This window comes from Pecten maximus, chromosome 3 (assembly GCF_902652985.1).
Source record: "Pecten maximus chromosome 3, xPecMax1.1, whole genome shotgun sequence".
Classification (NCBI taxonomy): Eukaryota; Metazoa; Mollusca; class Bivalvia; order Pectinida; family Pectinidae; genus Pecten; species Pecten maximus.
The window spans coordinates 26203208-26307766 of NC_047017.1; the positions used below are offsets into that span (position 1 = coordinate 26203208).

At 35.1% G+C, this 104559-nt stretch overlaps 5 protein-coding genes across 8 annotated transcripts; 3 read left to right on the forward strand and 2 right to left on the reverse strand.

The window, feature by feature from the left end:
• Positions 1-6957: 6957 nt before the first annotated feature.
• LOC117323718 lies at positions 6958-10057 on the reverse strand. Its single transcript, XM_033879135.1, has 2 exons — positions 9350-10057; positions 6958-7399 (listed from the first exon to the last, which is right to left on the reverse strand). The coding sequence occupies exons 1-2, from the start codon at positions 9939-9941 to the stop codon at positions 7212-7214; spliced, it is 780 nt and encodes a 259-aa protein (XP_033735026.1). The 5' UTR covers positions 9942-10057; the 3' UTR covers positions 6958-7211.
• Positions 10058-15386: 5329 nt separating this feature from the next.
• On the reverse strand, positions 15387-43238 carry LOC117323719 (ATP-binding cassette sub-family G member 8-like). Its single transcript, XM_033879136.1, has 12 exons — positions 43122-43238; positions 42867-42969; positions 33455-33984; positions 29957-30192; positions 27563-27695; positions 26724-26847; positions 26248-26393; positions 22548-22791; positions 21555-21754; positions 20722-20798; positions 18378-18645; positions 15387-18187 (listed from the first exon to the last, which is right to left on the reverse strand). Exons 3-12 carry the CDS (start codon positions 33732-33734, stop codon positions 17922-17924), a joined length of 1974 nt encoding a protein of 657 aa, XP_033735027.1. The 5' UTR covers positions 33735-33984; positions 42867-42969; positions 43122-43238; the 3' UTR covers positions 15387-17921.
• On the forward strand, positions 34017-66773 carry LOC117323720 (ATP-binding cassette sub-family G member 5-like). 4 transcript variants are annotated; one of them, XM_033879139.1, is made up of 13 exons: positions 34017-34125; positions 43484-43534; positions 52335-52705; positions 53784-54052; positions 54467-54699; positions 55229-55361; positions 55899-56171; positions 57309-57528; positions 59368-59567; positions 60012-60150; positions 60835-61020; positions 62288-62415; positions 64815-66773. In XM_033879139.1, exons 4-13 carry the CDS (start codon positions 53800-53802, stop codon positions 64979-64981), a joined length of 1932 nt encoding a protein of 643 aa, XP_033735030.1. In that variant the 5' UTR covers positions 34017-34125; positions 43484-43534; positions 52335-52705; positions 53784-53799; the 3' UTR covers positions 64982-66773. The 4 variants fall into 4 exon arrangements, with proteins under 4 accessions (XP_033735030.1, XP_033735031.1, XP_033735028.1 ...); XM_033879137.1 differs by lacking the exon at positions 52335-52705 and having other exon boundaries at positions 34018-34125; XM_033879138.1 differs by lacking the exon at positions 34017-34125 and having other exon boundaries at positions 43346-43534.
• A 15444-nt stretch (positions 66774-82217) lies between these two features.
• On the forward strand, positions 82218-87911 carry LOC117323721 (ras-related protein ORAB-1-like). Its single transcript, XM_033879141.1, has 7 exons — positions 82218-82436; positions 83902-83983; positions 84296-84343; positions 84807-84854; positions 85282-85377; positions 86377-86508; positions 86739-87911. The coding sequence occupies exons 1-7, from the start codon at positions 82372-82374 to the stop codon at positions 86925-86927; spliced, it is 660 nt and encodes a 219-aa protein (XP_033735032.1). The 5' UTR covers positions 82218-82371; the 3' UTR covers positions 86928-87911.
• Positions 87912-89296: 1385 nt separating this feature from the next.
• Positions 89297-96577, forward strand: LOC117323722 (ras-related protein ORAB-1-like). The gene is made up of 7 exons (XM_033879143.1): positions 89297-89572; positions 90500-90578; positions 90965-91009; positions 91399-91446; positions 91776-91871; positions 92122-92253; positions 94026-96577. Exons 1-7 carry the CDS (start codon positions 89505-89507, stop codon positions 94212-94214), a joined length of 657 nt encoding a protein of 218 aa, XP_033735034.1. The 5' UTR covers positions 89297-89504; the 3' UTR covers positions 94215-96577.
• The last annotated feature ends 7982 nt before the right edge of the window (positions 96578-104559 follow it).

Genomic DNA, 104559 nt, shown 5'->3' on the forward strand with positions numbered 1-104559 from the left:
ATATATGGGAATATAATTTAATTTCATTTGTAAATAGCATAGGTGGAAGATGTCAGAATATTTCAGACTTTAACATGTGGTTGTATTTGAGATTTGGAAACATTTTTGTAATCAACTTCAAAGTCAGTTTTTAATTCAATTATCACATTTATGAATGTTTTGGTGTAGTAAATATGTGTTTTATATACATGTAGTACCTTAGACATTGTGTGCATATTTGTTTTTCTTCAGGGATTTAAAAAGTGTTTTTAATCATTCTACATGTACCACCAATATGGCTCACATTAGCAATAGTCCTTAACAAGAATATTCCCTGGTATACAAGTGTCCTTTATATACATATGTGTGCTTGTGTATGATATGACATGTATGATATGTATTGATTGTTATTATTACCCAAGGCTTAGGTGGTTCTCTGATTCCAGGTGAAAGTCTGTATCGTGGTAATGAGAGTTCTGGTAGAATGGAAGTGAAATAGAAGGCATGAAGTTTGGGTAATATCGATTGCTGCCACAACTCCTTGTCCAAGAATACTCGTTGGATGTGTAATTGATACGGATTCTGGCGTCGAACAACAAAGTCTATCCACTTTTTCTGAATTATGTTCAGTTGCCCTTGGCATTGCATATAATAATTATGTGGGTTTTTTTTAGTTTCAAGATGTTTCCTTCCATCTCTAAACAAAATGATGACTGCTTCTTACAAGCTTCTTGGAAGGAAAGTTGATTTCTTTGTAAGACGTTTTTAATTTCCAGGACTCCACATTCAGATTTATCAACGCACTCTACAAAACCATCCGTACTTGCAGCCAGAAATTTATAGTTGACATCAATTTGAAGACCTGCTGGTTTAACACTTACGTTTTCACTATGTTCCAGCTTGTACTGAATGTACTCTTTCACTGATGGTTGTTCTTGAGCGAGTCCAAAGGCAGTGTACCTGTTGCCTTGGAACGTGCTGTAGAGAAGCCTTCTAACTAGTGGAACTACAGGCCTATGAACATTCTTATGTACTATTTCACCAAATGAAGATGATGTTAGACGAAGACGACGTTCTTCTTTCCATGTAGTACTTAGGCTTTGTAATTTTGTTGATGCCTCAATGATGTTGATTTGTTCCTCAGAAACATCCACATTTTTCTTATAAAAAGAATTGCAACGTTCCCGTAATTCATCGGATAACAAGTCAGCAACAGATTCCACCACCTCCTTTCCATACGCTCTGTTTGCTGCCTTGGGTGTTTGCGGCGGATGTGGATTTCAGTTTTCTTTTCCTCGCTCTGGCCTTGGTTTCAGGTTTGGCCTGGCATCTCAGAATTCTAGCAAGGTGATTTGACCTTTGTCTACAAAGTATTGTGAAAGATTCCCCAGGTTTCCTCCCAGTACATCTTTGAAATACCAATGCGGACCAAGCCGGGCCAAATTTTTTTCGCAACGCTCCACCGTAGCATCTTGCATGCCAGGATCCCCTCTTGCATCTGTTGATAACTTTCCCCCCATCAAATTGCATGCGGATAGCCATCCAACTTTCTGCAAGATTTGTAGTGAAGTTCCCTAGAAGACGGTCACTCTTCGATGCTAGACGGTCCAACAGAATACTAACATCTCTTAAAATATCTTTGTCTAGGTCAACTTCATAGCTAACTCCCCCACGAGACTCATATCTTTTTCTGAAGTTACCTCTTTCCAGTATTCTTGCTGATCCTCAAGTATTTCAGACGGGTTGAAATCAGATGGTGTACATGTTGATGTTGAGGATGATTCTGCTGATGAGGGAGATGGATGGCATGTTGAGGATGACGCTGCTGATGAGGGACATGAATGGGATGTCGAGGATGATGCTGATGTTAATGATGAGGGAAGTGGTGCCTTGTTTTTTTCTGTGAAGGCTTTACAGAAATTACTACAGTTTTTGTGATCCCCAAATATATGGAAGATTGAATTCCGTATATCTTTTTCTAATTGTTTGGTGGCCTGTTTCTTGTCTTCCTCAAGGGAACGCATTTTTATAGCACAACGGACTGCTGTTGTAAGGCGAACACGAACTGTCTTGGTCAACTTTCCTCGGCCTTTGTAATGCGGTTTGTCATTGACAAGGTTTTCCAGATTAGAACGCAAGCACTTGCATGCGTGATTAGCGCATTTTAACTTTTTCACATGTCGACCCCATACTGGAACTCTCTCCTGTATACTCGAAAAAAACGGAACTGTCCCCATCTCCCATGATTCTCATGTAGCGAACCCCATGTTTTTCCTCAGCCTCCTCAAATCCGTTGCAGATAATGTCTGTTTCCATTGCCTGGCTACTATGGTCCCAGTTCTTGTAACATGTGTGGGCTGGAGGTTCTGTCTCTGTTGATTCGGCCAGTGTACATATGTGACAGTGGCGATTCCTAACACCTATGTATAACAATTTGCCAGTGACAGCACCAAATATCACCCCAACACCTCCCAAAGCATTGTAGATATGTCGATGGCTCCTCTTGGACCATCCTCCATCACAAACAACTGTGATGGCAGGTATCCCTTCATGCTAATCATTTCGTTCCAGAGCCAGACGTTTTTCTTCTGCATTTGCTAAGTCAAGGTCTCCTTGGAGACAGTTCAGCCACATATTTCCAATATGATTTTCTATGTGAGAATACATTTTTGGGGTCATACCTGGCAAACCTATAGTGCCTAATGTCTCATTTAATTGTGAGCACCCATTCCCAGTGACCATCGACCCCCATACTGCTCTCATGTTGACATCATGAAATGGCATTGTTCCACATGTATCCCGGTCACTAGTATTTACCGTAAATGTATGTCCACAACAACATGCAACAACTAATGTTGAGACCAATCCAGACTTTTTACATTCTCTAACAATTTCAAAGGCATCATTTCCCTCTGTTAATGTCTTGCTGGCTTCGGCACAAGAAACGGCATGCCTGCATGCTTGATTAATGAAATTTGGTATATGGGAAATATCTGTTAAGCGAAAGCCTTCAACTTTTTGTTTCTTTGCAGATGTACATGTAAATTTCAATGTCTTATTACATGTCAAATTTCTTAATTTCAAAGATTTGCACACTGTTAGACGCTTAACTAAAATTTTAATGGAAGAATTTCCAGGTACAGAAGTATTTCTAATTGGCACAATTGTGTAGGGTTTCACTTTCTTTGTATTGACATGCTGCAGTAAGATGGGCAATTGGGTTTCTAGGAAATTGGCATGTTTTGTATATCTTCGTTTGGTTGCATATGCATGACGTCCACGACGTGAATTAAACTTTCGTTTTCTTTTTTTGGCTGGTATTCCCATTTTTAAATGTGTGATACTTATGATATATATATATATAAATAAGTATACCATGCTGTTTTACAATGTAGTTTATTAGGAATGGGTTGGTGTGTTGTACTATACTTTAAATAGAGTCTCTGTCACTCAGCTGATGGACATTGGTTATTTGGTAATTTCACTAAAATTTAATTTTCTTATAAGCTCAAACTGATATTGTTTGATTCCGACTTCTTGTCGGCAATATTCGCAAAAGACATGAACCTCAAATCTCAAGTCAAGATCGTATTCAGACATGTCTGTGTTGCTTCTATTCACACTGTCGTCTATACTACCTGCCACCATTTCAGTTACTCCGTTGAACCTGTGGCGTCATAGACTGAAGAGTTCCAAATCAGCGTGACTGACCGATACGCTGATTAGCAGTCGACCGACAGGTGCAAGTCGCTATCTCGGCACTCGGCCAACTGGTTTTGACGCGGTTTGCGACATTCGTCTTTGGTGGTTACATAGAATAACATATTTGAATATCGTGTTTCGTTCCGGGTACATTTTTTATCAAGGCGATGCCGAGACGGCATCAAAAGTGTTATTTCCAAAAAATATCCATACAATAACTGTTTTATTAAACCGAAATTTAAATGCTTCCGTTTTCTTCAAGACTACATGCAAGTAAGTAAAGCAAAGTCTGTTCAATGATCAAATTTTGATCATGTAAATTCAAAATCAACAAAAAATTATTACTTGTGTGTTAGCTCTGTCTTTTTTTAGAAACAATCTTCTCAAACGCTTTTTCAACAAGATTATCGAATCTTGTAGGAGAAGTCATTTTCTAAAATGTTCCTGAAGCATTCACTCGGACGATTTTAGTTAACAAACTGTATCTGCCTAACCTTGGTCTCGAAAACGCTTACGTTTGCGCAAGCTCTCTCTCTCTCTCTCTCTGACTTTATCGTGTTACAGGGGATGGCGGTAGAGACAATCCGAAAGGTTACGGCAAACAAAATGAAGGCATCAATAAGAAGATATGTTGTAAATAGCATTTCTATGGTCTAGTTTTTATATTGTGTAAAATAAAGAAATGTATGATAGCATGACGTATTTAACGTTGCGTATTGCATAAAAATAAATCGGTCATAACTATTCTTTGTTAGCGCTGTAAAATCTTTATTTAGCCAAAAGTCCTTAAAGCCTTTTGATGTTACAATAACGGCATATACTAGCGGTATGAAAACAAAAGCAAAAACTGCTGTAAAAAAACACTATTTTGCTAAAAATTCCATTCTGACTCTTACAACTTTGAAAACATAAACAAATGACCATACGCCCAGATAGCTAGAATCAGCTATTTAACATGTACACATTGTACATCACACTTTCTACTTACACACTATACAATTCAACTCTTTTCCCTTATAAACATTTACGAGTTGCCATACGAAGACATACATTTCCTGTTTTACTGCAAATCGCTGGTACTTTTAAATAGAATATATAGCCACCAGTACATGTATTATAATAAGTTGTTATCATCTGATTATTGTATGTATTTAAATCATATTTATGTCATATGAACTTTTGGAAACATAGTTGACAAGTTTAGCTAATGACTTTATTTATTTATTTATTTGATTATTGTTTTTCGGTTTTCCCCCCTACGGATCTGAAAGCATGTATCGTTTAAAAATGTACATACAGTTTATAAAACAATAATGTATTCAGAACTAGCAGAAAATGTTTTAAGAATTTCACTTGATGGCTATTGGAAAAATCAACAATGTGGGTTATGGTTTTCACGGTGGCCAAAGTAAAGCGATTCTCAGTTTGGAGACAATTGTACTGATCTCACTGACGATGTTGAAGGTAAGAGTGCACATACGTTTGTCAGTTGTTCGAAAAAGAATACTATACTCTCCTAATATCAACAAGAGATTGTGCAATGAGTTGTCGTATTTAATACCAGCTCCGATTTTGGTATCCTAACCATGGAAATATAGTGTCTGTATCCATCAGATATTTAACCATGCATCATACATTTGCATTTTGGTTGGCTTACTCCTCAGGTTTCCTCATATGTAATTATTGATCACGAAGAGACGAGCGCACTGGCTTTCGCTACGTCGACGATATGTAGAAATGTTTCCATGGTTCATTTCACCATTCAGGGACTGTGTTTCTTGGTTTACTATATATATGCTATATATACTTTTCAGGTAAAGTTTAATGTGGTTATTTTAAGAAAGTGTTCTGTTATTTATTATTAGTATCTTTTATTTCATCAATAATTTCTTTAAGAAATTGTATATTGCCTTTATTATTGATAATGCCACAACTGAAACAGGAATATTAAATGATGTTCGATTAGTGAAATATGACAGGCTTACAATATCGACCGGATTATATCACATTATAACTTCCTTCTAATTAAGCATCAGAGATCACGTCAAAGAACTTAACTAAAGATGTCTGGAAGAAAAATATAATTACAGTAATATTTTAGAGTGTCCTGGCTTCCCGATGTAAATAGGATTATTACAGTTGCTTCCCTTTAGAGACGATTTCGAATACTCAAGAGGTGTTATTATAAACAGGCAATATTCACTTGAAATTCACGTGATTTTTTTTTTCGTGTGGTTCACGTCAATCTCACGTGAAATTCACTCGCATGAAATTCACGTGAGTGTTTTTTTCATGTGAAATTCTCGTGATCTTTATCAAGTGAAATTCACAAGATTGTTTTCATGTGAATTACATGTGAATTTCATGTTAATTGCATGTGAATTACATGTGAATTTCATGTGAATTTCACGTGAATCTTTTTTTCACATGAAATTTTCATGTTTTTTTTTTCACGTGAAATTCACATGAAAATGAATTCACTTGAAATTCCTGTGAATTTCACCTTTTTGCCCTTTTCACGTGAAATTCACGTGACAATTTTCACAGAAATTTTAAATGAATTTCACGTGAAGGAATATTGCCTGTCCAGAACCACCAGGCATCTCAACGGAACCACAATGCATAACAACAGAACCATCGGGTATATCAAGAGAATCACAATGCATAACAACAAAACAAGCACGCATCTTAACTGAACCACAAGGCATATCAACAGAACCACTGGGCATATCAACAGCGCCACAAGGCATATCAACAGAACAACCAATACATATCAACAGAACCACTGGGCATACATGTATCAACGGAACCACGGGGCTTCTCAACGGAACCACAAGGCATATCAACGAAACCACATGGCATCTCAAAGGAACCATAAGGCATATCAACTGAACCACAAGGCATCTCAACTGAACCATAAGGCATATCAACGGAACCACAAGGTATATCAACGAAACCACAAGGCACATTAACTGAACCACAAGGCATCTCAAAGGAACCATAAGGCATATCAACTGAACTACGAGGCATATCAACTGAACCACGAGTCATATCAACAGAACCACAAGGCATATCAACGGAACCACAAGGCATCTCAAAAGAACCACCGGGTATATCAACAGAACCACGAGTCATATCAATAGAACCACAAGGCATATCAACGAACATTGTACACGTCTAACTCAATATCCTCGGAGTACTGGCTTACTTGTATGCTTTTTCAAAGACTTTTCAGCTTTACGTTGCAACCATCATTCATGACAACACTTACTGTCCATCTACCTAGTGACACCTATGCATGAAAGATCTATGCGCGAAACTGCAGTAATATTTCTAGCCTCATATGGTTATTTAGAAACAAAGACGAAGAACCAGTCTACACCATTAATGCAGCTTTCGTAACGAACCGTGGGGTAGAAAACATCGGGCATACAGGAATGATTATAATTACGTGGGATGTTAATTATATTTTATTTTTTTGCCCAGACATATTCATACATGTCTCATCGGTCATACCCCCAAATGTCGGACTAGGGTTGATTGTTCTCCCAGGCCCATAGGCGGACGTTCCATTCGATAGACATTGCGGGCACGGTATCCAGGGTACGAGTATACGTACCCAGAGATATTGGGAGTTCCCCATTATTTCGATCAGCGCAGTATTGGTCAGGGTCTGCTCTTTCAGGTACCGGAAATAACCTCAACATGAACCCTTTACCTAAAACAGAAAACACATATAAATAACATAAATACGTTTGCTTCAACAACGCATTCGTTTTGTTTGTTTGGTTTATCGTCCTGTGAACAGCCATGGTCGTTCTGAGGCGAGGTATCCTTGTAGTCGTTGGTGACTACCTCACTCAGCAACACATGGAAGGTTCGCTGCATACCATCCAAAGAATTTAAGGTAAATTGTCTTGCCTAGGGAAACAACCAGGTTCGCACAGAAAAAACGGTTTCTCAGTTTCCCGAGAAAAACAAACCGACACGGGTAGGGAGCGTCGAGCCCCCCACCTCGGATCTTCTCCTTAGCTTACGTGGCCGGCGCACTAACCGACTAATACTGACAAAGGACGTAAGAAGGTCAACATACTTCTGGTGTTGGACTCATGATGTTGACCCTAATGGGAGCGTGAAAAAAAAAAAAAAAAAAAAACACGAGGACTGCTCGGGTCGGGTACTTCTCATATTTCATCGGGGAATCGAACGCCGACCGTCTGACTGAAATGCCTTTCCACTGCACCAACCTATTAGAAATGTCCCACCTAAATCTGTACTTTGAAGTTATCAGTTGTGCTCGATAATTTTATTTTTTGGGTCTTAAATGTTGTAAAAATCGGGAGAGAGTTATCTCCCTTGGTTGGAACACGTTCTGCACATGGGCTTGAGTTGCGGTACTCTCGTATAGTCCCGCGAGGTGTCAGGGAGTTCTCTCTCTGATCCTCAACCCTGACAAGCGACAGTCGTAAAACACGAGTACACACTGCTTTCTTTGGGGTTTTGGGACCTGGGAACATTCATTAGTCTTTTAGACAAGGCTGGTAAGCTATGTTACACCAGTTTTTCTACAATATCAATGAAAACCACTTTCTACAGTACTACGTAATTGTGTGTATTTTTAACTTCTTTGAACAATCACTTCTGTTCTGCCACCTGAGCTGGTTTTATTAGATTTATTCCCGAGGATTAACAGAAAACCTTGTATTTACTTAGAGTCAATATAATCGTATAAGATTCCATTATAATATTGTGCAATGTAGCAATATGAATCGTTTTTATATATTTTGGTTAATTGATCTGCATTCAGCCACTTGTTAGTCCCTTTTGTTTATTTACTGTATGTATTAGCGTATGCATAACTTATCCATATAAATGTCTGCTTGTATCTATTTTGTTTCAGTCGGTGTTCTATAAATCAAGGCTTTCTATAATCTATGTCCTATGAACCTGCGCAAGGTATGTGGGGTAAATTGTGTTATCTCCATGTTTCAATCATATTTACAATGTGTACTGCAAGTGTTTAGTGATACTTTTTGTAATAGAATTTATCTATTTTATTCATTAAATGGGTTTAACGTCTGCTGTTACGCTTGAAGTAGAATCACTCGTCTTATATTTATATTCAAAGTAATGTAAGTTCGGATATTATGCAATCTATTTTAAATTATTAGACTTGAAATTTCCACTCTTCTACGATACTCTTCTCTACGCTGAAATACAAGATCTCTTATATTGAAGTGTATCGTCGAATAACGTGGAGGAGCGGAAATTACAAGTCTTATTTAAATAGATTGGGATATTATTGTAATTGTATGATTATATGATTGTCTATTGTCTTTTTTCAGGTAAATAACTAGCCTGATATACTCAGGTAATTGATATCTATATTCTAAAATTTTAATATTTTTTACATGATATGTTAACAGATCTGCTGTTACAATTATTTACATGACCATGGCTTTAGGATTTGCAAACGTTATGTCCCTTGAATCATCGGGTCTGTACTGTAGTGCATTTGATTCGAATATGTGATGAATTGTATTTTGGTAGTTGTAGGGTTCTTCTGACCAGAACAAACAAGCTATTTACACTGAGTCAAGAGACTATGTCTTGTTTTCTACAACAACCAACACTTTTTAACATAGCCACGATATATCGCCATACCTACCTATAATATTGAAAGTTTCTGTCCTCTTCATGATGACGATCCTTGGGTAGAGTCGGCGACGTCTATGAACACACAGACAGCGTTCCCGCCTACCTTTATGAACCTCCCACAGCAGGAATCGAGGACGTGCAGAGTCCACCTCGTGCATGTATGTGAATTTGAGGTAGTGAAGTGTTTTAAGTAGGTAGGCAACCTCAGCCACCTTAGATATATATTCATCGGGCATCGACAATGACGCCACACCCAACTTCAATCGCATCCCTTCTTTCTTGTTGATGAAGTTGGCTAACCAAAGCGGGTAATCAATGGGTAGTTCTACGTCTGCCGGGACGGGGAATCGGTTTGGCGGCAATGTGGCGACGTCGGTGGTGTCCCGTATCTGATGAGCTAAGTAGTCCCTTTCAGCATCCTTCTCATACGGGTTCCGGAGGAATGTGTTGGTGTTACTGATATCCGCGAGGCCTTTCCACTTTTCGGGCTGTTCCCCTAATAGCTTGAACGCAGGGTCAACTCTATTAAAACACGGAAAAGTCGATTCGCTCGGGTCGAATAAAGATATTGTTCGTCGCTCACAGCTCGTCACAATACCCATGTTCTAGAGAAATATTTCTGAAGACAGGATTGATGATTATTCCCCAAAGGTGTAACACTGCCAAGTCGTCATTAGAAACCATGATGACGTATTCATATCATGTTGGCAATTGTTCCATTGTTCATGACGTTGATTTTTATGACGTCATTATAATTGCTGTAAATCGGAACACCTCGGGAATACTCGGAACAAGCGACTGCATTAAAATAAATGAAATAACAGCATTTCATTTTATTTTTTTAGAATAGACTTATAAAAGTCCATAAAATATACCAGAGAGACCATTTCCATATCATTGTTTTATTCAAAAGGGCCAGATCTACCGACGTTATCATTTCGACTGTCTGATATTAACACATTCTATGGAAATATCACATTAGTTATAACATTGCCTTTATGTTTTCAATACAAAACACTTAAGTGGTCACATACGTAGCGTATGGCGTAAAGAGCTCTACATCCACGTAGGGATGTAAACAGTTAGACTTGCCCTAGAGACCGCATGTACAACAACAAAAAATCACTCAATAAAGGGTATCTGTTTTGGTTCTCAATGTTAGACAAATCCACTGAATATGGAGAAGCTGAGCCCTTGACACGATTGATCAGACTACCAGGAAACTAAAACTTAGTACGATATGTGGTTATTATATACCACTAACTTAAGGCATATACCAATATTTTACTTATATATATATCATATTTATATTGTGTTTGGTATTCAGTTTGATAATTGAACTTATTTGCTTAAAATATTTCAACAAATTTTGTGTAAACTGTATGTACTGGTATTGTCTACGAAATTATGTATTGTCATCTTATATATTAATGTTGTTCTCTTATATATATATATGTGTGTCTATATTATATCACGAATGCTGCTATTTGTTAACACCATTGTATATATATTGATGGAAAGGACGTTTTTAAGTTGAAAAACTTATGTTAAATTCCTTTTGAATATTTTCAAATAAAATATGTTTAAACTAAATTGGATACGATAAGAAGTGTAGAGAGTAAGAGTTGTTTCCCTTGATCTGCCTGTACGGCCCTGACCACAGGGGCTTGGCACGATTTTCCAAATGATAGTCTATATATATATATGTATATAGTATCAAGGGTAGTAACTACAAAGAGGGGGAAGACCAACGTATTTAAAAAAAAAAAAAATTGTCGTATTCTGCGGGTCAAAAATCTTAGTGACACATACATTACCTTAAAGAGAAATGTTTTATCTTTCCAATGAGTGTTCGATGAACAAAATTGGCCAAGTATTATCCAAGTTATGACCTGACGAATTCGGAAATAGATGCTGAAATGGCTAGGTCGGAATCTCCCTGTCCGGTTGAATAGTCGCCTCGCCTCTAATGGGTACCTCAATAACCATTCAGAAATCGAAAAATCGACGCTTGCAGCGGTATACAGTAACCATAACTATGTCAATATAGGATGTCGGTTGGTTGGTTGCCGTAGCCAATTCCATATTACATCACCGAGCTTACCGTCTTCAAAAAGAACGGCCATCTTTCCCTAACCTTTCGTGACTTTGTTTATGTCGTTACAGTGGTCGTACAGCCAAGAAGCGTTCCGAATGAAGGGAAAGATGGCCGTTCTTTTTGAAGACGGTAAGCTCGGTGATGTAATATGGAATTGGCTACGGCACATGACGGATAACATAACCAACCGACATCCTATATTGACATAGTTATGGTTACTGTATACCGCTGCAAGCGTCGATTTTTCGATTTCTGAATGGTTATTGAGGTACCCATTAGAGGCGAGGCGACTATTCAACCGGACAGGGAGATTCCGACCTAGCCATTTCAGCATCTATTTCCGAATTCGTCAGGTCATAACTTGGATAATACTTGGCCAATTTTGTTCATCGAACACTCATTGGAAAGATAAAACATGTCTCTTTAAGGTAATGTATGTGTCACTAAGATTTTTGACCCGCAGAATACGACAAATTTTTTTTTTTTTAAATACGTTGGTCTTCCCCCTCTTTGTAGTTACTACCCTTGATACTATATACATATATATATAGACTATCATTTGGAAAATCGTGCCAAGCCCCTGTGGCCCTGACTAATCAATATCATGACAATACAAGACGCTTATTTTCAAAATATAATTTATTACATACGTAATAAACACAACAAATAACATGATACTTAGGAAAGATGTTGATATGTTTTAAGAGAAAAATGGCATAGGTGTTTGGCACAAACAGATATGCTTGCTTTGTTAATATATACAAACATAGACATCAGACCCCAAAATCACAACCGTCTCAACGTATGTGTGATATTGTCTAGGAATAACCGGACAAAATAGATAAATAAATAAATAGATAAATAAAATAAATATAAAGATAAATAATATGTTTGCCATTATCTGAATCGCCCCCGTGTATTAAAAGCGGTTCCCAATGATTTTGGTAATATTTAATTGATTGAATAAGACCAAAACAAATAAGTTGTTGTTGTTGTTTTTTTTTTTTTTTTTTTTTGTCTTTTTAAGTATCAAAGAAAGAAATTCAGGATGTCCCCCCTATATCTCTAGGCTGAGACAACTGAAGTGTGACAAAATGATAAAACAGGATGAACGGTAACTAAATGGAAGCACAGGGACAGGTAGCGAATTAGCCCTACGTAAGGTCGGCGATTCACTACCGGTCCCTGTGGTCACCTACACTGGAAGTTGACGACTTCTCTATCGTGTGTATACTTTGTGAGCTTGTTATCTTTATAATTAAACGTTAAACCCATCTGATAGAACTCAAAGCTAACGGATGACCAATCTAGAGTGTCTTCTGAAGCAATACGATTATATTATCTGTACATGACACTGTTGATGTAATTTACGTCACAACAAAGAAAACAACAGCAAAACATAGTACTATAAACAGACAGGAGACTGGTCTTAGTGTCAGATTTCAACGTACATCATCGTCATGGCGGTACAATACAATTTCGTGAAAGACGACGTTGGAGCCATGTCAAAGATAGGAGTTATATACATCAACTTAACAGACATGAAACCCAACCTACCACCTCGAGGTACAAAAGATTTTCTTCGTATTTGAGTTAGCAATATTTGGACAAACATACGTGGATAAGAAAATTGCCAGAATGTCTTTTTGTAATACATTATCAGATTCTCCAGGTGGAAACATGATTTCCTCTGACCCCATGTTTCATTTGAAAGTCAATAAAACAATCAATGTACATCTATACATAACTATAGATCGATCGTTAAACTAACTAGTAAGTAAATAAACAATTCATTTGATGTTATCTATCGATTAAATGAATGAATTATATTAGTTAATGCGTAAACCAAAAAAAAAAAAATTGTTTATTAGAGCGGTGAAATTTTTCAACTTAGTTTATATAGATAAACATACCGAATCAAGACGTAATATATGGATGGTCGGGTGGCGTAGTGGTTACATACTTTCCTTTCTCCTTGCCGGCCGGGGTTCGATTCCCCGATCGGACATGGGTTCTCCGGTTTCCTCCAACGATAAGACCTCTCGCGCGCTTCCATCCGGGCCAACAAACGTAATCAATGTAAGTTGGTATAACTTATTTTTAACAATTATTGTAAATTAAATAAACTTAACTTTTACGTACTATTTGATAAAGAAAATGACAGAACTAGCACTATTTTTTATATCTGAAATATATGTTGTAACCAAACAGATTGTTATAACATGATACATTTGAACTTATTTTTTTTATAAAATCACAAAATGGTAGCGATACAATGACAATAAATAGATGGCACGTTTCGATGAAGCAGATAGCATATTAAGATAAAAGAATTGACTTTCAATTCGGCCAACGGAAACAATTCTTAAATTACACACGTGACATGTGAAATACCTATACAACTTATTATCGATAAATATGCCATTGCTACGTTACTGCGTAATGCGGAACTTGTGAGAACAATAAATAACACTAGTAAATAATTTTCTGATGAAAATATCATGATGTTAAAACTTTATCCAGGAAGCAAATATTTCTTATTGTTTCCAAATTTGAGGAACATAGGCAATTGATGACAAAAGAAAAAAAACAAAAATGTTTGGGAGATCAAAGAGTAGCATAAAATGACGTCAAATGGTGCATTATTGGTAAAATTGACGTCACATGGCATATCTGAAATTTGCATTACATGTAATTTGACAATGCTGCTTGAATTGTTCAAAGTTTTACTGAAATACATTGTAGCACATTAATAAAAATGTATGATACTACTATTTAACCTAATATATATCATATTTCCATACTAAACGTGTTATTATTTTTATAATGTCGAAAAGTCGAGTTTTTTTGGAACATCCTGTATATTCAAATATTATATTTTTAATTATATACATTTGTATTGTCATGTTGATATCCCATAGTTATATTGTCATGTTGACATCCCAGTGTTATATTGTCATGTTGACATCCTAGTGTTATAATGTCATGTTGACATCCTAGTGTTATAATGTCATGTTGACATCCAAGTGTTATATTGCCATGTTAACATCCCAGTGTTATATTGTCATGTTAACATCCCAGTGTTATATTGTCATGTTGACATCCCAGTGTTATATTGTCATGTTAACATCACAGTGTTATAATGGCATGTTGACATCCCAGTGTTATATTGTCATGTTGACATCCCAGTGTTATATTGTCATGTTAACATCACAGTGTTATAATGTCATGTTGACATCCCAGTGTTAAATTGTCATGTTAACATCCCAGTGTTATAATGTCATGTTGACATCCCAGTGTTAAATTGTCATGTTGACATCCCAGTGTTATAATGTCATGTTGACATCCCAGTGTTATGATGTCATGTTAACATCACAGTGTTATAATGTCATGTTGACATCCCAGTGTTAAATTGTCATGTTGACATCCCAGTGTTATAATGTCATGTTGACATCCCAGTGTTATGATGTCATGTTAACATGCCAGTTCTCTATTGTCATGTTGACATCCAAGTGTTATATATCACATTTGCTGGCGTAACCAAATTTTATTTTGTTAGAAAATGTAGTAAAAATCGAAAAAAAATCATTTATTGCACACCCAAAATACAAATTGCATTGTTGTTGCAAGATGAAAGGACCATACATTTTTAGGAAAGATAGTGATGGTGAAGAAAACAGAATAAGAATAGAAAAAAATCCGGAACGGTTATTTAAACTCACATGGATGACATTCGAAATATGTAAGATGTATATATAAATAAAATAAAGACAATGCACAATTGATATGCATAGATTGTTCATCCGATTACGATAAGGAAGAAAACTCTGGCGCAAGCCAAGAGTATAAAACGTTGATGCTTAAGTGTAGCCAGCGTCAATTGAGTGAAAAAAATCTAAATGTCAGACTTTCAATTTTTTTTCTCGATGACAATCTCCTGCATTTTTTCCTCCTAATAGTCGGTTGACATTTAATTACCTTTCATTAAAACATACAATTAAAAAACAATAATTAACGATGATATGTCATTGCATCTTGAATGTGAAGACTATAAATAATGACCTTTATAATTGTGGTCTCTAGGATATATCTACTGGTTGAAGATATTCTAGTTTTGGAATTTAGCTGGACAATTTTTAAAGCTCGGAGCCAATAGATCGTCTAGATAAAACTATAATATTAGTTATTTGTTAAATACCAGGCCAGTTACTGAAAGAATTGAATAAAAATAAACCCCTTTTCAAAAATTATCATAAAGATTCAAAACAATCCATAACAAACGGGCTATTGCATTCATAACTATATACTCCTCATCCAGGTATCGACTAAATATTTGTTGATGAGGTAAAATACAATAAGTATACAACGAAAAAAAAAGAAATGGAAAAAAACTTTTAATATCATAACATGTAGCTTTTACATTTTGTATACCATGATAGCATTCATTACGAGGCTGTTTCTATATGGCACGGGAAAGATGATACGCTACATGTATTTAAATTTCGGTACAACAAATCATGTCCATGATAAATTTACCCTGGATTTCGATCAATTGAATTGCGTCTATATCACATCATGCCTTTTCACATGAGCGACACCGAGTTTCTGCGACTTTTTGTCTCAAATGCGAGAATGGGAAAATAATAAAAATGTTCTACTAGTATTCCCTTTCAATACATAACAATAAGTCCTTATAGTGTATCGCGCTATTGGTCAGAATAACCATATACCACACCTCAGACGTAATCCATACAATATATCTGTAAATCTATGAATCTGAGGTAGGACTATTTGGCAAACGGACTCCGACCGTGTGGATGCTTTACAGCAATGTAAAATCAAAAGAGAAGAATGCCTGGTATATCAGGGACTTTAAATAAACACCATGAACATTTAGATTCATCATAAGAAAGATTACAACTCATCAAAATAAAGAATCATTACTAAAAAACAATCATTTTGCGATAATAAAACAAAATTCAATTAAATTTTATAACAATACAACAATACTAAACTTGAAACCGGAATATCATAATTTTGATAGCTTAAGTTCATATCTAGAAGTGAAAAATGGAATGCTATACATGTAGTTGAACTCAAATGTAAAGATGAATATTTATTTTGATAATTAATGAAGTGAATATATGCACTCTTGTGACTCAGATTTCGTCAGGTTTGCAGTAGGTATTTCATTTCATTTTTGGAACACATACAGAAAATACAAAATAGAATAAAACCACACCATGCTTTCAGCATTATAAAACACGGTATCGGGCTGATTAACTACTTCTATCTAACTCCCTTGCCTAAAGTAAATACATCGCTGTTCCACATTCAAGAAACGTTTTTAAAGCATAGCTACATGTGCATGCCAAAAATATCATGTACATGCATTTTCAAATGGATATTTTAAAGAAAGAATGTTTGTATGAGACCGACTAGGGATTCCAGATACGCGCAGTTCTTTTTTTAAATAATATTTTGAACATTTTTCAAATTCTAACATTAAGAGTTTTTGTTTTTAGGGTAAAAAAGATAGGAACAAACTAGTTATTATTCATATACCATTCAAAAATCAAAATATGACGAAATATGCATCGATACGATGACATTGATAATTTATATTGATACATAACTATACTGATGCAATATATTACAAGGCAACATGAAACGATGTCCATGATAACAAACATCTTATTGGAACTGGATCTCAGATGAATCTGGTCGAGAAACATCCACACCAAAAGTTGATGTTCGCAAACCTTTAGAGAATCAGACCAAATAGCCATATCATAATGTGAAACTGTAGTTAGCCCTTATACAAACATATCAAAGTATTGCCCTCATTCTATTCGCAAATGCTGTTCAGTAATTTGGGCGGACATATTCATAATATTAAAACCTATTCATTCGCGAAGTAGGGACAAAATCACTATTAATTTAATTTTAAAAAGCAGAATTGGAATAAGTGATCATATTAAAGTTAAAAATTGTGGACTAGATAAAACTACAAAAAATACGCATAATACGCAAAACGCGCACTGTACGCAATATTCAAAAGTATCATCACATAGAATTTCATTCAAAACACATTTGAATGAGTTAATCACAGCATTTTGCCTGTCGTGTACTGTCGGTGACACAGTGGATCTGATATCACTTCTTCCTCCTCCTCTTTGAGATACCATCCTGTCCATGACTCCCTGGTTGGAGCTGTATGGTGGTCACTTTGAAGGTAGCCATTGATAACCGCTTATCCTGTCTAGAGCTTATTAGATAAATCCGGATTTATTGTCTTATTTCGACTAAAACATTCATTAATTTCCTCTCCGTATTCTTGAATTATCATATTGCACATGCATATTGATTAATAGCAGCTTAAAGAGGAAGCAGAAATCCCCGTTCGCGAAATTTTTCTCAAATTTGATTTTGTTTTGATTAATGGATTTCAAGCCATGTTTGTCTCTGCAATCATCAGTAAAAATCACATCTGATGAGGTTTCTGTTTAACAAATTTCATACCGAGATAGTAAATGCCGAGATAAACTGTTATAGAACCCATCAATACCAGGCAGGCGTCCAGCACCGTGTTTCCGTCCAGTGAGTACAGTTTGAGAGCCGCTTCGCCATTCTTAATACAAAGTTCTGGCGGCACAGCACCACACGAAAATGTCAAGTTTTGTATCTCTGTGAGACACAGACCCTGGAATCCCCATTTCAGATAGGATATACTAGACACCCATTTTAAACCTGAAAGAATGAATGATAGAGTATGAGCTTGAATGAAATCCTAATTTCAAATAGATGAAGCTTGTGCTTAATTTTCTGTTTAGATTTTTTATTGTGCCAAACTAATTCCTCTTTTTTATGTTATTGCATAAATTCCATTAGTGTCCTTGGTACTACTTATTTTTTTTCCAAAGTTTAATCAGAAGCTTACCTGAAAATATATTTTTCAAATTGATGAAAAAACCGGCTGACATTATATACATGGAGAAAAATGTCTGTGCGAAGAAACAGGATAGAGTAAATGTTGGCATCAGGGCTGCGGAGAGCATTGCCAGGGAACGGCTACAGTACACCAGGAGGTACACTATGGCGAACACTTGGAAAAACACTTTGACGTCCACAGTGAATCCGGCCAGAAAGAACACTGGTATAACATACACGACAACGAAGAACGAGTGCAGCGGCAATTCACTGAGTACCTGTGGAAAGTAAGATGAATACCCGTTAACTAAGAACCTGTGGAAAGTAAGATAAATACCCGTACACTGAGTACCTGTGGAAAGTAAGATATATACCCGTACACTGAGTACCTGTGGAAAGTAAGATATATACCCGTACACTGAGTACCTGTGGAAAGTAAAATAAATACCCGTACACTGAGTACCTGTGGAAAGTAAGATAAATACCCGTACACTGAGTACCTGTGGAAAGTAAGATAGATGCCCGTACACTGAGTACCTGTGGAAAGTAAGATAAATACCCGTACACTGAGTACCTGTGGAAAGTAAGATATATACCCGTACACTGAGTACCTGTGGAAAGTAAGATATATACAATTGTACCCGTACACTAAGTACCTGTGGAAAGTAAGATATATACCCGTACACTAAGTACCCGTGGAAAGTAAGATAAATACCCGTACACTAAGTACCCGTGGAAAGTAAGATATATACCCGTACACTGAGTACCTGTGGAAAGTAAGATATATACCCGTACACTAAGTACTTGTGAAAAGTAAGCTATATACCCGTACACTGAGTACCTGTGGAAAGTAAAATAAATACCCGTACACTCGTACACTGAAGATTCTCCTTAGTTTACTATGTCCCTTTGTTTTTTGAAGTGATGACATTATAGTACTCTAACAATACCCAACAACGGCTCGTGGCATATCATATATGAATATAATTGTTCACGTGATCACACAATATTGCTTAAATACGCGTAGACAATGAAATTTAACACTATAAGTACTACAATCCGAAAAATCCCGTTCAATTTATCTATAAAGTACTCGACATTCAAAAGTTCCTAAACCAGTGACATGTAAGATATTGTGGTAGTTTTCGTTGCTCAGAGGAATTCCTTAACACAGATGGATAATATGCTTAAACGATCTTTACTTTTGTGTAATGAATAATTCCCGAAAAAAGTCTTAGTAATATCGACTGGAACGGTTACAAAACACTAAGATGTTTAGATGAATTCTAACCCGCATGTACTTCTGTTTCCTCATCCTACAGGTATCGACATTAACGTGTCTTTGTAGTGTTTTAATCAAATTGAGGTTAACCCGTATTAGGTTGTCTGCATCCAACTTAAGCGTCCCGAAGACGCCAGATAGCCAAGGGGACGATCCATTGCACAGACACTACATTCTCAATAGAGGATATGGGTGACTCCTTCGTACGCTCGTCTTTACACACGTACCCCATGTATTCTCTTATTTCCTTCAACTACAATTTACTTGTACACTCTCTCGTTTAACTGTCATTTTGACCTTATTTCAATATTTTTATTCTATCGATCGAGTAGGATGTTTTATCCGTAACATATATTATGCGGACCTCATGAAGTTTTATATAATAAAAAACACAAAAACAAAGAATATCGACATAATAACGAATCCGAAATAGAGATTATCATGAAAACGACCAGGTGATCCGGTATAGTAAACGTCTTCTGCTCTATCCACGACAACCGCTATGCAAACTTAAGTCAAATTCAGGTTGTCATAATCTTAAATGAGAGTTAGGGTGGTGCCAACAGAACCACTAGGCATATTAACAAGTATCGAACAAGTCTGACTTCATACATATGTATAACATAAAGAAATAGAGAACAATGAACTCTGACTTCATTTCACATAAAGAAATAGAGAACAATGATCATGATATCAAGATGTTCACCATAAAACTATTCAGTGATTGTCATCGTCCTGCAGCTCTCGAAACAACGTGTTGTTAATTTCGCCGATAATACTAGTCGACAACTGTTACGGAAATTGTAGTTAATGTCAATATCGAATTATACGCCTAACCCTCCTATAGTCACATAATCAAATACATCAACATAGATGAACTGTCTACCAGAACAGTTCCCAAGGAAATGCCAAATATCAAACCAATATTTAACGCATTTAATGTATTACATTGAATATTGTTTATAATTTTGTATTACATTGAATATTGTTTACAATTTTTACGAATGTTATCAAACCGATGACAATTACAACATATTAAATTAACTTATGTAGACTAACAAGTGCGCTTTACCTTTGCAAAATAGTAGGGCGTCGGTCCATATAGGCCGTCCTCCATTTCGTAATAAAGATAATGTCTTTCGTTGTGATCTGTGGACAAAATAGAGAAGACATCCAGATCAAGGAATATAGATATGAAAAATATATATTTGTGAAACAAATATTGACAAGCAGACATGAATGGATTTTTTCCATTTTTTTTACAAGAGGTTTTTTTATAATCTCTCAGGCTACCAGGGAGACAGTGTAGTTCACACCCTCACCTTTCGGGAAATCATTGTCTAAAATTAGTCAAAAGGTACATTCTTATATATTCGAAGTGATGTTCACTACCTCACTACCCCATTTTTGTTCGTGACGTAATGTGTACACTATATGGTTAATCAATTTTTGAATATGAAATAACCAATTACAAATCTTTGTTATATATTGTTGTCGAAATGTAATCATTGTGTTACATCGTGACTAAAAGGTGCCCTATCCATTCAGCGACACTTACAAGGTGACTAGATCGCTTTCATGTATAACGTAGAATGAATATTTAAGGAACTGATAATACACAACTGATTATCACTAATTAAGGAAACCCCATGTGGATAGCTCGGGTTGCTTTTACAGTACTGATATCAGGATAAAACGTGAACCGTGACATAAAAATATAAATTCTTCTACTGGAATGTAAGTTTGAAATAAATTAATAATAATTGCAATATTCTATCAAAGACAAGATTGAGTTATGTGCATATGTTAACTTTTAATCATGCTCGCTGTACTTCATATGTGTAATTCAATTTGACAATAGACAATTACCACTTATAAGTTGTGTATGATGTATAAGCTACTCACATTGAGCGATGAGGTCGAGGATAACAAGGTAGGGATACATGGCCCCGATGATGTACATGAGACCAAACCAATCACGAACTGTGTTCTGGTCCAGCCCCAGTTTAAAGTAGACAAGTCCTACTACCACAGACATGGACAGGGCCTGGATAAACTGGGCCATCAGAAATAAATAGTCCTCAACCAGGTTCCTAGTACAACGCCTGTAATATAATAGCAGAGGACATGATACCGGGTAACCGTCTGTAGCATATGGAAATCAATTGTCATTTTATGATATTGTTATTATTGTACTTCAATGTATGGGCTTAATGATACTGTTCATGGTCTACTTAGACTTTATCAAAATAGAGGTTGTTTTCAAAATAAAAACTATTGATGTTCATTATCTTTCTTTAAAAAAAGAACTTTAAAAAATACTCATTGGGTAAATGCATTTTTCTGTAAAACAACTTAAAACTGTGACATGCCAAACATTATTTCCCAAACCTCAGGAAGATATCGGGCATGCCTCCCCGTAGGTGTTATAAGCAATCAAACAATAATAAAAGCGGCCCACTCAGAGCGAATGTAAATACAAACTTATCGCATGACTGTATGTCATTATTCTTCGTTAGGAGTTAAATTGATATTGACTTTTTACGAGGAACGCTTATCTGTACTATGAGATAGCAACTACACATGGCAATATTAACAAACCGAGTTCCGGTACGTAGGTGGAATAAGAGTTTCCTGTCGACAACTGTATTTCAAATGATATACAAGTCATTTTACGTAATATTGACACAATGAACGTGACGGTTCTTCGGTTTGTGCCAAAAGGGAAGATTTTATCCTTTTGGAGCAGAGGCTCATATATGTAAATATTTGATCTATTTTAAATCAGAATTACAATTGTTAGATAAATCAATGGTATATATTGGAGTCATGTTTTGCCCCATTTGATCATTTTTATTTACAATCGTATTGTTTTGTTTTTACGTTGGTCCTCCTTACCGGTATAGTACTGAGAATTGCCGGAATGGTCCAGGACTATGTTCAAGATTGTCAAACATCTTCATCACGGGGTAGGGTTCGTCAGGGGAGACAACACCAGTGGGCCCATCGGATTCGAGACTCATCCCTCGCTCCGTACTCCCAGCAAGTCTGCTAGTCTCGTATCTTTGGATTAATGTGTTCACAGTGTCTGTGCTCTCGGTCTCCGTGACGTCTGAGGTACAGTCAATAGTAGCTAGGTCAACTGAAGTTATGAAACAGATTGTGTATCCATTACCAGTTGTTTGATAAAGGCCAGCCATCTCAAAACTGACACAAACAGTTTTTTTTTCTTTTAGGTCAGGTAAAAAGACTGATAATTTATTCATTAGAGAAAACATATTACAAAATGTTTCAGCGACAATGGTCTTCAGATATAGAAAATATTATGTACTTAGCACAATCCAATATGTTCAGGATTTTTTAATAATAACACTTCCGTAATTGAGATAAAAACATTTAAGATCATCATTGAAATGTTGTTTGTCACTTACAAACGATGCAGAGACAAACAGAAATATAACTACAACTACCCGGCGTAATGCTTTTGAATATAAGCTATTTTCAAAAATAATTTAGATGATGTAAGTATAAAAAAAGCATTTGTCTTGTCGCAAATGAATCTAGTTTTAACCACTGTAAGACATAAATAAAGAAAGTTAACCAAGTTAGTACTAATGTACAGCAATTTAGAATGCGTTAATCACTATATAATAAACACTAATCAGCCTTCTTATTTGATTATACAGATACATAAAGTGACAGTGTATTTAAAGTATTAACGTTGATACTAAGATAGCCAACCAAGTGAATGGGTAGGAAAATTGATTGCACGTGCGTGTAGCCCGGTATAGATGACGTATATTCCTACCACTAATTGTATAGTATGGGGCCGCTTTAAAGCCGACAAACAGACGTTTTCATTCCTAAATGCCGAATCAGTGAGAACGCTATCGATAAAATGTATGTTAGTGCTAAACTTGCAATGACTTGCCAGGAAAAAGAAGCCACTTGGATTGCCTCCATAGTTAAAAAAGCCAACTTCTTTGGGAATCTGTCAGTATATTCGATATCTGATGTATGCGTTAACAATTTTGTACTTTATCAATCGGGGTGGTGTAGCGTTGATGTGTTACCAGGCAGTGTGGGTGAATTTTCTGTCTGCAGATTGAGCACTATTCCTTTAGGTGGGTCTCTGTATCATATAAATTGTGAACGATTTCGACAACCGTTTTCAAGAAAATCAATTAAAGGACCAGACGCATCAGGTAAATAGGGGTCCAATGTCTTACTTCATCAAAACCAAATAGAGAAACATAGATCACAAACAAGTTAAGTGATTAAATCTTCAAGCTGAAATAATAGCAATAATCTTCACTAATTAACTAATTTCTCGTATCTGATCTACGTAGTATGATAAATGCTTCATTATCATATCAATTATATGAAAACGGACATGATACACAGGCGTCAAATCCTTTGCATTTCTCCCATCATTTTGATCCTTTCTACGGTATTCGACGTAACTACATGTACCTCTCTAACATGTCTAACATGCTTTGAAGTTCATTAAGCACTATTCAGTGCAGTTGCTCATTCAGTGCAGATGACGTTTGGTTGCGACAAGATAACTGATGTAAAACTAACACAATACATGTGGTTCATGATTTCCTTGAGAAGCTTCGATGGATAAGGCCTTACATAAAGAGACAGAATGATATTGCATGATGGAATCACATGTTAATTTCTTATGTAACATTGTTATACATCACTATCTTTAAACAGATTCTCTTTTCCAACTGGACACAATATTTATGATTTTCAGATTTTGTATCATACATTCTTAACCCTCTTGCTGAGACTATCTATATGTTACTGCATTATTATCACACTACACTCTCTGTATGTATGTTATTAAGAAATATTGACAAAACCTTCTTTGATTTATACCATATCAATAGTTTTGTTTAGACATAGAGAAAACAGACTTTTACTAATACATGTATATATATATATGTATTTTTGATATTAAAGAATGTTATATTGTATCTAAGATGGAATAGTTCATTTGTTCCAATACATCCAAGGAAGACAATGCATACATGGACATGGGTTATGAGTGATTACATGTATGTGCATGATAAAACGCATGCAAATAGTGACCGTGACATGTACCGAAGCGAAGCTAGGGCAGGATACTGACCGTTCGAGTATTTACATATTTCGTTTTGTAGGAATGTTGAAGATTTGTACGACTACGTTGATGATGATTGGGGCATGTGGGATATATAGGTCTACTTGATTGGCATTTGGGAATGTTGAGAACAACAGAAGTTAAACTAATTGGAAAACAATAGTGTGTGCGTTTAACAATGACGAACCTAATTAAGGTTGTATTGATTGTATGTCTATAACAATAAAACCTCCATCTATCTGTCAAGGTAATCAGTTATTCGTCGGAGCATGCATTCTCGACTAATTAATTATTAGCAGCGGAAACAGTGACATATATATTTCACGGTTGCATTTTACCAACTTTCATAGTAGGACTAGAATCAACTATTGGAAAATTGCACTGGTGTAAATTGCTCATTTTAATGTAAACTTGACAGTAATAAGGGTATTCCAAAACTGTGTATATGTTTTAATCTGTCTTTTCGCGAAAAAAAAAAACTTTCTTGAAATACTAGCAATTCATGGTATCTAGAAACTGACCTCACACTCAAATGTTTATGACTGCGATGAATTTTTAATGAAGATAACTCTTGTATCGTTGGTATGGATGTCATAATTTGGTTCTTGGAGATTTTACGACACTATACGTATAGACTTTGTGGTCAGACTTAGCTAATTGGATTGACACCCTGTTTGTTATAATCATTAAGCAGTGATAGAGCCACCAGTCCACTTTGGACGAAACAATGATAAATAATGTATACAATGGCCTCCCAAGTCATCCATCAACAGTCGTGATGGCAATATGTTGTCGTATACAGAGAATACATCAGTATTATATATAACGAGACTGTCTAGATGTTGGAGCGGTAACACTAAAACGGAATCTACAAGAGTATGTGTTTGGTGTCCATCGCGGGAGTCGTCGATGAATCTGAATATGTATATCTAGTGTTTCACGAGCCTACGCATATATACATGTATTTTAATTATTTTTTGTACTCGTTTCATCGTGTTTTTTTCTATTGTGATTAATGGGTAACTATTTCCCCTTGTTTAAATGCGCATAGAATTTGTGCTATTGACAAAGATAGATATCTACGGTAGAATTAGTTAGACGAAATGCACATATTTAAAGATTGCTGACGAATTCATTTGTACATTGCTAAACTTAACAAAATGGTGAAATGATTGAAAACTGAGATATTGGGGTTTTTTTTGAAAGAAGTATCAGATCTGTTCCATAAATTCAAATTTTGCAAAGAAAAAATAATACAATAAACATAATGAAACTAAAAAATACAAAAAATCTAACCAAATATATTCATGTGCACCTTGACGTACATGCATTCACTGAATTTTATTGCGTTAGCTTTACGTGTAAAAGTGCCTTTGGTATTAATTTTTTTACATTGTAACATGATTATACCGGGGTCAGATTGATCATATTTCACTGTAAACTTGTATTTCTACATAACATGCTCACCATAATAGTCACACGGGTTCGTAAGGGCTGGGCAGGGAAATCCTTTCTCTGTAAAATAATCTACCATCTTGTTGGCCTCGCCAAAATACACCTGCCTTCCACCTGTCATTATCATTATCAAGTCAAATAACTCAAAAATGTCTGATCTGAAAATTAAAAAAACAAAAGAAGTTAATAACGGATGACTTCCTCATTGATGAATCTAAGCAAAGGTAATCTAGTATTCCACACTTATTAACTGTTTAAGAGATAATTATGTATATGGATCTTTACACAAACGGATTGCTGTAATATGCAAATAGAGGAAGTATATGTGTTTTAAGTAGAATGAATTAATACAGTTTTGAAATGGTATCCAATGACAGCTAACTTCATACCGCCTCTTATTGTAATTACATTAAATGAATAAATAAGTAGATAAATCAATAAATAAGATTTCCGTCCAATTTCAGCCTGAATACAAATCAATACCGTACCTTGGTTGATGTATAGACATAAGTACAGTTCTGTTGTTTCGAGCAAGTTTCGACAGTGTCTCCACCAGGTGGTGGGCTGTGAAAGCGTCCAGACCGGAAGTTGGCTCATCAAGGAACAAAATACCTAGTAAGAAATACACAAAGGAATATCAGTATACGTTTGTGTACATTGTTAAACTAAAATCACGAGTATCTTCACTATAGCAACACATTGTAAAGGCCAATTTCTATTGCATTGTAGTGAATTTCACGATTGATAATTTCCTATAAGAATCTTTCCTCGGTAATTGCACACACATACCACCTTTCCTGGTTTGAGGTTATATTGAACAAGTCAAATTTGATTTGAAGCTTAGCATATTACGTGATAAACCGTATGGATATTAATTTGCACCTATTTATCTTTTGGTCGATATCAGGACCTTATATAACCGACTTATATACTTCAACGTACGATATGTTAATTGTATTTTGGCCAGTGAACCTATTGCAATTTTAGTGGGTGACTTCGTACAGTACATATTACCACAATTTTACAGGGATCTATGGTTTGTTCTGATGTATACCTTCTTCCTTCTGTAACATCTATGTAAATATGAATGTTATTCGTATCGAGTGTCGTTCTGTTATACTCTATTCAAGCCTCAATACGAGCTGTTATAATCGATCAGGAACACATACAGAGGTGTGAAACGTTATAACAGGATAACATTATATATCAATCGAGCGTTTTGTATACATGTGGAAATAAGATGCCCGGTACATGCACGCATATTGTCCACCTACTTCTGAACCACAGGAAGTTTTCACACCGATAGGAAAATATTTGAGATACTCACTAGGATCAAGCAGAAGTTGGACACCAATACTAACTCGCCTCCTCTCTCCACCGGATACTCCTCGGCTTTCTGCGTTTCCGACCTTAGTGTCAGATACATGGCGTAATCCGAGTTCCGAGATGACCATATCAACCTACAACATGACAAAATATCGTCATGCATATTAGGTAAATTACGATTCAAAATAGATTAAAAGTAGACTAAAAGATTAAAAAAAAACATTAATTTCTACAATGCATGCATATTTTATAATCTCTAATCAGTGGAATCTTCAATGTCGATGGTATCGAGATGAAGGACTTTGGTAAAGTTATCATCCTACAAGTACTAGTACGGTATGCATGCACCGGGAACTCAATCCATATATTTTTATATAGAGACAATCCGCTCGCGAAAAAGGTGTATATAGTTCACGCCCTTTATATCTGCAAAATAAAACACGTTGATTATGCTGTATATCCCCATTTACAAAGAGTACAGATTCAGGCGAAAATGTATCTTTTTAGTTCATTGGATCATGATTTATATTCATTTTCTATACAAACAGTTCATATAGCATTATCGATCTATATATACGGATATGTAAATGCATGCTGAGGACGTGTTTCTTGTTCATTTATCAGATCTGATTAAGTTAAGAAGAATACAGGTCTGAAAGCAAGCAGATCGTAAACCTATCCCTTACGCTATTTTTAAAGTCTACTGTCTGAGTAGCAGGCAATTTCCCCTTTGTTGTCAACGACTGGAGCGCGATTGGTCAATGAGGATTGGCAGCGAGGTTAAAGTGGTATCCATATTTCATGTTGAGGTATTTTGGTTTGTCTTAAGTCTGTCGACTGATCAACGTATACTAATACCCGAGCTCGTGGCCGGTGAGAAGGTGTGCTTTATCCTCATCGCTCACTAGCCCCAATATCAATTCTCTTGAGAGCAACCTGCTTCGTGTTTGTACAGAACAAATGCTACTAAAATATTTACAACTTCTAGAGACAAAGAATCAAGGGCGCTTTCTCACTGTACTTGCTTGACGTCATAGGTGATGTTTCCATCGTTCGCGAAACGATGTGTCGTTCCAGAGCTATGGTTAATTCGTAAAAAGATTAATGACTCATTTGTTATTTTCTAGTATTTTGAATTTCGATTTATACTATAAGTGTACACTTGTTTAAAAGACTAAAGATATACCAGATCGTATTGTCAAGTTTTACCATGTATTTCCAATGGCTTACGCGCTACAACTTTGTCTATCTATAAATTAATAATTTGAAATATTTTTTTCTACGATAACACGCTGTTTTATTCCACTGTCAGAGCATTTTTGTAATCATGCTGATTGTTATACTGTATAGATATATCGATATACCATCAGTGGTATATTTCCTTCCGGTCTTTTGATTGGTTGGGATTTTGAACTTCGATCCGGATTTTTTTTTTTTCTCGATTGTTTTGTGTCACGTGGTCACTTGTTGACGCCACAAGGAATCGCTTCGACGTCACACCGTCTTGTCCAGGTTATGACTTATATAAAAACTGCTACTGAATCTAGGTCTTTTGTGGTATCGGAAACTGTATATTGATTTTAGGTTGATGGTTTTATTGCATCAGAAGTAGAATGTTGTGATTACTTTCAAAATATTCTCGTGAAAATGCGACCAACTGAAACAATATTTGTTGCACAGAATGCGTTTCCGTGATTATTTGTAGTCCCGCTTAATAAGCATCACATTTTCAATAACATTGATGACAGGCCAGTTTCGTAGAAAGGTCAAAGACCAAGGTTATTGTAATCCGGCAATGACAGCGATTAGTCTTGGTGAGAAGCATGACATACGCATGGGCAAATAGTCCGCGTTTGCTTAGCTTGTGCACTTTAGAAATAAAGACATTAAAGTTTGAAAGATTTCTAGCTACCATTGGTTTACAGAACGTTGTTCCCCAGTAAATAAATTTTAAAAAAAAGTGAAATACACGATGTATATTATAAAATCAAAAATTGATGAAAAGTTTTGAATATCAATTACTGATTTTTTTTATATTCTAAAACATCGATCATTACGCCTTATTTGTATATATCAGCAAAAAAAGTATATTCAAAACAATATCGCCGCTTTCGACTCAGATTATTGTGGATGAAGCAGGTCACCCGACTCTTTGTTAATGGATATGGTATTTATTTCAACCCCGTTAGTTACTTCTTTATAAGTTACAAAATGCATAACCAAGAGTCGTGTAACCTAAATAATGCAAACAGGATATATTACAGTGGCTGAATCCAGTATTTCAAGAGTAAACTTGGTTTCTCCATCGAAAATGAATTACTCACTGTGCGATCGAACTCTTCAAGAGCCCACTGCACTGACATACTCAGTATGAATAAACACTTAAATATCTTACCCTTTTTTCGACCTGCTTCATTGTCATGGTAGTCGGTAATTTTAATTGAGCAACGAACATAAGAGTTTCCTTCACAGTCAAATGTGCCAAAAGACGGTCATCTTGTCTGACGTAGGCAGAGCATGAGCGGATCATAGAGTTTGTGCGAGCTACGTCATTGAGATAAATTTCTCCTCTGACCTCACCACCATCATTTCGACCGGCAAGCACATCGAGCAAGCTGGTCTTGCCGCTTCCTGCAAGTATAGTCCGAACAAATAATATGATAAAAGACAGTTTGCGTTTGATTGAGATATACAAATACAAGTTGTTATAAAAGGAAAAGTCGTCTCATACCGGCAAACCAATTGATTCAAAAGACTTTTTTTTCAGTCACAGGACATATATGTCTTTGACAATAGACGTGACTTAAATAATGGTATATATCCCCCCCCCCCCCCCCCCCCCCCCCCCCCCCCCTTTTAACAAGAACGTTGAACGGCCATTAGTTCGGTGTCAATATAGAATACGATAGAATTAAAGTTAATGTTATAATTTCATATGCAGCTGAAATCGCTTCAATCCTTACATACTATTAATATTAGAATATAAATGTATGTTTAAGAATCATTTTAAGTATTAACGCATAAAAGAAAATTGTCTTATGAGTAAAGTCAATTTTAAACCAATCTTCTTCCTGATCGACAGACACTTGAACGTATATAGCTTAAATACACGGCACTTTGGCCGTTTAAAATTACATGCACCACATCATCATTAGCACGAATGTTACATGGAAATAAATATCACAATCATACATGTCTAGCACCATATCACCGCAAGGACGTAGTGTCAAATAAATAGTGTTATCGTTATCTGGTGACATCGTGAGTGTCAATTTAATGTTGTAAAATGATTCTGAGTTCAACAGATGACACGATGTTAGTACGGTTACTAATGTTAACGGCATCAACTAATGCTGTAATGCACTTTGCTGCTCTTTCTTTATTTGAATACAATATCTGACGCCCTAATATGGCTTTGAATGGAAAAATTGATATCAAACGAGTACATGACACCTTAAATAGCACATGACTATATGCTTATAGACATTTAAATCAATGCTTGGAGAGAAGAAAAGCCTGGATGTTGGGCAGAACACCACCTTGGGCGATGGTGACAGCGGACAACAGTTTCTTCAACTCCTCGTCGTTCATGATGGCCTGCCGGAAGTTAGTGCCAAGAAGGGCCGATAAATCAGTTTAATACCAATAAGCCCGATTCCACTTTTAATCTTGGAGTGACTCCAATTTCTAAAATTTTGATTTATGTGTCCTTACCACCTTTCGTTCTCGATTTGCCTTATCTTTGTGTTGACACATACATCATGTAAGTATAATACTATGGTTTGTTTTTAATTAATCTACAAAATGTCAAAACAACTAATCCTCAAATATCAATCACTTACAAGGTGACATATTACCAGGAATTGAATTATTTGTCACATCTGTTCAACACAATCGGTCACAATCGTTTATAGAATATATCAGCCAGAATACATATTAGCCCGGCCAGGTTCATATCCGCCCTACTTCCGGTGCTGTTAATAATTCTTCCGTTACTATTGACATTGGTTACTACATAATGAACATATTGTAATTCCATATGTTACCCTTTTAAACGTCTCTAGCTCCGGGTTGTTGTGGGGGTCATACGCTGATCTAAGGCAAATCAGATGATTGTACATTTAGTACTGTAACACGTTTATCATTGACAAAGTAAACATTGTCAACGTGATACAGGTGAAGGGTCATTTGTCACATAAACGACCGAACTGACTATTAGTTTGTTTTGTTGTAAATCGGATCGATTTCACTTTATTTTGACTTCAAAGGTGACCTTCATATATATGGCTTTTTCCACGATGTGCTGAGATGTGACGAAATGTGATATGTGCATTTGGCATTGTGTCTACTTCAAAGCAGGAAACAGGGAGCGAAAATATTGCTTAATTCAGAATATAACTTTAATACAAAATTTGGATAAACGTTTACTTTGCTCAATAAATAAGTAAAGTATATGTCGGACAAAGATGAAAGGCGCAATAACGAAACGACAATATTTACCATGAAAAATGCAAACGTAAAAGAGGTTATACAGGGAAGGCTTTTATTATAACATAGCCGTATATAATTCATTGATTGTCAGACACACAATTTGTTTCTTTTATGAATAAATGTTTTGATGCGTGATTAAAATATGACAATTTTGATATCACAACCTTTAACCACCCTCAACCAGATGTCATCTGATTAACGGTTGTCTAAATATAAAAGAAAAACATACTCTCAAATCAATTACCTTTACATGAATACACAGGTAAAGGATTTCATACACGACTCCGTTGTATAATGTGGAACACTAAGCAAGACTGATAAATAATTTAGTAACTATATATATAGATGTAATCATGTCAAATTCGAACTATGTTCTACCTAGACATATTCAACCAGACACAATAAGATATGGCGACTGATAACAATCGCAAATACTATACATACTCTCTATACAGATGCCTAGACTATAACTGATAGTGCAGTATATCTCGATATCTCAGTAAATGACACAGGCATTTATCAATTTAGAGGCAGTATGTAGGTTGCATGTTGAAGGATAAAAAACTATTCCAATTATTACATAAATAATGTAGACGTTGCTATTTTAAATCGACTTCCAAGCTATCTTTGTCTGCTTCGACCAACAAGTAAACCCCACTAATACCTGAAGTGAAACTTTACTTGGTGGTTGAAGGAAAAGAGAAACACATATCGAAGCAACTCCATTACATTAAGTTCTTTTATAGATTTATTTCAAAGTAATGTTAGGAATATAAATTGTTCAAATTGCACAAATTAAATCAATGCCAGTATGAATACACAACTTTATGTTCTTTATTTCAATAGTTTAATGTGCTTGATGATTAAACTTTGAAAGAAAACAAACTCAAATATATGTCTGAGTGTACGCATAAACTATTAATATACATGTAAATAATACATATTATACTGTATAACCTCATCAATAAGCATATAGTAAAAGACAGCATTTAATAAACATAGATTTCTCTCTCTACCAGTTCGAACGTAAGATCAGTACATTTATGTCATTGTTGTTTGTACAATATGTTATTGTTTATGTTTATATTAAACAACTGTTAAATATATTTATTTGTAAACTCCCTTTGTTCACTAAAGACATCAGACAATGTATAAACCAAATGATTGATTATTTATACAGGTAGTTGTCTTTTTACACAAGATACATTTCCCATTTTTAATACCTGATATAAAGGCTAACTCAGAATATCAGCAACTGGCAAATGCCTTCGTCATTAAACATTTGAGATGATAAGTTTCGTAATTTCATTATTTGGTAAATGTTGTTGCTTGAGAGTGATAAGTCGTAGTAGTCGTGGAAGTAAACATGATAAAGAGTTGTGCAATTATTAAAATTCGTTACCTGAACTTCCCAAAACGGCCAGCATCTTCCCACTTGTAACAGAAAATGAGACATTTTTTAGCACAGTCCTGGGTTCGGAATCGTCGGTCCATTCCCATGGAAACTGGAGAGCAGATATCCGCTGCCAAACCGACATGTTTTTGGGGTTAACTGTGTAGTTTAGATTTTCCACCCCTATGTCAACTGAGGGGCGCTGGTTAAAACTAAAATCTATTGCATAAACATTAGCTTCCACATCGGCATCCTCGATGATGGCGGCGGAGCCACCTAGGGCGGACATGGTCAGAATTTAAAACAACACAGCCTAATAAACCAAATAAGGTACAAAATTACTTATTTGTGCTGAAATACTTCCGTTAGCACATTGTTAGTCATAACACCCTCTCCAAACAAAATCTGGTCGGTATGACTCGTTTAGTCGAGAGAACGTTACACAACTTCAGTGATAGGTTTGTTGATTTTGCCATTATCGTCTAGGATCCAGTAACCGATTTATCGCTGTCCGAGGTCCATTTGAGAGAGGCCCTGTCCTGTGAGATAGAAAGCGATACATTAGTTCATACACCCAGTAGCTACATTGGTGATAAACGTCCAGTTATTGACACCGAGACAGGTATATCAACAAGGGGAGACAACTATACAGCAATGGCATGATACCAGACACAACATTCGTAAGTAGAATTGAGCTTATAAGTAAAGATTGTAATTTGCCGTTAACCAATTAAGATATCTGTGAGGAAAAAAAAAACATTCGTTTTGATATTTAACACAGTTTTGGTTAGTTTGGTAATATGTTTTTATACAAATAACGAGTCATATTTGTCATCGAAATGGACACGATATTGTGTACGCGGATATCATGTAGTGCAGATGTCTGCAGTCTACTTTTGTTTTAGTCGTCTGGGGCGAAGCGAAATCAGACAAAAAATATCATTGAGTCTTCTTAACCGGACAAAAACAAGAACAATTCAGAATGAACCCAAATTACAACAAGTCGTTTTGGAAGGGTAGGCATATTATTGCAAACATGTTGTGATGTATCATTTCAAAGCGAGAAAGGCCATCAACAATCGGAACTGTTTTATGTGTCTGCAGTCAAGGCTTGTCTTCTTATGTAAGCGTATTGTAGCAGACACCGAATCCTCTTTATGTGAATAGAATCTTCAATCTCTAAGGTAACAAGTGGTATCAATTTACAATCGGTTGCTTTGTAATGGAAGATAGAACAGGTGATTGACATGTCTGAATAAATTCATATTATCAATACCACGCAGAATAAGATAATAATGTGTCTTTCGTTTCATATTTTGACGCGTTCACATTGCGTAAAACGAATTGTTTAAAGGTACACTATACATGTTAGCCATGTAATGTTAACAATTTTTTGTACAACTACCTAATCAATACTTTGTTGCATGCTTTTTTCTGAGAGAATTTTACTGTGGTAGATATTGAGGTGGTATTGCCATGTGTATCGATTAAATAATAAGCCAAAGGTAACAGTCATTTAGGGCCATACAATGGTAATGTGTAACGGTTTTTATATGGAATCGGTTTGAATATGCCAATCTTACCAGCGCTGGCAATATGCGGCGTCCCATATCAATACTACCGTTTATTTGAAAAAAAAATCCAAACATTTTAGCCGAGACAGATATTGTCCCATGGGGCAACGTCACGAATATTGCTTCTGCAATTTAAACGTTAAAAAACTCATGTTGATGTGCGGTTGATTTTTACAGCTCTGGTGCCTGTGATCTAACACGCTTCACTGGTCTATCATAGACATTATTTTACACAGGAAAACTTGTGCCATGAGTAATGAGTTATATATATATATATATATATGTGTGTGTGTTATTTGAAAAGGTTCGCTCAAAGTCAATTAAGGAACATTCACGCTGTACAATTTTATTATCCATGACGACTGATATGCCTATATAAGTAGGTATTCATGGCTTGTGTCCTGGAATTTGAATAATTCACCAGTCTGTATATAATGTCTCTTTGTATTTCCCTACCTAATAACATGAAACTATAATGACTTTAAAACTAATATTGCGTGTCTAAATTATCTTTTCCCTATTACCAGTACTTCACTGATACTGCCACTTCCCTATAGCAGCACTTCAACATAGTTGTACTGTCTCAGTATCGAGTGTGAACAATGTCTCTGTAGCTACCGCGTCTTTATAACTGGAGGTGTCTCTTTAGCTAATACTTTACAATAACTGCCATGTCTCTAAAACTATCACGTAACAATAACTACCGTGTCTCTATAACTATCAAGTAACAATAACTACATGTACCATGTCTCTATAACTACCATGTCATTATAACTACCGTGTCTCTATAACTACCATGTCATTATAACTACCATGTCTCTATAACTACCATGTCATTATAACTACCGTGTCTCTATAACTACCGCGTCACAATAACTACCGTGTCTCCATGACAACCACGTCTCCATAATTACAGCTTCTCTCAAATAATTGATATATAGTGTCTCTAGAAGGTGTTCTGTCCACATCACGTGCATTTTTCTACACTTTCTAAATCTTTATGACTAACAAAAAGTATTTAGCCATTGAAATCCTTGTTATGTAATATATTTGTACATCAGGAATGATCAGAGAACGCTTCATCCTTAAGTCAAGTCCTCCGTGGGTAATCTCAGGGATACAATATCCACGATAATAACTATACTTTTCAACGTGTAAGTTAACTCTATGGAAGAAATAAGTAAAAATCAATGTCGATTATCATTATAATTAATACTATTACACAGAATAACAGTTTTCGTCAATCCGAATTCACATGAATCTATTTTACAAATAAAGAGTATAGAATAGTGAACTGTTAGGAAAATATATGTGTATATTGACAGAAAATGACGTGATATTGGTTTATCGCAACGCATATTGCAACATAAAGCATAGACATGCTTGCATAAAAGAACGCCTCTCTCCTGGTATGTGAGTTCATCTGCGACGTTTTGTCTATATTGAACTCCCAATACGGTGTGTATATCAGAAGGCGGCCAATTTATCTACACAAATGTGGCAATGTAATTATAAGCACAGCCCCGTCATTCAGATGTGATGTTGGGCACTTGGAACCTGATGGGGCTCTGGAGGCAGTTTACTACACCCTATAGTCCAGTACTGTGAAAACTCTGACCAAACCTCGCATGACATATATCGGTAAAAACATAAGTCGTGGTATAAACAATGTGAGTAGTTGTCAGCTGATCCACTCCGACATATCCTACGAACCCACGCAATCAGCTCACTGAATCACGGAACGGTCCATATACACACTGATGTAGAACCACCAGTTCTACAGGGGAAAACTCGTGGGAACAGCTAAACTGTCTCCGAATATACACAGCAGTTAAAAATCGTTAGTGGAATAGAATCTAATTTTTAATATTTCATAATACTGGCCGTCCAATAGTTATACCAACTTTGAGTCCATACCATAGTAAATCACCATGAGATACGGTCATTTCGCTTATTGTACCGAATGATTTGTCGATACCGATTATACTCGAAATCATAAAATAAAACCGCACAACCGTCACAAAGGATAATAATTTTCTGTATGTGCGTGTGTCAGGACATGTTATATGCTTTTACACGTCGTTGATATATATTCTGTTTATCGGATGAAATGTTTAATATTATGTTAGCATTGGGACATGTGTATGAACACCATTGTTTGTTTTAATGCTTCAATCAGATATAAGATAATCAATTAATGGCCTAGCGGGGGAATCACAGCTAATTTACCGATCGATATATGCTTTTCATAATTAAAAATGCTAAAAATACAAAAAAAATCGATCGCATGATGAGGTATAATACGGTTCTCGGCTACGGAAAGACTTCTGTATAATATTAATCCATTTCGTAAGCATGGCAGTATTCGAACGGACGTCCAAAAGACACAAACACGTTGATGCTTGTCATTAATATAAAATCGTTATTGTTTGACTTTAAATCATCAGCATGTTGGGTTGAAGTGAGTCAGGTGTCAGCGGAGGAGATGTCTGGTCGATGGTCTGATGAGCATACCTGTCTACAACATTTGATACTGCATTGTTGTTAACAATGAAAATGCCATAGATGTGCACTGAGGATATAGGAAATCAGTATTTAATATCAGATATATATCCCAGACTACTGAATTGATATTTGATTGTTATTCCGCTTCCTCAATAAACACTTGAAAAAGCAAAATTGCTGTAATTTGGAATGTATTCACTTTTCACTTACCCCCCGGAACAATTGTTCGTACTTCCCTTACACTCTTCAAAGGACCCTTGTAAATATGTCTTTTACTAATATTTTGAAATCTGATATTTAAAATAATAAAATTTATTGATTGATTTTTTTTTTTTTTTTTTGCACATCTACATCCAGATTTGGGTTTTTCTTTTGATTTTGGTAGCCTCCTGTTACCAGTATTTCAGACCCTAGCATCACTGACGAGTTCTAGAAAGCCGAGCAAATTATACGGTGCAGTCTAATTCATTTTGGCAGTATTCTAACTATCAGTTTGTATTGAAATGCGCTAATAACTTTGTATCGTTTGTAGAACACTTTAAATAAAACTAAGGTTCAGTTCAAACATTGGTATTCTCATGTTTTTCTGTGTACGTTGATAGCTACTTTTATATTTTTTTTCTATACAAGCTGGTGACACTGTAGGCGTTCGTCTTAATACATCGTCGGTATTTAAGATGGATGTCTATCTAGGCTGAAGATAAGATGTATGTCTGTGTAAGCAGTGTTGGTGGGGTTAGACGTTTTACATTTTACATTTACCTCCATCTCCATGCATACCGTCATATGCATGGCTACATCACAAGGCGTTGCTATTGTTGTTTATTTGAATACTGAAACTTTCTGAACGAATCCCCCAATGCACTGTCACTGATCATTACAACATTACCCTAATGTATCGCTACTGTTGTGGAACTTAAATGTCAAATTCATACTGCCATTACAGTTATAACTACATAAGGAATACTCGACAGAAACACCTTGATTGGTAGTGGCAAAGTACAAAGTATATCATTTTAATCATTGATACTAACGATGACCTAGACGGTATAAGTGACAGGGTGATACGAACACTGTGAATAATTCACTGAAAAACCAGGATACTTACGTTCCCCAACACAATAAGTATAGATGCGATGTACCATGATATCTACGTATATCATGGACAATTGGTTGTCATATATCGTTGTAGTATTTGGTACCATTAGTTACATAGGTCTGAGAGCTGTTCAGAAGTAAATTTTGTTCTTATCACATTAAATTTCATATAACATAATCGTTTACGTTAAAGGTTATGACGTTTTCTCTGTATACGCTTCTAATTAAAGTAATAAAGAATATCAAATGAGTCCCACATTAACAAATGAAACGTTAACGTATTCATTATAAAGAAAAAACAATTGATGTCGAGATATGAATACAGACGATGGTCTGTTATATTGTTCCACACAAACAAGGCGTTGTTTCCATAATATACCAGATGGAATGTATACCTAAACATACGCCTGGATATCTTTCCACTCAGCCAACATATCCTATTTTGTTTAACTTTGGACACAGATAGTGTTGCTACAGGGGAGAACAATAGGTACTTATTACAGGTAAGGCTATTGTCTATTATTTTTTTTCCCCAATGTTATTTCACATATGACATAGAATTGCCGTTACGTGAAATGAACAAATTTTATCATCAATATAAATCACAATAAAATGTAAATGCTTTAATATATTAAATGGGAATATTGAACTTTGATAATTGAAATAAAAATATGAAATTTATAATTACCGCGACACACAAAGCAATGTCTAATTCATTATAAGTCAAAGGAAAGGAAAATGTGAAAAATCATTTGATATTGATGACAACCAAACGTTTGTTATACAAAAAGGTGGATATAACCCATCCAAAGAACATTTTATTCGAAATTCTTCTGTATTTAGACTCTTCGTTTTCTATTATATTGGATTTAGTATGCTTCTCGGTGGCTTGGCGTTTGCCTTATTTTACCATGATAGTTACCTACATATATTTCCTACGCGGAGTGAAAGATTTTGGTACATTTGTATCTGTCTTTACCCTCAAAGCAAAAGAAACGCTTGATTCGATGAGGGACATAAATCGCCTGCCACAACCAGAGGGATAAACACGCTGGCAATATCCTGTCCCCATAATTCTATAACAGACAGCAATAAACGCAGCATAAAACATATAATTGTCTACAAAAGTCGTGACAAGCAAATACGGATAGTTTATAAGATCTTAAAATGCTTTACTGATGGTGAAACAAATGTAAAACATGACAAAGGCGTAGTAAATACAAAGTTCTGTTATAAAAACATACACAACTGTACTTAATATCAACAACCTCTTAGAATCATGTTTACAGCATTATCTAGCACAATTTCAGATACAATAATAATTTATTGTAATGCTTGGTGATAGTTACTTTATTTTCAAGCAATAAGTAACGCTAATCTGTTTTAAATGATTTGAACTTGAATTCCCAGAAATAGAATGATATGATGTTGTCATTTATGGCGGGAGATATGGAAAGTGTTAATCCACTAATACTCTGTATTATGTTAACCATGTTTTTGATCGAATCAATTGTTTTTTACTTATTTTTAAGCAGCTGGCATTTCCGAACATCATCTGTTCATGTGCCCTTTGTTATTTTTCGTCGATACTTAATTAGGATAATTAGGAACAGACAATTATTTTAATTAGGGACACATTTATTAATTAGTCTTAAATAATGTTTATATTATGTTAAATAATCTTCGACTGCGGGAGGTAAATCTATTCAATTCCGTATCTCTCAGTATCAGTCTGATGACTCCGAATCATACGGTTATCGCAACTGACGTCATTCAGTCCCGATAATGAAGCCGACAAGTATGACACCCAGGTAACTGTGTACAGGATGTTAGTTAATGGCCACGTGTATATGGCATGAATGGTGAGTGGTCAACCACACACTTTAATCTCTGACGTCTGGGGGAGTACATACACGTACAAGTGTACTAATACTTTTATCTGTACCCGTCCAACCTTGCTTGCTTATTTATTGACTGTTGTTTATAATACACGCATCACAGTAAAGATAAACATATCCATGCTTACGCGGAAGATTTAAAAATAAAACTGGAATGATAGTTATTTACAATGCCTTTGATTGTCGTTCCGTTTTAATGTATTTTCTGTATTTGACAATGGTAGCATATAATTATTAGTAATGTCATTTATTGTGAGTATTTTACTTCAAACGTAATTATATAATAAAAATCTAACAGTGAGAACCAACATGATTTAAATAGGATCCATTTCGTGATCGCATGATTATACCTCTTGCACTAATCGTCTACGGGATTGAATTTCAGTTTCATAATCAAAACAATTGCACGAAATATCTTAATATCTAAACACATGGAAATAACGATTTTTTATTTAAATTTTATTTATTTATTCAAACAATTTAAGACTTAAATAGAAAGGCATTGTTAAATTGAAATCAACAGTTATGTAGTGTTATAATATGCTGTCTTGATCCAAGCAAGTTATTCTTTCTGCGAAAAAAGAATTTACATTATAATGTTTAAAGCAAAATCGAAACCAATCTGACCTCGATTTCATAAATGTTCCGTAACTGAAGGAAAGTCCTTTATTTCAAATTTTCAACAGAAAAGCATTACAGAATTTAAAGAGACAATTTTATCAAACTTCTTTAAATTTTAGATTTTAAGTAAAGGAATTTCCTTAAGTTAGGAATATGTGTTGAAACAGGCCTCTCTTTAATTACAAATGTATATAATTCATATACAGCGTACAAATATGACACTATCTAATAACATTATAAGTGGATCTAAGGGTTGCTTTTCCAGGACATATTCATCGATGACGTAGCAATGTTCAACACCAATCATAACCCTACCGTTGTACCATTGTATATGGTATCTGTTTTATCTGCTAGGATCAATGTTTTTAAATAACAATATTCACAGAGTTTACAGAGGCCTAGATATTCCTGGACAAAAACAAGCCACCCTTGCCTTATCACTAAATCGCCATTATAAACGACAATGTGGGTCTGTTATTTGGACGAACTCTTGTCTACTTTAATATTTCTATAGATTTCTGCACTTGTAAAATCTTGTGTCAATATAAAGATTAGGTTGGGGAGGAAATGGCCATGTGGCCGAGAAAAACGACAAAGACCACATGAGATAGGTATATCGATTTGTCTATAACAGGAATATATTTTAAAGTGTTAGGGGAGAGTTTAGGGACATGACCTTGGTGTCTCAATACCGTCGATTATCATCACAAAACTTCAATAGCATACACTTTTCGTCTCTGATAACAAGTGATATGCGTTTTCGTATGTTTGATTTACTATCAACTTACACTGGGCACTTTTGTTAACTCCAAATCTAAAACCACAAAATATTAACAAACATGATGTTCCAGGCTTATTATTGTAAAGTCGGATCATATTCCATTGTTGTCAGGATATTAGCAACTTTACCTAGCATTGCCAGTCCTGTACTTTGCCATATCTTCCCGGTGTTAAGTTAGAATATCTACCCACGTAATAAAGACCCCGGTTGTTTATCAACACGTGTATGTTTCCATTCATGCCTTTGAACATCATTCTCTCCCATACTTCTTACTAAGACGCCGCTTTATAATTGAGATATATACCTGTGGTTTCTAATAGAAAGTGAACCTTCTATCAACAGAATATAAACTATAGTTTTATGAAATCAGTTCATTAGAATTTATAGTCAATTTAATCTCGATCGCTTTCCTCGATCAAATAAATTTTGTATGCGATCAATAGTAATGCCTATCAGTGGTACGAAGTCCGAGTACAGTCATCGAAGTTTTAATCAAGCTTGCTAAGTGATATGCATGGTCGCCTATAGTGGTCAAGAAACGTAATCCCATTTTCATTTATCTTATGTGCAGATAAATGTTTATTTGGCTAAAATCTCGGACGCCTGAATCGGTAAACACGGACAATTATCTTGATACCACGTCATCAATAAACAGTGTCTTAGTATATTTGTACATGTATATTTGGTTGCTTAATATCCTTCTGATACCTAAACTAAATATTCTGACGTCAATGTCAACAAAACACGTGCTTTCTATGAATGTAATAAGCAAATGCATCGTCCCAGTATTAATCGTATTATATACAATCTACTATGAAATTACCATTAGTAACCAGTTTTCATGCAATGCAAGAATTACACCACATGTGTCGCTAATACTCAATTCTTAATTCTAGTGTATTCATTTTTATATATAGCTACTTATCATCAATAATACAACTTACCTTTGTTATCCTGATACAATGGCTATACCATGGTTCTTACTCATGATGTAGCCAGTATTTATAAAGCTGGTTTTATCCCGATGTGTCTTCCGGTTTCATTTTCCTGCAAAGAAAACGCCGGTGAATGAATTAAGTGACACACACACATACACAGGATATATATATACAAGTCTATACGAGTCGGATCTCTATCAACAGTCAGGAAAACAGAAGAGATGTCACACAATGATTTGAAGAAGGAAATGGCTAATTTACCACTATACTGCCATGATCGGGAGTATGTCCATGTTTCTAGTCTGTCCCTTCAAGTACTGACTGATGTTAATGTATGCACGCGGTTCAATGTAGATTCATTATTGGTTGATGCCCGTCTAGAGCAAGCATTGTGTGTTAGACGTCGCCAGCAAACCAATCGATAATTTCACATTCGTTGCAAGATCTCTTGTTCGTCTGTGATCGGCGGCGTTCGGGTAATCGAGATACATGAACATGGCTCTCAAGTGCTGCCTTGTAGCGACTAGGGGACATCACACATACAGATAGCCATGCTGCCCAGTGTTGATGTGACAGGCATCTGATGAGACTGGTATTATAATTAGTTAATTATTTATTTTTAGACCATGAAATGAAGAACCACGTGTATCTACACCAGCAGTCTTAACAGTAAGGTATGTTGAATAGTGTATGTGTGTACCGGTGTCATCCCTAATGTCTGCAATATACATTATTCTATTCAGTCAATGCTGATTGTAGTGAAGATATATCCTATTGCCGTACTGTGTGATTTTGAATTGAGGCTACCCTATGGTTACCATCTGTCTGTACTCATGTGTGTAACCTGTATTTCTTTTCCTCCTCCCTGCCCGCACGCCCCAGACAAAGACACTGTACCCATCTACCCGTTAGTGACTTCCGCTATTGTACACGTCTGTTGCTAACAAAGGTGTCCGTTATTTCTATCATGTACGCCGACATCGTATAGGAAATCAAAATTACCATATCGATAAAGCTACACCTGGAGGGGTGGGCCAGGTGCTCGTTGACGAGTAATTGTGTTATGTTGTGTCATCACCGACCAGGTATCGGTAACGGTAACATATACATGACAATGCACACTGGTAAACCCTGGACCTCGTCGACATATGTACATGGTACATTAGTAGAATGGTATAGCACTATTTTTGTCTAATAAGAAGTTATCAACACTTCATCATAATCCATTTTTTATATTATGTGTACGATAGGCAATTGAGCTTATTGACCTGCACAGTGTCCGGCGTCCGGCGTCCAATCCTTTCTCTTTAAACTACCTCTTATTAATAAAAAAATCTCAGAACAAATGTGTTAAGCCATTTTAGCTTTCCCGTCTTACCAACAGAAGGGTCGGACAGTATAAGGTTTTTTAACAAATTATGACTAGATTGTCTTACTAAGGGAGATTGTATTGGGCCAGCAACATGCAGAAATTATGAGCTACATGTACCTGGTTTGGTTAAATGAATGGCATTTTGTTAAGACCATATGCGTCTGCTGTTTAAAATATTTAACAGATTTCTCTCAAAAAACAGCATGCCTATATGTAGGTTCATGGCATGTGGCCAGTAACTTACTTTGATGAGAGGCTACAAATTGTGTTAAAATGAAACACCTTAACATACTTCCAACGTCTAATCTCAGGGTGTGTCAAATGTGCGAAAAGCTTCCATTGATTTTGTACCACAGCTCATTAGCAGGTTACGACTTCTGACAGGTAGGAATTACTGTAAGGACATGGCATTAATCAAAGTTCATCATCTATTACTTCCGTAAATCTTAGAATTAAATCTTAAATTTAAATGAATCCTGTATCTTAACAAACGTTCAGTGGATAATCAACAAGTGAAAAGCAAATTAAAACGCTAGACTTCTTGTTGCCTTCATTTGAAGTGAACTGATAAACCATAATGTTGCTGGTGCCATTGGTTCCTCAACCATAATTTCTCTCTCGTGTTCCCTATATATGTACCGATTTGTCATTTATAATTGACGATGGACCGTAAACAATACAATACAACCTATAAACCAACATCGCATTCGCCCTCCACAATGTGAGACTCTTGAAGTGTAACCTACAAAGAAGCCATTTAATTACGACCTATATATACTATACTGGAGTGTATACGTCACAGCTTGTATGAATATTAGTGTTTATTAACGAACCTCATTTTAAAATTATGTGAATTAAAATATTGTCTGTCCGACCTCTACCGCCTGGTCTATAGAGGTGTTTGAGGGAGGATGAGATGGATTTGTTGGGATATACTACTCTTCACCTGACGTCAATAGAATGCGAACATGTTTGAAAAAATTCCTATTGAATGCCAAATAAGCACGCCTGTTTGACAGATCCTGTCTGACTGTCAGGCCGGTTATCCTCCAGAGCTTGCAACAGAAAGACAATGGTGCATTATAGCTCTCTAAAATGTAATAGACATTGCAAAATGTCCAAACATGTATCCTCATACATGTCTATGTAATCATATCTGAAATGTCTGGTATATCTTACTATAGAACGCAATAATAGCGGGCAACATGGACTTCTCGTGTTGACCTAGTTTTAGTAAGTTTACCAATCACCACTGCGGATTATTTTCCTGTTTTAATGAGCAGAAAACACGAACATATAAAACTTCATTTACACGGTGCTTGTATCCATGTGATGTTATTTTACTGTGTATATTTGGGTAAAAAAAGGTATGCAGCTCTACCGTTTCGGATCGATCATGATATTCCGAATGTTGGCCTTCCCATGTCGCAGCTATGTACATTAATTTAGCAACATTAAAATTCTAGACTATACGCATGAATATTAGATAAGGAAGAAGAACGTCAAGAACATTTATGCTATAAATATACTGAAACTGGCTGTCATTTTTAGTATTTGACATTCACCTCTATTACCAGTTATAATTATAATTTAAGAACCGTCGACTTGTCTTACTGATATAGTTCATAGCTTGTGTGTCTTATACTTACCGGGTATAGCTTTGTGGTCGTAGATATGTACTCGTACCCTCTTATCAGGACGGTAGTGTTTATCATATCTTCCGTTTTAACATTCCAAGGGAGATTTTCGTCGTTAAGGCTGGTGTTTACAGGGATAGATCAGGAAAACTCAAAATAAGGGTGAATTCTGACGATCATACCCGGAAGAGCTCGGACGGTATCATAGAGATACATTGGAGTGTACCGTACTGTATAGAGAGAGGGGTAATCGACCAAAGTATACATTCAAACACTACATACACCATACTGACCAGAAAACAGAAAAGGTTGAGAAATGGGGTCACTTATGTTATCTCCTCCAGCAAAGATCAAAAGTAGGGCATCAACAACATTAAAATGGTCCCGAAAATCGCCCCGGTCAAACAAAGACTGTTTAGTATCGACACATCTCTGTGTTTACCCGTCAGTCCAAAATAACCAACATTCTATAACCAGTCGTATACAATAACAGTGACGCCAGCCATCTATACTGAATCCGGAATCAATTTTCAAATTGCTTCCCGAGGTCGGTCACCAAGTGGTCCTTTCAAACGCCTGCTTAATCGGTATGTCCTTTAAAGATGGTTTCAATGTCATTACAGATGATGGGCAAGTTCGTGATGATATATGTATAATTTTCAGTAATTCAACTGTTTCTTTTTCTGCATGTTTGTTTATATATTCAACTGCGATCCATATATTTGAGCAAGACCTCTGTGGGCAAGATATGCCAAATTTTATTGTTTATTGTTGAATGGCACATTGATTTACCTTAGCTTTTTGCCATCGCCGGTACCGTTTTGTCCGTTAGCTAGCTTCGTTGCTTGGGAAAGAAATCAAAATTAAGGGTTCTGTTAGAAATTTCAACTCACAATGCAAACTAAGTGTAAGCAGGAGACGAGAGACTGTTCCAATTTTAAAGCCAAGTGTCCGAGCTGTCGGTAAGACGGTAATTTTAAACATACATTTTAATTTGAATTTTATTTATTCATATTTTGCATTCAAACAGAAAACACAAATATAATCATCGAACTGTCTTTATATGTTAAAAATTTGCGCTGTTCGCTAAGAAATAGAAAACTAAATAAGTACTTTAACACTCAGAGATACACGTTTAACAATGATTTAAAATCCTTATGATAACACAACAAACTGTAAACGAGGTTATTTCAGCGAGAGTTTAATTTCGCGATATCTATAGGACAACTACCTGTATACTGTACGATATCTATAGGACAACTACCTGTATACTGTACGATATCTATAGGACAACTACCTGTATACTGTACGATATCTATAGGACAACTACCTGTATACTGTACGATATCTATAGGACAACTACCTGTATACTGTACGATATATATAGGACAACTACCTGTATACTGTACGATATATATAGGACAACTACCTGTATACTGTACGATATCTATAGGACAACTACCTGTATACTGTACGATATCTATAGGACAACTACCTGTATACTGTACGATATCTATAGGACAACTACCTGTATACTGTACGATATATATAGGACAACTACCTGTATACTGTACGATATATATAGGACAACTACCTGTATACTGTACGCATATACAGTATAAACCTCAGTTCAAACATACAGGTTCGTGTGTTTTTGAAATGTAGATAAGTTATTTTACCATTTCTATACATACATGTAGGTATCGTCTTTTAACATGTTTTACAGATTATTATTAAATCGTTATAAAATCATAGTGAATTTTTATTTGTAATTGCATAAATACCCAACATCCCACAAGTGCTTGCATTGATAATGAAATTAAGAAAAAACGTTCGTGCAGACTTACGTGTAACAAAAGCAATAATACTGAATCCGTTCTATTTCAACAGGTGTTTTATCGGTCACTGAGGGTATAATTACACAAGGAAGCGCTTATCTTGTCAATAATTTGCTTTAAGCGACATACGGTAGACACAATTGTTTATGTAGTGTAACACGTGCTAATTTATACTGTTGTACCTAACATCAATGGCAGGTGGCGCTAAAATAATCGATTGGGGAATATCTTATGAATGAATGGAATATTTTGTAAAATACAATATGAAACGTGTAGATCCTGAACATATACGTAGATTAGTGTGTATCTACCAAATCATAGTTAATTATCTACATGGCATGACCAAATCATAATTATGTATCTACATTTCATGACCAAATTATTACTATGTATCTGCACGTCATGATCAAATCATAATTATGTAGATATATATTTCATGACCAAATCATAATATTGAGAAGTTTTAAGTTGTTAGTAAAACCAAACGACCAAAAGGTTCTTGGAATAAATACACACCGACAACCGGTTAAAGGAATTTATAACGAAATTTACAAGAATAAAATCTGACGACTTGACTTCGTATCTAGGGTTGACACGATTCCGGCATGATCTCATATTTAATAGTTAATTTGATTAAACTGTTTCAGTATCAGCACGACTCTTTTTTATCTGGTTGTATTGTATTGCTTCGTTTACTTAGATGTGCAGCATAATGTCTCCGTTTGAGGATAAATGGATATTGACAGTTGTAGGTTATGGGTAGGTTGTTAGACAAATCGCTTTGCCATCACCACCTTTTAAGCGGCTAATGTTTAGCCTGATCATACGGATAATATTTTAAGAATATTAATCGCAATACGGAATTTTGTGTGTATGTATGTGGTCAGACTAAAACGGAAACGGAGATGTATCACCTGCCCCAACCAGGAACCACTGTTTGACGTCTGCGATAGTCAAGCTGTGACAATCGAACCCACCCTACGTAAGTAATGTATAATTACTAACTTACTTACTCCCGCTGATGTTACAGGTGCATGGTACAAGCTCTCCTCCGGTGGCTTAGCAACATACATCCTGTTGGATTTAATATAACGCGTTAAAGTGTACCAGATACCGTAATTTGAAAGATTGTTTCAAACATTGAAAATGTCATCGATATGGATGCCGTTAATATTGTTCTGTTTTTTAATATGATTAGATATTAAAGTAAGAATAGTATGATAAATATAATACTAACAATGAAGACAACAATGGCATTCTTATCAGCTCTAAATATATTAAAAACACGACATGACTACTATTGCATAATACTGATTTTTCCTCAATGATTTAAATGATATAGAATTAAACTTTTTTTATCTGTATTTTAATATTTCGCTTTGTTACCAATCATTCTTATATAGGTTTAAGTATGATGTAAGATAATCAATTTAATATCAAATGGAGATTGCCTATTATGTTAACGGAAGGCAATTGAATGTTACATCAGATATACAAAGACCGATATTCAATTTGTAGATTTAGAAATCAATTGTTCATATCGGCATTAGTCTACACGCGTAAATTCACAATTCAAGCGTATGAATTGTTATTAAACCTGGTTGTAACTGACAGGTCATCGTCTGTCTTTGACCGCAAGCGTCACAGGCGACATGTATCAAGTTCGCCCTTTCTCCACGGTTATATAATCTAAACCTGTATCACGCAAACAAAATATCTTTTGAAATGTTATGTTTATTTTTAATCTTCTGCGTAGGCTTCAAACTTAGAAACAAACGTCATAGCATCATTTCGTTGTCATGGAAACGTACAGCACTGCTCATTCATGAGAGTTCTGCGTCTTTTGCTTGGAGTTCCTTCGATCGATTTTCCCGCGTTTGTCGTTTCTCTGATATCTGGGATCGATAAAGGACGGCTTCATTCAAGGCTATGTAGGTTCAAGCAGACACTATAAACATTGGTATCAACATGACTTATATATATAATATGTACAATATTTACGAGTACACTGTGTGTGATAATTGCCATAGTATGTGGCATTGATACAGCAATAACTAGCTCTGACCATATAACCTTTATCATATCATAATGATCCATGGCATTCGAGAACATTTTGACGTATTTGGTTTCAACACAAACTGATTCTCTCCCTCACTGATATATTGTACATGTTATTGACCTGAGTTGAAGAGAAACTTATATCCCCCTGACGACGTAATATATATCATGTAAGATAATCATGTCGAGATAGTCCGTACATGATTTATATGATTCTCAACAAATATATTATCGTGAAGAGAAGTTTAAATAGAAATAAGTATTGCTGTCTATTGGTGGCCTGTCGGGTTCTCTCACAAATATTTTACATAATCAGTTCGTGAGGCCGTAAAATACTTGTATATTCGCCTATATGTATATGCCCTGAAGTTCTCTTGGTCATTTTCCAGATGGGATTTTTAATTTCAAAATTCCATATCTATATAACTGCAGAAAACACTGGTCATTTTCGATAAACATATTCCATTGTGTAGTATAGTGTTTTTCCTTCCTTCACATCATTCCCTTCCCTGAATCATACAAACCCAATGAACAATAGATTCCTATCATTTTAAAACCGACTCACAGCTTTCCGGTGTTAGAGATAGTGTGCTCTGAATTGCTTCTCTGTGTATGTGAGGCATGAGTCATCGAATTTCATGTTAGATGCGAATACTTTGTCGTTAGCTTTGTCAAGGATGTTTCGGTCTGTTTTCCAACAAAATGGAAGAGCACATGCAGTGTGGCGTAATTTGTAGTCCTGTGTGCATTTACTGCACACCACACTAATAATACCTCCTTAATATATTTGATATAAACCACTTCTTACCATCTGAAAACAATATACATTATGCCATTATATCAAACACATGAGTTCTTCGCCTCTTCTCCATAGACTATTAAACATCAGATATGTACTCCTTATATTGTTATCCATCCGGGTAACAACCTTACTCTGCTATGCATCAGGGTAACTCTCCTTACACTGATATACATCCGGGAATTCTTCTATTGTCATACATCCGGGTAATTCTTATTCGTCATGCATATCAGTTACTCTCCTTAAATTGTCATACAACATCCGGGTAATTCTCATTATACTGCCATACATGCAAATTTCCCTCCTTACACTGTCATACATTCGGGCATCTCTCCTTATACTGTCATACGTGAGTATTTCCCGCCCTTTACTGTCAAACCTCTGGGTTAATACCATGCATGCGATCCAGCTTGTCATCTTTACACGTTCTTAAAAGAATATATATGACTAGAATTCTTCAGCAGCATATTAAGTATCCAAATTTTAATAAGAGTAAACCATGTCTTCTAACATTTAGATACTCCTGGTCGACATATTTTGTGTATGGTCGTAGATATATGTAACAGAAGTCCTCTTGATGTAAATATATTGTAACGGTATTAAATAACAGTTCTGGAATCCTGACGGGTATATCTTGTTTACCTATTGTTTACCTACACCATCACCACTTCTTTCTTTTGAAAAGATTTATATTTCTTTCTGTTGAAAACGTTTATAAACTTGTATAATCTTTTCCAATAACGCAACATACAATTTATTACTTCCATCATAAACCTTAGATTCTAAAAAATATAACGTAGTTTGATTAGCCGTTCATAATTGAATTGAAAATTATTACTTATTCAGAGTTCGTTCTCTATTGAAATTTCTGAGGGACAAATGTGTTAGTGCCGTTCTGGATTTGCCTCGTTCCTGTGCTTAGTTTACAGAATCCTCGCTATAGATGATAAAAAGTAGCGTGCATAAAACGGTAAGGATGAACAATGATTATACTTTAGAAAAACACATGGTATCCATATAGACACGAACGTTTAACAGTTGAACGAAACCTGATTAACGAAGGCAGTAGTATGTAATATAGGAAACCGAAAATGTGATACGCTTGATGCACCCAGATATTCTCTTTACTTCAAACTAATTTTTGATCAATTTTTATTGTTTTTGTTTTTGTTTTTTGTTTTTTGTTTTTTTGTTTTTGTATTTATTATTGTTTTGTGTTTGTTTTATCCTGCAGTATGAATCATTTCACTAGCCAAGCAACCTGTGGAAACTGGGGTTAAAGCAAAAATGAGTCTCCGGGTCTATAATACTTAAACAGAGCTCGTGTTTGTATACATTCGTGTTTGTATATATTCAATCGATGGAAAACATGAATCGATAGAAACTTTCTAGTGTATCAAAGTTATGTATCCGATCACTGCTGCGGACTGGCGATCTGCCACAAAATGCATTTCAAGATTGTTTTTATCTATTTTAACTCATAAACCTGGCACCGGGAAAAAATACCCAAATTCACAAGCAAACGATTCGTCGATTGAATGGAACTCGCTCCACCATGAAGTACAATTGATGACTCTGATTTGGCAGTACGTATACAGAGTCGTGGTATATTTCACCGATCCCCACCACGGATATTGATAGCATATAATGCAATCTTGACATACTCGAGTGATACATAGCTAGGGATTGCAGGCTGACCGGCTGACTTGAATGTGACCCACTAAAACGACTTATGAAGATCCGCTAACCTCCTATACGTGTACTTTATAGGGATCGGGAGTTGACCAGCTGACTTTAACATAGCGAAGGGATCGTAGACTGATGCACTGACTTGAACAACTTATAGGTCTCCTGGGCTGATCGACTGACTTTCAGGGATGGGAGATTGACCTGCTGAATTTGAACTATTGAACCATTTGTAGGAACCATGGACTGGCCTGCTTACCAGAGCTACGTGTTGGGATTGACCCTATGGTTTGAACTGTTGGGAGGTTCGTGGGCCGATCCACTGCTTGCAGGGACCATAGGCCGATCCACTGACTTGGAGGGTCGTGTAGTGATACATGCTGTACTGTAATACCCTAAAATCTCGATAATAAGCCACGGCTTATTCTTATTTTTGGTTAAGAATGTGTGTTGTGGTATGTAATGGAAGACTTTTTTAATATATTGTTTAATACTTTAAAATGTATAACTTGTACAGAAGACATTCATGATTCAAAATTCATGCATTCTTCGCTTTGAAATTATACTTTGCACTTCCGAAATATTTACAATCAATACATATCTATAAATATCTAACACGCAGTGCGTACCGTTTGTATAAGCGATTTGTTTTGTGTTATAAGAAAATATCGTGACCGAATCAAATCTAATGGTTCTTCTACTCTCGTACATACGTGGTAGCTAGCCAAGAATCAATGTTTAATGTATATACCTCTTCTAGCTCTATGTTTATTATAACCTAATCCATTTCTTAGGATTTCAATTATTTCCCAGTAATGTCCATACTCTCCTATTGAATTAGGGATAAAACACTTGATTATAACAAATTCACATTTCCCTGGGACAGTTTTTTACCACTGTACGTGTAGGCATTGTCCTCGTTCATCTTTTTTTAATATACTTTTTGACATGTTTTGTTGATTCGATTTTCAGAGAAAAAATCACGGACATGGCATGCAAGAGTAACATATACACAAGACATGGCCCGTTGGCGTCGTAGTAGACATACAATCAATCGTACAACATCAAATTTGAAAAAATAACCACCATATTTTAAACTTTAACAGAAGTACAGTAGAAATGACGATTATGTTACAATTTCTTTCCTTCGGATTATCTGAACCTTGTCTTATCATTTTTTGTTTTTCTCCAACAATTTTCAATATTTTTTTCAACGTTTCATATGTAGACTTGCTTACAATATTTTGATATCGGTATGCCCTTCAGGTTGTACAGAGGTTATTTTATGCCAAGTAAATAACAACAGCAATTTTTGCTAACCAAGAAAGTAATAATAAATCTTATTGAAAATCAACAGATACAGGCATGGAAAAAATGGAAATAATAAACCACCCAGAAAAGATATTTCCAAAAATCATTATGTTGTTATATCATGTTGTCATATCTGAATACGAGTTTGGCAGATTAAGTACGTTACTAACCGTAAATCGATCAGCACTGCAATTTATGTGAACTGAACTTGTGTATTTACAGATCATATTAAATCGCCATGGATGATCCTAGCATATTTGACCTACACTATGTCCTCAGTAGCTGTGCTACCATGTCTCCGGACGAGGAGGAGGAGCTCCGCGCAGCACGCCCTACACTTAACCTCCTCAACGTCAAATACGAGGTGTCCGAAAAAGTCGGACCATGGTGGAAGGGTGCCTGCTTAAGGAGGTCGAAATCTAAAACAGTGCTGCGGGATTTTACAGCTCAATTTCGAGGGGGAGAAATAGTAGCCATTCTTGGAAGTTCAGGTGCTGAACAAATGTACAAAAACTCTTAGACTTGTTGTTGTCTTTAATGTTACTGATCCTCCTTATTTGGCGTGATTTATAATTGATAATTTGGATTATTTTGATAATTAAGGGAAGAAAGATAATACATTCTATAATCTTAATATTCTCTCATTTTATTACGCTTGTTCAGTTTTGTTTACTATAGTGAAGACTAGCCAATGTGTTCTTCTAGAGATTTCTTGTGAGATTATTAATTCACAGATCTTTCAACCGTGTTCATGTCCAGTTTGACGAAGGACAAAAGAGAAAATATCACCGTCAACCACAGTTTACCTTATTAAAATATTCTAGAGGTTGTTATTATTCTAGTATTTCATAACACAATATTCAAGATTGAGTTTAGGTTGTGCATGTACTGACTTTCTGTTTTAGGGTCAGGAAAGACCTCATTGTTGGATGTGATTGCATGTAGAACGAGTGGGAAAGTGACCGGCAAGGTTTACTACAACAACTACGAATGTACCAAAGAGGTCATCAAACAGTACGGGGCGTACGTTATGCAGGCTGACCGTCTCCTCGCTAACCTAACAGTTAGGGAGACGCTACAGTTCTCAGCTTTTCTCCGACTCCCCGGAAGGACAACTTCGCAGGAAATAGAAGCTAAGGTAAACCTAGTATGCCATTCAAACCCCTTGCTTGCCTTTCTCTTCGTAGAAAGTAAATACTGACGACACTTACTTTTATATAGTTAATAGGATAGCTGACCTACATTTCCAATGTAAGAATCATCGCTATAGTAACAAAATTGGAATTATATAGAGGTTACAAAGTAAAGCATCAGTATGCAAATTGAAGGAACTTGCCACAAAACTCGGAAAGATGCTGTTAATCGGTAGTTCATTAATTTTCATGATGTCATTCTTGGCAAATTCACGAAATATATTTCAAACCAAATTACTAATAACAATGATCGTCTTAAATGGAAAGAAAGCTCTCACTGTAAGAAGATTTTAGCGCTCCTTAAGTTTGGACGGGAGACTTATGCTCACAGAGTATATATCGAATTTAGCAATACAAATACCATTTTAGGGGCGGCAATTCAATATTGATCAAACATTCTTTTTCTTTTTTCAAATGCCAATGTATTATAAACATGTATACGTTTTTATATGTTTTGCTCATTGCTATTCATAGGTTAATAAAGTCATTCAAGAAATGGGACTGAAGAATGTGGCAGAGTCGAAGATTGGCGGGACAGTGAATCGTGGGATATCTGGTGGAGAAAGGAGACGAGTAACCATAGCAATACAACTACTGCAAGATCCAAGTAAATAACAGCTCATATATTATAACCCAGTTAGCTCGTGTGGTCTAAATAGAACATGTGCATCTACCGTCAGTGAGCTTGTGATTATATTTTGAGAGGTGAACATAACATTATTACAAAACTTTCTCCATGAATTTAGTTAATATAATGTATGTGCCATGTTAAAACGCTGTATCTAGTTGTCACCTTGTTGTACAGTGCAAAATCATAGCACCTTTCACGACGTGTAGTGTAATTTAACTTGTAAGTTAAGGCAATCGGACTATGATCAATAATATTATCTATCAATGATGATTTTTTTTATTGTTCGCTATTACTACGAATAACAATCTAAACTTAACGTTAAAATATTACGATGATGATCAATTTGTTTTAAATATTTAAGGGACCATTCAACTATATACAATATTAATATGATGCATTAAGAACCAGAAAATACACACGTATATATATAAAGTATATAATACTGCGTATTTAATAGTTAGATATATGAACATAACTTTACTATATGTTTAACTTTTGTGATACCTGTATCAGAGATACTGATGCTGGATGAGCCAACCACTGGTTTGGACAGCTATACAGCCCGATACCTCGTGTCCAACCTAGCGGACATCGCCAACAACAGCGGCAAGCTTGTCATCCTAACCATCCACCAGCCTCGTTCTGAACTCTTCAAACTTTTCGACAAGGTTTGCATCATGAGCATGGGAGAACAGGTTTTTCTTGGCAAGAACAGCGAGCTCGTAGACTACTTTGCTCAAATCGGCCATCCATGTCCGACGTTTGCCAATCCACTTGACCACTACAGTAAGCTATATAAGTATAAGCTTTATATAGAGATGTTTGAATTCTGGTGATTGAAAACGAAATGGCCTATGTATTGTATGAACAACAATGCTATATATTTATAGGTACACTTTACTATACGTATATTACATTGTTATGTTCTATACATATAACCCATATTAATGTTTGAAATTTGAATAGTTAAATAAAATTCTACTGAGCAGGGCCGGGATTCAACTGATTAATAGATTCTTGCCCTACCTTGAGGGTGTGACAGAGAGATATCCGACCAGGGGACTGAAAAAAATCTAGCCCGAGGTTCTGATTTATGAATAAAGAAAATTGACACTCAGATTACTTTCTTTTGTAAACATCAACATGTATGTAACTTCGATCGTTGGAGCTCTTTTCAATCATTATATGGCTTCAATTACAGGATCCATTTCTATGAAAAGTGTGAACTAGTTAAAACATTTTCAATTTCACCGGGATGGCTACTTTTTATTACTTGCTTAAGAGCATATATTTTAGACGAAATTGAAATGACCTTCAAATACAAATATGCAATCTATACTAATTTGTCGTTACAAAATGTATCAAACATTTTACTTTTTGGCATTGATTTATATTGTAAGCAATGTGGAGACTTGTCGACACTATTGAATTCGGAATAGATTCTTGTCATTTAAAATAGCTTTCTCTATGGTGGTTCAAACGCATATGTCTCCTAGACGCCTTCGCCTATGGGTTGTGGTGGGAAAGATATTTCTATATCGACAGACATTTTCTCTAACTGTAAACACGCCAGGTAGGCGATAATTTGATAGTACTGGGTAATTTTGCTTAAAAGAATTTATATATAGGAGTGTGATACATTCTAGGGTCATTATTTTATGCTACACATAACACGAGAGCCTCCAGTCAATAAATTGTAAATACATGTAAGCTCACAGGTGAATTAAATTCAGAATGACGAAAAATGAATACAAACCAAATCATGCAGCTTCCTTCTAGTGTTCTTAAGTGATATTGAGGTACGCATTGATAGTTGATTCTATAAGAACTTTGGCCCCCTGTTGAAAGTTGATAGCCATAGAACTATCGGTTTGTCTTACTCCCGGGTATTAGACTGAAAATAACTAGTTTCCATGTTTACAGTTGACCTCGCAAGTGTTGACCGGAGAAATCATGAGAGCGAGTTTGACTCAGCAGCTCGCGTCAAGGCCCTTGTTCAAACTTTCTCTATGTCTGAGATCCATAACGAAACGCTTAACATGGTGATGGAGGAAACCATGAAACCGTCCACACGCCGGACGCTTGTTCTCTTCTACAAGCCCCGCCCACCGAATATATTCCGTGTGATAAATGCTCTGGTTGGGTAAGTTGACCTGCTCACACATTTTGTTTGCAATTACTGCGGACTTCTATAGACCCCGTACCTTCAACGAACATATTTCGTGTGCTAGTCTTTAGTTGTTTGACCTAAATGTGCTAATGTTACGTGTGTGGTATATCATATTACCTGGATATTTATCTACAATGATGAAATATCTTTTTGATGAGAAATAAACGTATTTGTTTTCTTATGGAGTACTCTTTTGGTCTCTTAATTTAACATCTATTTATAGATAATTATATAATAACTTTGAATAAGATCATTAATTTTCATGAATTTAACAAAACAGACTTTTATGTAAAACATGATTTCACTTGACTTTTACAAGATGTCTGTTATGTGAATGATCCAATTCCTATGCTTTAAGTTACTGCTTTGGTTAATTTGATATAATGAAGACTGACGATATTGATGCGTTGGCTGTATTATATACCTCACCGACAATATTATACAAAACACATACAAAATAGCTCTAAGCTATACTGGACATAATCCATAGCAGTCGTTACTGGTTCAAAAGGTGATATTAAAAGTTATGGAAATATAAGTTCCCCCTTGACTTGAAAGAAAATAATCTGTTAGCTATAACAAGTGCTATGAGGATGTTCGATTGTTTATATAAGGGTTAAGTTTGTTTGTTTGTTTGTTTGTTTGTGTTTTACGGCCCATCGACAACTAGGGTAATTTAGGGTCAAACAATATACTATCGTTTTTTTATTTCTAAAGTTAAAATCAGATAAAATTTGTCCTTTTTAAAAGCATTCATGATAAGAGTTAAGTCCCCTTCCTTCATTACAAACTATTGTCATAGACGATAGCTGTCATAGAGTAAACCGAATAAATAGTATTGCTACGATATGACTTATATTCCGGAAGATACCACTCCGATAGATGTTTGTATCAAAACAAAACGGATAACTGTATTTCCTCCTTGAAAACCTAAATTATGAATATTTTGACCTTTTGTGTTTTACTTTATACAATTGTCTATTTTACAAATTGACTGAGTATGGTATCCCCGCTAATGACAAAAGCATATGTCGTGTATAGATAGAGGCAGAAGTACAAACCATTTATACATAATTAGGGATTAGCAAACATGCTGTATTTCACTAATCACCAGTACGATGTCCCGATGATAACCCGTTTGTCTACATAACGGCCTACCTCATCAATAAAACTGCTAAATGGCAATCAGGGATTAGCTAGTTCATGTCCAAATAAGTCGTCGTTAGGTGGGGTTACATTAATAACATGTCCAAATCCACATTGAAATAAATACATTTACTTCATTTCCTAATTGGTAAGTAAGATAAATATACCAGTTAATCGTTTTTCAATAATCTACATCATTCTTTATTATTGATTATTAAATTAGTCGCACTATGTGCTTCTGACACATATGATAAAATAAAGCATATCAGTATGCCATATCAATGTAAAGAAGAAGCATTGTCCATTAGAATTGTATTAGATATTTTCTGGGTTGATCAGCATATAAACCAACGGGTTTGAGTTCCTTGGGCACGATTACACAAATCTTATAGTCAAAGTGCCCGTACAGTTAAGGGGTTATATCTCTATACAAAGACAGTGGTTTATCAGGTGTCCGTTAGTTAGATTTATGTGAAAATATTTGAAGACGAATATCAATCCTGACTTTGAAATTACAGTCACAAACATGTAGATAATAACTGAATGTCTCAGACTGTATGGTTTTGGGTACATATAGACTCTACTGATTATTCAATACTGCATTATATGCATGGTTCAGTAGTATAGAGAGATTCGTAATAGTACTGACTTGTTTTGTTGTTACAGGCGGATGATGGTGAATCTCGGCCGGGACCGGACGATCTATATCAGTCGGGTATTTCTCCTGTCGTTATTTGTTCCGTTTATCTGTGCATTTCTTGGCCACATGAAGACAAATCAGGAGAGCGTTCAGGACAGAGTAGGACTGATGTACCAGTCTCTTAGTGTCCCACCTTACGTCGCTATTCTGAATGGAGTGGCCTTATGTAAGTAATGTTCTCACCTTGTTTGAGGTTACCGACATGTCTAATTGCTTACACTTTTAATTGTAAAAAAAAAAAGAACCAAAATCATAACTTACAACCACAAAGTTTTGAGTATCTTGACACAGATTTGTACTATTTAAGACTAGATAGTTTCAAAAGGAAGTTTTCAGGTCAATACCTTTAACATACAATCGGTTGATCATGCCATTCAAATGTGTTTTCGCTTGTTTTTGTCACTGCGTCTCGTTATATATTCAGGTATTTAACACAAGACTTATCACTTGCAAAATAAAATATTCGAAAATCGAAGACAGTATATGCGTGCAATGTCGCAATTATAACAATAGTCTTAGCAGTATGAATAGGCCGACGGAGACGATAAAACCACATGGACTAATAACATTAGAAATAACTGATATATATGTATATCCGTGTCTATTTCAGTCCCGCCCATGCGCGACATGTACTACCGGGAGACAAGAGATGGACTCTACGGAACCGTGGCTTTTATGATAGCCTACGTCTTACATATCGTTCCCTTTACTCTCTTTTCCAGCTTCGTCTTCAGTATCATCGTTTACTGGTAGGCATAAACAATAGATATTTCATATGAATATTGTAATCTAGTAGCCAGGTGCAATAGTTAGTACACAAGGTCATGGACGCTGCCATGATACAAAGTATCTTGGATCGGGATTATTTAATAGTAGATCTATATGAAAATATACTAATGGATTTTGTCACCCATATGTGTTCCTGACCAAATTATCTCAGTCAAGGGTTGATAGTGAATACATTTAAAACAGATTCGTTTTCCAAACAACAAAACTATGTCAAATCAAATTAAACTGATTCAGGCTAAATGATATCTCCTGTGAACATGTAAATCATCTTGAATTATGACGTCCCTCTTCATCGAATGTCAAATTGGACGAGATAGATATATATGCTTTCCTTAATTGTTGAATCCGCCATGATTATTGGCTTGTAAACCTATATGGTACTTTCCGACATACATACAGGTAGTCAGTTTTGTAACCGATTGGTAGTTAAGTGTTCTGATTCATAGCACTATTAGAAAAATGGAATTACGTTAAGTAATCGTGCGACAGATTCTTTATTCCTTTATATTACGATAGATATATCTAATCCTGGATCAATTTCGTAACTAAATTTTAACATTTCATCACATTGTGTGATAGAAAAAAACTGTTATCAGTGTTTGCGGATGTTGAGTTGACGTATATGTACCGGTGTCTGTTTCCAGGGTGACAGGGTTATATCCTGAGTGGCAGAGGTTCGGGATTTACTACGCCGTTGTCTTCGTATTACACCTGGTAGGGGAGATAATGACAGTCGGATGTATGGGCGTATTCCAGAATGCGCAAATAGCCAACAGCACTATAACCCTCATTCTCACTGCATCTCTTCTCTTCTCGTCAGGTCTGCTGAGGTAATTGATTTCAACATCACTGTGCATCAGAAAATATTATCATCATCATTATACATAATAGCCATAAAAAATATCATCATCACTTTCCATAATGGGCCTCAGAAAATAGTATCATCATCACTATTCATAACATATCCTTCGAAAGAACAGCATCATCATTTTGCAAACTGTTTCCATGAAATACCGCACTTTCATTTTTCGTAACATATTGCCAGATAACAAAGCGTTTCCCCTAAAATTAAGTCTTGGTGGATTGTTTTTTACAATTACTCATTGGAGTCACAAAATATGGATTTTTACACATACCGACAGTACATTATTTTATGAATGTTATATAACTAAATTTCGTATCAAACGGAAGTCGTTAATGGTAGTAATTGCATTATTGTCAAATTTGATTTACATTTATCCATATATTCCTCTGCTGCAATTCACACTTGATTGATAGTTAAGGTTTTTCGTTTCTTAATTTATATTAAATAACTACCTTGATATCATATGAATCTGTCTGGACGTAAAATACTGCAAATATTATTAAGGAAAAGGTTGTAAAGTATCATACTTCATACTCATACTTTATATTTCAAGTCCGATACTTGCATTTAATGATAATAACTGTTGTTCTTATTAGAGATAAATCTACTGTCGTGTAAAGCTAATTCTGTACATTTAGTTTTATCAAGAAGGTATATAATTTGCGTGATAGCAGTGCAAGCAAGATTCTTATGATTGGTTCATGTAATTGCAGAAGTGCAACATCATAGTTTGATTGAATACATGTACATAATTATATATTTACTTCAAATTACAATGTATATATGTTTACATTTTAACGCATTGATTTCGAATCCGCAGATCGATCTTTACGAGTTGTATCGCCATCGATGTTGGCTTTTGTTACTGTTATTGTCTGCTTGCTTTGTAAGGAATCGAATTAGAAATTGTCCTATCACAGGACTGAATGGTGAATGACTAATTTATCATCCACATGCGGTAATGGATTCATTCATGTGTTATAACCCCTCCCCAAACAAACAAACAAACAAAACAAAATAAAACAAAACAAAACAAAAAACACGCACACACACATACACACACACCAACAACAGGCAGTAGATTTCGACCTAGAGAAAACATGACAATCTATATGTTAATATATTTACATCAAGAATTTGAAAGACATATCATAAGATAACGTTCATTTTAGTGAGACGTGTTTTACATGGGATTGGTCAGTTTCGTTAACTCGGATGTTTATTTTACACAGGAGCCTGGAGAGCATGATTGAAATATTCCACTGGGCTGCTTGGTTTACGATCCACAAGTACAGCACGGAGATCTTAGTAGCGAATGAGTTCCATGGCTCGAACTTTACCTGCGCAACAGGCCCAGGAGGTAGGTGAAGGACTCACACAACTAAATAATTTACTATACATTTTGTATGCTATTACTAGTGACCCAATCCCTTTATTCGCTCGTTTGAAGTTCAAATGATGTGAAATTTATATCAAATTAAAGTTTGAAGTTTTTTTTCTATCGGATAAATGTTGTTATTGTATAGGTTTAATGGCATATAAGAGCACACGGGTACTCGGAAGACAGTAACCCTGAAATTAACAGTACACTGGGGAACCCCTACCTGGGGAATTCCCGCCTGTTTACACCTCGAACCCTACGTCATTCTATTTTCAGTAGGAGTGTATATTTTTGATTTTCCAAACCTCAAGACCCTACACTTTATTCTCGTGTATAGAAAGTACCCATTTCATATATTAATTACTCAGGAAAACAGCTACAAACCTAAGAAACACATTTTCCTCAGGGACTTCACGTGAAACACCAGCTGATTGGCTGATTTAGTTGTGTGAGTCCTTTAAGAGCAAATCTTTATTTTTTCTTTAGCCGTAAACTCATTAAAATTAATCTATAATGTTCTGCAGATAAAATTCTCAAGTCACAACAACCTGCATTCAGCAGTTCTTCTGTAATAGCAGATTGTCTCCCTTGATGTGCTGGCACATCTGACCTTGACTGTGCCAAGAGTAACAATGACCTCACCTATGTTGATGCCCTCGTTTACCTATCAGTTTTAAACATTATATTTTTTCTGAATTGGAGCATTGCGACACACATATGTACCCTTGATAAACTAATGATTTGAAACTTATAAACGAATTCAATGCCGTTTTATCAACTTTTAAATAATTATATAATAAATACCTCAAAATTGATTAAAAAACCAAGATTTTTTTTTAAATGTAAGAGACTGGAGGCACTAGGAGTGTGTCCTGTACTGGTGAAGAGTATGCCTATATGATATAAATAAACATTGGTAACCAGATTTAATCTGGGAATCAAACATAGCCGTTCTGCTCCCTCAGGTGGGGTGTCTTAGTGATCTGTCAGAATGAGGATGGGGACAATTAAGCTGTTATAATGACGCTTGACTGACCTGACAGACGTCATTATCCTTTAATCTCATTAGCAGAGATACTCTACCATATGTATATAACACCCACTGAAATTAATTCTCATTGCATTCTGAGAAAATTCGCCGAAAGTACAGTAAACTTTCTAAATATCTAAGATTATCAATGGGGAATGTCCCACACAGCAATCACACATCACTGGTCAACACAAACATGATATGTACTTGTGTATTTGAATCCAGAATCATGTCTGAAAACAAAGATGTTCCCATTTGTTGTCATATAGCCGGAATTCCGACCAGTATGAAAATAATGTGGCCAAAAGACAAACTGTAGGTAATACCTACAAATGAACTCAAACACACAATACAAGAAATTCAGACAGCTATATCAGTAAGTTGTACTGGTCTAAACTAATATTAAGTGACTACAAAACGGATTGATTAGAAAACCACACAAAAAAAGTCTTACGTGGGTATCCCCCCCCCCCCCCCCCCACCCCCCCCCCCCCCCCCCCCCCCCCCCCTTCAATCAGCCCCCCCCCCCCCTCCATTTCCTGGTTTTCAGACAGATTTACGGAAGGTAGCATTTTAATCAAAATGGCTGTACAGACACCGGAGGTCAGGGTCACCTAGACATGTGGTCGTTATCCTTAAAGGACTCACACAACTAAATAATTTAGTTAATAGGTTTAATGGCATATAAGAGCACACGGGTACTCGGAAGCCAGTAACCCTGACATTAACAGTACACTGGGGAACCCCTACCTGGGGAATTCCCGCCTGTTTACACCTCGAATCATACGCCATTCTATTTTCAGTAGGAGTGTATATTTTTGATTTTCCAAACCTCAACACCCTACACTTTATTCTCGTGTATAGAAAGTACCCATTTCATATATCAATTACTCAGGAAAACAGCTACAAACCTAAGAAACACATTTTCCTCTGGGACTTGGTTCACGTGAAACACCAGCTGATTGGCTGATTTAGTTGTGTGAGTCCTTTAAGCAGAAACATAGAAATACGGATATGAATAAACCTAAAAATTGAGAGAAAGGAGTGGGATAACATCTTTATTTATAATCGTACACAGGGAAAAAATCTTGTCTCAATTGTATTTAATGTTTTATGAAATGCTACAATGTTTACGCTACGTTTTCAATATTATTCGATACACAGTGCACCCGGCATATGCATTTCCATTGGCTATTGCTTATTATATAAATTATAAATTCATACTTAACCGACAGGATTTATTTCAATGGTATCAATACTGCATTAAATACTAGTTTGATGTGTTCATAAATTGTTATTTGTTAACCTTTGACCTCATTCCAACCATGTGTTCTCTCCCCTGTAACAGCTGCGCCGTGCCAGTTCCGGACAGGGGACGACTACCTGGAGGCGTTTTATCCGGATGCCATAGACAACTTTTACCGGAACTTTGGAGCAATCGGGGGATTCATTCTCTCATTCCTTACTGTCACTATAATTGCTTTTAAAATAAGGGGAATTCCTAATCTTAATTAATTTCACAATATAGGATCACAAACACGTGCATTAAACTCGTCCATATTTATTTTTGTGGCGAATTATCAAAACACGGCGGTTGTAATGGGTGGAGACGGTCTCGTCGGACTCTTTTCTCCTTTATTGCACATTTCAACATTCTTTATTTGTAATTAAAGTCCTAGATCATCATAGAAATTGATTTCTCACATGACATGTATTTTGTTCGGAAGTATGAAAATACAAAGACGTTAATCTGGATGTGTCATATTAGGCAAGGACTGTGATGTTGGATGTACAAGTGTTTGAAAGATTTTAACATCTTTGAGTCATTTTGGTGTAACTAGTCTTTAACCTAATATAAAGACGGAGATAGTCATTTTACACCGTAACACCGGGTTATTTACCTTATATCTAGTATTGGATGATCTTGTTATTTCTTTTTTTGGTGGAACTTGTAATTTACTTACGATGACGAGACTCATTTACATATATTAATGACGGAACATGCTATAGTGATGCTAATCATTTTTTTTTTACATATATAATGGCGGCACTGGTCATATATACATATCCTATAGTGAAACATTTTATTACTAAACAATGGAAGGACCTTCCATGTACCTATCATAATAGACGGCAAAGTATTCTATCTTTGAATAACATAGCTTGAAATAGTTAAAATGTGATAAGCAGACTGTGATACTGTATTATTATTATTACATTCCCGACATGCCATATAGTTGTAGTACAATCGAACCTCTTTTAACATTAATGATTTTGTTTTCATTTATTTCGTCCATGAAAAAAAAGTTTTGCAGTGAACAAAAAACTTATATATTACCTTAATCGCCTTTGTGAATGATATGTGTTCAATTCTGGCGTTTTTTTTCCTGTGAAAAAAGTTTATGGATCAAACTTAGAGCGTTAACATTCTATAACATTAATAAAAAAAATGTAAAAATAATATGAAAAGTTCTTCTGTTTACACAGGTTTAAGTGTTCTAGTCTGTTGCATGAATAATAATAGTTTTTTTTATTTAGTTTTTTTTATCTTTTTTTTTTTTTTTTTTGTTAATTTATCTAATAGGCCACGGATGAGATGTGAGTACGGAGTGTTTCCGTATCCTGATTAGATTCATTTGAATTGAATGATGGCAATTGCTCTGCTTCCTGACCTGAGTGTAAATGCAGATAATAGTTTACATAGCCCCAATATCTCAATGAATTTGACTCTGATTAGTCGAATGAGGGATATTGTGTAAACTTGTTTATGCTCGAGAGAGGTAGGCGTCGATTAAGATCAAAATCAAGATATAACTGGTTATGTCATATTACGTATTAATTCTTATCAGAAATTTGTCACCATGTGTCATATTACATCTGATTACATTATCAGGTGATATTTGAAAATATAAAAAACGAATTCTTTAATTCATTACTGTTTCATTAATACCGATCAATATAGTCCATGCTAAATCATCATGGAACATCGGAAATGCCCAAAGTATTGATCAGAAAGATTTGAAATTGATACACGAATGCATATCAAAATTATATTAAAGACCGTTTTTATATGAATTGACTGGTCATAAATTGTCTGTAGATTATTTGTCGTGAGCGTTAAGTTAGCATTGTGTCTTCTGAGTGCAAACATCCGGGTCGATACTGTATTTGAAAAAATATCAAAAGCTATTTGTTTAATTCAGGTATCGTTTTTTCAACTTTTTGCCTATTTCATTTATTTAAAAAATTCTTATCTCTGTATTTATGAAATATCTTGTATTTCGAAAATAAAGTTATTTTGACTTAATTGGAAGGGTTTGTTTTTATTTATTTATCGATAATATCATTATTTGTACCTTTCATATTATTGAATTAAGAATACAGCAATATGAAATCTATGAAATAAACCACGATGGCGGGAACAATCTTATCAATTTTAAAGTTAAAGCCAAGCACATTATACTATTTAAACAAATTCTTATATTTAACACATGGCAACGATATTCCAAATGGAAATGTGAATCTTACCTTAGTTTATTATGTTTCTTAGAATTCGATGAAGAGGATCAATGGTTGTATGTGACCATTCAATGATACAATACAAAACGGCAACACAATGATCACGGTCCAAGTATATCCGTTAACAATTATCACGGTCAAGGTATGTCCATAAACAAATCCTTAATCCTTGAATGTTCATCAAGTGGTATTGGCTCCACTCAAAATTATATGTTTTAAACCATAACCAGAAGTGTCCAAGGAATATCCTTTACGATTTGTCTGTGTATCTAATGGCCGTTACCCACTACTCTGTTTGACCATCACGTTGATAGTTTACACTGTTCTTTCCTCAGAAGATTGTATAAAGACGTGCATACGAAGACCATCTATCACACATTAATATTGCCGGTCCACTTGTTCTTGATAACTTTCTAGCATGTTCATTCATCTATGTAATCTGTAATAGTTCACTAGGTGTAAAGTCAGTGTCAAATCAATTTAAACAAGCGTGAAGAAGATGAGTACATATTCTAAATGCCGCCCTCTACATGTACAAATATGAAGCAATACAGTACCATCCAAGCCTTTGTTATATGTGTAGCACATCATTTCCGAGCGGAACTCGTGAAGATTATAGTAATCACGGTAAGAACAATTTCGTATACTAATCTGGTTGACTGATATCATTATTTCTGGGCGGCTTTTATGGAAATTTTACTTTTCTACGCCGAATTCAATCTTTTTATCTAATATGCGATACCATAGTATCCCAACTGGTTACATGTCTAAAACATTAAGCATTTTATTTTAAGCACATTCGTTCATTCTGATAGATCTTATGTTCTTTAAATGAATGCAATTGATATAAGGTCATTCAATAATTACGTAGATAACACGCACTATAAAACTCTTGACATAATAGCTATCACTTGTTTATCTAAAAGCAGGCGCAGGAGACCATTAGAGTGGTTTAATTAGACTACTAGATTAATAGATTTTTGTAGTTTTATTACGTATATTTGAATATTAAAATAAAGCTGATTTATTTAATATGGGAAATGAATTAAAGGCAAAATGTTTAATTCCTCTGTTCAACCAAACCGTATATCTTTAAAAGAAATAAGAACTCTTATAAGCAAAAAAGATATCTTATGTTATATAATTTGGTGAAGTACTGAATCAACATTGCTCCTTGAATAAATAACAATTTGACTTTACATGTTTGAACACATTTATATATTATTGTATCTTCACTTTAAGGGGTTTTTGGGGTGTTTTTTTAAACAGACTAGATTGTCAATTCGAGTTCCTCTAGTACACACAGATTGCACTTCACTTAAGAATAGAGAGTTCGTGTAGTGCATAAGTACACATGTATATCGCTCAACTTCAGATGAATAAGCTTTCGTACATCAATTTATTTTTCGTTTTACTTTCTGAATCATGAATCAGGTACGATATATGCACCGCCGTACTTGATCTTAATTTAGTTAGGTATTATACATGAACTGCCGGTTTTATATTATATGTTTCTGAATTGCAGTCTGTTCATTCCCATAATCAATTCCAATTTAATACATAGCATACTGTATTTGCACATATATTTCCTGTTTGAGTATTTCCAATATTGCGCCTTAAACTACAAATATTAGATATAAACCATACATGCAGTTTCAGCACGGTTTTCACTTTAATATCTTAAACTTAAGGGAAACATTTTTGAATGATATGTCTTAATGAATAAGATATATTGTACGTATCCAATGTGCGATTTACATGTAATTCAGATCAGTCAAAGAATCGTCACTTTACTAATCTAAATACACATATATATTTTGTTTTATCAACATCATGTAAGGTTATGTTTAATATGTAATCAGTTTCATTATCTATTGATAATAACAGTTCTGATGAAGTGCTAACTTTTGGATAAATGATGATTTAGGTAAATTAAGAATTTTTTTAGTGTTCCTAAAAGTTCTATTGCCATGACACTTAAGATAAAGTACAGACATTAAAACTATAGCCAAAACATTGACCAAGAAAATATTCAGTTGGTATATCGTGTCAGTAGTTAACACATCTCTACTCGTTATATATCTTTCTGTGACTCGTCTATCAGTCATAACAATATCATGAACTTTATTGACCATTTCAGGGGTTGCAACATTGCCAGGCCTTCCAGGACGGGGTCATCCTCAAGGCTCTGGCCGCGTCGCTTAAATTCCACCACCCACCTTTTCACTGTAGCATATGAAGGGGAATCTTTCCCTGGTGTTGCTACCATATCATTATGGATATCCTTAGGTGTTAAATATTTTTTTGCAAATATGGGATCACTGCTCTTTCACTGATTTTATCCATTTTACAAAAGTCGCTTGTCTTATTTACTTAGGGTGTTACCTCGTCGATATAAACAAGCCAAATGAGACCAGTCCTTGGGTACACGGCCCTATATAGTCAGAGAATAGAATCTTGAAAGAACATCCTGGAGAACATCTTTCAATACGAGGCTTTCAACATATCAATCATCCCTCGTAGATCGGATATTTCGTTATTGCAAATATTTAAATTGATTTAAAAATCATTATTTATTATGGTTGTCATGTACCGGACGTTTAGATAGCCGATAAAATAGACAAAGAATAGGTACAATCCTTCTCCACTGGCTCTTAAAGACGTTATGATTTCTGTCTGAAAGCGCAGAAGAGGAAAAATGCTGTTGCTAAACGTATAATCAAGATGGAAACAAGTATAAAGCTCACAATATTGTAATATAAAATGTCCCGAAAACAACATTTCATAATTGGTAAGATGCTGGAAAATCCACATTTGCTGACGTTCTTTCACTTCATGATGACGGTACAGTAAAAGGAACAGTTGTATACAATGGTCAAGCATGCACAGAAAATAACATCCGGAAAATGTCGCCTTCGTCATCCAAAACGACCGTCTGCTCCTATTTGAACAGACGTTGACTTACGCGGCATACCTGCGGATGCCAGGAGACTCGTTACAGGAGCATGTAGGGAAAAAAAGTGTTTATTGAATTTTTACGAACCAGTTTTTTGTATGCATGTGTTTATCACACCTGTGTAGTTTGACGTCAGATTCATTAGCGCGATAATATATGTATGTTAACATTTACGTCTTATGAAAACGTGACTTATCGTGACCTTTTCTTTACCGAAACTGTTAAGAAGCACGGCCTAAAATGACCTGACAATAAGGATCTTACCTTTCCAAATAGCATCATATGGATATGGCATATTAAAATACTTATATTTTTCATGTGGACAACATTATACAACATATTGGTCTCTCCAATGGTCTCAGATAAGATGGTAGAACGTTCCAACAGCAGAGGAATATCTAGTGGATATAAGCGCCGGGTGACTATAGGCATAAAGATAATTCAAGATACTATTATGTTAAAACTTCGAAGTAAGCATAAAATTGGAAAAGAAACACCATTATATGAGTGAATTTGTAATGCACACTATTTTCTTTTGAGAAGTCGTCATAGGAGAATATATTAAACTCTGATTTTAAAAATGTGTGAGCCCTCCATCCCCAAACCCGACCCCATCCCACCTTGGTATCTTGTGAAGTAATGTAACCGCCAGCTACTACATTACAAAGATACCCGGTCTGAAAGTTGAAACTGGTTGTAAATAGGGCAAAAAAATCCAGCAAATAAACATTATGGAATTTGCGTTATTGCATTATTTCCAACATAATTTATGTTGGACAAATTTCAAAACTAAAACCCGGTCGTTGCAGACGTTCTCCTACTGGACGAGCCCTCACAGCAAAAGCCGTTATTTGTCGACTGCTGTAGTGACCGGCCATCAGGAGGAGAGAGGGGGAGGTTGATCTGACAAGTATTCAGGACAGAGTGGATGTATCAGAGACCCTTATTGTTCGCCCATTCGTGTCCAGCTGTGATACGGCCTTCATGTGTACGTATGCGGACAAAAACAATCCTACTAATGAACATATGTCAAAACAAGATTAATTCTGACTTTGGGATAGAGATACTTAATTGCAAAGAGGTTTCAGAAAAAAAAATTGTAGTAGGGAATTGTGTCATTTGGGGTCAAAATAATGATATTGTTTTAAAGTTTTGTTTGGCTGAAACATTTTTTTGAAAAAAAAAGAGATAAAATAGAGAGGCGCGCTACTAGTACACTTTTATATAGACAATTTTTGGAAAAGAAAAAAAAAGATGAAGCCCAAAGCTGAGGAGGTATCTGAATTCCAATAAGTCAAGTGAACACAACTCATTCATTATTGTACCCTCGCTTTACTACTGTAATAAGAATTGAATTCTTGTCTACTACATTGATTAAGTTCACAGACATATATACAGCCACTATACCTGCTCAAAGATAAGGTCTGCAAACTTTCATATTACACTAAGGTGTTGATGGATATTCTGCTAACGGCAAATAGATGTATTGTCATTAAATATAATACCGCATTTGTTGGCGCGTATATTGATCACATTTCCAAATACAATGGGTACCATTTGTACCTCAGGCATTATAGTTTGCTAATCCTATATCTCTATTACGATTTCATCTGCATGATATTACAGGTCTACGGGACTAACGCCTACCACAGACACGTTTTTATATATTTTTATATGTATTCGTCCTACAAGTGGTGAGATAGAATGTGATGGTTGACGTCATGATAATGTTCAGAAGCGGTCATATGGCTGTCAATTGTGCTACTACGATCAAGTTTAAGAAAGGGTGTAAAGGTAATCTTTTTCACAGCAGTTGTTAAAAGCAATAGGAGATATAGCGAATAAGTATGATTGGTTTATTCTGTTTAACGTCCAATTAACAGCTAAGGTCATTTAAGGACGGAATGAGTATGAATGTAAACAGTAGTGGAGGGATTTTTATCGAATTAGAAAAGCCCTCTCTCTATGATAGACTAGTGTAAAGTTAACGTGTTCCTTCATGCATTTCAGTTTGATATGCATCGTCCATCCATAGTGATTTAGTTGTTAACGTGAATGAGTGTGATAAACATACAGAACTGATTTCGAAAATTGAGTTTTGCTTACTGAGAAACATTTCACATAATAAGAGGAGTAACTCTAGTTTACTAGGTAGAGGCGTGCTGAGGTCGTGATATGAATTATACATCTACTTATTAACTAGCATATTGTGTATACATGTTTGTTACATAAATATAACATGCAAAATACATATTTACTTACATGCAATTATGTATGTTACATAATGAAGCCGTTTAGCGTTTAGTAATATCTCAGGAAACGCATACATGTACCGAATATCACAGGCTAACCCTAGATCATTGACAACCATGGTGTACTCTCATTTACAGATAAATGCCAGTTTCTGACAGGAGACGTTATACAGTTTGGGCCAATTTGGCAGGAATGCTTGCATCTTTTAGAATTTCTTTTGTATTTCTATTTTTCGTTAACAGTAATCATGTTTAACATCATAGGTACACCATTGTCCATTGGCGTCATTTAAATCATAATCATCCAATATCTTAATTGGTGTTTTGGTTGTGAGATGTTTGCATGATTTACATGATTTACAGCTACCCGTTAACAGTCAAAAGTACGATATATTTGCTAATAATTGTAATTGTAATATTTTGTTATAGTTCAAATAGTAAGATATTATGTGTAACCTTGGTTATTTTGCTGTGAGATGTTCTCCTATATAATGAAATGAACCTATACATAAAAGTAACACCGGGATCTAATTGAATTACTTTTATATAATTTCACACAATAAGAAAACTATATTTTGTTATTTTTATCAAAAATATATCACTGGTGTTTTGATTAAGTAAAAAAATATATATCATTGGTGTTTTTAAAACCAGTTGAAGTGAACAGTAGTGAATGCATTCTTTCCATCACTAAAAGAAAGTATTACTGGCATTGCGTTTGGCACCTAATGAACTCTTTTATAGTTGATACCTATCTCTGTGCTTATTTTTTTTCACTGGTTAATTTTCTTACAAACTCAAACCATCAGATTCCCTATAAAAAGGGAGATATATTCTTAATAAAAGTATTAAATTTCGGACTAAATTGTACGAGTTTTTCATAAATATATATTTTGATTTTGATCAATACATTATATTTTAATTGTCAAACTTGTAATCCTCGCTTTGCATGATAACAAGCAATATCACATTGTAATTATCGAGATCACAACACACATCAAAATGTCATGCAAACTGAAATAGATAAACACCATACAAGGAATAAAAATAACGCATATTATCGATATTCCAGTAATAGATTTCCTTATTGCATTTACTCGAACACAGTTTGTAAATAATTGCTGGTACATTGCGTATAATATGAAACTGAAATTGTATTTTTTATAGTCACTTTGTTTTTAGTAGGCTGCATAATTGATACCCATGATGGATGGATAGATCATGTTGTTTTACTTTTATCAATTAAGATAATTGTTATACAAATATCATTTAGGTATTAAACAAAATAAGTTTGATTATTTATCAAATTCATCTGACTGATTGAAAGAGAAAATGCGAAAGAATATTAATATGTTTTCCTCACGCAAAATGTTTAGATAATATAATTTTATATGGCTATACAAAACGCCAGATCATACTTAAAATCAAATAACAAGAATCAACAGTAATGTAATACAATGTTTAAGTAATCCTTTTTTGAGTCACTCCAGATTATGATGTAGTAGATATGCACTTTATGGCATTGGCATGATCACAACAATGTTTTGCTCTAATCATTGTTTTACGGCTATTAACAGCTAGAGTCATCACGGGTCAAATCAAAATCCTGTAACAGACACATTATCGTTGTTGATATTCTAGCTGTGGTTAGTAGATTGGATAAATCAAGATAAGTACGGTTATTATCACCTGATCAGTTTTATCGATCCATGTACACATCTAATACAAACGCATTATGTTCATTTGCATTAAAGAGTAAAGAGTACAATATTTAAGTTATGATGATCTTATGTAAACATGACGAAAAGCCTTTCAATAACAGAGTTATCTTAAGTTGTTCGTCCATGTTAACCATTATGAATACAAATTGGATAAGTTTTAACATATTGTAATGTATAAGCTAATATAAGCTTAAATAGTCCATATTTCTTGTATAAAAGGAAAATGATAAAACTTAAGAGCAATACATTTGTAACCAAGAAATTAACGTAGATCAAAATTTCTAACTTTGCTTATTTTGGCGATGAATGAGTCAGAGGGAACTTCAGGAAAGGGATATAACTTTTGCAACGGACATCTTTTGGTGAAGAAGTTTTCATATCCCATCAACATAACTGTTCCGATGTGCTTGTATGACAGGCTTCCTATGTACGGTTCTCCGATAGACGAACTGCTCACAAGTGAGTAGAGCTTTGACAGTAAATCCAGGATAGAAGGACTTATGCTGTCTTTCTCATAATCTTGATTGTTCTGGATTTCGAGTTGGATGTTCAAATGTGTTATCATAATGTTGGGTTCGATGAATACACGGTTGGTTGTTATGCCCTTTGCATGCAAATGTGACATCACGAACTGAAGGACATGGTCTAGGTAGCAAGTGACATGCAAGGTAGACAGTGTTAGTCCTATGCAACGGTCTCTGTGTACCAGTGGTGACATGGTATTGAGCATTGTTTTCAGACGGATAAAATCTTTTCGTAAGTAGCATTGAAAAGCATCAAATACCTTGATGTTTGCAATTTGATCATTGTCAAGTTTGATAGCTTGATCTACATTCGAAGGTACCTGTATACTTTCCATGCATTTTCGAAACTGACAAAACTCTGAATTGAGGTATATATCTTCATTCAATGAATGAATCTGTGGGGCAAGCATTGGTATCATTCTTCGGACAAACTCATCGCAAAGACTGCTGTCATCTCGATTATCAAGCAAAATGTTTTGCAGTGCGCTAACTCTTTCTTTCAACGTACCTGCCTTGTGGTTTTCGAGAAGCGAGTGAATTATCATGCTGTGAAGCCTTGTCAAGTAGCCACTGATGTAGCCTTCTGCAACGCCTTGTTCTGATCTGGTTTTCAGTACTCTCTCTATTTCCTGAATCCATTTATGCATTTCCAGAGAATCGTCAACATCTAGATCGAAGGAAATTGTCATTCTTATCATTCCAATCATATCTATCTTCACAGTGACAAATCTTTGCCTGAGTTGTCTTACTTTATTGTTTTCCATTTTGTCAAACGGGAAAATATTACAATCAGGAATAAAGAAGTGTTTGATCGTTTCCGTTTCGAGGCATGCTTCCAATGCTTGCAATAGCTCTAGAATGAAGGCAAGTGGTTGGATGTCATCCCATTCTTCGGATGTTTTGGATTCGCATTTCCAAAATAAGAGTGTTTTCAGATGGTAAGAGGAAAATATATCCAGCTCCTCCAAACAGCATTTGAAGACAAATTTTGCAAGACCAAACAAGTGTCGAATTCTTGGCTGGTTATCAGCAATGCGATCAAAACACGCTTTCTCTGCAAAGACAAATGATAATCTCCATTCAATGTCTGAGTTCTGAGATCTTCTGTTGCCTGTAGGGACCACATAGAGAGATACAGTATCCACGATTTCCTGTTTCCATTTGCTATCAAACAAAGGATTAGCCGGACTCCTTGTCACCCATTTCAGTACTTCTTTGGTCCAATTAGTCAGCTTTAAACATGGAACAGCGTCAGTTTCATTTTTCACTCCCTGGACCGCTATACTAGGACTGGATTTCTTCTGTGGTCCAAGCTTCATTTCAAATCCGCACTCCTTCACAACATTTTCTTTGAAAATATCTGGTAGAAGGATGTAATCATCTTCTGGGGCATTAGAAAAAGTTGTAAAAGCATCTTTGAATATTCGTTTGTATTGGTCGTGTGACAATAACGACGTTTTCAATGTTGACGGCACAAATACGAAACCGTATGCATTTTTCGCATCTTGACATTCACAGTTTGCTTTGAAGTACATATTTGACGAATCTGACTTCGATGTGACAATATGCATGCCTGAAACTTCAAATTTGTAGTCCACATCACATGTACCATTCGGCGGAAGCATGCGCAATTGACGTTCGACTCGACTTCCGGCTCGATGATGAAGAATGATTGATGATGGGCGCAATGCTCGCCATATTACATGATGAATAATACGTACATTATATACGCCCTGTTGATAGCGGTCCAGAATAAGGAGGTAATTCTCGCATATTCTGTTGAGATGTTCTTCATACTCTTTTGAAAGTATTGGTGGCATATTACTGAAAGAGAATATAGATTTGCCCTTATTACGGCAGTTCAACCCAGTGAAATGAGTGATCGTATATTTTGATAAGACCTGTGTAAGGACTTTGATAATACAATTTCGATACGCTGAATACTGCAATTTGCACATAAATATTAAGTCAAAAGTTCCTAATCGATTTAAAGAGATAATGGTCAATTTGATATTAACAATCATTGACATTTTATTAACTGGATGAAATATGAGCAGTATAAGATAACAATCATGCACTTTAGCATTCAAAGGGAAGCTAAAACAAAAGATAGCAAATACATAGTACACGTCATTTACGTTATAATGAAAACATATTCAACATTCCTGAGTTTATTTTACTTCATAATTGGTTCACGTGTCTTTGCGTTTTGAATTTTCCTGGATTATCAAAGTTTTTAGCTTTGCGCTAATACAAAATTTGTTGTGTTTTCTCTGAGTTATTCGTGGACCTTATTAAACCGCCTACTTGGCGTGTCAGGTCGGGATTAACACCAACATAGAAATATAACTCTCTCGTTTTCAATCGACTGAATCAAACAGGATTTGAATTTCACGTGTTCTATACTTTTTTATTTATCTATTTATTGGTTTGTCTTTGTATGTTCAGATACGTACTTTACTAGTATTACTGAACCAATGGTTATAACCTGTATATGCATGTACACGTACGTCACATCATACAAAAGGTGAAAATAGAGAGTTCATCAGCCCACATGTATGCCCTGCACGTGCCCGATGTTACAGTCGTACATAGTAACGGATACCTATTAAACCCAAGAAAAATGCTTCCATTTTATTACGTGCACAGTGCGTTAAGTTACAATTCAGGTATTAATGCAAAGCTAATAACTTAGGAAATTATCAAGCAATAGCTTTCTCGATAACAAAAATTGTGCGAATATATATGTACGCATCTTTAATTGGATATGAATTATATTTTTCAAACACCTGATATGACATAACGAGGGTCTTTTGTTAAAGATAAAACAACACAATATTACATGTTAAACTGCCCCCTTAGTAGGTAATTGTACATTATACGTAAATACAAAAAGGTTTGATTTGTCAATTATCCTAAGACAACAATAATTTATAGTTTATTTCAGAACATATCTATCGTAAAAATAAACCAGTTACACATGACGCGACAAGATCTGTATTGTAGTGTAGAGTGTTTTAAATACATGCCCGATATCTTATACACCAATGCATATGTATAATCGCCTTGATATCGTTATTCTCGTAATTTAGGTTCAAAACACATTTCGCAGAGTTAATAACTTCAAACGATGTTAAAGTGATGGATAATTTGAAAAAGAAATGCAGCCTTTCTAATCTGAATATATACATTGATTTTTGATACCAATAATGTTCAGGTAAGTGAGTTAATAAATACCTTGTATGATCCCCGCCAATGCATGTGTACCAGCTATTCAGTTAAAACCAGCGAACCTCTGATCATTATAGACGCCAGCCTATATGCACAAATATCTGAAACAATGTTGTCATGAGATGATATCATTATATAATGTTACAGAAGGTTATCGCTAGTGTAAACACATACGACTTTTTTACATTATAAACTCGATTTTATCATAACCACCGGAGAACCGTAATATTCAAATCGTCCTTGAATTTTATGACATGGCTGTGAACAACGTCCGTTGATTTGCCATATATATATCAATCACTGTGTATTCTGATTACGTAGACTATTGTATGACTAGACATATAGGTATGTATTGTTTGGAACCGTACTGCCGGCTATTGAGATAATTCGAAACACGATATACCCAACAGCCATCGCCTGTTTTGTGTCTATATACCCTGGCACCGTTATCGAAATCCGTAAATAAGTTAACAGTAATTATATTGATAAAACGATTGATAATTATTCACATTTGTTAGGTATTTAAATCTATTCATATGAATACATTGCTTGACTTAGTTTAAAATATTTCTCTTCCAGCTGCACAGTTAGATTACCCTTATTTATAGGTGTAACTGTGACTATACATATTACCTACCCGTAATCTATAGGCGTACTGCCTGTCAGATCAGGTTTCTCATCCAATTATATGAGTTGTAGCCCTTGCTTACCACGTGTATCTTCGTTACAACACGGCTGTATGATAATCGTGATTATTATGATTTCCCATTTGCTAATTTTCTATCTCGATATAGAAAAAAACCCTGCTTCCTTTACGTACGGTGCCCCAACTGTTTACCACAGGCAAGTCAAGCATCATTCGTCGATTCTTGGTAATGTCATTTGATAATGACTTTAATTAATTCTACACTTAAACACCAACAATCAACTGTCAGTGACATTTGTTGTAACAATTAAATAATACGCAAATATACAAATACATGTACCAATATTTGATATTGCCAATAAATTGAATATATTGCATTTTAATACTTAAATGATTTTCAAAGCGCACACAACAAGTGTATGAATGACATCATTAGAAAAAGAAGTAACTTTTATAGTATTGCATTGTAAATGAAAGTTTGAAAAAATGATGACTTGAAAAAAAAATGATGACTTTTGTAAATCATTTCGTCTGATGACGCAATTTTTGACATTGTATTTTGTTTAATACTAAGGCTGGGTCATTTCATGACCATTCAGAAGAACTTCAAATTAAAAAAAAAAAAAAAAAAATGTTAGTATATATCTACATTGCATTTCATTTGGTTCGGGTCCGTCTGTCAGTCTAAATACTTTGATACTGATATTTGGCCAGGATGTGTACCTGGGGTAGTGTTCGATAACGTTTCCTCGTATGAATGACATTTGACTATTCTAAAGGTCACTGTAATAAAATATGTATTTTGGTCAATTGGATAAAAACTATCGTAATTTGAAGTTGAAGTAGATACATATGCGTTTCCTTTTCTTACCTGGGAAACTCGCTCTTGCCGGGATTATATAAAAGATACGCAATGCATTAGCACCTTTAAAATTGAGAGCTAAATATAGTGGAGACAGAATGACATATACTACACCGTATACCTACAACTGTTTCGTCCTTCTAGGGCTCGTCAGTAATAGGAGGCGACCAAAAAGGAAAACTTAAATTGGGGACGGAAAGTACCTAATATTACTGTCGGTGCCATACTAGAGAGAGAACAATGTGAATGTATGCTCACACAGTCATTATTCTATGCTATTCAGAATACCACATACACTTAGAAAATATCTATTACACTCAAAAGTCAAACGGTTTCAGAAAACTTTAAATAAAATAGTGGTCGTAATTGATACCTGATACAGGTGGTTCAATGTTTAATGTAAAATAGATTAAGAGTGACGCATTCTAGCTTAATATCCACAAAATTAGTTCACCAACACTTTATATTAAATATCTGCGGTTATCATATACCAGCGCCGCCATATTGAAAATAAATTATCAATAGAGTTTTGGCGAGTAGATATGTATCAAACACACTACATAATGTCATTTTTTGATAAATGTAATATAGTCATATTAAGGTAATACACTCGACTTTGCCTATTCATGCAGAGTAAGTTTAATATAAGATATTTCGACAAGCCACGGTTGTACATCTGATACGGTGTACGCGGCAACGTCGCCTAACTTTATTTTACGTTCCTGTAGAAATTTGGAGGTCCTTATCCCAACTGTTGGTAAGAGCGTTTGGTTTTTAGTGATTAAATTTATGTTTTGGTATTGTGGATTTAAAACAAGATTGAAAGCCGGGTTTGACTTAAATTGAGCAGCATAGTGTAGGGCCAGTTTTTTTTCCAAAGTAATATGTACCTTGTTTTTATACCTAGTTGTACGTGATTCTAAAACTCTATAAGGTAAACACTACATTAGGTTGACGGCAAGATGCTGGAAAAGTCGCTTCCCTTTAAGCCCTACTAACTTCATTGAAAAACAACATCAGCGCAAACAAAATGCTGTACTGATCTTATCAAGGTATGTTTGTATATAGGTCAAGATATATATGTCGTATGCTTATAATTATTATATTTATCTTAATGGACTTCCAGTTAAGTTATTGTGTGGTGAAATTAGTTATAAATTGTATATGACCATCCAGAATTGTATTTTCTTTCACTGCATTTATTCAAATCTGTCGATATAAATCCAAACTTACCTTAATGTGAGATATTAAATATAATCCATATTTCAAATAAATAATCAAAACACATGCAGTGCCATTGAAAATAAATGGAACGAAGAAAACTAGACATAAAGTTGTCAAGTAAGTTGAGATTTTTGCATAAGAAGTAATATCATAATTAAAACAATCAACCGATTTTTCTAAATATATTCTCTGTTGTTACACTCAGTCGATGTCTCCATGTGACTATGGCCAATTTTAGGGGGAAACTATTAATATAATCGAGGTATGCGTTAGTTCTCTAGGCACTATAACATGGCTTCTGTGAGATTATGTAAATATGCATTACCATTTTCACATACTGCCGTCGATAGTTGTAACACATGTCCGCATTCAAGGCCTGATCCAACTACATCTATTTATTAATTTAGCATTATACGCCTTGGTAAATCGGGAAAGAATGAATGATACATATTAGGCGGTACGCACCCCGCAACCATACAAATATGTTTATCTTAGGTAAGAAGGCTGTATTATCATATCAGTATTTATGACGGACTGGTAGTTATATGTGTTTGTGTCTAAATAAGTTAAAACTAATTTAAACTTTTCTTCTGTTGAGATTCTATGTTGATACTTCCGAATGTTTTATCACTTTCAAGAACGTTTAGCCGTTCGCTACACCTGACAAGATAAGAGTTCTTTATCAAATCAACATGGAGACTGATTGTTGCTCGAATGTTGGCATGATAGAATTTTACTTATGTAATTATTACAAAAGATGTTCATTTATAAATAGAACCCAAAGAAGTAAATGAAACCTTTGACATTTTTTTGTATTGCATCAGGATGGAGTCTTTAACAATTCTGATCCTGCTCGTACACGTGGCTTGGACTTTAATTAAAGGACTCTTCATTCCCGGAGAAATCATTTGCACATGCTTATTGAGACGAGCATTAGTGAAAGCTCAAAATGTAAGCATATCTGTAGATCAGTTCAGAATCAACATTTAACCATTGCTACTAAAGTAAGATTACTTAGCGTCCAACTGATTAATGAACCAATGGAAGGAGAATGCATATCCGGTTGTAGAATGTTAATTACTATATTTTGAATTCAGTGTGTTTTGTTACAGTATGTGAAGAACGTATCGGTTGACTTTTTAGAAGTCTGTTTAAAACTGGTAAGCGCATACAATGCAGAAATTTCAAAGCAACGTTCCTATCAAACAAAGAATTTTTTATCAACGTTCTGATATCTACTAATGAATGTCCTGATTCAACAGTACCTTAGATAATTAAATAAGGACGTTCCTCTTTAACTTATATTTTGATAACACGCATAAGTGTTTTGAAATGCTTGCAGTGATAAAACAATTATACAGATAATATATAGTTGATCATTCTGATAATAATACGTCCTGGCTCTAATTTTCTTCTGATTTCTATTCATTCTTCTCATTCGTGTTCAAAATGACAAAATGAGTATATGCTTTGATCATCGAATATTAATTTATGTTTTACCTGATAGATGTTATATATCATTTGTTAAATTATTTCTAAATTAATAAATACGCTAAAAATGTATTACCTTTTCATATTTTTGTTTGTTTGTTGTTGTGTTCCTTTTTATGGAATATTGCTTACGAAATGTTAGGAAGAGAATCAATAATAATACTGTGCTGTTTGCATGTATAATAGTTCAGCAAACCAAAGCGAGTTTCTCAGGATTACATGTTGTATCACAAATTATTTTAAATTAACCTTAAAATCTGGCGTTATAATATGGATCCTCCTGTACGTATGGTACTATATCATCATGGTCTTCCATACGTTGTTCACGTGACCGGAAGTTTGTATTAAAACTAGGTCACACATCTTCCCCAGCTAGTGTTTACGTTACAGAGATGTTACATGAGGATCGAAAAAAGACGATGATAGCTCAGCGTGATTATATGTTTAACATTGGACGTGTCTGAATCCCTCAGGAAGAAATGAGTGGTAACAAGAGGGCCGAAAGTCCCCCGCCTCATCAACCTTACAATCGTGTCTACATCAAGTAAGTAACTCGTGTTTGTATGGTAGCCTCTAACAGCACTGTCTGTACAATGTATGTGTAATACAAACATGTATTACTAAAACGTTAACAAATAAACCGCCAAATATTCCAATTCCTAGTACATCATCCTTGAATTAAATTTGCTGGATATACTTGATAAATTTAGATATTTCAATTATACCTTGATACGTTCATTTAATCCATATAATACGTTTTGGAGTAATGCTCAAAATCAGCCCAATATAATTTTCTAACTATGGATCGAAGAATTATAATGATACTGTATTGAAAATTTCTCTATCACATACATTGTATCAGTGTGGAGTTGCATTGTATTTGTCCTTAAATTATGGCTAAGTTCAGTTCAAATACTCACTGCACCATGTGGACGAATTATACATGTAACATTCACACGTTATTTGTCCTTAGATTATGGCTAGGGTCAGTTCAAATGCACACTGTGGACGAATTATATATACCAGTCTTAAAATCAATGTTATTTGTTCAGTTACACGAGCTTAGACACACGTGCGCTTACATAGAGAAAATTAGTGCAGACCATAACGACACTTGGTAAAGTAATTAGTCGATCATATAGCTAATAGTCTCTGACCATCTTGTCGTGTATGAATTGAGTGCTGGATCAGCTTCACGTTCTCGCGTGTATTTCGCTGTGTCTATAAACATTATCTACGATTGTTCGTTAGTTCTAATAACAGATAACGAATGATCAAAGAAATCGTTTTTTTATATTCCAATTAAAGAATTGGTAACATCAGGAATATCAATATTTAGATTTTAGTTTGTCATATGCATAAAGTCCGTCTTCTATGGGACACAGTATTTTGAAATGTGAGATCATCAATTGAATATCTTGATACATCTTAATCGATCACATTCATTGACAAGACTTTATTTCATTAGAGTTAGTGATATCCCTGAATGAAAGAAATGAGTGATATAACTTATTTACGAAGCCCGTTTACTGGCAGTCACTACACTTAATTCATTTCGTTGTCTGTTTTTTGTTCTTGTTTTTTTCGAAATATCATTTCTTTATTTCTAAGTGTCTTATCGAAATAAAATAAAATTTCATTATTTCGAAATGTTAAATTGAAATATTTTCTTTTTTCGAAATTTTGTTTCTTTTTGTAATAATTGTTATATCCCTACAATATTGATAGCTCCACGAATACCTTTCCTACTAAAGTTGTTAAAACCTACTACGTCCTCTACAGGCGGAATTCAGGGTCCGGTGTTCTTACTTTTAAATATGTTGCATACAAGGTATAATTTGCTCATTGATGGAGAACACTCAATCTGTGAAATAGCATGGCTCAGACACGTGGTGTTAGTGTAAACATGTAAACATCACCACTAATCAATATACCGGCATCACAAAAAAATATGAAATAGTCTAACGTCGCTGTGATTTTAAATAAATAAATCATTCTCATAATTCCAGTCAGCATGGTGAAGTTGGTGTGGACCTGATGTTAATCGGTGACTATAATGCTGGGAAGACGAGCATCATCCAACGATTTGTGGTAATCAGCGTGTAAAAGTTAATCCAATATACGAGAGTTATCTCGCCTTTGACTTAGTTAGACTTGTCCTATTTTAGCTCACCAATCAACGATTGTATGATATGCTTTTGATACCTTGATCACTCTTAACTCTTCACGATTTTAGTAAAATTACGTATTATGTATAATTATTTTTATAAATTGTTCAAATATCGTAATGACACCTCCGTCCGTTGCCTTTGTTCTCCCTATAGCATTAAAGAGATTCTTCAGAGATAGAAAGCTGTAATAATTATATTTTTAGCCCCTGACGATATTTTATTTTTGTTTCAGGAAGGTACTTTCGACAACAATGTCCGTTGCACTATGGGACACGATTTTGTAAGTACAATCAGTAGTTCGGTATATATATGTACCTGAGAGTCTTGCTTGTACGTGAATTACTACTTATACAATTATCATTGATGGATACTCGGTCGGATTTTGGCGATATTGATTGGGTTAATATTTCGTTATACAATATACGCCTCTTTGCAGCCTACATCCTTACTCATTATATATAACAAAACATAGTTGACCACAAAAGTTTCTCCAAACTAGAAGTGTAAGTTTGTGCTTGGTCATTCTGTCAGACCTAAAACTATCACTATGTTGACAACTTATTTGCCGGACATCGCTTTGCTTTCGTTAGACCTTTGAGGTAAAACTGAACTGAAAACATTTACAATGATACATACGTTAAAAGTATTTGCTTAAGATATAAAATAACGGGGTTTTTTTTCGAAATAAAAACGTATCGACTACCTGCATGTGTATTGATTTACCGGTTTTTTTTCTGTTACAGACCGTGAAACATGTTTGGATTGACCGTTCAGAAGTCAACTTAAGACTGGTATAGTAAACAAATACCTATTACAACATAATAGATTGATACATTTGTTACTTAAGGTATTGGTGAAAATCTTTAAAATTCCGTAAGGTCTGATAGCATTTTTTCAGATACAGCATTACAAAACTTTTGGCAAAAATGCCTAGGTTGAGAGTATTTGCTGAGGAGTGTATCATGCAGTGTTTGATAGTGATATTGGGTATACTAGCATTCTTTTGGGGGATCAATCATTCATCCTGAACCGTCAATTTTTTGTCCAAATTCTGTTTTTGTCTAAATCATGAGCTTAGATCCATCTCAAAGCGAGAGTGGGCTATACTGTACCAGTTTCACATACATATTTCTAGTGTTTAGAATTTTCTACATTCTGTTCATAAATGATTTGTTTTGCATGCTCAAGTGATGACTAGTATACATTTGTGGGTTGCAGTGGGATACCTATGGAGGTGAGCGGTACAGGGGCCCTGGTAGATCATATTACCGACACTGTCATTGTGTCATTATCGTGTATGACGTCACAAACATTGTAAGTATGTTGCAAAACATCGATAATGACATCACAAAAACATAATCCATCGTGAAGTACCTGTGTTTAAATTGATTACATATCTTATACAATTTCAGACATTTCTTGTGTTGTGATTAGGCCTTTAATCCAAACAACCCCCATGGCTAGAGAAGGAGGCTAAAATCCTAAAACTATAAATTTTACATAAGACCTTATCTGATATTTATTATGATGTACACAGATTTTACCAAAATTATTCTGTTTTTACGTATTTACCCAGCTGTCCAACGTTGTATAGTTGTATAAACTATTAATATGACATGCACTTATGTATCATGAAATTTGAGAACCTATGGTAGGTATACCTCATATATGTGAACAATATATACTCAGTAGTGGGACAAGTCCTACAGTTCATTACTGTTTTCAACGAGTATAATCAACCTAATACGTCAATATACGAGGTGTTGGGAACAACCAAGTTGTGCGTAGCATGTCATTTGTTTGTCTGAAGCTGAACAAGTATGGAAGTTGAACAGTGACATAGTGGCGTTCACATAAGCTGAAATATCTAAAAACTGACTTTTCCGTCATCTAGGACTGTTTGATAGTTCTTAATCTCTGTCAGATAAATGGGTATCAATGATATTCTGCTAAAATGGATCCGGATTAAACATGTCGATATCAAATTTCTGAGACACGATTTTAATTTGCTGCTTATATAAGCGTATGATACCTTCAATCTGATTGGTCAAAATTCCGAGAGGAAATGTGACGGATCCAATAAAATAGTCACTATTGAAATGAGCATGTTTTCAATGAGTTGACCCATGGGTGTCAAGAGTGGCGTAGCGTAGAATGATCAACCGTGGGTTCCCGACGATGGAAACACGTCTGACTGAGGTGATGCAAACAAAGCGGAATAAGTTGGGTTTTTTTTTTCTAAATTGATTGAGTAATAAAAAAAAAAACATGTTATGTTGCAATTACTATGATTTAATGTCTTCATCTTTGTAGTGTACTTTTGAAAACATTGAAAAGATATGGCTGAGGAATATAGAAGAATATGGATCGAATGACTTGGCGGTAATGATCATGGGAACCAAGTGTGATCTACCGGGTCGACAAGTTGATTACGTCACGGCTAAGGTTAGTTTACAAAACGTCTTAATAACGTGTTTTGAAAAAAGGAACTATAGCTTAAGATAACAGAATGTAACGGTAGTCACTGAAACGTATCGATTAAATCGAATACTGACTGTTCTAACAAAAGTATATGTTCACATTCATGCCGATTTCTAAGTACATATGTATTTGAATTGATAGCACATCTTCTTCATCAATATATAAATGAATAACAGGACCTTTTTTATTTACAGAAGTTTGCCGATAGTCTGGACATACCTTTAATCGAGACAAGTTCCTTGACTGGATATGGTATTGACCGCGCCATCATGTCCGGTGCAGCTATGGCCATGGACAAGTTATTGGAAAACGTGTCGAACGTATGGGGGAGGGAATGTAGCGAAAGTTACAGAAAGGCTGACACAAGTTGTCAACTCACCTGAGGCCACATATCTACATGTTACAATAGTTCAAAACCATACTAATATGTATCTAAAGTATGAGATTAAGGGATGAAGCAGTTTTCTGACTTCCCTAGACCATGTCTATATTCAGACACAAAGACTAGGAATAGGCATGATCAACCCCATACTTCATTCCGTTACAGACCGGAAACATTTTTCAAACTCGAAAACATTTGTACAGAAAGGTTTATAGCTGTGTCCTGTTATTGTGATAGCAGTGTAGCCAAATGAAAGATAATGAATTGATAGACTGTCAAGTACTGGGATATGAAGTGGAAAAAGATTTGTTGTGGGTGATATACTTGTTTTCTGTTTTTACAACTAATGCCGACTTTCATTCTGGACGTCATCGTTAATTTTTCATAACACTTGATCGCGTTAATCAACCTGACAGTTGTCATTCTCTTCTCTGGTGTTCCCCTTCGCCAAAATAATGTGAAATAACAACGGATGCCTTCAACGATGCTTGGTGCAACTCTTATTGTTTACCGTATATGTAGATGCATAAGAGTACATTGCACAACAATTATAAATTTGTTTTTCTATAGCATGCAATTACTGGAGAAGAAACAGGAGTATCAGAAGAAAACCAGCTCTGCCCGCAGGTGATTCAATACTGAATCGATCGAGGGATGGGGCTATCATAGAAAAAACCTAAGGAGTTGTCCTTTGCGCCATTCGTTGACTCAGTCATTGTCGCAAATATCAATATAAGCATGTACACCGATGGTGTGATGTATGATTCTGACCAATGCGAATGCATATTCAGGTTGGCATCGATGTTTTCAATTCTTCCGAATGTCCTTATGATATGGCATATTTGATGTTATAGTTACGTATATTACTCAGCTCAATTTGAGAAACTAAAATACTAGTCATGTATGTTTGTAAGAGCGTTTGTATTTATGAGATAACACCTATTTGTGTAAAAGATTATGCGTTATTAAAAGGGTTATTTACGAAGCTTTTGTTTATGTTTTTATTGGCATACGTATATTTTTCTGTAGATTGTTGATATCTCTACCGTCAGTTGGTTGTTATCCCCTCATTGTTCACTGTAAAGTCTATAGCATTAGACAATAATGAACAACACGGGGGAAATCATACATAATCGTTCACTGCAATGCAACATTTCTGATCCAGCAATTATTTTCACGTTTATTGAGCTAGTAATCATGATCTATTGTCTTTTGGACAAATTTGGGTTTCAATCTCATGGGGTCAAAATTGAGGTAACTGCTTGCTGCTAGTCTACTACTATTACAAATAATTATATTCGACATCCTCACACAATCAGCTTAATTAGTTATATCTAATTGTCCTAAAACGTCATACGCGTTCTCATAACTATTATCTCTTGAATGAATTTGCATTTAAATCTCATGGGATCCAAATTGAGGTCAGTCTTAATAAATAGATTTTTCATCGTCTTCTGACCTTCAGTTTATGTCTGACTATTGTTCCGTTTACAATAGTTTAAGTCTGACTATTGTTCCGTTTATAATAGTTTAAGTCTGACTATTGTTCCGTTTACAATAGATAATCTATCATACACATAGCAATCACCATCGTATTGTATCATTGGTAGTCTTTTTTTTATATAAATGTTGATATTTATATTGATATGTAATTTCAGTTTTCATAAATAACTTGAAAGGCATATTATTTTTACTAGAAAGACTCAATTCCTATTATATTCACATCTTAATGATAAAATTATTTCATATTTAGATATGAAAAGTCTGTCTTTATATTTGGTATCCACTGGTATATAAATGTAAAACTGAATATTCCATTAGAAGATATCTTAGAGTACTCTAAATTGTATTTCTCTAACTCAAATTCGATGAAATGGAAATAAAAAAAAAATTGAAAAGAAAAACCTTAAAACGTACGAGAAGAATAAGAGTATATCAGTATATTAGTTTTGAATCGGATCGCAGTTTTACCGTTTAATATGAAACTGAATATTATTTTGAGCTGCTATCAAACGAATGTGTGCGCTTTAAAGAGCATTATATATATTTAGTCTGAATACACATAAACATAGATAATCCATTGATGTAAGCAATTGGGTATGTAATTACCGGCATTTACATACTGATATCAACACAGTTTGATTTAATCTGCTACTAGCTTTACATTACCGACGAGTGTCTGATTATAATCGTCTTGTCTATAGAGTACAACGTAATGTCCAGTCATACATAATACGCTTGTGTATATAATGTTTTACGACCAGTCGTGACGTAAATTAAGCTCTTTCTGTTTAACACAAATACTATATATCATTATTAATCGATAGTCTATAAATAACATCACAGCTGGAGCATCCTGTGTAATAGATGTATCACCGCGTCTACATTACCTGTCTTCCATATAACAGGGCCCCATGACCGGAAGCCTATTATATCGTAAGGCAAGGTAACTTACACGCCTATTTTCCTGCACGAGGCCAATAGATAGGACTGACTTTTATTGTACAGCCTTCTGGTTTCGGATTGATCGTTCTGAATTTGTGTCGAACATGTTAACGTTTGGATATAAGAAGAGGGAATGAATGAAAACAGAGGGACAATAAGTCCCCCACAACCTTACACACCGTATAGCACTGTCCACATCAGGTAAGAAACCTTTGTTATTAGCACTGTGTATGTGTGTACGTGTGTACAGGTAAGGTAGCCTGTAGCAGCAATATGTGTGTTATCATACAATACCGCTTACTATCTAATACATGTCTCGATAGTGTACAATATGTCATATAACTTTTTTTCGAATTAAGTGCATGTGTTTGTCTGTGCATTAAACAGTACATATTATGACTAAAACACTTGATATACAATATTGGTCAACATCTACTATAAGGAAATTAAACAACAGGAAAACATTGTCAATATACATTACAGTAACAATGCCCCAGTCCATTAACAACTAACATGTATGTGTATCGATTTTTTTACATAGTGATAGAGCATATTTAAATATATTTCTAAACATCACATTAAAAAAATGAATGCATTAGATAAGAATAAATGGTGACTGTGTAAACTAGAAATATGATCTTAATATATATCTTTATATTAACTTTTTATCGGTGTATCAACATTAAAATATGTCGCTATAACTTTAACTATAATATATTACGGCCTTAACCTTACTCTCTAAGGGTCTGTTTAGTATCATGGTCAAAAGTTCCAGACATGTTGGTAGATTGGAATTCAAACAATATTTTGATTTAAGATATTGTATATAAATACATGTGTATGAATAAGATTTCTATGTTAAGAACACAAGTGTTCTAAACTACGATGCCTAATTTCTCAAACATCCCGGCGTTTCAAGTGCATGTGGTGTACATGTATATTATGTCTATATTTTTCGGAATAATCATCATTAAAAGATTTCACGTGAGTTTTGCATCGTAAGTAAACAAAATATTTCTGAGAGTATTGATTTAAATATCAACACCTGTGTGTAGAATTTGCACCTAAATTTGATATGTATTATATTTTCACGGCTTAGAGTTGCTCATATCTTACTGTAATTTCTAGAGATGGACGAGTCATCGTGGACCTGATGTTGATGGGTGACCGCAGTGCTGGGAAGACGAGCATTATTGGACGATTTGTGGTATTGTTTGTTTAATAATGGAAGTTATCTATCTCCTTAGTACTAACCTAGCGTTGTGTATAATGAAATATAATAACAAGTTGATTACTAGTATCTTATATCCTATTTTCAGGAATACTCCCTGGTATATAATACAGTTGCAGAGCAATCTGCTATTTAAAGATATCGAGATAAATTAATAGAATAAGCTGTTTTATTAACATTAAGTAAGATATAAATCAGTTTTCCTGACATACATGTGGATTATCGTTTGTCTTCGGAATTATGGGATGTTTGTTTGCAGAAAAAGATCACATCACTAAATAGTATTACATTAACAATAATGTCTATTAATTGTGAAATTTAAATTACATGTACAAGTATCTGAGATTGAATCTGTGTTTCAGGACGGAATATTTGACAATCCATACTATTGGACTGGCTGTAGTTTTGTAAGTATCTGTATAGATTCTGTATAAACTTATAATTTAACCATCAGTTTGAACCAGTAAAAATCTAATAATGGTTTGACCGGTAAACGTATATGTTACCGGGGTATTATCAATTATTGTAAAATGTTATATTCTTTCGACATGCAATGTAGAAGGTAGGAAAGGAAACAGTATAAATACAAATTAAGTAATATTGAAGCCTGTGGAATCCTTTCCATGTCGATATATCTTCTTAAGCACCAGAGGTATTTGTGTGGTGCCACTACTATAAGTTTGTTCTATCTTTATGATAAATGTGTCCTTTCACTGTCACAACTTACTTCCTGCTCAAAAAGATCTTTTTTGCATTTTGTATAATATTATACTCATTTTCCACGATTATGTTGCAGTATGTGAAAAATGTTTGGATGGACAACTCTGACGTGAAATTAAGACTGGTATAGTAAATGTGTATATATATCAAACTACAAATGCGTTAATAACTCGGGTTTATTTGCAATGGAGCCTGACATATTGTAGAAATGGCGGCTTCCCCATCTATATATGTATGATTAGGGTCTTAACAGATACATGTATATTGAAAGCTGACAAGTCGTGTCTCTTTTAATGTTATACAGGGTGTACAAAAAGAAAGTATTAATGTCCTTACTTGATGTTGAAAAATAATAATAAATGCTTCATATGCTTGAACTTGTTTCCTTTAACCATCTTAATACTACAAGTGAGTATTATGTTCTGGTCATGATAAAGTTACATACTGTTGTAGTGGGACACCGCGGGAGGTGAACGGTACAGGGGTCCTGGTAGATCATCCTACCGACATTGTCACGGCGTCATTATCGTGTATGACGTCACAAACATGGTAGGTATAAAAAGAGTTATAACAAATATTCAAAATACAAAACTAGAATTCTAAAATGTTGATAAAATATATACACAGATGAAAATGAAAATGGTTAGTTTAACCATATAGAATTAAGAAAAAAGGATACATCAAAGTTGATATATAAGGAAGATTTGTTTAATTAAGTGTAGGGCTTATTATTATGCTAAGGATCTGATGTTCCGAGAAAGTTATTGTGTTTATTTTTTTTTTTTTATTTATTTCTTAGTCCAGCTTTGACAACATTAACAAGATATGGCTGCGAAACATAGAGGAGAATGGATCGAGTGACCTTGTAATATTAATCGTGGGGACCAAGTGTGATCTCCCGGGTCGACAAGTTGATTACGTCACTGCGAAGGTACTATAGTGATAGAAAAACTACCGTTACGTTTACTTTAAAGACATGATTAATGAATGTTTAGTTTAAGACCACTGTGTCAAGTATCGACAAACGCACAATATATTCTTTATTTGACAAACTGTTTGGTTAGGCATGCTGAAAATGTTAACTCTGGTTAAGACTCTGTCTGTTGTCATCTTTGTTGACTATAGATTAAAATTCGAACCAGTTATCATCATTGGCGAGTCTTAAAAGGACGAAAAACGCTATATGATGCCCCTTACATCACCGAGAAGTCCTAGAAGGACGACACATCTATATGTAGAATTTTTTATGATTCATTATAAGACATAATATTATAATGTATTTCTAAATGCCTATTGCTATCACTTTCGTTTCGTTTGTATTGTTACTTTTTGGCATCATCTTGATGTTGAAGGGTAGAGCCTTACTCTTTCTACATATGTAGATGACTATAAATTATATATATCGAGCAAATACATTATGTATTAATTAACGTTGTGCAAAATATAGTAGGGAAAAGTAAAAAAGGTAAGACATATCTGGGAGTGGAGAGGTACAAAAGGGGGCACGGTATCCGTTAAAGACACGATTCGGAAAACCCCCTAGGGCCAATAGAATTAAACAGTTTATAACTGAACGGCGGGCCATGGGATGGGGAAAGGTACAGAATCGTAAATGAAAATAAAGGTTCAATATTAACGCTAATTTTTGTTTTGGTTTAGTTTATTTTGTTTAACGTCCTATTAACAGCTAAGGTCATTTAAGGACGGCCTCCCGTGCGTGCGACATACATGCGTGTTGTGAGTGCGCATGTGTGTTTAGGGAGGCTGCGGTATGTTCGTGTTAAGTCTCCTTGTGATAGGCCGGAACGTTTGCCGATTTATAGTGCTACCTCACTGAATCATACTGCTGAAGACACCCAGCAGCACACCCTACCCGGTCACATTATACTGACAACAGGCGAACCAGCAACGACTACCTTTTACGTACATACAAAAGCTATTCTAGACTTATTTAACAATTGAAGTTTCGTGTCGATATTTTCTCTTTAGCTATATTGATTAAATGCTGGAATTTGCTATAGTTAATATTTGTTTTGTCGGTTAAGATTTCCCTCACTTCCCTTTCACATTTCAAAAAGATGTGGTTAATCTTCAAACAGGACGCTTGGTGATATGAGAAATTGTGCACGCTTCCTTGCCATCTGAGCCAAATTGACAAAACATTAGAATGCGAGCGTAAATCAAAATGTTGTATTGTGATGTTTGTTCAATTTTCACAGTTTTTACTTTTCGGTTCGATTTGAAATCCAAGATGGCTGCTTTAACCTCGCATTGGTTGACTATCGTACAATCATCTTTTACATACTGCTCTTATATGACTACATTGTTGTTTCCGAATTAGAAATGGTCAATAATTAAGTTATTGTGAAAGGAAATTACTTGTCCAACTGATCATCTTTATTCAAACGATAAACAATTGTTTCTGACTTCAAGTATATTGTAGTTCTTTGGTTTTATTCTGTGTTTTAAATGTCAGACACCATCTAAGATTAAAGGAAACACTCCATCCTCTCGACTAGCAAATAAGTGATGGAGACAAGAGTTTGACCTCGTGTTATCAGGATAAAGATGTTTCGAGTGTCATGTTAATGTCTCTTCGATTTTTATTGAGTTTAATAATATCCAATTGGAAGTTTTTAATGAGACAAAACAGATTTAATGAGATTTTATGAAAGATAAATATTTTAATGATTGTTTTTGCAGAACTTTGCCGACAGTCTAAACATACCGCTGATCGAGACAAGTTCCTTGACTGGATACGGAATTGACCGTGCTGTCATGTCCGCCGCAGTCATGTCTATGAAAAATATTACACAAAACGCGTCCGCCGTTAGTGAACTTGAATATAAAAATAAACTTAGGAAAGTCGACAATGGCTGCCAGATATCCTGACATCAACCCCATTCAGATGTAGGGGAGGAACCATGGCGCTGGCTGTCAGCTGACCGTCACCACCTCTGTACGGACTGTTCAAGTTTCAAGTGTACGGCCATCCCGCTAGCATTGGCAATAGCTGTCAGTTCTACTATTGGTCCAAGTGCAACGAAAATGGATGTTAACTACAATGGCAATCCAAAAGTCTTACAATAGCTGACGCCATCTCTAACTTGTTCGACGGCCAGCTGTCCAAGACATAACAAACACTAGTATCTACAGTAACTGAAGGATGGATCTAGAGACCTTTATCTGAGTTAACACTCAATGATACAGGACATATCTCAAACTACCATGACGCTCCATAAAAAACGTAGTTATTCCACAGTATGTGTCTATAGGTATTGAACTGTCAAGGTGCTTATAATCAAAACGAACTTAAAGGCGAGGTCGGAATATGCAATCTAATTTTGAAAATAGTTCTATATTATTTTGTTATAGTTAAACTGTTAGACTTTACTTTATATTGTTTACCATAACGAATACATTTAATGAGATTGTTAAGAATATGAATTCGATGATACAAGACCATTTTAATGTGCAATATTATCGTTAAATTGTATTTCATTTGTTTGTTGAGATAATAGTTTTGCTGAACATATTTCAAGTGTTTACAAGCTACATGCATTACAGTGTTTTCTGCTTAAAAACGACTGAAAAGAAGCTTTAATATCTGGTGAATTAAAATGAACCAGATTTAATATAATCCTTTTAACATAGAATAACAATATCCCATGATGCTTTATGGTATATATATTCCCATATAATGCCTGTATACATGTAGGTTATGTACAGTATTATTTCCATTGTGAGTCTCGCACATATGTGATTAAATGTATCATCAAGGTCGTTTAGGGAAGAAAGGCGTTTATAATGCTATGATTTGTGCCCGATTCGCCTTTCACATTGATGGCAATTAAATATGTTTAAACCATACCTTATCATAGTTTGTTTAAATACTATTCACCAATACGCCTTTTCTTTCCTAAATTCCAACCACCTGGTCTTGGTTACAGCTACACTTTATTATTTTCTAAAATAAATATATTTTAAAGTCCAGATTGCTAACGTTCGGTCGTAATCAAGACCAGGACGTCGACAAAAATAATTATATTGAAAGATTTGTTTTGGTTTTGTTTGTTTTTTATTATTATTTTTAGTATTGTTTAACGTCGTATCAACAGCGGCCTCTCCCATATGCTAGATGCATGCGGGTGATGAATGTGTGTGTATTTTGGGAGGCTGCAATTTGTTCATGTTTTGTCTCCTTGCGATAGCACAGAACTGGTTCCGATTCTAAAGTGCTACTTCGCTGAAGCATACTGCCGAAGACACCCAGCTGGACACCTCACTTGGTCATATTATACCAACAATGATTGAAACAGTCGTCATACTCCCGATATGACGAGCGTTTAGCAACTACCGTTATTTTTTAGACTCTGGTGAGTCTCAACTACGGGACAGAACCCAAAGCATTCCTCACAATGGCGAACGCTCAACTGAAGACCAAAAGTGAGGCAATTTCAATGGATATATTAGGGAGAAGAAAAGTTTTTACACGCTAGCTCCAGCTCCCGGCTACCTCCCTGAGCTAATACGTTAACAATGTATTATACTAGGCGTTTCGGAAGGTTAAGTGTCTTCTGTTTTATCCTTAACTGTCGTGTTGCGTTCTCAAAAAGAAGTGTATTGTCAACAAAAATTATAGCTATCATATTCTTCACTACTCTAAGAATTCTGTGGTTCTACGTACACCACAACTTCTAGACAGATTAAAAAACAACAATGAACGGATAACGCATTTTGAACAAACATACAGAATGAGAAACATTGGCTTATCTTACAGATAATCTAGTAATACGTTATAGATACATTTGTACATATATTACTAATATTAAAACAACAAACCTGGAGATCGCATGACATGAACACCGAAATATAGTTTGACCTGACTGATATTTATTTACCTGTATCTATGATATCGACATTTTAATGATGTAAAAGGTAGCGCATTGCGAACTAAGGATGAATGATCTGCTTCTGAAAGTATGGAGAATACATGTACAACAATGGTTTTCAGAACTACTTCTGAAGTTTAATCTACAGTCTGAATTCAAACCTAGATTATCTCAATCTTTAGCTAGTCCAGATACCTTTTCTCTTAATTTCTCAGGTGCAGGAACATCGTGGAACTTTAAGTGTCCTTCCCTGGTGTCAGAAGCATTCAATGATTGAAAATGTAGTTTCTTGTTATACATGTATAGATTGTTTACCCGTTTCTCTCTTTGGGCACAGTAATAATAATAAAAGGTTTTGAATTATTTTGTGTATCGTCCTATTAACACCCATATGCAGGGTCATTTAATGACGTGTCTGGTTATTGGAGGTGGAGGAAATACGGAGTACCCGGAGAAAAACCACCGACCTAAGGTCAGTACCTGGCAATTACCCAACGTGGGTTCCAAACTCACAACCCAGAGGTGGAGGGCTCGTGATAATTTTGGGACACCTTAACCACTCGGCCACCGCGCCCCATAAGCTTTTTAATAAAAGGTGGGTGTTTATCGAGGTTAAACATCGAGATCGTAACTACAGTTGAGTGTAAGCTAACCTTTACACCTAGTGCACTACACCCTAAGAGGTGATAAACGGTAAAACCCCCATACAGGTAATGGGCAGTACCCAAGGATACCTGTGATTTTTACCTGTATTGTATATATAAAACTATCTAGCAGTTATATTCAAAGAGGTGTTTTTATAATTCATTTTTTATTTTGAAATCATGGTGTATAGTACATATACATGTATAATCACATACACATAACACACAGCAACAGTATTACATGTACATTAGTGTTCATATTTTTACAATTGTATTCTCATTCACTCATAGAGTACATATATATTCCTAGAGTGTAGGACAAAAGCCCCCCCCCCCCCCCCCCCCCCCCCGGACATTAGCGCCCCCCCCCCCCCCCCCCCGGACATTGATAGCCCCTAGGACAAAAGCCCCTCCGGACAAAAGCCCCCCCGGACGAAAGCCCCCCCCCCCCCCCCCCGGACATTAGCCCCCCCGGACAGAAGCCCCTTCTTTAGAAATTTAGCTGCTATACTTTATATAAATCTGTACTTTTGAAAAACAGAAATTATATATACATATATTGTTGTTTTTATCTCTGAAATTTGGAAAATAACTGTGTGGAAAATGAAGGTCCTTGGTTCAATGTCAGTGTAGCATTATATGTCTGTGGTTAAACATCATAATTTATTTTTTCAAACTTTATATTATTAAGTAAGCTAAAAATTTCAGGAAACTCTCCATGATGAACATATTGTTACTGATTACACATAATTTTTGACTTCCTAATTAATATACTGCAAATATTGATAATCAAAGAAATGCCTACAAAAGCAATAAACATTTGATCCCTATTTGCAGTGTCTCAAATTATAATATAATAAGTACCTAACCAAACATGTTGCTCTGCGTTGTAATAAGAAAAGTTTAATTTTAGGAATGATTAAAATCAAAGAAACAATGAAGCCATTAATGATATATTTCTTTTCAGGAGAACACAACATCAATAAAAACCTACCAAACAACTGTGTAACAGCTTATTATTTATGTAACAGTTCAAGTAGTTGTTGTTGGAACCGGTTGTTTACATTGCCGAAGCAACTGATGACATATGTTATGTATATGTAGCAATTAAAAATCATAAAAAAATAAATATCATTTTTTTTTATGAAGGGTCTTTTGTCCACTTTTTGATTAGTGTGAAGGGGCTTTTGTCCGGAGGTGCTTTTGTCCTAGGGGCTAATGTCCGGGGGGGGGGGGGGGGGGGGGGGGGGCTAATGTCCGGGGGGGGGGGGGGGGGCTTTTGTCCGTACCTCATATTCCTACATACACACATATATCCTCACATACAACATTTCAAAACTTATTCATTGTATCAATATTCATATTCATTTATTGATTCATTTACACCCATACACCCATGCATACCACTATCACACTGAAACATAACATCTTTAGAGAAGGGAAGAAGGGGAGGAGGAGGAAAGAAATTAAAAAAAATAGTGATAGAAACAAGGAGAATAGTTGCGGTTAATTTGAAAACATGTACATAGAGTATATTATTTATTTCTGTAGAGAGATAGAAATTAAAAGAGGTACCTTTAGGGTAGAGATGTGGGGAGTAACATTCATAATGGCATAGCTTTAGTTACAAAAAGAATATAATAGTGTTTGTAAACTGTCAGGAATTAGTTTTGGCTTTTAAATATTAAGACAAATAAAGTTTTTCAATTTACACCAAGTATTCGTGAATTTTGCTTTGAAAAAATCGTTCTGACCGTTTGATATGAATGTATGCGTATTGTAGTAATCTTTTATGTTGTTTGCCAATGCGTTGACATTTAAGGATTTATTAAGACACCTCGTTCTGTAAATGTATTGTTTGATGATAAGAATTACTATATTATCAACTGTTACATTAATGCTATTGTTTGAGATTCCAAAAAGAAAAGACAATTTTATTTATTGCAAAAGGAATATAGGGTGCATCTACCAGTGATTCAAAATTATGTAATAGATTTTGCACTTCCTGGCATTCCCACATTAAGTGAATTATTGTTTCTCTTTCAGAGTTACAGAAAGTGCACATAGAGCTATTAACTATACCATATTTAAACAAATTAGAATTGTTGGTAAGAATATAATGAGATATGCGATATCGAAGCCATCAAAGTTTAGTATTTTTTTGTTACTCTACGTGGAATATTGTATATTTTACTCCATTTTCCTTCATCAAATAAGAGCTGTTCATTCCATTTTGCCAGTAGCAACAGTGTCTGTTTTATTGAAAATATTATATTCAAAGAGTTATTAAAAAGATTTTGGAAGTTAGTTTGATGTTATATTTTAACCTTTATATTCTTGTTTAGTATACACTGTAGCTAAGTTAAGACATATTTACTTTATTGAACTAAGTTAAATTGTTCAAGCCAAGTTTCATTTATCTTTTGGTACTTTATATTTTGTATTGATTAATCAGTTTTATGTTTCACATGTTTAATTCCAGTAATTTTGTTTTGATCACATGAAAGTATATAATAAAACATTTGAAAACAATTATCGTTACTTGAACATTTTCAATTTGATACATTTAGTTATATTGTAGTTTAATTTCAGATTAAATAAAACAGCATTTTCATAATTTCTTTTTTGATGTGATATTATGTTATTAAAACCCTAATTCAGCTCTTAACATATGTTGTACATTCTATGTGTACACATCCAATGCTTAAGTCAGAAACCTGGACATATAAAGAAATTAATTAAGCATTGATTTATCATGTAAATAATAGAGATTCTTTGAATGTACTGGTAATTATTCTACATTTCAAAATGATTTTAAGTTGATATAAGGTATATGTTACTTGTAATACACCTTCCATCTTCCTTTACTGAAATAGTTGAAATGTCTGTACATGTACCCGTGTGCAGGTATCTAATACTTTGAAGATCTAACATATTGGATCTGATTCCAGGTACATGTATCAGTTACAGGTAACACAGAATGAAATAATGGCCTGGGGGAACAATTAACGTCATTTTTGTTATGAAATGCATATACTGGCAAACGTAGGGAGGGGGAGGGAAACAGTTGTAAGTTTATATAACACACCTACAGGGTACGGACAAGAGCCCCCTGGACATTAACCCCCCCCCCCCCCCCCCCCCCCCCCCCCCCCCCCCCCCCCCCACACACACACACACACACACACACACACACACACACACACATACTCGGGTTACTGTAGTTGTGAACCACCAACTGTAAACCAACCTTATGGACACTTCTGTTTATAGTAACGAAAACAAGTGTTGTTCTTTCGAATTAAGGACAAATTCATTACAGTTGTGTATACACTCATTAAATTTTGAGGTAAAACCATAATTTAAAAAACTACGACACCCGTACTTGTGGACACAAATTTTGCGCTGTGATAAATATGCAATACACACACTATATAAATATGAAGTCACTGACAGAGAAATGTTGTTTTATCGAAATATTTTTGTATGCCATTTCGACTGAATAATAAATAAGCGATGTCGTATCATTAAACGTTCACATCTTTACATCGTATGTACTTGGAATCGAATCATAGTGTCTATTACAGACCGACCATTCCATAAAATGGTGCGATCTAGGTTGTCATTGTTATCAGCAGCATATCTAAATATATTGTTGGTATGGTCCCTGCTAGATTGTGTTTTCAATATGTAAATGTTGCCAGCATCAGTATTGTCAACTGGCTATAAATAATTAATGAATAACAGGGTGATATTTCAAATAATTTACACTATTACCAAACAAAATACAATTGAGGTAAATAAAAATAATAAAATGTAGTTGTATGATTAATGTTCATATGGTATTTTATTCAATTTTACATTCTAACGTTCACAACAACAACAACAACAACAACAACAACAACAACAACAACAACAACAACAACAAAGTTTAGATTCGGTAACTTTTATTCCGAAAATAAAATGATTTCAAGATCACATTTCGATTGACATTTATCGAATAATTAAGAACAACCTCTAAAATTTTTGAGATTCAACTATTCAGTTTATATCGATCAATGAACAAATTAAAATCAAATCATATAATATCATTAACATATGTAATGTCAAAGGAACAAATATGTTTTTTTTTTACAGTTTTTGTTATGTATTCAAACGTATACCAAATAACATTCATCGCGGTTAATTGTTTTAACATGTAAATATCATTTCACATCTTTGCTATAGGTCACAATTAAACATTGCTTTGACATCACCGTGTCCACAATGTTATAACATACATCAAAAACATGGATGCAAGATACAGTTACATATATTTGGAGCACGTAACTGACTAATGTAGATTCCAAGACAGACTTCCGACAATTTAATGATATCTTATTCAGAACACTAAATAAAATTGTTCTCTAAATATTTAAAATCAATAAAAGTCATTTCCATGTAAAGTAATCGTTTCATGTCTTTCTATATATGTATTTCTTTATCATAATGGATGTGACATCACCGTGTCTACAATGTTGTCACACACATCAGTGTACCGCTTTATAACCCTGCCTTGTGGACACCGTGTCCACAATGTTTTCACACACATTAGTGTACCGCTATATAACCCTGCCTTGTGGACACCGTGTCCACAATGTTAACACACGTCAGTGTACCGCTATATAACCCTGCCTTGTGGACACCGTGTCCACAATGTTTCACACACATCAGTGTACCGCTATATAACCCTGCCTTGTGGACACCGTGTCCACAATGTTTCACACACATTAGTGTACCGCTATATAACCCTGCCTTGTGGACACCGTGTCCACAATGTTTCACACACATCAGTGTACCGCTATATAACCCTGCCTTGTGGACACCGTGTCCACAATGTTTCACACACATTAGTGTACCGCTATATAACCCTGCCTTGTGGACACCGTGTCCACAATGTTAACGCACATCAGTGTACCGCTATATAACCCTGCCTTGTGGACACCGTGTCCACAATGTTAACGCACACATTAGTGTACCGCTATATAACCCTGCCTTGTGGACACCGTGTCCACAATGTTTTCACACACATTAGTGTACCGCTATATAACTCTGCCTTGTGGACACCGTGTCCACAATGTTAACGCACATCAGTGTACCGCTATATAACCCTGCCTGGGAGCATGAAGTTGGTTCCGAGTTCCGAGTTCCGCTTAAGTAAATGGAACTCGGAACCAGTTCCTAGTTCCGTTTAAGAAAAACTGAAATACTATGAATTAGCTTTATTGATTAAGGTCCCAGTTCCGAGTTCCGTTTAAGAAAAACTGAAATACTATGTATTAGCTTTATTGATGAAGGTCCCAGTTCCGAGTTCCGTTTAACCAGTTTCGAGGTCCGTTTAAGTAAAAACGGAACTCGTAACCAGTTCCGAGTTCCGTTTATGTAAAACGGAACTCGTAACCAGTTCCGAGTTCCGTTTAAGGTAATGTTGGTATTTATAAGCTTTACGGGTTTTGGTCCCAGTTCCGAGTTCCGTTTAGGAAAAACTGAAATACTATGTATTAGCTTTATTGATTAAGGTCCCAGTTACGAGTTCCGTTTAAGAAAAACTGAAATACTATGTATTAGCTTTATTGATTAAGGTCCCAGTTCCGAGTTCCGTTTAAGAAAAACTGATATACTATGTATTAGCTTTATTGATGAAGGTCCCAGTTCCGAGTTCCATTTAAGAAAAAATGAAATACTATGAATTAACTTTATTTATTAAGGTCCCAGTTCCGAGTTCCGTTTAAGAAAAACTGAAATACTATGTATTAGCTATATTGATTAAGGTCCCAGTTCCGAGTTCTGTTTAAGAAAAACTGATATACTATGTATTAGCTTTATTGATGAAGGTCCCAGTTCCGAGTTCCGTTTAAGAAAAACTGAAATACTATGTATTAGCTTTATTGATGAAGGTCCCAGTTCCGAGTTCCGTTTAAGAAAAACTGAAATACTATGTATTAGCTTTATTGATTAAGGTCCCAGTTCCGAGTTCCGTTTAAGAAAAACTGATATACTATGTATTAGCTTTATTGATTATGGTCCCAGTTCCGAGTTCCGTTTAAGATCAACGGAACTTGGAACTCGGAACCAACTTCAGGCTCCCTATCAAATATGCATTCACATCCCTGTGTCCATAATGTTATTATACACAATTGTGTATTGCTATATAATCCTGCCTTGTGGACATCGTGCCTACAAGGTTATCACACACATCAAAACAGGATGCAAGATACAATTACAATTATGACATGTGAATGTTCAATTTTACTTGAAATATACACGTAAACAATTGTATTCGACACAGAGACAAAATAATGGCTTCAGCCTATAAGTCAGACAGATAAGTAAAATAGATTTATGATTATTTAAACTCAAGAAAATTGTAAACAAAGTAATGATTATATATCTGTCTTCAGACACATGTTCACTTTTGTCACTGTTATATAATGCATCTGTCAGGATCTTGGTGTTCAAATACAAACATTTAATATTAACTTGAAATATTCATTTCAAACAAAAAAGAAATTTGAAGATTTAATAACATATTTTTGTGCCATCTTAATGCGAATTAATCAGAGAGACAACAAGCATTGCTTCAGTCTATATAACCAAAGTAATAATTACATTTCTGTCCTCAGACGGGTGTTTTGTTTTTCACCGTTATTCCCTGCCTCTAATATACAAAAGCCTATTAGTGTTAATAAGATAAACTACAGTTAATTGATACATCCTAAAGCGCGAAAAGAACACGTTATTACGAAAAAAGTCGCTTGTTTTCTTTATAAGAAAAAGACGTAAAAACGGCAAAAACCCCACTTAATAACGCAAATCGGAACACGTTATAACGCGAAAAAAAACGTAATAACGCAAATGGACACACGTTATAAGGGAAATCGACACACGTAAAAAAGTAAATCGAAAACGTAATAACTTCAATCGATACACGTAATAATGTAATTCGAAACACTTATTAACGTAAATCGAAACACGTAATAAAAAAAGTTTGTCTTTTTTTGATACAATATCCATTGACACATCAAATATTTCAAAATGATCCGTTTGATTTATGATGACCAACAAGGTTTTTTTTTTTTTTTTTTTAAGAGTTAATTTAGTGGCTGTCGGATGAGTCATATTCTGAATGCGATTCATGGAACAACTAACTTAATAGTGCTTCAGTTGTTGAGATTTTGATATATCAAATGCTATCATTTTTTTCGATTCTAAATTACATTAGAACAAACTTTTGTGTGTGTTTATTGCAAAATGGTCATTGCCGACGAACAGAACATAAAATAGGCACATGCATCATCATTTACAGACTTGGTTATGCCTACGGAATCTATTCTGGAAAGAGTCCAAGATGAAACGGTCTAATTTATTAGTTATTTCCAACATACATTTGTGTATTAGGAGTTCATTTTATGATTTTAAATGAGCCTTGTATACAAGCATCTACATTCACATGTATGTTCTTCTGAAAAAGCTTATAGCAACTCTTTCTGAATGAGCTAGTATTGATTATATTTCCCTTTGATAAACCCAATCGGAAGTACACATTTATGTTCCGGTCCATCTCATCTATCGTCTCTATGACAGAATTTGCAAATGCGTCTTATGGATGAGTTTATAGACATGGAGTACGCAATAATGTGGACTTTTTTCGTTATTACCTGT

What these genes read in the sequence shown, in the direction of transcription:
- LOC117323718 (XM_033879135.1), bottom strand. Translation starts at nt 9,941, where the DNA reads ATGGGTATTGTGACGAGCTGTGAGCGACGAACAATATCTTTATTCGAC. An exon ending in AGAAACTTTCAATATTATAG is followed by an intron (nt 7,400 to 9,349) that starts GTAGGTATGGCG and finishes TTTCTGTTTTAG; the next exon opens with GTAAAGGGTTCATGTTGAGG.
- LOC117323719 (XM_033879136.1), bottom strand. Translation starts at nt 33,734, where the DNA reads ATGTCCGCCCTAGGTGGCTCCGCCGCCATCATCGAGGATGCCGATGTG. An exon ending in ATGTCTATACATCAACCAAG is followed by an intron (nt 26,394 to 26,723) that starts GTACGGTATTGA and finishes TTTAATTTTCAG; the next exon opens with ATCAGACATTTTTGAGTTAT. An exon ending in GAACCCGTGTGACTATTATG is followed by an intron (nt 22,792 to 26,247) that starts GTGAGCATGTTA and finishes TCATAACTTCAG; the next exon opens with TTGACCTAGCTACTATTGAC.
- LOC117323720 (XM_033879139.1), top strand. Translation starts at nt 53,800, where the DNA reads ATGGATGATCCTAGCATATTTGACCTACACTATGTCCTCAGTAGCTGT. An exon ending in ACAACTACTGCAAGATCCAA is followed by an intron (nt 55,362 to 55,898) that starts GTAAATAACAGC and finishes TACCTGTATCAG; the next exon opens with AGATACTGATGCTGGATGAG. An exon ending in TTCAGTATCATCGTTTACTG is followed by an intron (nt 60,151 to 60,834) that starts GTAGGCATAAAC and finishes GTCTGTTTCCAG; the next exon opens with GGTGACAGGGTTATATCCTG.
- LOC117323721 (XM_033879141.1), top strand. Translation starts at nt 82,372, where the DNA reads ATGAGTGGTAACAAGAGGGCCGAAAGTCCCCCGCCTCATCAACCTTAC. An exon ending in TGTATGACGTCACAAACATT is followed by an intron (nt 85,378 to 86,376) that starts GTAAGTATGTTG and finishes TCATCTTTGTAG; the next exon opens with TGTACTTTTGAAAACATTGA. An exon ending in TTGATTACGTCACGGCTAAG is followed by an intron (nt 86,509 to 86,738) that starts GTTAGTTTACAA and finishes TTTTATTTACAG; the next exon opens with AAGTTTGCCGATAGTCTGGA.
- LOC117323722 (XM_033879143.1), top strand. Translation starts at nt 89,505, where the DNA reads ATGAATGAAAACAGAGGGACAATAAGTCCCCCACAACCTTACACACCG. An exon ending in ATTGGACTGGCTGTAGTTTT is followed by an intron (nt 91,010 to 91,398) that starts GTAAGTATCTGT and finishes ATTATGTTGCAG; the next exon opens with TATGTGAAAAATGTTTGGAT. An exon ending in TGTATGACGTCACAAACATG is followed by an intron (nt 91,872 to 92,121) that starts GTAGGTATAAAA and finishes TTTATTTCTTAG; the next exon opens with TCCAGCTTTGACAACATTAA.